This window comes from Lissotriton helveticus, chromosome 10 (assembly GCF_964261635.1).
Source record: "Lissotriton helveticus chromosome 10, aLisHel1.1, whole genome shotgun sequence".
NCBI classification, from domain to species: Eukaryota; Metazoa; Chordata; class Amphibia; order Caudata; family Salamandridae; genus Lissotriton; species Lissotriton helveticus.
In genome coordinates, this window is record NC_136071.1 from 949567600 (window position 1) to 949711778 (window position 144179).

A 144179-nucleotide genomic window follows, 5' to 3' on the forward strand; every position below is an offset into this window, starting at 1 on the left:
CTGTGGATTATTTTATCGCAACCTGAAGAATTTTATCGCGAACCTTAAGAACTCTTTTGAAACCATATTCTTGAACTGTGTATGTTGGATTTTTGTCGTTGTGGTCTTGTGTAGTTTAGATTAAATACCTTTATTTTTCTAAACTGTTACTGTGAGTGTTGGTACAAATACTTTACACATTGCCTCTGGTTAGCCTAGACTGCTCGTGATAAGCTACCTAGAGAGTGAGCAGGGGTTATCTCAGAGGGTTTCCTCCTTACCATGATTAGAAGCAAGGGTCCCTATTTGGACTTTGGTACCTATCCCTGCCAACTAGAGACCCCCAGTTCTAACATGTACCAATGCAGAGGAACAGAAAAATATTATATTCTTGTTCTTTATCCAGTGCATAACACTTTCCATAGTAAATAGGTCATCTAAGAGATGGATTATAATGTAGGGCCAGATCAAAAAAATAATTATTTTACACTGCTGCTATTTCTTGTTTGCCTAACAAGTTATGGAAGTCCTTGATCCAACCACCGTTTGTTATGAAAAGAAGAATCCAGAGGTCGTTATGTGTGCCAAAAAGTAGAGGTGGGCAGATTTGGTGGAATTTCATTCCACTGAATTCTGTTGAATTACATAAAAATTCCACTACATTCCACAGAATTTCTGCTAAAGAGAAGAATAGGCACAGCAATGTGCAGTGCAAACCCCTCGGTGCCCTTACATATATAAGTATGTGAGGGCATTGAGGGGTATCCACTTCAGTGCATACCGCTCAGTGCCTTTACATATATATGTAAGGGCACCAAGGGGCATGACTGCAGTGCAGTGATTACCACTCAGTCCCCTTACGTACTTATGTAAGGACACCGGGGGTATGTATTGCAGTGCATACCACTCTGTTCACTTACATAAGTATGTAAGAGCACCAAGGGGTATACCCTGCTGTAAAGTGGTTTAAACAGGGCTGAAAATGGGAGCAGTGTGTCTATGATTAAAAAAAACACTGCAGATTAAACTTTATCTGTAGTGTTTTTTTATACACAGAGGGACTGCTTCTTCTTCAAGCCCTGTTAAATTAAAAACCATTCCAGAATAATTCCACCGGCGCTGTGACAGGATTTTATCGGTAATTCCACATGGTGAACAGTCACAATATCGAATTTTTAATATTGAAATGCCAAAATATCGAATTTTAAATATCCAGTGGACATAATATCGAGTTACAAAAATATAGTGGTGCAGAATATCGAAATTCAGATAAGAAATATCGATTTTTATAATATCGAAGTTAGTAATATCGACAATCATATCGATTTTTTTTATAGTGTTTAAGTGTTAGTATACGTGTTAAAAGTATGTAACGTTTTTGTAATGTATGTTTGAATTTTGTTACAGTAATGAATTTTATGTTATTTAATTTTTGCTTGATTTAATTCTGTAGCGGGTTGTGGGTTTATAAGGGATTAGGTGGGAAAGTAATTTGATTATAATAAATTAAATATTAATTTTTAGGAATTAATAATATTTTTTTATTTCATTTAGCGTTTAGTTCTGTAGCAGATTGTGGCTTTATAGGGGAATAGGGTGGGAAGTAATTTAATTGGAATTAAGTAAATATTAATTTGTATTCATTGGTACTGATAATTTATTCATAATTAATTATTCATTGGTATTTATTTTTTATTAATTGGTACTTAATTTGTATTAATTGATAATTATATTAATTGTTTTAATTTATTATTCGGAGCTGCTTGTGGGTTTATAGGGGAATAGGGTAAGAAGTAATTTAATTGTAATAAAGTAATACATTGTTTTTATTTATTGGTATTGATAATTAATTTTTTTATAATTAATTATTAATTGGGGTAATTAATGTTTATTAATCGGTAATTATGTTTATTAATTGATTAATTGATAATTATATTAATTATATTAATTTAGTATTCTGAGTATGTTGTGGGTTTATAGGGCCATAGGGTGGGAAGTAATTTAATTGTAATTAAGTAATTATTCATTTTTATTTATTGGTATTGATAATTGTTGTATTGTTAATTAATTATTAATTGGTATTACATTTTGATTTATTGGTGATTAATTTGTATTAATTGATTAATTGATCATTATATTAATTGCATTAATTTATTATGTAGAGCGGGTTGTGGGTTTATAGGTGAATAGGGTGGGGAGTAATGTAATTGTAATTAAGTAATTATTGAAATTACTTTGTGTATTGATAAATAATTCACTGTTAAATATTAATTGGTATTTTGTTTTATTAGTTATTATTTTTTGGTATTGAAAATAATTAGTTGTTAATTAATTATTAATAGGTAATACATTTGTTATCATTAATATTTATTGGTATTTATAATTATTTACTTATTAAATAATTTGTCATTGGTAATTAATTTTTTATTAATTTTGTATTGGTATTGATAATTAATTTATATATATTTAATTATTAAATCTTTCCTTACTGTTGCACTCTCTGGAGTGGGAATAGTAATTTTTACCCCTACGCTAGCCAACACTTTCCCTACTTTTGTACTCTCTGGAGTGGGAATAGTAATTTTTACTCCTACGCTATCCAACACTTACTCTACTCTTGAACTCACTGGAGAGGGAATAGTAATTTTTACCCTCTCACTACCCAAACTTTACTCTACTGTTGCACTCACTGGAGTGGGAATAGTACCTTTTTACCCTCCCGCTATCCAACACTAAAAATATTGAATATTTTTAAATATTATTTAGTTAACATGTATTCATATTAAAAAATTAAAATGCATGATTTTTAAAGTGTGTTTCTCCTATTTATATTCATTATTTCATTATTTTACATTACTTTTAAAACATTTAAAAAATTCAATATTTTAACAAACTATATTATTTACAACAATATTTTGGATTAGATATTTTTGTACTTACCAGTCTGTAGATAGGAAGTTGATATTCTGTCATTCTATATTTTTTCATAGATATTTTGCCAGGTCGATATTTTGCTCCTCAATATTCTGTCAGTCATCCATTTCACATAACGAGGAACGTGGAATTCCAAATTCCTGCAATTCCGAAGGTAGGATTAAAAATCCACCCACCCATGTCATTCATTTGTGGCAGTGACGCGTAATGTTGGCTTTTTTGTGCTGCTCTGTTCTTGTGCTACATCATTACAATATAATGTCATTGTGTTGAACTGTGAATATTGTGTTACGTTTTGCTTTAGTTGTGTTGTTATTTCACTTTGTGTATGTCACTCTGCTATGTTCAATAATTTCTTTATGTATGTCAGCAAATGCTGCTACATTTCTGGCCAAAAGCAGAACACACCTTGGGGCAGATTTACAAGCTCTTTGCTCTACAGATACGCCACTTTTTGTGTCGTACCGGCAGCACATTTCACTGCCCCATACAAGGATAGGAAAAGTCACCCTGCGTGACTTTGTAAATATGACACCTTACATGCAACACTTTGCATGCAAGGGGCGTTCCCTGGGTGTTGCTGTGGCTGTTCCCACATAACAGCCATGGAACCTGACACATTTCCAGATTTACGAGGAATCGTAAACCTGGAAATGTGCTAGAATGCTACACCACCCTTGGGGTGGCGTAGCAAGGCGCAACGAGGAGAAATGTTTTCATTTCTCCTCGTTTTTTTCCTCTTTCAATGAACACTGCATTCTACAGAAAGCATTTAAAGAGAAAAATGCCTATAGTGATTGTTTTTGTACAGGAAAGTGCACAAACGTCACCGGACGTTGCCTTCCTCACAGAAACATGGATGAACGCCTCATCAGCCCCCGACATCGCCATAGACATCCCGGAGACCTACAATATCATCCGAAAGTACCGCATCAACCAAACAGGAGGAGGCATCGCCATCGTCCATAAGAACACCATTCGCATCACGACCAGCCCGGACGATAACCTCGCTACCGCCGAGCACCTTCACTTCCAGATTCACACCGACCCCAAAACCACACTCAGAGGCACCCTCATCTACAGACCCCCAGGACCCGCTCTAAATTCAGTGAAGACATCGCTGACTTCATCAGCCCACATGCCCTCCCCTCCGAGGACTACATTCTACTGGGAGACCTCAACTTTCACCTGGACAAGAAAAACGACAACAACACCACACCCTCCTGGACAACCTGGCCAATCTCAGACTCAAACAACTCGTTGACACCCCCACCCACCTTGCCGGACACACGCTCGACCCTATCTTCACCTCCAGCAAGCACATCTCCTTCGATCACACCACAGCTCTCCATTGGACAGACCACAGCTGCGTCCACTTCAACTACAAAAAGACCAAGACCCACAACCCCCCACAACCAATTCCCCGAAGAAACTGGAACAAAATCACCACCGACCAGCTTTTCTCGTCGCTTCAACAAAACCCCCCTACCAATTCATCGGACCCTAACCAAGCAGCCACCAACCTAACACAATGGATCACCCACAGCGCAGATGAACTAGCACCCTTGAAAAACCATCCTATCAAGCAAGGTAACAAAAAAGCCCCCTGGTTCAACGATGACCTTAAGAAATCCAAGAAGCTCTGTCGTACTCTCGAGAAAACCTGGAGAAAAAACCCTACCTCTGACAACCTGGCCTCCTTCAAGAACGCCACCCGCAAGCACCACCAACTCATCCGATCCACCAAGAAATCAGCATTCAAGGATCGACTTGACAACAATGCCTAAAACAGCAAGGAACTATTCAACATCGTCAAAGAATTCACTAACCCCTCCGCAGGCAATAACGACATCACCCCCTCCCAAGATTGTATTGTATTGTATTTTTTGATTTGTAGAGCGCCTTATCACCCCGGGGTCTCTAAGCGCTTAGCAGACGAGTGGACACTGGTATAGAAGGAAACAGGCTAGATATTACCCCATGCCTCTTGGAAGAGCACGGTTTTTAGCTTTTTCCTAAAAGGCAGGAGCTTTGTTTCTTTGCGCAAATTCTCAGGCAGTTGGTTCCAAGCTTTGGGAATTGTGTAGGAGAACGTCCGTCCTCCAAAGGAGGACAGTTTAATCCTAGGGCAGATCAATAGTGCAGCCTCTGCTGAGCGTAGGTTCCTGCTGGGGGCATATGGGACAAGGCGTTTTTAATATATTTCGGGGCTTGCCCGTATAAGGCTTTCTGCGTAATACATAAGCCTTTGAACTTGGCTCGTTGATTCACTGGCAGCCAGTGCAGATCACGGAGAAGGGGGGTGGCAGGGGTCCTTCTTGGTTTATTATAGATGAGTCTAGCCGCGTCATTCATGACAATCTGAAGTCTTTTAGTGAGTTTTTTCGGAATGCCGAAATACATGACGTTTCCATAGTCCAGTCGTGCCAGAATTAATGCTGACACTGCTCTCCTGAGAGTGTCCGCCTTTAGAATGGGAGAAAGTTTGCGCAGTTGTCTCAGGAGGCCTACACAAGTGCCCACCACCGCCGAGACCTGGGCTGACATAGTGAGATTGGTGTCAATAACTATGCCAAGGCTTTTTACTACTGCTGCTGGTACTGGGGGGTTGCCTAATTATGTGGGCCATAAGAGGTCACTCCAAGGGCTGGATGATGTAGTGATTGCAAGTACCTCCGTCTTATCAGGGTTGATCTTTAAAAAATTTGCTGTCATCCAGTTGATGGTAAATTTGAGAATATTCTTCAATTTTTGATCTGCCGTTGGGGAGTTGCCTATCTGAATGATGATCTGGGTGTCATCAGCGTAATTGTATATACTGCAGTCCATCTGATTCAGGGATGAGATGAGGGGCTGCAGATATGCATTGAACATCAAAGGAGATAGGGCTGAGCCCTGTGGGACGCCGCATGTAATCCTTGCTGCCTCTGATACCAGGTCATCCAGTTGTACTTTCTGAACCCGTCCACCAAGGAACGAGGTCAGCCAGGCGTGGGCCGTGCCCTGGATACCAAACTCCCCCAACCGCGACAGAAGAAGGTCATGGTTGACCGTATCAAATGCCGCGGAGAGGTCGAGTAGCACCAAGGCACAGGGATCTTTTATATCTGTTTTAAGTCGCAGATCGTCTAGCACGGAGAGCATGACTAATTCCGTGCTATTGTGGGCTCTAAAACCGGCCTGGTTGTGTTCCAACAGTGAGTTTCTCTCCAGGTGGTGAGAGAGGCTGGACAACACATGTTGTTCGAGTATTTTTGCTAAAAAAGGAAGTTGAGAGATAGGCCTGTAATTTTTTAGAATCTTGGTGTCAGCTCCAGCCTTTTTTAAAAGAGGAATTAGTCGCGCCTCCTTAAGAATGGAAGATCTCTTCATTTTTCCACAACAAAATCGCCGAAATACACAACAGCTTTCAAAACCAGTCCGAAGACCAGCCCACTCCACCCACCTCCGAACCAAAAACCCCCTCTAACAACCTTTGCGCCTGGAAACCAATCACCACTGAAGACACCATCCGCCTGATGAACTCCATCCACTCAGGATCGCCAACCGACCCTTGTCCCCACCACATATTCAACAAAGCAGATTCCATCATCGCACCCCATCTCCGAGACGTCATCAACTGCTCCCTCAACTCCGCCACCTTCCCGGAAAACTGGAAACACGCCGAACTCAGCGCCCTTCTAAAGAAACCCACGGCTGACCCAAATGAACTTAAGAACTACCGCCCCATCTCGCTCCTCCCATTCCCCGCCAAAGTCATCGAAAAAGCCGTCAACAGTCAGCTCGCCACCTTCCTCGAATCCAACAAATCCCTCGACTCCTCTCAATCAGGATTCCGAGCCAAACACAGCACCGAAACCGCCCTCATCGCAGCAACAGATGACATCCGAACACTATTGGACAACAGAGAAACAGTTGCTCTCATCTTACTTGACCTCTCCGCAACCTTTGACACAGTCTGTCATAGCACCCTCATACAACGCCTCAGCAACATCGGAGTACAAGGAAAGGCATTGGACTGGATCATATCGTTCCTCTCCGGAAGAACACAGAGAGTCCGCCTCCCCCCTTTCAAATCAGAGGCCACCGAAGTCATCTGCGGCGTACCACAAGGATCATCTCTCAGCCCCACCCTCTTCAACGTATACATGAGCCCCCTCGCATCCATCACGCGCCAACACAACCTCAACATCATCTCCTACGCGGACGACACCCAGCTGATCCTCTCCCTCACCAAAGACCCAAACACCGCCAAAACCAACTTACACGAAGGAATGAAAGAAGTAGCCGAGTGGATGAAGAACAGTCGTCTAAAACTAAACTCGGACAAAACAGAAGTCCTCATCTTAGGATCATCCCCCTCTGCCTGGGACGACTCCTGGTAGCCACCGGCCCTCGGAACCGCACCCACACCTACGGACCACGCACGTAACCTTGGCTTCATCCTTGACTCCTCCCTCTCGATGACCAGAAAAGTCAACGCCGTATCATCATCCTGCTTCAACATCCAACGAATGCTCAAAAAAATCTTCCGTTGGATCCCCACCGAAACAAGAAAGACAGTCACCCACGCACTGGTCACAAGCCGACTGGACTACGGCAACACCCTTTACGCCGGAACCACAGCCAAACTACAGAAAAAACTCCAACGCATACAAAACTCCTCAGCCAGACTCATTTTAGACATCCCTCGGCAAGCTTACATTTCCAACCACCTGAAAGACCTCCACTGGCTCCCTGACAACAAGAGAATAACGTTCCGTCTTCTCACCCACGCACACAAGGCCCTCTACGACCTAGGACCCAAATGCCTCAACACGCGTCTATCCTTCTACACCCCCTCCCGCCAACTACGATCATCCAATCAAGCCCTCGCCGCAATTCCACGCATCCACAGATCCACCATGGGTGGAAGATCCTTCTCCTACTTAGCGGCAAAAACCTGGAATTCTCTCCCCACCCACCTCCGCCTCACTCAGAACCACCTTTCTTTCAGAAAACAACTAAAAACCTGGATGTTCGACAAGTAAATCATCCCCCCCTAAAGCGCCTTGAGACCCTCTGGGTGAGTAGTGCGCTATACAAATTATTGAACGTGTACTTGAACTTGAACAAAAACAATCTCCCTATGATGTAGGCACGATGGTACAAGGGTGCCTGCGCCGGCGCGTGGCAGCTGTTTGTGCGCCAATGCAGGGGAGAGCACAGGATTTCGACATATTATTGTAATATGTCACTTTCCTATGCTTAGAAAGTGCCTCAGTGTGGCGCAGCCAAAGGGCTTGCATTTCCGTGCTGTGGCACTTTCTTGTAAATCAGCCCCTTTGATATTTTCTGTGACACGCAGCTATTTACCACTGTCAAAAGTGGCAAACTAGCACTTCTCCAGCACTCTAACTACCTGAGACACCAGGCAGCCCAAAAAGGTGGCCAAAACTGTGCCTTAACTTAAGTCTACCACACTTCCTTAATTCCACCGCTCCACTACCGAATTCTACTTTAGGGATCATAGAAAAATGCTTAAGATGTCGCCGTTGTGCTTTTTTTCAGATATCACACCTAGCAATAAGAAAGTTGTGGATGAGATATGGCCCTTTAATATAACCTTATGGGGCATATTATCAGGAAGGGCGTTAAAATTATCGCCACTTTAGCGGCAGGAAACTGCTGCTAAAGCGGCGATAATGGGCTTGATAATATGCCCTTGAGAATTCCAATAGAAGCCCATTTTCACACGAGAACATGGGCTTCTATTGGAATTCACATGGGCATATTATCAAGCCCATTATCGCCGCTTTAGCGACAGTTTCCTGCCGCTAAAGTTGCAATAATTTTAAAGCCGTTTCTTGATAATATGCCCCTATATCTTTTATCCGTCCTCAGATTAAACATTTCTATGATTTCCAATCTAGCTCTCTTTTTTATTCACAAGAATGCCCATCTAAATTTCCACTTTGTTTGTATTCAATTTTTCTATAACGATTCAGTCGTAGCCCACCGTATGACACAATGAATTCATCCATGATATCTTGTGAAGCATATTATTGGCTTTGCAGTGCAACTTTTGAATTGCAATGGAAGACGGACATTTCTTCAATAAATTATAGTTCATGGCCAACACTTGGGGACTTTTTATGACCTGGAGTAGCAAATTGCGTTATCAGTAGCACATCCCTTGTCTGTTGCAGTAATTGTTTTGCCTAGGAACCAACATATTGCACAAGAGTTCAATTGTTGGTGCCATGAAATCCATCAGTTTTTGCTGACAATTTGTCATTCACAACTCCCTTTGGTAAAATGCCAGGGAACCTTTGATGCTCCACTGTTCGTGAGGACATCATAGGTGAAAGAAATCATTAATGTGTTTTATTTTTAAATTCTTTCTATGATTCCCCTTTAGTTCGAAGCCGGCAGAAAGATTTCAGGGAAAAATCAAATAAATTTCAAATATAGAGTGAACAATTCTTTATCAGTGCATGAATGTAGTAAGATTATTTGATGCTCATTTAAAATTATATTTGCATAAATGGAGTAAAACTATTTTCCATTCACGAGAAGCAGAACAGAGCGTGCAGATTTTAAAGTCACATTAAATGCATATGTTCAATTTATTAAAATAGAGGTGTGTGTGTGTATGTATGTGTGCCTTTCCCTCTGGTTTGCAACTCTATCTGAATTGTGAACATGAAAATGAAAACTGTCTAGCACAAACCTATGAAAATTGTAAGTCCTGATCTACAATAAATACGTCCTGATCCCTGTTTTTCCAATTAAGCGCCTGTTGAATTCTGAATTTGGGCTCTGGCACTTTTATTGTTTCAAGTTCCGTTTCCGTGTGTCTGAAGTGGCCCTGCAGGGTTGGAGGCTCCTGTTACAGAGGAGTTTGTGGAATGTTGATTGAGAAACATGACCCGCCTCTTTCCATGCACATAAAGGATTTTCCAGGCATTTTGAAGTGTGGAAGCTGAGCAAGGGTAGTAAGAGTGGCATTGACTGTCTCTCCCTGATTTTGGATCCTGGCGCTTTAATAAGACCCGTACGCATTGTGCGAATGATGATATGGCAGCCTTAAAAGAATGCGTACTTCACGTTCATGAAGTAAAAAGAAGATTGAGGCTTTGAGCACGTGGCCACTTTATATTAATAGCTATTTGCACCTTGAACATTAAGATTGACAACTGCAGTGATTTGATGGAATTATTCAGTATGAAAATAAGCATTACAGTTTCAACATAACATTTTCGACTTCATAGTGCATTCTGGGCATTGTATGAATTCAAGCCTACAAGGTCACATGACAACTTGTATTTAAAGCACAAGGCCTCTTTCAGGAACAATGCTGCCAACTGTGAGCATGTGACTGCATGTTGTCACTTTCTGATTTTCAAACAAAATGCCTGTTGGAGTCTGAAATTGGGCTTTAGAGCTTTTTTTTTCAAGTATGTAGTCCACACAGGAAGGATAAAATCCAGGAAGCTTTATTGAAGATAGTTCCAAAACAGTAAGTAGTTAAGTTCTCAAGAGCAGGTAGTAAAGCTCTGTGAAGCAGCCCCACCAAGAGCAGCCTTCCTGCTGCTCAGCCCATGCTCAACTGTCACTTCACTGTCTCCCAGCATCTCGAGGCACATCATGACTCTAACATTCTATTGAGCACACAGCAGAAACACTAGCTGAGCAGGAGGTGTAAATCACATAACATTAACAAGAGCAGGATACTACATATCCCTTTTCCTTACACAAGAGAAGCACAAGTCCTGTAATTGAATAATATGTAACAAGAGTGAACCAAGGAAGAACTGCTAGGAGGAACAACGATGGAACAGAATAAATGTCAGAGTAAAGAACTAGAAAGGAAGAGCGAAGAGACAGGTGGAAGCAGATGAGGAGGAAACAATGGGTAATAAACACAAAAGGAAAAAACCCATACTCACCAACAACAAATACAAAAAGAATGCAAAAAAGTAAACAAACAGGAGAGAGCAAAGAGGCAGGTGAAAGAAAACGTAGACAAAGCAAAGAGTAAAAATACACGTATAGCAATGACGCATACTTTTTTTTTTGTTTTTTTTTGTCCTCATTTGCCTTACCCCTTACTTAGGAGATGCCAACCACCTTACGTGTCCCCGACCAAGAGAGGGAACCAAAATATGATGTCCAACTCTGGTACCGGAACCCGAAATGGTTTTTTTTTATGTTTGAAAGCTTTATTAAAGTAAATATTCAGTACAGCAAGGTGACATCAGCATAAATAAATGAGGAAGAGGAAATATGAGGAGATAATCATAATAAAGCCGATGGCACAAATGAGGGACAAAGCATTTTGAATTTTAAGAGAGGGGGGGAAGGGGAGGAGAGGGGGAGGGGGGATGAGAAAAAACCCATTAATAAGTCATAAATGGAAAAATTGCAATAATCATAAACAGCAATCACAATAAAGTACAGTAAATGCACAAATAACAGCAAATGCGTGGCCTAAGGGCATTAGAGAACATATGCATGAAGCTAATAAAACAGCATAAGTGAAAGATTAAGGAATGTACTTATAAGCAGGAGTACAAGTATTCAAGGGGGTTTAAAATTGGCTGGGGAGAACGTGGAGGGTTTCTTTTTGGCGGATTGATCCAAATGGAGAGTAAGGGGTAACCAGTACAAATCAACATTACGAGAGGGTTTGCAAGAGGCTGCAAAGGCAACGTCGAGCCTATGGGAGTGACAAAGTAAATTCCACCAACATATTAGGGAAAGTTTGTTTAGAGACTTCCAATTAGAAGAAATGTGCTGGAGTGCAAGGGCAAGCATGAGGTCTAGGAGACCACGTGAGTGTGGAGGGAGGTCAAGAGATTCTGAAAGACTCCCCAGAAATACCAAAGAGGTTGAGAAAGGGATAGAGAGGTGAAAGATATGAGAAATACGAATCCACACCTGTGTCCAAAAAAGACGAACTGAAGGGCAGAGAAAGAAAAGATGAAAGGAATCCGCATTGGTAGCATTGCAGGTCCAGCAATTAGCACTAGAAGAGGAGAGAAAGCGAGACAGAGAGAGGGGAGAAAGGTAAAGTCTATGATAGAAGAAAAAGAGGGATTGAGTAAGAGAGGCATTGCGGGAAATTTTCAGAGATTTAGCCCATATTTTATCCCAAAGACAAATCGGCCATGTGGAATCTAGATCTTTTTCCCAAGAGAGTTCCAGTTTTGATTTGGGGCGATCAGGGTCAGGAGCAGAGAAATATCTGTAGATAAGAGAAGCCTTAGGAACATTGGATAGAAGTGTAAGTAGAGAAGAGGATGATGAAGGTGAGATGTCCGAATCAAGAGAGTAGTACCGGTCAAGAAAAGTTTCCATAAGAATGAAGTATTTCTTTGCAAAGGAGGAAGGACAGCGGAAGAAGGACTGAAATTGAGGAAAGGAACGAGGAGATAAACCATCGAAAAGATGGTGGACCCAGACAATACCCCTCGACCTCCAGGTAGGCCAGGCAATGGGTCTGTTACGTATGAGATTGAGTGAATTATACCAGATGGGTAATAACAGAAAGGATTCACGAGAAATAGGGGCAGTTGATACCAAGGGTCGTAAAAGAGAGGAAGTGTGCCTAAATAAAGGGGGGAGAAGACAGGGAGCTTTAGCGGTAAAATGGAGAACTTCCTGAAAAGAATAAGGGAGTAACAGGTCACGTTCAACAGAAAGCCAAAGAGGTGAAAAAAGGGAAATGTCCTGTGCCAACCAACGAGATGCTTGACGGAGGGAAAAGGATTTGTGGTAAAGACGGAAATCCGGGAAATTAGTTCCACCATTAATTTTGGGCTTATGAAGGAATGAGAGTGATATTCGTGCTTTTTTCTGTTTCCAGAGGAACTTGGACAAGACAGAGTCAATACGACGAAAGTAAAGAGCCGGGATATGGATAGGGAGCATGGAAAGTAAATAAATTAAAATTGGGGCAATCATCATTTTGATGGAGTCAAGACGACCCCACCAAGAGAGGAAAAGGGGATTCCAGGAGGAAAGTAGAGTGTCTATCCTAGATATAACTGCGTTCATGTTAAGCTGGACAGAAGATGAAATAGAGTTGGAAAAAAGGACACCAAGATATTTTATTTTCTTACTATTCCAAGCGAAACCAGTGGAAGAAAAGAAGTGTGGAAGGCAGAATTTAGTTAAGGGAAGAATCTCCGTCTTATCCGAATTTATTTTATAACCGGAGACCAAAGAAAAGTTCTCAAATTCAGCTAATAAGGAAGGGACCGAGGTAGTAGGGTCAGAAATAAATAGAAGTATGTCATCAGCATATGCAGATAATTTAAGTTGGTGGGGTCCGTACGGAAAGCCAGAGATGGAAGGATTAATGCGAATGGAGGTCAAAAAGGGTTCAAGAGCCAGGATAAACAAAAGAGGGGAAAGAGGACAACCCTGGCGGACACCGCGTTTAAGTGTAAAGGGTGAAGTAAGTTTACCATTGACTAAAACAGATGCTTTGGGCATAGAATAGATTAAGGAAATATAAGAAATGAATTTCGGGCCAAAACCATGCCACTTCAATGAAGCTATCAAAAAGGACCAATCAACTCGGTCAAAAGCCTTTTCAGCATCAACTGAGATGGCTGCAAGAGGGATAGATAGGGAGGAGGCTTTACTAAGGACATTGAGGAGTAGTCTGGAGTTGTCCGAAGTGAGGCGACCTTTAAGAAAGCCACATTGCTCCTTCCCTATGAGGTGTGGCATAAGGGGATCAAGGCGAAGAGCTAGAAGTTTAGCAAACAGTTTATAATCTACGTTGACTAAAGATATTGGCCGATAATTTTTACAAAATTTAGGATCCCGTCCTTCTTTAGGGATGAGGCATATAGTAGCGTCTTGGAAGGAACCTTGAGCCAGGCCGTCGGAACAAAAAGACTGAAAAAGGAGGAGAAGATGAGGTAAGAGAATGTCAGAAAAATGCAGATAAAATTCGACCGGGAAGCCATCGGGCCGGGGGTCTTGCCTTTGGTGAGAGACGTCAACGCAGTGGATAATTCAGAGAGGCTAAGGTCACAGTCTAGAGTAGAAAAGTTGAGCTGGGAGGTATCAGGCATAGGTAGACGATCAAAGTATGATTGAAGAAGATCTGGAGTAGGGGGATTTTCAGGGGAATATAAAAATTCATAGAAAGATTGAAATTGGTCCAAAATGTCTTTGTCTGTATGTAAAAGAGAGTTAGAAGGGGAATAAATAGAATCAATAATAGTTCGTTCTTTTCGTGATTTTAGATAGTTAGCAAGCAGTTTACCTGATTTATTACGACCGCCATAGTAACGAGCACTACTTCGGAGGAGATAGGAAGAGGCTGAATCTGTAGTGAGTTTGTTAAAGGCAATTTTAGATCGAAGAAGTTCAGGAGACATCTGATTTGGAGAGGAGGTATAAAATTGGTGTTCTAGTGACTTAATATGTGTTAGGGCGACCTTGCGTTTTTGAAGGAATGCTTTCTTTTTTTTGGAGACAAAGTCGATAATGAAGCCGCGGGCCGCGGCTTTGAAGGAATCCCAGAGGATATGCAGAGGAGTGTCAGGGGTAGAGTTGAGTTGGAAAAATTCTGAGGTGAAAGAGCGAAAGGAGGAAGAGAAAAGAGGATCAGTGAGAAGAGAAGAGTTGAAACGCCAACGAGAGGATTTAGGAGCAGGAGGAAGAAGATCAAAGACAGTAATAATAGGAGCATGATCAGAAATGACAATAGGTTCAATGGAAGAGGAGAGAAGGTTTTGAGATAAGGAGGAAGAGAGGAAGATGTAATCCAGGCAGGAAAAGGAAGCATGTGGGGGAGAGAAAAAGGAAAAATCTACGGTTTCTGGGTGTGTGATCCTCCATGAGTCTACGAGATGAACTTGAGAGATAGTATCAAGGAACTGCTTGTGGGGCTTGTGAGGGGTGAAACGAACAGAAGACCTACGGTCTAAAAAGGGGTCAACAATCTTGTTACAGTCTCCGCCTAGTAAAAAGGAATCATCATTGTGTTGTATACATTTTGCTGTGATCGAGGGCCAAAAGGAAGAGTCAAAGCATGTAGGACCATAAACATTCAATAAAGTAATCGGGATAGCATTGATAAGTAATTTAACTAAAACCCAACGACCCTCTTCATCCTTCTCCTCAAGGAGTACTTTACATTTGAGACGTTTGTGAACTAGGATAGCAACACCATTCTTTTTATGAGAGGCAGGTGAAAAGAAAACATTGCCCACCCAAAGTCTTTTTAGTTTCAAAGATTCAGCATCAGAAAGATGGGTTTCTTGAATGAGGACAATATCAGGATTGTAAGAAGAGAGGTGGGAAAGTACTCTCTGCCGCTTAATAGGATGATTAAATCCTTTCACATTCCATGAAATAACTTTAAATATGAAAACGCATAAAACTGTTCAAAAACAACAGGTGCAAAAATATACTGTACATGCAATAAGTCAAATCAGAGAGGGTAAGAACTATCACAACTATTGGAGGAGTAGAATGAAAAATAGGTGGGAGCATGAGAAAAAGGGAGAAGGGGGGAATAGAAGAAGGTAGAAAGAAGAGATATAGCAAAGGGATGAAAGGAAAGAAAAGTAAGAAAGTATATAAGACAGTACAAATCCAGAAGGATGACTGTAAAAAACATACCTGGAAGGGGGATACACAAAGGGAAGTGGGGAGGTGGTGATGCGTAACAAGACGGGTAGACCAGGGCCAGAGGCACAACCGCACCGAGACCTCACAAAGGTACAGAGGGTGAAACATGATGATGAGGGAGATGATCAAAAACAAAGCTGCATAAGGGGAGAAAAGTTACGATTAATACATTGTGATTAAAGACATGGTAATATACATGACAAACACTACAAATAACAATGATAATAATATTAAACAATCATATCAGAAGGAGGGAGAAGATAAAAAGCCAAGGAGAATATGTTCCGAGAGAAGAATAAAGAAAGGGAAGAAGAATTTGCAACAGGGAGCCTGAAGTAAGCGAAGAAACATGAAAGGGAGAGAAGAAAAATGAGAAAAATGGAGAAAAACAGTACAGAACAATAATAGGTGCAAGAACATCAGTACAACAAAACAAGAAAGAGACATCTAGAGATCATATGTATGAATAACGCAACATTGGTTAGCCACTGTTAGAAGGGGAGGATTCCATTCCATCATTATTGTGCAGAAGAAGGAAATTACGAAGTTCGCCAGGATCTTGAAAGCACTAGGATTTGTTTTGATAAGTAACTCTGAAGGTGCAAGGGTGGAATAGACCATAACGAGCTCCCAGAGAACGGAGAGATGGTCGGAGAGCTAGAAATTCTTTACGTCTAGAAGCTGTGGCATTGGAAACATCTTGAGATAAGTAGACCCGTTGACCCTGCCAAGATAGTTGTCGCTTGGACCTCGCTGCAGATAGAATGGACAGTAAGTCAGTGAATTTCAAGAAAAGGATGATGACACCTCTAGGTTTCGAAGAGGTGGTTGAGCGTGATCCCAGTCTGTGTGCTCTCTGAATGCTGATAGATGTAGAAGGTGGCATATCCAAGAGTTTCGGCAAGAAGGAGGTGAAGAAGGTAACTGGGTCATCACCCTCAATAGTTTCGGCCAAACCATAAACACGAAGGTTGTTTCTCCTATTTCGATTTTCCAAATCCTCTGTGTGATGTTGTAAAGATAGGACAGTCTTTTCTAAAGCTTCAATGCGTTGTGTGTTGGAATGGACCTCCGGAATTTGCTGTTCTATAGATGAAATACGAGTATCCATGACCTCCCACTTGTCTTTCAAAAGTTGCATATCTCTACTTGTTTCCTCAATGAATGGGCGCAAGGCGCGGATTTCTTCTAAAATTAAGTCCATAGAAGGCGATGGAGGAGGTGAGTCCGATGAGAGAGAGTCATTCTTTGGCCTCTTGTTAGATGACGCTGCAGCAGGAGGTGATTTAGTTGATGGTGGTGATTTATTTAATGGCAAGTGGCTCGATGAAGAGCGTTGAGAGGAGGAGGTCGCCATCTTGGGGGGTTGTGGTGAGGGACCCAAGTTAGAAGAGTTCACAGAAGAAGATGCAGAAGGACGAAACACAAACTTGGGTTTGCGTAGATTCACCATAAAAGAGACCAGGCCAGAGAAGTATAGATGACCAAAGTGCAAATGTAAAAGATATTGACCACTGAAGGCAAGAGAGCAACAGGCCACCTATATTACGTTGAAACACTCCCTCTAGAACGTTCTGCACAAGACCGGTAGTGAGACACTTCCAGACAATAAAATTGTGAAACGCGGGACAATTTACACCAGCTTCGCCACAGCAAGCACCGGCCACTCAACTGTGCTGTGTAGGAGAAACTACTGCGTTGAAGGATACATGCGAGTGACTGTGAATAACTTTAAACAGGAAAATCACCCAGAAGTATCTTGAAAGGAACTGTAGCTCCGTTCTAATGAGTCATTTTGCCGGTAGAAGCAATAAAATGGCACACTGACGAGTTGACCTGAAAGGCTTCATTACCAGCATTGGACTGCATTCAGTTTGGAGGAGAGAGGAGGAGAAATAAAACATCATCTGCACATATTTGAACAAACCAGCCAGATGACTATGCAATTTCTGTCAGATGGTGACTACGACTTAAATCTGCCAGCATAAACGAGTGGAAAGCCTCAGGGGCATACACCGTAGTATTAAGCCTGGGACAGTAAAGCACATTGCAACAGTTCCACTCCGAAAAACAATGAGGCAGAAGGCATTGAAAGTCACAAAGAAAGCATGAGAGACTACTAAATTGCGAAAAACAAAAAGTCGTGATCTCCACAGCAGGCGCGGGAACTTGAAAATGGTGGCTGCATATCTCCAAATAGGCAACGCGTGAGCGCTTCAACAAGAGGCTGCAAGGCACCAATAACCTCAAAAAACGGCCTCAAAGGCTCACCTGCATGATGATGTGGCAGAAAACAGCGTTGGCGCGGTGAGCACCGTGGCAGGAATTGGGAGAGGCAAAGTTCGTCAAAGGAACCGCCAGAGCCGAGGCAACAGACAAAATGGCGGTTCCGTGCGCCTCAGAACTTCAATCCGACAAAGAAGCGTCAGAACATGTCGGGAAAGGCTGCAAAAGGGCTCCGACTGTTCACGGCATGCTCCGGTTGTAGAAACTGCTGAAATTCATCAAAGACGGTCATCTTCACCGTCAGAAAATGACAGGGAGGTGCTGCGGTACGGAGGAGCTCTTCGCCTAGCCGTCCATCTTGCGCGGCACCTAAGCCACGCCCCCAACCCGAAATGTTTTTACTGGTAGCAGAGAAGTCCCAAGAGGAAGAGGGGATTTTAAGATCTTTCACTGACTCCATCTAGGTATAGTTCAACCTGAAGGACCAAAAACCGTATCGAGGCCAGACCCGGTCCAAGGAGTGTTGATGTCATAATCATAGGACCCGGGGGGGTGGTAAAAAAAGGGGGGAAAAAAAATCAACAGGTCCCAAAAGGCCAAGTTACGATTATCGCAAGCTTTAGCCATGTCCAGCTTTGATGTTTCATGTAAAGATGTGAGCCAATCCGAGTATAATGGAGCAGTTTTCTCCACCCACCATATACAAATCTGCCTTCTAGCCAACAGAAATGCTGTCCTCTAAGCCAAAGATGATAAGTGGCAATGAAATTACTAATGATGTATTCAAAATGGAACTCAAGGTAGACAACACTTCCTCCCAGAACCAGCCGATAATGGGGCATTCCATAAACATATGAATGTCAGAAGCTTCTGGTAAGTTGCACTTATTACATTTCTTGTCAGGGAGAAATTTGGAAAGTCGCAACGGTGTTATGTATGCACGATGTACTGTGAAGAGATGATTACGCCTCAACCATGATGGCTTCACCACTTTATAGAGGAGCGCAAAAGATCTTAACCATATCTCCTCACACTGAAAGCCAGTTGTCTCTCCCCACAATTCATCGGTTTCCTCCAGAAGCTGCCAATACCAGAAGGCCACCTCCTTACCACCCCTAGGTCTTTCTAATAGCAGGTGCTCCAGGGAGCTTGATTTCCCGAAGAGTACATCTTTGCATCGCTGGGCTCTCCCCCAGCTTTCCAGCTGGATGAATTTAAATCTGGAAAATGCTGGACCTACTCGCTCATGTAGTTCATCCCAAGGAAGTATCAGTCCGTCCACCATTAGCTCTCCCCATCTAGAAATCCCAGCCTCCTCTAATGGAGAGGATAAGCTGTCCCTTAGGCACTCCGGTAAACCCGGGGAGTCCTATATGGGAGCGAAGTTGGAGTAGTAAGACAGCCCCAATCTTCTTCTAATGGAGAGCCAGACCTTAGCCCAGGACTGTATAATTTTTAGCCTTATTTTCTTGAAAATCTTCTGGCTCCCAAATTTATATAGAAATCCATCAACTGGTAGATTTGCTCCGGTTAGCATGACTTTGTACATTGTCCCCTCTAGAAGACTAGATGGTGTGTTTAGTAACATCCTAGAGTAGGACAGCTGAAAGGCCCATGCGTAATATACTAAATCCGGTAGGGCGAGACACCCCTTCTCCCTTCTCCTCCTCAACTTCTTCCATGCAATTCTAGTAGACTTATAATTCCAAATAAAGGAGTTAAGCTCTTGCTGACATCTGTCCATCATCTTCACATCAAACCCCAAAGGAATGGCACCAAAAATTAATATAAACTAGGGAAGAATAGACATTTTTATTAGGTTCACCCTACCCATTATAGTAAGTGGCAAGTGAGTCCAAGATTTCAATAGACCCTTACATTCCCTGGAGACTCGGTCTAGGTTACTTTGAGCAATGGTTCCGATGTCTTGAGTGATTCCGGATCCCGAGATAGCGCATAGAGGTGGTAGTGTTTATGCCTAACCGTGGATCCGGAATATTCCACACCATGACCTCGGTCTTACTTGAGTTGATACTATAGCCCGAGATCTTACCAAACTCTTCTGCCCTTTGAATCACAGCAGGGAAGGACAATACCGGATCCGAAGTAAAGATTAAGATATCATCAGCATATAATGCTCTCCGCCTCTCCCATTCCTTAAACTTAAATGATGGTATATTTTCGTCTGCTCGCAGAACTTGGGCAAACGGCTCGATATACAAGCATTTGCAATGCAATGGGCCTCGCATTAGGAAAGTTTGAGCTATTGGTATTTGTAAATGGCAAAGTTTTTATTTATGTTTTTTTTTTAAATAGCTAAATTAATAGCTTTGTCATTACAATGCCAATAGTTATAACTTTCGCAAATGTGATACCTATAGCATTGTAATGCAATATGTTTTGTATTTACATGACTTAGATGGCATCCCAGAAGCGCAACGGAAGCATTTAAAAAAGGAAACATTTGAAAAATAAAGGAACAAGCTTCTTGGTAAAGCACAGAGAGTAAGCTTTATAAGTAGCATCAGTGGATGTAGTGGAATAGAAAAAGTGAAGATTGGTGAGAATTCCCCAAGTGAAGGCCCCACATGGAGTTACAGATTACATTGCTCGACTCCACCAAGTCCACGCAACGCCGCCGGCCTGCGACCAGGAAGTCAGGCAGGCCGGGCGGGACAACCGGAAACAGGAAGTAGGAGGGCGGGAGCCTACCCCGCCTCCCACGGAAGAGCCGCGATTGTTTGGAGCACCGGAGCAGGCAGGAGCCTACCCTGCGCCCCGGTGCCGAAGAAGGGAGGAAGAGTCCTGCTGCCGGTGAGTGGGGCTTCGCCTTCTTGCTGGGCTGCGAGGGCGGGGGACATGTGTGTGTGCGCGCGCGTGTGCGGCGGCGGGCTGTGTCTGTGTGTGAGCGTGCGTGCGTGCGTGTGTGTATGTGTCTTGGAGTCTGTGTGTATGCGTGTGTGTGTGTGACTGTGGGGGGGGGGTTGCCTGTCTGGGTGCCTGCGTGTCTGTGTAAGTGCGTGTGCGCCCGTGTGTGTGTCTGTGTGCATGCATGCGCGTTAGGCTGGGAGTATGGGAGGGAAGTGCACGGTGCGCGGCGCAGGACGGAACGTGCGCGTTCGCGCATACGAATCCAGGGAAAAAAGCTCGTACACCCTCTTGTCCTCTTTCCCCCAGACCGATAACTATACATCTCCAGCTTGACACATGCATCCTTTGGATGCATTACCAGCGAGACCCAAAAAGGGCAACAAGCTTCACAGCAGCTAAATCTACACACATATGCCAGCAAAAAGTGAGGAAAGAAGATTACGTCTGAGTAATTGTCATATTCAAGGGTCGCTCTGTGGGCTGCAGTGTCTCTGCCTTCTCGGAAGAAAAAGTCTGGGTGAGTGGGTGCCAAAAATAATACTGTTGGACTACAGCGCTCTATTTTCACCATCTCTGTGCAAACCACAGGGGAATTTTGGGTGCCAAAGAGATGCAACAGCCTGGTCAAAATATCAAGGAGCTTCTTCTATTGAAAAAGTTCACAAAAACGTTGTACAGAATTTAGGTCAATAAAATACTAGTTTAGAAAATTCAAAGGACTTTTTTTTTTTTACTTCTGGGTTCTTTCCTAGATCAGGTGGCCTTTGTGGGTTCAAGAGCTTAAAGGTACAGACTGCCAGCTCATGGTCTTAGAGAACTTAGGATATTCCATGGTCAGAGAAAAACAATTCACAAAATGCTCTGTAGTAGAGTTTGATCATTATTAAGGTAAAATGGTTAGTTTCTCTTTGACTAGAGCATTAGACCATACGGTCAATTAATTACCCAACAAATAACAAAACAATTGCTTTAGGCAACACACTTGACAAAGAATGAAGCAAACCTATTTGCTGGTTCCCTCACAGAGAATTATTGCTGTACTTCTGAACACAACCTCTTTTCCCCACAAAGAGCAAGCTTCACTCTCTATGAGAAAGTTTTAATTTCAGCACTGAAAAAAGATACAGTTGCTTCTGGTTGTAACGCCCCCTGCACCCTTCACATCCAACGGGCATTACAAAGGACAATATGTTTTAAATGTGCCTCGACTCTCCGGGGACTTGCACTTTGGGAATTTCTGATCATAAGCTCTTTGTGGTAGATTCGATCTCGACGTGTTCAGAGTCACAGTGTAGCTAGCAGAAGTGGTGACAGACATCTGCATCCTAGGCTGGGGAGCGCTCACACATCAGGCCTGCCGATGACGTGTCTCCATCAGAGTTTAAGCACTATTCAGTACATATTCAGATCAACTAGCAATTGTGCCTGCCAAAGGTTTTGCTTTCTAACATTGAACCTGGTTACCGAACTCCTTAGATCTTACAGTACTTAATGTAATTAATACTCATATATTACTGCCGACCAAACAGATTATCATCAGTTTGATAAATTTACTAACAAAACGTTTGTCTTTAAAAATTAGATATTCTTTAAATCTTCTAATTTGTGCCACCCTGAAATTCACTTCTCAAAATTAAATACTACACCTGCACTTGAATATGATACTTTGGCAGATTTGGTCCACTGATACCTGTAACACCCAGAAAAATCTGGTTTACGATTTCAGTCACAACAAGTCCACGCAACGCCGCCGGCCTGCGACCAGGAAGTCAGGCAGGCCGGGCGGGACAACCGGAAACAGGAAGTAGGAGGGCGGGAGCCTACCCCGCCTCCCACGGAAGAGCCGCGATTGTTTGGAGCACCAGAGCAGGCAGGAGCCTACCCTGTGCCCCGGTGCCGAAGAAGGGAGGAAGAGTCCTGCTGCCGGTGAGTGGGGCTTCGCTTTCTTGCTGGGCTGCGAGGGCGGGGGACATGTGTGTGTGCGCACGCGCGTGCGGCGGCGGGCTGTGTCTGTGTGTGAGCGTGCGTGCGTGCGTGTGTGTATGTGTCTTGGAGTCTGTGTGTATGCGTGTGTGACTGTGGGGGGGGGTTGCCTGTCTGGGTGCCTGCGTGTCTGTGTAAGTGCGTGTGCGCGCGTGTGTGTGTCTGTGTGCATGAATGCGCGTTAGGCTGGGAGTATGGGAGGGAAGTGCACGGCGCGCGACGCAGGACGGAACGTGCGCGTTAGCGCACACGAATCCAGGAGAAAAAGCTCGTACACCCTCTTGTCCTCCTTCCCCCCAGACCGATAACTATACGTCTCCAGCGAGACCCAATAAGTTAAAAAGGAGGGGAGAGAGCGGACAGCCCTGCCTTGTATGTCTAGTAATCTTAAAGGGTTCTGTCAAGATCCCGTTAATCAGCAGCCTAGCCGAAGGGGCTCCATAAAGCAAAGCAATAGTTTTACGGAAACCCTCCACGAAATTAAACCTTTTTAATACATCATTTAGATAGGGCCAGCTGACCCTATCAAAGGCCTTAGCTGCGTCAAGAGTTAGGGTGGCCAATGGAAGGGAAAAAGCTGAGGCAATATCTATAGCCCCTACCAAGTCATGTGTAAGGTCTGAAAGATGTCGCCCCTTAATAAAACCCTTCTGGTCCTGATGGATAATAGTGCCTATTACATTTCCCAATCTAGCTGACAATATGGCGGCAAAGATCTTGTAATCACTATTCAACAATGATATTGGTCTATAAGACCCACATTCTAATACATCCTTCCCAGGTTTGGGTATGAGAACAATTGTGGCCTCACCCCATGATTTTGGCGGTAGCTTCCCTTCCCTAAGGATACTGTTAAAAAGGGGTGTCAATACTTGGACGATATTCTCCTCCAAAACGTTATAAAGCTCCCCAGGAAGACCGTCTGGGCCAGATGCTTTCCCTTTTTTTACCTGCCATATTGCTTCCTTTACTTCTACCTCCGTTATTGCAGTCTCTAAACTGTTACTCTGTATTGTTGATAGCGTTGGGAGCAATATTCCTTCCAGCCACGTATTTCGTGCTATCTGATCATCTGGTAACTCTTCCCTGTGGATTGCCTCAAAGAAATCATAAAAGGCCTACCCTAACTCCAGACTCGATGTCCTGATTTCTCTGATATGTTTCAGAGCTTGGTCCGATTTTATTTTCCATGCCAATACTCTGCCCGCTGCCTCTCCAAACTCGAAATGGGAAATCTTGCTTGCTTTCCATCTTTTAATAACCCTCTCTTGTAAGATGTTTTCTAATTGGAGTTTTAGCTCAGCCAATTTTGACTGCTCCTCAGGAGGACCTAGAGACTGACCTAGATTGAACTCAATGCCCTTCATTTCCTGTTCCAAACTTGCTATCCTATCTTTATATTTTTTACTCCGATATGAGGACCTACTTGTAATACACCCCCTTATAAAGGACTTAAAGACCTCCCAGACCACTGCCGGAGAGGAGAACTCGAGATTAATTAAAAAAAAAAGCGGTCAAAAGACCAAGATAGGTGTTCTCTCCTACTGTCGGTTCTAAGTGAGAAGACAAGGGCCGAATGGTCTGACAGGTGAGATGGGAGATATTCTATCACTATTAAGGTGCCTTTCAAGTTGTAAGTAAACAAAACATAGTCAATTCTGGATAAATGCTTGAAGCGACTGTTCCGATAGGAAACCCCCATTTTATTGCCTGCTCTTTCCCGCCATAGATCCGCCAAGCCTAGCTGAGTCATGATTCCTATGAGAGTTCGCCTAGACTTTGGTGAGCTAGAGGCCCTCGAATTTGCTGATTTATCTAGCTTAGGATTCAGCACGATATTAAAGTCGCCCATCCAAATCACCGGGTCCTGAAGAAGTAGTAGGTGATTCCTGACGGCGTCCATATGGGATGGATCATCTGAGTTCGGGCCATAGTAGCCCACCAAAGTGTAGCATTGACCCACCAACTGAACTCTCAATATCAGCCATCTCCCTGTGTGGTCCTCTATATGCTCCAAGATTTGGGCTTTAGTAGCTTTTTTAAAGATAAATATAACCCCCCTGATATTGGCCTTATGATCAGTCGAGCAGAATTTATCAACCCATCTCTGTTTTTTGAGAATCTCCACTGCCTCTATTTTAAGAAGATGAGACTCCTGAATGGCAATGATCTGCGCAGGGGAGTCCTTCAAATACTGCATTATAAGCTCCCGCCTTCTTCTCACTCGCAAACCATTTACATTCCAGGACATATAGTGAAGGGCTGTCATGGTATCACCACTACTCCCCTCCCATCAACCTTTCCCAACAGCTCCTGCGGGAATCCTAAGATTTGCCATTTATGCTTTTGATGTTGGACAGATGTCAGAGATACCCATTCTGCAAAATAAGAGCAGACTTATGAGGATTTTTTGCATTTTGACCCCTCCCCCCCTGCTCCCACCCTCCCCAGGAAAACCCTCCACTACTTACTCTGACCTGGTGGATGGCCAGATTTACACCCACACCAGCTCTCCAACCTTACCTCCACCCTGCTAGTATAGTCTGTCAGCAGACTCCAAACCAATATGGATGTTAGGGGGGAACTTAAATTGTGATGGCAAAGTACCCTTATAAGATGCAGGGGATATAGAGAATTGAACATTCTTTAATATTATTGCCTCACCTCTTTACCTGCACCTTTAGTTATACACAGATTCATAAATGTATGTGCATTTGTATATATATATATTCACTGAAAAAACCATAGGTTAGAGACCATATATAGTTAGCTGGACATTTTATTGACATAAAACCAATGAAATTCCATATATAGTTAGTTGCACTAACTATATATCGCGCACCCGCAATCCACTGCTGATGATGTCACATATTACATCATTCATGACATGGTCAGTGATATCACTGATGACATCACTGATGACATCTCAAATGACATCACTGATGACATCACTGATGACATCTCAAATGACATCACTGATGACATCATCTAGTGTCTGTGTGTTTTTGTAAAGTTTAAATATGTTTTACATATTGAAGAATGAGTGGATGTATGGAAGACTGAGTGTGTGTGTGGCTGGCTGGGAGGTGTGTGACTCTGTGCATATCAATGTGTACTTGTATCAGTGATTGTATAAGAGAGTAAGTATGTGTTAGTATATGTGTGAAAAAGTATGGTGTTCTGTGTTTAACTGTATAGATGAGGAAATCGAAGTGTGATTGATTCTTCACAGGACTGACTAGGTGTATGAGTGCATATGATAGTGTTGTAATAATGAGTGACTGTATGTATGAGTGATTGTATGGGTGAATGAGTGAATGTGTGTGTAGACGTAGGAATCAGTGAGTGCGTATGTAGTAACTGGTATTGGTGTGTCATGATGTCATCAGTGATGTCATTTGAGATGTCATCAGTGATGTCATTTGAGATGTCATCAGTGATGTCATCAGTGATGTCACTGAAGTATGGTGTTCTGTGTTTAACTGTATAGATGAGGAAATGGAAGTGTGATTGATTCTTTACAGGACTGACTAGGTGTGTGAGTAACTCCATGGATGAGTGGCAGTGTGTGAGTGTCTGCATAGGTGTATGAGTGCATATGATAGTGTTGTAATAATGAGTGACTGTATGTATGAGTGATTGTATGGGTGAATGAGTGAATGTGTGTGTAGACGTAGGAATCAGTGAGTGCATATGTAGTAACTGGTATTGGTGTGTCATGATGTCATCAGTGATGTCATTTGAGATGTCATCAGTGATGTCATCAGTGATGTCATTTGAGATGTCATCAGTGATGTCATCAGTGATGTCACTGACCATGTCATGAATGATGACATCATCAGCAGTGGATTGCGGGTGCGCGATATATAGTTAGTGCAACTAACTATATATGGAATTTCATTGGTTTTATGTCAATAAAATGTCCAGCTAACTATATATGGTCTCTAACCTATGGTTTTTTCAGTGAATTTTCAAGGTTTTGTAAATGCAAATTCCTAACTATATATGGTCTATAACCTATGGTTTTTTCAGTGAATTTCATTGGTTTTTTAAAAGCTAATATCCATAGCTGTAAAATATATTCTTTATTACGTGACGTATCACGTAGCCACGTGAGACGCCTCATGACGCGTCGCATAACCGTGACGTATCGGCTCTGCAGCGCAAACAAAACCCGTAACGTAAGCCTGCCGGAGCACGCTTACAGATATATATATTTTTTTTAACCTTAATTAGACAAAATCCACACGTGCACATATCTTGAGGCCTTGCAAAGGCACATCAAACAAACAGTCCCTACAATTTTGCCAAGTTTGCTGGAAATCTATTCCCTTCATTTTTTAGGTCGAGCGACCTATCTCAATGCGCATGCGCATTGAGAGCGGGAGCTGGATCTATTGCGGCTTAAACAGAGCTTACCGAGATCAGGCGATTCCCAGGCGATTTCTTCCAGGGCACGTGAAAGCGCGTGCACAATGCCACCAGCCGCTTGCCTCGCATTACCACATCAAAGGCAAGGCGGCCTCGTCTCAGGCCCCTGCTGCTTCACACCCTCATGCCGCTCTCCCCGCTCCGCCCCCTCCCCTGCCCGCCGTGTCTACTTCACTTTGACGGCCGCAGGCCGTCTCTCGTGTTTCTGCTTGTTCAATCTTGCATCGCCCGTTGTATACTTTGCATCCCTCCCCATGTAATGCATTTTGCCCCCTCTAATTAACTTGCTTATTCATGACAGCCCTTTCTCCATGTCTATTTGACTTCAGATGCCTCTATCTACGGCATCCTTCTACTACACAACATGGTGTCTCTTGTGCGCCCTTGCAGCTTGGCCCAGGTGCACACCATGCCCTATACTAAGTTGCACATGTGCATCGGCCTCTGCCCTGACTCACTCATGTGCCTTCCACCCGCACCTCCCTATTTCTCTTCCGCCCTTGTAGAAGAGTTTGTGAGGATTTCTCCCTCGGTGACACCGAACCCCTCCGGTGCACCACGCTCACTAACCCGGCGCCACTATAAGTAATTTCGGCTGAGCCCAGCATCCCCTGCTGCGCTCATCACATCTACCACTAATCGTCTTCCATTCTTTTAGAAATTGTAACACACACACGCCAGTCAAGAGCCTGTCCTCCCCGGTGATTTATGCAACATGGGACCTGAAGCACCTCGTGCATGGCCCCCTGCGGTCTTTTAAGTAAGTCCCCAGCGCTTCTTCACGCAGCCATCCTCGGCGCCTCGCATACCCTCATTAATGCTGTGCCTCCTCCCCAGCTTGCCGCCACCACACTTGGATTCTTTCCCTAAGACGCCTCGGTCTGATTACATTAGACACCGCTACAACCTACTTGAGTCCCTGCGGCTCGTCCAGTAATTTCGTCTCTGGTTCTCTTCAAGCATGCCCCTGCTGTTGGTCAGTCACATATCCTAATCCTACTTATTATCCGCTACAGATCATTTGGCAAGCTAGACCTGCGCTACACTCGCTCCCACCCACTGATTGCTGCCAGCCCCAATCTTTGGAACGACATAGCCTTGACAGTAAGAACAGCACCCACGCATTTTTCTGAACTGCTTGGGCAATTGGGGCTGCATCAAAAGAACACTAGATTGGGGTTTCCTCTCCATGATCCAAATATTTTTGCTTTTTTTTTACGTTGAGCCTGGTAGCAGGCATGCGCTGCTCTCCGAGGTTTGTTGTATTTAGTCACGTTGGTCAGCCATGCCCACCACTTTCCATTTGTTCCTACATGTCCATTTCTAACAATTGCTAAGGCATACAATCAAGAAATCGCTGTAACAAAATGCCCCTACACTTGTGTATCGGATCTTTCCCTGTTTGCTCGCATACTATGATTACTTTAAGGTACACTCAAATAGGAAAACAAACAGACTGCATTTTTACTTATGTTTATTTTGTAGGGGTTTCCTTTTTACTGTATTTACTGAAGATTCATAAAATATTCTGAAGAAAAAAATAGCCAGGTTTTAAGGGATTTTCCAAATTTAATTTGGGATTGTTTCTTGGAAATTACTATCACAAGTTTATTCCATTGGCTATTACTTTTTTTGCATTACTTCTTCCCTATGTCTCTCTCCCCCACTCTCTTTCTCTCTCTCGCTCTCTCTCTCCCCCTCCCTCTCTCTCTCTCTGTCTCTCCCTCTCTCTTTCTCGCCCCGCTCTAATTCTCTATCTCTATTCTTTCTCTCTCTCTCCTTAATTCTCTGTCTCCTCCCTTTCTCTCCTTCTCTTTCTCCCCCCTTCTTTCTCTCTCTCTCTCTCCCCCTTCATTCTCTCTCCTATCGTTCTCTCTTCTCTCACTCACTCCCCCACTTGAGTTCAATCTGCCATTGCTTCTTCCATTCTTTCTCTCTTGTATTCGCTCCTTCACTTTCCTCCTCTTTGGCATGCAGGTTGTAACAAGCATTGGCATAGCCCATAGGTCTCGCCTTTAGGACCTTATAAGTGTTTAGCCATGCAACAGTTAATGTCGTTGCAGTAAGGAGATTGTGCTGCATAACTAAATACTTATAAGGTCCCAAAGGCGAGACCTATTGGCTATGCCAATGCTTGTTTTTTACTGTTTCTCTTGGTTTTCCCCTTGTTACGCTTACCGGGACGCTACCCGGTACGCGAACCGGACGCTCCAAAAACACAAGATGGCGGACTCCCGTTACGCTGCCGGTTAGCTGCCCGGTTCGCATACCGGGAAGCGCCTCTACCGCGAAAAATCGCGGGGGACTTTAATATCCCCCTCATCAATCCTAGGGGGTCAGGAGGGGTTTACCTTGCCCCCTTTCCTTCATTTCCCCCTTCTTTTTTCACCACATCTTGTCTCTCGAACCAACCGAGAGACAAGATGGCGGCCGCTCCGGACTGTTTACAATGTTGACAGCTACGCTGCCGGTTAGCTGCCCGGTTAGCTGCCCGGTGAGCTGCCCGGTTCGCGTACCGGGACGCGCCTCTACGGCGGGGCACTTTAATATCCCCCTCATCAATCCTAGGGGGTCAGGAGGGGTCTACCTTGCACCCTTTCCTTCATTTCCCCCTTTGTTTTTCACCACATCTTGTCTCTCGATCCTACCAAAAGACAAGATGGCGGCCACTCCGGACTGTTTAGAATGTTGACAGACACCGGAGAGCCAATCAGCTTCGCTTCGCGAAGTTCCGTTACGCGTCAGGTACGCGAACCGGGGCGCTAACCGGAGCGCTGTCACAGATATATATATTTTTTTAAACGTTAATTTCTCAAAATCCACTGGAGCACATATATTGAGACATAGCAAAGGCACGTCGGGCAAACCATATCTACAATTTTGCCAAGTTTCATGTAAATCTATTCAGCCGTTCAAGCTAAAAGTGAGTCCAACCGCCCTATTGAAAAACGAATGGGAAAAACGCGTTTTGGGACCCCCCTTTTTTCTCGGCACCCCCTTGACGAAATCCCCCCAAATTTTCAGGGGCTGCTCAGAAACAAAATGTGCCGTTTTCCTAGAAAATTTCAAGCAAATTCCGTCCACAAACGCCAAAGTTATTAGACATAGAATTTTCAGAAATCCCATAGAGAAAAAATCCTAACTATATATACCCACTGGCTATCGCCAGTAGGTAATATACATATATAAACATATATAATCTGCATATCTATATAAATATAAATGCATGCATACATATACATATATGCATACATATGCATGTTATTTACATGAAAGTTTTAAAAACACTAATAAAAGCAAAGCTAAAAAGCCACCTCATTACAAACAGAATGGCTTTAACTTAAACGAGGGCGAGATCTATTGCATTTTCAATGCTTGTTTACTTTGGTTCTATCAAGAAGGCATTCAGATGTGTCACACATTTGCCATAAATTCTGAATGTTAGCACTCTAGTTGCTCATTAGATCACTGTAGTAAAGCTAGTGCTCACCAGGGAAGTCTGCTGCTAATCATGGTTTGCAGCCATTTTCCCGCATTTTTTATCCCGCAGACTTTCAGTCCGCATACCATTATCCCGCAAGGTCATTGACCTCGCATACCATTATCCCGCATTTTTTCAAAACGCATGTGCATTTATCGCGCATGCCTTTACAAAGAATTACGTTTTAAAGGCATGTATGGTAAATGCATTTGTGTTGTGAAAACCACGATGACGAGAGAGGTAAGTGGGTTTGTGTTAATTTTTTCGTGGGTTAGTGATTGTGTAGTGTAGTGTTGTGTAGTGTAGTGTTGTGTTAGTGTAGTGTAGAGTTGTGGTGGTTGTTTAGTGTAGGGTCATGCTGGGGGTAGTGTTTTAGGGTTTAGGGTTGTGTTGTAGTGTTTGCGTAGTGTAGGGTCATGCTGGGGCTAGTGTTTTAGGGTTTAGGGTAGTGTTGTAGTGTTTGTGTAGTATAGGGTCATGCTGGGGGTAGTGTTTTAGGGTGTAGGGTAGTGTTGTAGTGTTTGCGTAGTGTAGGGTCATGCTGGGGGTAGTGTTTTAGGGTTTTGGGTAGTGTTGTAGTGTTTGCGTAGTGTAGGGTCATGCTGGGGGTAGTGTTTTAGGGTTTAGGGTAGTGTTGTAGTGTTTGCGTAGTGTAGGGTCATGCTGGGGGGTAGTGTTTTAGGGTTTAGGGTAGTGTTGTAGTTTTTGCGTAGTGTAGGGTCATGCTGGGTGTAGTGTTTTAGGGTTTAGGGTAGTGTTGTAGTGTTTGCGTAGTGTAGGGTCATGCTGGGGGTAGTGTTTTAGAGTTTAGGGTAGTGTTGTAGTGTTTGCGTAGTGTAGGGTCATGCTGGGGTGTAGTGTTTTAGGGTTTAGGGTAGTGTTGTAGTGTTTGCGTAGTGTAGGGTCATGCTGGGGGTAGTGTTTTAGGGTTTAGGGTAGTGTTGTAGTGTTTGCGTAGTGTAGGGTCATGCTGGGGGTAGTGTTTTAGGGTTTAGGGTAGTGTTGTAGTGTTTGCGTAGTGTAGGGTCATGCTGGGGGTTGTGTTTTAGGGTTTAGGGTAGTGTTGTAGTGTTTGCGTAGTGTAGGGTCATGCTGGGGGTAGTGTTTTAGGGTTTAGGGTAGTGTTGTAGTGTTTGCGTAGTGTAGGGTCATGCTGGGGATAGTGTTTTAGGGTTTAGGGTAGTGTTGTAGTGTTTGCGTAGTGTAGGGTCATGCTGGGGTGTAGTGTTTTAGGGTTTTGGGTAGTGTTGTAGTGTTTGCGTAGTGTAGGGTCATGCTGGGGGTAGTGTTTTAGGGTTTAGGGTAGTGTTGTAATGTTTGCGTAGTGTAGGGTCATGCTGGGGGTAGTGTTTTAGGGTTTAGGGTAGTGTTGTAGTGTTTGCGTAGTGTAGGGTCATGCTGGGGTGTAGTGTTTTAGGGTTTTGGGTAGTGTTGTAGTGTTTGCGTAGTGTAGGGTCATGCTGGGGGTAGTGTTTTAGGGGTTAGGGTAGTGTTGTAGTGTTTGCGTAGTGTAGGGTCATGCTGGGGGTAGTGTTTTAGGGTTTAGGGTAGTGTTGTAGTGTTTGCGTAGTGTAGGGTCATGCTGGGTTGTAGTGTTTTAGGGTTTTGGGTAGTGTTGTAGTGTTTGCGTAGTGTAGGGTCATGCTGGGGGTAGTGTTTTAGGGTTTAGGGTAGTGTTGTAGTGTTTGTGTAGTGTAGGGTCATGCTGGGGGTAGTGTTTTAGGGTTTAGGGTAGTGTTGTACTGTTTGTGTAGTGTAGGGTCATGCTGGGGGTAGTGTTTTAGGGTTTAGGGTAGTTTAGTTGTTTAGTGTATGCTAAAGGCATATTCGTTCTAAAAGTTTTCGTTATTTTAATTTGCGGCCTAATAGTACATGCAGGATTTTTTTTGCGGACTGATGGTATGCGGGATTTCGTCATATATTCGCTAATCATACTTTCTATGGCAAAATGAACCCCCTCATTTTGTTCCTTTTTAAATTAAATGTTTTAAGAGTTACCACTTTATTCCAATCAAGATGGCTTCAGGTGTGCCATACCTTTGTAATAAGTAGGACTGTTAGCACTCTAGTTGTTCTTTAGAACACTCTGGGACATTCTGTCATTGGGCTATAGTTGGGCTACATCTGGCTGATATTTGGGCTACATTTGTTTTTTTTTGTCTCTGGTGGCCATCTTTGGGCTACATTGGGCTACATTGGGCTACATTTGGGCTCCAACATATATATAGCCCAATGTAGCACGATATATATTTTTCAAAGTTAATTTTCGTAAAAACCACTGGAGCCTATATCTTGAGACATAGCAAAGGCACATCGGGCTACCAGTCCCTACAATTTTGCCAAGTTTGGTGTAAATCCATTCAGCCGTTCGGGCTAAAAGTGAGGCCAACCGCCCTATGGAAAATTGCATGGGAAAAACACGTTTTGGGACCCCCCTTTTTTCTCGGCCCCCCCTTGACGAACCCCCCCCAAATTTCCAGTGGCTGCTCAAAAACAAAATGTTCCATTTTCCTGAAAATTTCAGCCAATTCTGTCCTCAAACGCCAAAGTTATTCGACATAGAATTTTCAAAAATCCCATAGGAAAAAAATCCTAACTATATATACCTACTGGCTATCGCCAGTAGGTAATATATATATATATATACACACACACAGGTACATTGTTAGGTTTTAATTTTAAATCGTAATTTAACTAGTGTTTCCCCTCTTTTGCTAAGTTATATTAAATTAAGAAAAGTAGAGAAAGACTTCATTTAATTTTTTTTTTTTTATAGTTGCAAGTGTAGCCCTCATGCACTATGTACTTCTTCCTAGTTTTTTTTCCCCCGCTGTTTTCCATATCTCTCTCCTACTCCCCCCTTTTTTTTTTTCTTTCTCTTCCCTTTTTTTTTTCCCCCTCTACCATGTTTTTAACCCATTCTGGTTCTATGACTGAACTAATCTAGGCCGGCCATGATTTTATAGTGGCAATTACCCTGTTCAGACCCACAAAATCCGCTATCTTTTACTCTGAGCCTGGGCATGGTCTCTAATAGATTCTAGTAACTCGTCTGCTTCCGAAGGTGAACGGATATTATGCATTTTATTATTATACATAATACGCAGAAAGGCTGGGAACCTCATCTGAACAGTGGCACCTACCGCTCTGAATTTTTCCATGCTCTGTCCCAACTCCCATTGCCTATCGAGGGTGGTCTTAGATAGGTCTGACCGCACCTCAAAAGAGAAGTCCGGGCCCTGTAAGGATCTGGCTTTCAGTGCGAGGTTCAAGATCTTATCTTTAAGTGAGAACGTCTGAAAGTTAATCAAAACCTTTCTGGGTTTGTCTCTCCCTGGCTTTAGACGGAATGGGTCACGGTGGATTCGCTGGATGTTATTATCTAGCTCATCGACTGACTCCTCCAAATTAAGAGAGTCTTTTAGGATCTTGATTACAAAACTCTTAAGGTTTGTGCCCTCTCTTCCTTCCGGGATCTTTAAGAGTCGCAGATTATTTCTCCGGGAATAATTTTCCAAGCTTTCAACACGCTCTCGCATACTTTCCCCATCCTTTTGCAGCGCTTGGATTTTAGATCTGGCTGTCTCAAGATTAGATGTCAGTGATGCCACCGAACATTCCAAAACCTCTGTCCTTGTGCATAAGCCATCCACCTTTTGATCCAGCATCTCACAAGATGCTCTAATTTCGTTCTGATTCGACTTAGAGACTGCAAAATCAGCACGGATTTCCTCCCTCATTGCAGATATTGATTTTACCAAAGCCTCCAATGTGTTCTCAACTCCTGGGTCCTCCAAATCACCCACCCCTCCATCTAATGCTGCTACTTTATTAGGTGCAACCCCCCCTTGGGACCCTTGATGGGATTGCTGGATACTAACCGCAGCGACCTCTGTTTCATTGACAGGTGCGGCGGACTCCACTAGCTCAGTTACTGTTTTAGCTAATATGTTGGGTACAGAGATGTCAGTTGGGAGTGATAGTACTAAAGGAGCTGTCAGCTCTTTCGACCCGGTATCAACCTCGAATATAGGTGTAAGTGTTGGTGCAGCTACTGAAGTTGAGGCTGTCTGTGCCTTTGAGCTCACAGCAGTCGCCATCTCCGATGTAATATCCAGGACTTGGGGCAACACTTTGAAAAACGCGCGTAGAGATGGTGTAATGCCACTGGATCTCTTTGGAGGTTGACTTATTGACCCCTTCTGCTTAAAGTCTTTAGTCGCCTCCCTAGATACGCTGCCTTTTGCTAAAGTATGCTCCTTCCCCCCAGTAGCGCTACTACTTGCACTCTGCCCAGATCTTGTGGAGCGCCCCTGAAGCTGTCTTTTTTTTTCTGACCCCCTGTGTCTTTTCTCAGAATTTTTAGTCCCACTCCGAGTATTTCTTTGGGGCACTGACTTACTCTTCCCTTCAGAGTTGGTTCCCTCACTGGAGTCTCTAACCGCCTTACACTCTATAGCTCGGAAGTCTGCCGTGTCCTCTGATCGCGGTGGGGTACCGCCGTTCAGATTCGAGCCTGCTGCTGCATGATAGCCGCTAGTTACCTTACCCGGATTCAACGCCGCAACGTGATCTTCAGTAAAGCCCCCCCTCCTCCGTTCTGTGAACACGGCTCCTCGGAACACCCGGGCAGCTGCCGTGCGGCCACGCCTAAGCTCCACGGCTGCTTGTCTCCACCGAGGCAGGAACGCGGTGGGGAGAGGGCGGGTCACAGCAGGCAGGCACATCGATCAAGACCGGAGGTTAGTTCGCACTGAATTACATAAAAGGCTTATACTCCAAATAATCCTCTGATTCTCGTAGATCGTATTTTCCTTCAGCTCAGTTTTCACGTTGATGTGACCGCCGCTATCGTGCCGATTCCCCTAGACAATATTCCGTCTGAAAACGCCGTCCCGCGGCATAGTCTCGCTGAGCAGAGTGAAGTGAGAGACTGGAGAGTCGAATCTGGGCGTGCGAGCCGCGCTAGCCTGCGGCCGCCATGTTTTCCGTTAGCCGAGCGCAATGACGCATACTTACCAAAAAAAAGAAATACAAGGAAGAAGAGAACAGTGATAAGACGAAAAAGGCAACAAGTAAACAAAAACAAAAAGATTAAGATGCACAAAAGACTATCCCCTAACATACCCACTAGCCAGGCAGGATAGCAAGGAAAGAAAGACAAGGCACAACGCAAACTGGACAAAAGACTGACACCCAGACACCCAAAGAAGAGAGGGAAAGATGTCCTCTTGAACACGGAAGAAAGCGAAAAACACTACAAAAGAGCAAAGACTAGAGACAAAGGTAGAATGACAACAAAGTGTATAGTTCAGGTACCAAGGATGAGAAAAGATAGAACATCACGTGGATCACTGAACAAGTCTGAAAACAGAGGAGAAGAATAAAAAATTACAAATAAGTATAATTCAACTTCCCCCACTTTCATAATGATAATAAAATGATTAAGAAAATAACGTTGTATGTCCACAATGTAGAAAGATGTAAGCGTGGCATTTAAGAAAATGATAGCAAATGGGACTATTACTCATAATGTGAAAGCCCATGAAAGGACAACCCCCGTGTAGAGGTCACATGTAGTGATATGTTGTAATGGGACTATAACCCATGAGACACACCCTGTGTGAGGGTAGAAGTGTAATAGAAGATGGGATAAAACCCATAACCTACACCTGACAAAAGGGCAATAGGCTAATGAGAATGGGACTGGTCCCAAACAGACACACCCTGTGTGAGGGTAACGATGTACAGGAAGATGGGACAGACCCATGACCCCCCCGCAAGACATAAGGGAGGTAAACTGCTGTAAATGGGACAGTACCCATAACCAATCCCCAGACAATAGGGATAGTTAGATACAGTGAAATGGGACACACACCATTCAAAACGAACCCCTGTGTGAGGGTAGAAACTTAAAGTAGCCCATGTAGGCAAACGTACTCTGTTAGATTGTGGTTAACACCCATTTCCATACCTAATGTAAGAGGGAATAATCAAATGTACAAATGGTGAGGTAACTCCTAAGAATACAATAGCGCCCACCAAAAAAACAGCAATAAAATTAGCGTATGCATCCTTGAAAGTATAAGGTGTGTGTGACACCTGAATCATGTATCACACACACACTGAAGTTTGTAAGCAGACAAACTTGCCTCTCATCAATTAAGATGTGCATGTTAAACACATCTCGTTGGCATACACTGACCTCTGTGCATAGTACTATCACTAAACAGCATGCGATAAAGACGTGAGGAAACATATGTTGAGCACAAAAGCTTGTTTAAATAAAAATAATAGATCCTACTGGATGAGCTTGTGACGTGCACACTCTGCAAAACTCAAATGTTTAAGCCGCACAGCTCGTGACTGACAGAACGTGAAAAAACAGGGTCTGCTTGAAGCAAAGATGACTCAACTGATGTACACCAAAAAAAGGTTTCAGAGGTTTACAGCAGAAGTCAGGAAGTAAAAACATGGCTGCACGTACAATGCGCAGAGCAGGGTGGCTCAGAGCGCTCTCAGGTGCCAAAAGGTGTCCCTCAGAAATCAGAGGTGTGACATCACAGAGGGCTCTCATCAACATGAAAATCCATACGCTCCGCTGAGAGAGAAAAGGAGCACGTGCAGCAGGCACTCTTTCAAGCGTGGAAATAATGGTAATAATGGGTGCAGCAACAGCCATACATTGAACTTTGTGAGGAGAAAACACGATGAAAAGGTACTGACGATGAACGATGTGTAGAGGGAAACGATAAATTAGCTTAGGTGACTAACCAGCAAAGTCCCTCACCTGCCAAAGTAACTTCAAAGTAGGTAGAGATTAAGTGCCAGAACATCCTAATAGGGAGGAGGGAAATCAGTCACAGAATTCCCCTCAGAGAAAGAAGAGCTCTGTGGCAACATCTCGAACATGAACACTAATGAGAGAACCTGTACCATGTTGGATACTTGAACAAGGCAACCAGGGACTGATGTGGCTCCCTGGACATCCTAAGCATGAGACAGTGGTTAACAGATCAACTCCGTGCTCCATCACAATGCTGCAACACATGTCCTCATAATGCCTCAGTGGAGCTACATGTCCACTCAAACACAAGCACACCGTAGAGGCAATTTGCAGCCAATAATATAACTCCAGAATGTAGAAACAATATACCAGCAATGTGTCGCTTGGCAAGAGATGGCTGTAGAATTCCTATAGTGATGGAACTTTTCTTTAGAAATTAATCCCATTCTTTTTTACAGCAATGTGTAGCCAAATACCAAAATGTTTTTGAATGTCCTAAAGTTCACTCTGTTTGTGGCTAAAAGAATACATATGTGAACAAATTGCTATTTTCAGGCTGGAAATTGATGTGCTTGAAGGCACAAGCAGTGGATGTTTCACCAAACTCCAAATTACGTAATGTAGATGAGCGCAGCACACCTAAGCTAGGGCTGTCCGTTGGCGAGTACACTGGTGGAGCTGACAGGCGTGGTGCTTCATCATTACCTGTATCTTGTTGTCTTCTTTGATTTTCTTTAGGTACAAATGTTATTTTCATGAAGATGTCTTTGTTGTTCAGAAACTGTAGGCTCTGCAATTGTTTCCATCTTCAGGTCCTCCTATGTTCGCCAGGTCCCAGAGATCTGCTTGTATCACGTAAATTCGTCACCAACTTGTCACCAAATAAATGTAGTGATGAAGGTCCACACAGGAAGGATAACATTCAGGAAGATTTATTGAATATAGATAAAAGTACAAGAAGTAGTCTTGTTCTCAAGAGCAGGTAGTAAAGCTCTGTGAAGCAGCCCCACCAGGAGCAGCCTGCCTGCTGCTCAGCCCATGCTCAACTGTCACTTCACCTCACAGTCTCCCAACATTCTGAGCTGCATCATGACTCCAACATTCTATTGAGCACAGAGCACAAAAACTGGCTGACCAGGAGGTGTAAACAGGCAAAGGATACTACAAAGTACTTATCCTACGGAATGCTCCATTCCTGTATGTCGGAAGCTGCCCTGCAGAGTCGGGGGCTCCTGACACGAAGGAGTTTGTGGAATACATATTACCTACTGGCACTGAGAGATGTCGCCGGATTCTGGGGCGAGGTTAGGAATTTGAGATCAATCGGATCAAACATCACCCCCATAAACTGTAATATATCATGGGATATGTGGGTGGACCATTGCACAAGCATTAATGCTGCACCACACCCATTAACGGAAATATATTGAATATTTCAATAACGGAGGTGGAAGATGCTTTCTCCCAAAGTGCAAGTAATAAAGCACCTGGTCCCGATGGATTATCCATCGGCCAAATTAAATCAGAACCTGACTTTTGGTCACCTTTATTGTGCAATATTTTTAACAATCTATCTAACAGCCAAGTCCCGGCAACCTGGTCAAACAATATTATCGTGCCAATCTTTAAGAAAGGCGATAGACTAGATCCTGGCTGTTACCGCCCCATATCCTTAATAGACAACACCCTGAAGAGTCATTTTCAACAAGATCAGGACCTGGGCAGAGGAAAACATGATTTTACACCCATGTCAGTTAGGCTTTAGAAGCAATGTGGGGACTGTCGAGCAATGCTTAAATTTAAATGTATTATTGGCTAAATACACCATTGCCAAAAAATCCCCATTGTATTTGGGGTTTATGGATTTATGTTCAGCTTTTGATTTTGTCAACCGTTCCCGCTTATGGTCTGTTTTGTTAAATTATGGGTTAGATGAGTCACTCGTTTATTTTTTAGCTCACCTACATAGTGATTTGAAAGCCCGCGTTCGAATAAATAATGACGGTGAAGTCTCAGGGGACATTTTAATTGGCAGGGGGTCAGACAAGGTTGTGTTCTGGCCCCCCTGCTTTTTATTGGGTACATAAATGAATTGAGTAACTCTTTGTGTAAATTGAAACTACGCGGATGATGCAGTCCTTATGGGCCGCACACCCAATGCATTACGCACTTTAATAACAGGCTTCGTTCTATATATGTCCGACCTTGGTCTATGCACTAATTTTAGTAAATCTTTTATAATGTCCTATGGCCCAAAAAAGCATAACATTTGTCACATTGTGTCAGGGAATAATGTTCTAAAAAGCACTAGCACTTTCCCTTACTTAGGTCTGTTGTTCTCCGATTCTGGATCCTGGCAGCCTCATGTTGCCAGAGGGAGGAACAAAATGGACAAAGCCATCAATTCCATTATTAGCCTCCGCCAACCCAAACACGCCGATGTAATAACACCATTGCTACAAATTTATAAAACCCAATGCCTACCAACAGGAAAATATGGTGCAGAGGTGTGGGGTTATTCAAATTGTACCAACATACAGACTGAGGAGAATAGATTCTGTAGGAAGGCTTTGGGGGGGTCATCTCTGCTCCAACTTATGTCTGCCATAGGAAATTGAATCTCCCATATATAGAGGACTTTATAAGATCTAGGCCCGCCTTGTTTTGGCTGAAAATATGGCTGAATCCTGCTGCCTCTTTGACCCGTGAAATTATCACGGATTGTTTAAAATGCGAGCGGGCTAACCACATACCCTGGCTTAGGGCAGTAGAGAAAAGCTTAGTACGTTTGGAGAAGGGGCATCTATTCTCATCACCCCTAACTCTCAGAGTTCGTCGACACGCACCAACTCTTAGACGAAACGCAGTTTGGCTTTAGGAAGGGACACGGGACGGAGACCGCTTTAATAAAAGCTTCTGATGAAATCAGAACCATCATGGATCAGGGAGGAACGGCCATTTTAATTCTTCTGGACCTATCCGCTGCTTTTGACACGGTCGACCATGCTATTTTGGTCGACCGTGTCACAGCTCTGGGGATTGACGGTTCGGCTAGAAACCTCATTTCATCTTTTCTGGCCGACCGCACCCAGACAGTCAAGTTGGGTAATTTCTACTCTCCCGTCTCTGCACTACCATGTGGAGTACCACAAGGCTCCTCGCTAAGTCCCACGTTATTCAACATCTACGTAGCGGACTTAGCGAGGGTAATAAAGGCCTATGGGGTGCGATTAACTTCCTACGCAGACGATACCCAACTGGTGCTGGCGATCCACAAGAACGGCACAGCAGTGGCAGCTAATTTTCAGGAAGCTATGCTTGCTGTCAGTGCATGGATGTCCTCCAACTGCCTAAGGCTCAACTCGGATAAAACCGAGGTTATGACCTTTGGCAACCTCGCCCCAGAATGGTCCTCCATTTGGTGGCCCAAACAACTGGGCTCTCCACCAGTCCCAGTGGTAAAGGCGAGGAACTTGGGAGTCATCTTCGACAGCAAACTAACCTTCAACCTTCATGTTAACAAGGTTGTCTCCTCTGCTTTCTTCACACTAAAGCAAATAAAGAAATTGCTGCCTTACCTCCCTTCCTCTGCTGGGAAGACTTTAGTCACCACTCTGGTATTTTCCAAAATAGATTATGGAAATGCCCTCTTCCTCAACACCCAGAAATCTGTGCTGTCCAAATTACAGTCGGTACAGAATGCGGCTGCCAGAATTCTCTTAAACATCCCTCGCCGCCAGCCCACTACCCTTGCCATCCGCCAGCTTCACTGGCTCAGAGTAGAGAGCCGTATTAAGTTCAAGGCTCTCTGCATTGCCTACAAGGCAGTGCATGGTACAGGACCCAAATTCTTGACTGAGGCACTTCAGCTGTACACCCCCAAAAGACTGTTGAGATCTGCTAACACCCGCCTTCTTCCTGTACCTCGCACTAGAACGGCAACTTGGGGAGATCGTCGCTTTTTAGTAGCTACACCAAAACTCTGGAACCTTCTTCCTTTAAATATCAAAAATGCCCCCAACCTGATGAGCTTCCGGAGGCTCGTAAAGACATGGCTGTTTGACCAGTGAACTCTGCTATTATGGTCCTGCTAGCTCACACATGCGCCGAGACACCCTAGGGTATTTGTTTGCGCAATAAAAATTTCAAAAAAAAAAAAAAAAAAAAAAAAATAACTATCGATTGCTCCCATAAGAACTTAGTAAAAAGGGCTCTGTATGACCAGTACAGAAAGGAGAGGGAAAGGACCGAGCTTGTAAAGCCTACTATTTTAAAGTACATCCCCCTTTTTGAAACATTTGGTAGGTCTAATAATATGCCCCAGGGTTACTTACGGAAAAAATTGGGCAGATGGAATAGGAGTTTGGTGTTTCGCTTCAGGGATGGGAGCATTAAAAATGTACTCTGCTTCCCATTATGCTTTAATAAAAATTTAAGCTGTCCTTGTAATTTTGGTGGTAAACAAAGCCTATTACATTTTATGTTTTTCTGTGGTTTTTATGTAAAATATACTACATTTTACCTAATCCCGTATTTTAGGGAGAATGCCCTGGTGGATTTTAACTTAGCATTTAGAGATGTATTGATGCTAGGCACTGATGATGTAATCTTCAGAGTTAGTTGCTTTTTCCAATCTGCTGTTCGTTCTCGAGCAACAATGAACATGGTCTGATAAAGTTTGCACTACTTTTTGCATAGTTTGCACTCTTGTATATTTGCATTAGTGGTTATATTTTTGCACATATTATAGTTAACTAGTTTGTGTATTGCCTCTATTGTAGTATATGCATGGCTAAACATAATACACGTTGTATTTTAAAATAACGTTATTGGAAGCCTATCTTATGACATTAATTGTGGGCCACTTTTTATCAGCTTTTTAAATGATTGTTTTATTGTTTTTATTAGGATAAATTGTTGTGATGCACCTGTACTTTTATGGATTGTTTTTATATCCGAATAAAGATCTTTTGACTTGACTTGATATTACCTACTGGCACTTGTCTGTAGGTAGCTATAGTTAGGAACTACTTTGCTGATAACTTTGGTGCTGTTTCAGGAATATACACGAAATTTTGAGAACTAGTACTGACCTAACTTAAGCTGCTTTGTGAAAAGTTTCAGGGTGATCTGTATCAGAGGGGCCGAGAAAAAAGGGGGCTCCCAAAATGCATTTTCCTTCTGCAACTTCCTTGAGGAATTTTAAAATGACTACAGCCCAAACCACTGAACAGATTTACAACACATTTGAAAGAAAGCTAGCTCTTGGTCCAGAAAGCAACCTTTTTGTGATTTGGTATAAAGGGAAAATAAATATAGACATCTAGGGTTGCAAATCCTTCACCAATCTGCATATCTCATGCTGAGATCTGATTGGCTGTGAACTCTTCAACCAGGAAGTGTTGGCAGCCATATTTGTACTCAAACCTGTCTGGGTCCCAAGAAAAAAGGCAAAAAAATTAAGGGTCCAGGGTATGAATACCCTGACCCTGTTGGCCTGGCCGGTGGCCAAAAACGTTTTATTTTACAGTTTTGCAATGAAATTGCAGTAGATCTGCGAATTTGTGGTAAACCTGAAATAAATATGCACAGGATAGAGAGGAAAAGCACAAATCAACCGGGTGTTTCATTAACACATCATTGCTGCTGAAAGGAGGCATTCAAAAAGCAGATAGGTTATGGGAAGCAAATACAGATACAGATGGAGGTCCTGCCACATGTACGGGCACTCTCACCGCCAGGGAGAGGAGCAATGCCATTGCTGTTGTCGTCAGGACCTGGGTAGGACTTAGTGTGCGAGCTGTTATTGCAGAATAAGCCCTGGACGCTGGCAGTGATTACATCTGTGCATTTGAAATAATAAGCCAGAATGATGGTCCCGGCCATGATCGCCATCTGGAAATAAAGCATTATTGTGAAAAGGGAATGTGAAACTCATTTAAAAGAAGCATCTGCTACATTCCCAGGGCAGTGTGGGTTGCGGAGAATGGGCCACTCTGCCGGTGTCCATGCACTGGGTGCTGACCCTCCACAGACAACCTGTCACAGAATTAGTGCCCAGGGCTTTCCTCACAACACTTTTGGGGACTCGCCGGTGCTATGACATTAAACTAGTCTCCCCCCAACACTACCAGCCCCACATCTCATTCCTATTCCCACTCCTAAGAAAACTGCCATTGTTGTAAATGTGACAAACGTGCTATGTCATTTTTTTTCTCAAAAATCCCAAGCCACCCACTCTTTTCCCTCTCTCCGTTATCTGTGAGTAGACATTTCCCAGTATCTGCTACCATTACCACCCCTTGAACACTGCTGTACACCCAGTTTAATTTTTGTCATGTCTTCACATTCTCTTGCTATCCCCAGCCTTGTGTACACAATAGGATAAAAGGTAATAAAGCGAACGTTTACTTCTGTGTGAGGCAAGTGTGTAGAGGCAGTGGGACATCCAAGGAAACAGTATTGACAGTCAGAGAGCACAACATTGTTTTCCAGGAAAGCCCTTTATGGTAATAACATAATGAAAATGTTCTGCCTGGACTGCAGGAACTCTAGGAACGTGTAAATGAATTCAGATTAACTAGGCATAATCCCCATGAGCACTGTATCCAGGTCCAGCTGGGGTGCAAAACTGCAAAAAGGCACGAATTAAGGCCAAGCAGTCCCAGATACATGCAAAATGGGGGTGAAAAAGAGACTTGCTGCTGTTTACTCACCCATGTTGCTCTGGCACCAAATCCTTCTACATATGTTCTCCTGACTCTTCCGCTCACTAGAACTGCATGCAGTTACAGACTGCGACCTCTGAGAGGGGTGGAAGAAAAATCTAGAATAGATGCTTTGCATAACAAAGACTTTTGTGAAATAATGTGGCCACTTTGGGAGTTCACTGATAGACACTTTAGTAGCCAATGAATGTCATATAGTGTGCTGGATGTATTTTATGAGTTAATGTGTTCTGCTGTCTGATACATCTTGGGACAAAACAAAGGTTACAGAGATGTTAGAGTTAGGAAATAAAATTTTAAATACAGTAGTAATGCACTGAAAAAACAAAGGTTACAGGGACATTATAGTTAGGAAATAGTACTCAATAAAAACGTGGAAATTCTTTGAAGAAACCAAAGGTTACAGGAGCGTTATAGTTAGGTTCAGATTTGACACACACAAAACCATAGAAATTCAGCAGTTATAGCCTGGGTGGATCAGGCATAGTGCTTCTACGCGGAGTTTCACGGAGATGGAAAACAACTCTGTGGAACTCCGCTCCGCTCCCCCCCCCTCCCAAAGTAATTATAATGTTTAAAAAAAGGCACTTTTCTACCATTGGGGCCTACTCCTTGCCATGGCCACTCTCCTTCCTCATCATCGCCATCCTTCTTCTTAGATAACCCCTACGTTGAATGTCTTGTGCGTGTGCATGTGCAGCCACGGCACATAATTGCCTTTTTTAAAATATAATAATGACTTTGGGAGGGTGGAGGGGCCGGCTAACTCCGCTCCACCATGGAGTTGGAGTTTTGCCAAAGCTCCACGTTCGCAATGGAATGTGAAGGAGGCAAAACTCCGGAAATGCCGCAGGTGGAGCGGAGTTACCCAGCCCAGGGTTACTGACGTTACTTTAATTTGTGCCCTCGTCATGCACAGCTAATCACTCCAAATGTTACGTCACTCATAACATCTTCTATGACAGCATTTATACCATCACTGCAACATTTGCAGTTAAATTATTGATGAAAAAACTGTGCATGGCAGGGGTGTGAGTTATAGTTACTTCAGGTTACTATATCTATAACTGGTGTTGTGTGTGTAAAATCAAGGTTTTAAACTTATAAAGTACCACCATGCAAAAGCTGTATGAATTCATGAAGCAAGCAGGAAGAAGGCTTATTGACGAAAAGCATCCTTGCCAATAAATCTCATTGTCTAATGGACCCCCGGAGTGCCACGTGTTTCTTTAAAACTTTGAGTGTTGATAATTACATGGACCCACCTCCATGTTTGTGTGCACCCGTCACGAAACAGTGCAGCAGCGCCTGAAGGTGGACCTTGGAGCAGAATTAGTACATGGTGCTGTGCACCACCTTGAAAGGATTGTTGACACCAGCGTCAACGCTGTCGACAGCCATACAGGCTGTAGGAGACACGGCTATCTATCGACTCCTGCGCTACGTGCCATGAAGCCTTCAGGGTTGACGAGGGTTCCCAACACAGGAACCACCGTAAGAGCAATAAGCGGACTTTGGAATTCCCATGTGTGGGTACAATATGGAAAAACATTGACATTTAGTTATTTAAACAAATATTACAATTCCGAAGAATGCTTTGGATGCTGAGAACGTACTCAAGGAGAGGGAGGGGCAATTCTATTGGCCCGTGAGTGAGCAATCCCTTTTCTCCTCCCATATGTGGCAACCAATGAAAATCGAGGTTTTAAACTTCTAAAGTACCACCATGCAAAAGCTGTATGAATTTATGAAGCAAGCAGGAAGAAGGCTTATTGCCGAAATACGTCCTTGCCAATAACTCTCATTGTGTAAACCTGATCTCTCTTCCAATATCCAAAGCAGAATTGCTTTTCCACACAGGGAGCTGCATGTCAGCAGCTCTCCATGTGGAAAAGGAATGCTGGCTCTTGCAGGATGCGGGGAGCTGGCAGGACCATGGGGGCATTGGGTCTCCCCCCATGGTCTCCATCGAAGAGGATAGTCCCCGGGCAATGGGGTCCCCGGGGCAAATATATATGACTAATAGGAACCGGGTTTTTTTGTGAATAATTTGGACACGCGACCCTAGCGCGGCTCTCAGCACGGCTCTCTGGTGTGAATATGAGGGGTGCGCAACAACCAGTGCGGCCCCCTGGTGTGAGCGCGAGGGGTGGGCAACTCCTACTAACACTGGGTGCACGACTCCCAGCAAAGAAATGTAAGATTTTTTTATTATAAACCTCCATACTATTGGTATACTCTTCTAAGTACCCCATTAGTACCCATGCAGTGTAGGAATCCTCCTTTCTGTCCCATGCACTTCTCCTATCACCCATCAACCTCTAACTACTTATCTTATCACTCCGCCAATACCCAAGCACTTACAAATTAGCATTGAAAAAACCTTTGAAATTCACTGAAAAAAACCATAGGTTTCAGGCACGTTATAGTTAGAAATTAGCATTTAAAAAACCTTAGGAATTCACTGACAAAACCATAGGTTTCAGGCACGTTATAGTTAGAAATGAGTATTTAAAAAATCTTAGAAATTCACTGATAAAATCGTGGGTTACAGGGACGTTATAGTTACTTGCACTTTTCACTCAAATAAAGTCATAGAAATTCGGCCGTTATAGTTAGTAGAGCTAAGTATAACTTGCGCCCCCACAATGCACTGCTGATGATGTCACATATTATATCACTCATGACATGCTCAGTGACATCCAAACCAGGCAGGTGTTGGCAGCCATCTTGTGGCATGGTAGAAGCGAGTCACCAGAAAACTGAGAAACACAGGTATAAAACAAGAGAAGGGGGCAGGGTAGAAACACCCTGACCCCCTAAGGCTGCTCAGGGGGTCTCAGAAGGACCACCATGACCCCAAAAAAAATTAAAACATTTTAAAAAATCGGCGCTATTGGCGGAGGGGTCGCGGGTTCCTGTGTTTTATTTTAATGAGGCCCCTGGGTGGGCTGGTCTCGGAGGTATTGGTTAAAAAAATAATAGTGGGGGCTCGCTGGGGCCCCCGTAGTCCCTGGGCTTCACTTATGTTGGGAGGGGGTTCAGTAGGCTGTGAAAATAGGTCTGGGGTTATTTGTTAAAAAAATAATAGCGGGGCTTGCTGGGACCCCCGCATTCCCAGGGCTTCACTCATATTGGGAGGGGGGTTCAGTAGGCTACTGAAATAGGTCCTGGATCTATTTGTTAAAAAAATAATAGCGGGGGCTCGCTGGGGCCCCCGCAATCCCGGGGCTTCACTCATGTTGGGAGGGGGGGTGCAGTAGGGTGTTGAAAATATATCGGGAAAACAACAATGCGCTGTATCGTGACCTTTCTTTAATATAATGTGGAATAATGTTTATTTATTATGAAGTGTTCACTTTTGTTACGGATAGAGTCACTTTGCTACAGGAAATCTATTAATATGTGGGAGGGCGTGTTCTGTTTGTCGGCACTGAATAAAATTAACTTTTAATTGGCTGAGGTGTAAGAACAACAAGCTTAATGTGTTCATTGGGTGCCATTCTCTTCTCCTCTGCAGAGTAGCAAGGACATCTAATTGGCTCACATGTTGTAAGGAGGACATTCATGAGCTTAATGTTTATTGGTTGTGAACTATTGATAGTATAAGTGTTGCCAGCCATTCATTTGCTCTCCGCTGAGTGGGAGGGACATCTGATTGGCTTACGTGTTCTAAGGAGGAGCTTCCAGAGCCTAATGTTGATTGGTTGCGAACTATTGAAAGTAGAAGTGTTGGCCGCATTCACTTGCGCTCCGCGAAGTAGGAGGGACATCTGATTGGCTGACGTGTTCCAAGGAGGGCTTTCCCAAGCTTAATGTTGATTGGCTGTAAACCATTGAAAGCTGAAGTGTTGTCAGAGATTCCTTCCCTCTTCGAGGAGTATTAGGGCTATTTCATTGGGCAACGTGTTCCAAGTGGGACCTTATGAAGCCTAATGTTCATTGGCAGTGAAGCATTAAAAGTAGAAGTGTTGGCAGCCATTCCCTCCTCCTCTGTGGAACAACATGGACATTTTATTGGCTAAAGTGTTCCGAGCACAAGTTTGATCCTTGTTGGGTGGGAACGGGTCACTGTTGTCAGTCATTTTGTGACGCACTTCAAAGGAGTACGGGAAAAAGTAGTAGCGGGGAGGGTAGGAACACTATTAAGTCTGTACAGTGGTCACAAGTTGGTGGACAGGGATTGTGAGGGTAAAAATTGTTTTTTATATATTTTAAAGGCCATTTATATAATTTCCGTGGGGTGTGCAAATCACAGCAGAAAAATCACAGTGTCTTGCAGTCTTCTTTTTATCAAGTTTGCAGGTGCGATACTTCCCAGGAGCACTATTTACTTATATTGTGGTGTACTTTTCTGACGGGGAGGTGTGGTTGTGCAGCAAACATTTTAGTCTAGGTTTGAAACTGTTTTTATTTAGCAATTACAAATAAAATTTCTTTGGAAACTGACGCTGTATATATCAAAGGGGTGACAAATAAAAATGGAATTTCTTAAAATATCAGTTAAAGCGTGGTGACTCCCTCCTTTTTTCTGCTATAGTTTGTAAAAGTGTTGCCCCATATTCTTGATAATATAAGAGTTCAACAGTTACTTTTAGATAAAGTATAAAAGAAGCATTACAATAAACACTCCCACACTACATTATCTGAGGTTAGAAGAACAAGTAAAAAACAGTTAAACAAAAATGACTTCATATTAGATAGAAATATATGCATTATCATTTTTCAAATTTGTATTTTGTAGAATTCGGGAATGTTCTGTGGTAGTGCTCAGAGATCGCACCCTGTTTCGCTAACAAATCTCATACTCATTTAAGAATATATAAGATAGTACTATTATAATATACAGAACTGGTCCTATATATTCTAAAGGGAGAACGTGAATAGGAACCGCAACTGAGAAGAATAGAAATTAGAAAATAACATCCAGAAATGTAGGTTACATCAAATATTTAAAGTAACAAAGTATGTATGAAAGCAATATTTTTTTATACTGCAATTTCATACAATATGATCACTGAAAAAATATCTGATCAAGTACGTTATAATGTTTCGTAAGCTGCATTACAGGTTGCACCGACAAATCTCCAATAGCTCTTCTGTAACAATAGGACAGTCTATTATAATATAAGGAATGACAACATTGTTGCAAAAAAAAGAAAAGGAAAATAAAGTTATGAATAGAACAGAAGATCCATAACAAAATACTTTCGAGCAGTAATTATTTTCTGAGCTTCTTTTCTCCGGTATATCGAAAAGTTTGCTTTTCGTGGCGACAGGTCATGAACTCCTCTGAGATCATTATACTGTGCAAATTATAATATACATATTTACAGTATATGTTCAAAAGGGGGGAACAGACTTAAAGCCAGAAGCTTGTGATGTTTCTTATTTAACTTTACTCTTTCTCCTGACGGGTCATAAACTCCTCTGAGATCACCATGACTGTTTATATTATAATAAACATATTACCAGTATATGATCCCTAGTGAAAAACAGACTAACAACTGGAAGGTGGTAACGTTAATTGTAAATGTCTGGGGTTTGCGCTGACGGATCACCAACACCTCTGAGGTCAAGTACAGTGTCAATATTATAATATACAAAGTCACAGTATATGAGCTCAAAGGAGTCAGAAAAGAAGCAATGTTTGCTGTAATCTGTCTGTTTCTGAAAACAAGCTGCTGATGTTACAGGAAAAAAGGCAAAAACATGCAATAACACTTTTTTCAACACATAAATGTTTAAATACTGACAAATAGCAACATATTATAAATATCTACTATGTCATAATCAAACAACTTACAACTCCAGAATATGTTTTGTTGAAGCAAAGCAAGAATGCGATGCTAGAAGATGGACAGAATGGACACAGAGAAATAACTTGAGAAAACTAAACTAATCGCACAACAGGTGTGGTTTATATAGTTTTTTGTTATTGAGTAGTCTACGGAAGGAAGACATATCAGCATTCGAGCATAGAACGATAGCCCCAGGGCCCACAGTTGTCAATTTGTCATGCTTAGTTGCAATATAGTTGTTTTTTAATTTAGAATTTAAAAATAGAAAATATTTAGGTTTTGTTTTATATCTACCCCTAAATTCACACATCCATAGACCCAAATTCTGATTTTCGAATCTTTCAAGAAAATCAGGGTTTTTCCTACCCCAGTAGGACACTTAGACATTCTCCTGGGGCTCTGGGGGTGTTCCACCAGTATACTTATACCCTTTCCTATATTTTTATGTTAAAACTGTATTAAATCAGTAGAGAATTCAGAGGACTAGAGGCTATGGATCTGCACATAGCTAAGGTTAAATTTACAAAGTATACAAATGTACTTGTCTGATAGACCCTTCAAAACCTGCTCCTCATTAATTCTAAACTCACATACCTCAAAAACTACTTGATGAATTTAATTTAAACAAAACCAATCTAAAGCATTATTTTTCAATACATTCATGCAAATCCTTTTCATATTTCGTTCAGCAGTTTTTGCTGTGGTTGCAAGGAAATTTTCCAACAGCATTTTAAAAAAATGCAGCATGTGTCTACCCGTAACATCACCCATGAACAGTCTCGCACAAAAGTCTGCGTAGCAACATTTTGCCAAATGTACCAAACAAATGCCAAATTGTTTGCAAATTCATCAAATTTCACCAAGGTAATAAACGAATCAAAAGAGTAATTATTTAGATAAACTTAACATGTCATTTAGTACTCCATTATCCCATATGATCCAGGTGATATTGACAAAACTAAATTTGCCCAGATATATCTGGGTCTGCTATTGTGGTGCTATAATGGATATTTCACAGGGATCCATGAGCTATTTTTCATATTTAGAGGGCCCCTAACAAATATTGGATTTACACCACTGTACATTTGTCAATGAATGCACCAAACATGTGTGTGTGTGATTTTGTCTCACTGAGTCCCACACACTATAAGATTTGGTAAAATGATTGTACGTGGCGTCAATGTCTGCAATAATACCTGATGCTGCACAGCTGGGGCAAGTGACTCTTGGCTGGGGACATGTGATCACATGGGCACACACTTGTGCACCTATGTGGGCTGAGAGGGTGGAACTCGGACCAATATATGTGCACAGGTGCATGAGAGAGATGGGGCATTTAAAAAATTGTTTATGGCATGTGAAAGCCCTATAATTTAGTTATAGATTTAAAAGGAATTTTCCCCAATGCTTTCATGACTATACTGTGAGCCTGTGGTGCTCAAAGAAAGTTAGTAGCGCTTCACTGTACTTACACTTTGGAACATACTTTCCTGAAAGAAACAACTTAGCATTGGCTAGAACCAGGGAAGAGTTTATTATCCCTTACTATAGGTTACATCCCTTCCTATGGTGTTTGAAACCAGAAATAACATTGGTTTGGAGATATTTGCACTCCTTTGTGTATTTAGAGCTTGGCCATATTCTTCCGAATTAGCCCTTAATTAAATTCAGGCATTGAACTACCCTGCTGTACAATATTAGGAACTCTGTTAGGTCGCAGGTAGATCAATTGTTTTGTCACACAATACGCCCATCTGATGGGAGTTAAGCCTCCTATAAGAGGAGGTAGATGGCAGCAGAATCTGGATAGGTTCATTACGTTCACAAGACGACAATCTTGGACATACATGCCTTCAGAAATACAAGGGGAGCCAGTCAGACCTCTGCCACATCTCATAGGAGGGACTCTCTTTTGAAGATTTATAGGGAATGGAGAAAGGCTGTTGTGTAAGTTAGGAGCAGAACTTAAGGCTCTCATAGACCTGTGACCACTGGACATTGTAGTTGTTATCTTGAAAAGTCTCAAGATGTTGTGAAGGGGGATAGGGCAGCGGTGTGGTGATGATATTTCCTGTTTTGATTGGGCAGAGGTGCCTTCTTTCTGAAACTTTCCGCCCCACTTTAAAACTTCTACTTATGGGAGAAACATTGAGAAGTAAAGGAATCTGCTGGAAGCAAGGACAGATGGATTTCTCATAGAGGAACACTTATTTGGAGTAGTGGGAAACACTGGACTTGCACTGACTTGGACTTTTAGTGGAAGTGGCCTGCTTCTCCATCTAGTTGACAGAAGAGGGACAGACTTTCTGGTCACTCTAGAGGAGAAGGTAAACCTGGAACTTGTGTGGACTGATCCTGTGGGACGACATTCCCTTAAGTGAGACCCCTTGATTCCTGCTGGACACACAGGTGGCCATCAAGAGGCCAGGAGTGCTCACAGGAAGGTTAATCCATCTTTGCAGGCCGCGGGGTGCTGCTGAAGAGGATACCTGGCCAAGGAGAAGTACCAGGAATTAAGACAGAGGTGCAGGTCCTTGGTGCTAAGCAGCCACTGCTTCTGGAGAGAGGCGGCTGTTTGCTGAAACAGCAGAAGAGACTTTAAGCAGGCAATGAGAAGCAAAATGCAGCAGAGTACGCTCTGAACTTTCCCTAATCAGAGGGAGGCCAAATAAAGGCAGGAGGTTTTAAATGAACACACCTAGGGCCCTATTACATATGACTGCGCTGGAGCTAGTTGTCGCTGTGCACCAGAGTATGCGCCCGATGGCCTTACAGAGGATTGGTTTGTAATGTGATGTTGTCAAAGACGTTGAGCTCTGTGTTTATGTGGGTTTGCATCTGTGCGCATATTGTATTATTGCACAGAAGCACATGCACATAAACACTAACATACTCTGGTGCACAGCGACAAGTAGCGCCGGCGCAGGCATGTGTAACACTGCCCCTTGTGTCTGTAGCAGGAACTAGGAGCAAAATAAGACCAGTCCCATTGGAACATTCTATGGTTATCCTCAAAGCTAAATAGCCACTGAAATAATAAGTTTTTCTCTATTCTGCAAAAACACATGTTAATTCAGCACAAGCATTTCAGACTGACTAGGCCTCATTTCATGCCTTATATGCCATGTGTTTTCACTTGCACCAACATTTTAAATGCAGCCTGTATGAAGCACACAAATAAAGCAATGCCTGACTTCAGATGAAATCTGCTTCATCACTATCTGGGCCAGAAGAAGAAGTATATGACCACCTCCTTTGTTTGAAAATGACGGGGCCAGCCTCCAGTGTCACCACACTCTCTATGCCATAACAGTGCTCAACTGTTTTTAATTGGACCCCTGGGGAGAGCTGCAACCCCAGGGTACTGGCACAAGCCCCATCGCATGTGGCACTGTAAGAATTGGGGGTCTCTAGTTGGCACTGGTAGGTACTTGTGACTAACCCTGGGTGGGCAACTTCGCTACGCCCACGAAGTGGGCGTAGTGTTGCCTACTTCGCCCTTTGCAAAGTAGGCGAAGCAGGCAACACTACGCCCACTCCTTGGGCGTAGCGAAGTTGCCCGCCACCTGCCTCCCTCCCGCCCTCCCCAACATACCTAATTTAATTAAATTGGCACAAAAAAATAAATAAAATACATTCACCTTGTCCGCGGCGTCCCGGGGCTCCCTCTGCTCGTTCACGGCGCCTTCTGCTAACCAATGAGCATGCGCGGACGGCCACGCATGCGCATTTCTTGCAAGAAATTCAGTCCGTCCGTAAATTGCGTGAACAATGGTATATATCATACCTTAACACTGTTAGGAGAGGTTTGAATTCGAAAGAAGAATTGGAACGTATTATAGGAACCAATTAATCATTCTATGTAGTATTCGGCCTCTACGTAGTTTTACGCTCTCCTGAACCTTTGAGCAATTCTGATACCAATGTGTGTTGGTGAGTGTTGTGTATGCTCTTCTATGGAAGTGCATAGATAGCACTATATATGATAGGAAATGTTAGCCACCGCTATTTCTGTGGGGTATTTTTGGAACGCACTTATTTTTTGGTGTGTGCCATTCTGTCCCTACGTAGCATTTCTTTTTTTTGGAATATGGATATGGGTTACTCTGCATGTAGCACTGTTTTTGCGCTTCTATTTGAATGTGCACGGGCACGTATCATGTATGATGGGAAATGTCTGTCACCATACTATTATGGGACATTCTAGGCACATGTATACTACCATTAGTATGGGTATGTGTCCATTGTGAATATAAGAATCTTTGGGATATTTTAAAAAGAGGAATCGTTTGCTAACTATCATCGTATTTGTCAGGAATCGCGAGTATGCTCTATGAGTGAGTACTCACGTGCAAAGTGCATTCAATGATCGAGCTATCAGCTCCACTATGTACTATCCAGGAAGTTGGTAGTTTCCTACCATTAGCATTTTTAAATTTTTTTGAAAAATCTTTGATTTTTATGTTTAATATGAATCTGTATGCTAATTTACTTCATATGGATCGTGCCCGCGATTACGTGTAATGGTTATGTCGGCAGGCACTGAGCGGTCTAGTTGTTATATCTGCATTAGACCCAACCGGAAGTAGGCATTGTTGGTATTACGGAAGTGCTCCTGTGATCATTTGGTTGACCCGGAAGCATAGAGGTAATGAATGCTGTGATTGTTCCCGCGCTCAATATCCGTATATATAGTGCGCTATAAGCAGGGCAGACTATTCAAGCTGCTCGCTCGACTTGGAGGCGTTAGCCCGTCCTTTCTGCCGCATTTTTTTAGGTGAGTTGAGTTTGAGTGGGGCTATATATTTTTGATATTGTCGGATTGGTCTCTGGTACTCTATGCCTAGTATACTTAGCCTTGTTTTTATGTTCTTACTTATAGAACACCACCCGATTTAGGGGTCCATTGATGAGGACATCTTCACTCCTCGATCTTCCAGATTAACTAGCGTGGCATTACTGTGCCGTGTTATTTCGCTTCAAGTTACCTACCGGCATCAATTTTTTAAGGTATGACCAAGGGGGAGATTACTGTGATATTATGATTATTCTTTCTCCCGAAGTAATGACTTTATGCGTATTCATGCCCCGCTCCATATTTAATTCATTTGATGTAGAACGTCAGCATCCGTTGGAAGTTTTCGGTACCGGGATTTACTATGAGGTCCCCTCGTCCTAAGTGAAGGCATTTCTGCCGTGCTGCAATACATCTTTGGCGACTTTTTTGGCGACAATATTATTAAGGTTAGCACCTCTATTGTCCTCTTCCGATTTAGTAGGCACCATTTTTTGGATCAGTGGGTAATAGGCTTAACTGTGTGTATACCTTTTTTGATTATTTCAGATCGCTCTAGATTCAGGAAAGATTGTCATGAGTATACCTCTGACACAGTGTTGATGTCCTGAGCAAGGATATTGCCCACCAGATAAGGTTTTTTTTATCTGTATGATTGCGAACAGAAAGCTTAAGGTATGTCGTATGTCGTCTTATTGACAGGATTAAATGCATTTACAACTATGTGGTGTCTATGTTTTCAGGGTATTGTATTGAAATCTATTAAATGTGTACCATATGTTAATATGCTTGTGCTGCATTGGTTTATTTGTGTATCTTTAACAGTTGTGTACCATTTTTTTGGGGTACCATACGAGTGTAATGATGAGGGTTGTTCTCATGTCTATTTGGGGCCTGTGTATCCGTGTCCGAGGGCTTGGATGTTCAGACTCCAACTAGTGTTATACTTGAACTTTTCTTGATGCATGCATACTGGCTGTTTGGGAAATATTGGTGCTTTCTTTAGAATATGTTCCTATTGAAAACATATGTACACTAAAAATTGTTGTTATGTAATATGTGTAGTATTTTTAACAAAGAGGTTATGCAGAATGTAATATAATGATCATGTTTGTAAAGTGTTATAAAATCCGGCCCTTATTATATTTTTTTATCTTTTAAATTACAGGCTTTGGTTTTTAATGGGATGGGTTATTCTGGACTCCTGAAGAAGGTGTTGGCTACTAATTGATTGCCCACTGAAACGCGTTGATACACAAGAAAGGGAGAACTACTCTGAGTTTTAGGAGACAACAATTCTGATGGAATAACAATAACAATGATCAGTATTGATCTCTGATTTACCACTGTAATTTTCCCGGTGTTGTATATGTAATTTTAATTTAGAATGTGTTTTTATCAGGTATGTTTGACACAAACCTGAGCTGGTTTTAACTTGTCTAAATAAATTGTACTTTTCATTTTTTACATTCACTATTTCTGCATATCCTCATTTGTTTTTTACATGTGTTGCACTAACTCTTTATGTTGATATTGGTGAGCTGAATGAGTGCCTAGGTTTAATATTGCCCAAAGGGGAACTTATTTTCTGGCACTTTGTTGACAGTCTTCCTTCTCTTCTTTCAGTGTGCAGGCCAGAGACATCCCATCTAGATGCAGATCTCCCTATTCACCACCGGCTGCCCCAGCCTGTCTCTTGGAATCCCCAGCCCTGTCACTCACAAAACCAGACAAAGGAATACACAACCTTGCAGAGGCAGGCTCAAATGGTTAGGCAAGCAAATACCTACTTTCTAAAAGTGGTATTTTCAAACACAGAATTAAAATAAACTTCACTAAAAGATATATTTTATTATTCTGAGTCCAGGCATACTAAACTCAAATTTCAACCATGTTCTCTGAGTCCGCTATTATTATAAACATGTAATAATCTAGCAGCCCATTCTGGCCTATGGAGAACGGGTATCCTTGCAATAGTGAAAAACAAAAATGGCTGTCATTCACTATTAGGACATGCCACACACATCAGGGCTTGTCCTACCTTATACTTACAATGTACCCTGCTCGTGGGGCCTACAATAGGGGAGACTAAAATGAAGTCAAGAGAAGGTTTAGGGACTCGCAAGTGGGTGCACTTGCCCAGTCAGCATGCCAGTACTAGATTGCACACAGGCTCTGCAATGGCAGACCTTAGACACGTTTTACAAGGCCGCCTCTGTGGGTGGCACAACCAGTGCTGCAAGCCCTCTAGCAGCATTTGGATTTACATGCCCTGGGCACACTCAGTGCACTGTACTAGGGTCTGACAAGTAAACCAATAATCCAATCATGGAACCACTAATCAATACATCAATTTACAGGAAGCACTCGCACTGTGGCACTGGACAGCAGTGGCACAGTGCCCAAAGCATCTAACACCGGCAAGAACACATGAGGCAACAGCAAAAATGGAAGGGAGACCCACGCCAATGGTGCCAGGTCTAACACGTGTTCCATCCAGCTGAAATGTTGGGGGAACTAGCCTACTTCCTGGGAGTTCTCATCACTAAGGAAGAAAAATCTGGACAGACCATCAGTGTTGGCGTGTTCTGTACCAGGGCGGTGTTCCACCTTAAAGTCCATACCCTGTAGGGAAATGGACCACCACAACAGCTTTGGATTCTCACCCCTCATTTGCATTAACCGTCTGAGGGGCCTGTGGTCTGTCTAAACCCAGAAGTGAGTCCCAAACAGGTATGGTCTCAGCTTCTTCAGTGCCCAGACCACAGCAAATGCCTCACGCTCAATAGCACTCCACCTCTGTTCCCGTAGAAGTAACCTCCTACTGATGAAGGTTACAGGTTGATCTAGGCCTTCTTCATTCATCTGTGACAAAACAGCCCCCACTCCATGCTCTGAGGTATCTGAACGATGAACTCTTTGGAGACGTTGGGTGCCAGGAGCATGGGCGCCGTGCACATGGCAGCTTTCAAGGCCTCAAAAGCTTTCTGACAGGCGTCAGTCCAGATCACTTTCTTGGGCTGATTCCTGGAAGTCAGCTCTGTCAAGGGTGCAACAATGTTGCCATACCCTTGACAAACCTCCTGTAGTACCCAGTGAGTCCTAAAAGGGCCCTTCCCTCTGTCTGAGTTTTGGGGGGTTAGCAAGCCAGGATGGTTTCAATCTTCGGTTGTAGGGACGCCCCCTGGCCGCTCCCAACTTTGTATCTCAAGTACACCACAGAACCCTGCCCGATCTGGCACTTACTCGCCTTGATTGTGAGGCCTGCCTTCCGCAGTGCCAACAACACTTCCCAGAGGTGGCGCAGATGTTCCTCCCAAGTGACACTGAACTCTGCGATGTCATCCAGGCAGGCGGCACTGAACTCATCCAGTCCAACCAACACCTGGTTGACCAACCTCTGTAAGGTGGCAGGGGCATTCTTCATCCCAAAGGGCATAACCCGGAACTGGAAATGCCCATCTGGTGTGGAGAATGCTCACCTCTCCTTTTCCCGGTCAGTCACGGCGATCTGCCAATACCCAGAAGTCAAGTCAAACATGCTGACATTGCTGAGGTACCGGGCAGCCCCTAACCGATCAATGAGCTCATCAGCTCTGGGATGGGGTGCGCCTGGGTCTTTGTGCCCAAATTTAGCCCTCGGTAGTCCACACAGAACCGGAGTTCGGGTGTGGCACCCGGCGTCGCAGCCTTCGGGACCAAGACCACTGGGCTGGCCCAAGGACTGCTGCAGGACTCAATCACCCATAGTGCAAGCATCTTTGAGACCTCCTCTTTGATGCAAGCCCTTACCCTGTCAGTTACCCTGTAAGACTTGTGCTTCACAGGTAAGCTGTCTCCTGTATCCACCTCATGGGCGCACCAATCTGTGATACTAGGAACCAGGGAGAACAGATCAGAAAACTGCCCCAGCAACTGGCAGCAGGCATTCTGTTGCTCAGGGGTCAGGGTGGAAGAGAGGTTAACACCATCCCCTGACCCATCCTGCTCTGTGGCCGCCGGGAGGTCAGGAAGAGGCTCAGTTTCCTCTTCCATTCCAGCATCTGTCGCCAAGAGCATACCCACTTCAAATCTCTTTAAGTGGGGCTTAAGGCGGTTGACATGCAGGACCCTCAAGGGGTTCCTGGGAGACCGCAAGTCCAAAAAGTAGGTAACTGGACTCTTGCACTCCACAACTTCAAATGGTCCGGTCCACTTATCTTGGAGTGCACAGGGCTCCACTGGGGCCATGACCCACACTTTCTGACCAGGTTGAAGCTCTACCAGAGTGGCATTCTGGTCGTACCACCGCTTCATCTCCTCCTGGCTGGCTTCCAGATTCACCTCAGCGAGTTGCCTGAAACGCCTAGTATGGTTCCTGAGAGCCAGCATGTAGATTTATACATCCTGGGAAGGTTTCATGGGAGATTGCTTCCAGCCTTCTTTGACCAGACTCAGAGGTCCTCTAACCGGGTGTCCATAGAGAAGCTCACATGGACTGAACCCTAGAGATTTCTGTGGTACTTCCCGGTATGTAAACAACAGGCATGGTAAGAGGACGTCCCACTTACACCTCATGGGTTCCTCAAGACCCATAATCATGCCCTTGAGGGTTCGGTTTGAACCTTTCAACCAACCCATTTCCTTGGGGGTGGTAAGGAGTGGTGAACTTCTACGTTATCCCACACTCCTGCCACAGGGACTTCATATACTTGGAAATGAAGTTGGTGCCCCAGTCAGACACAAGCTCTCGAGGGAATCCTACTCATGAGAAAATCCCCATCAGTGCTCGTCCCACCATGGGGGCCATCCCTGTACTCAGAGGTATGGCTTCCGGGTGCCGGGTGGCATGGTCCACCAAGACCAGGATGAACCTGTTGCCCATGGCTGTCTTGGGGTCCAGTGGCCCCACAATGTCTATCCCCACCCTCTCAAAGGGGCTACTGACCACAGGGAATGACTGGAGAGGAGCCTTCTGCTTCCTCCCACTCTTTCCACTTGCTTGGCAAGTCTGACAGGTTCTTGCAATGGGTGTCTGAACTCTTGCGCATTTGGGGCCAATGAAAGTGGGTGACAAGCCTCTCAAAGGTCTTGTCCTGTCCCAAATGTCCTGCCAATGGCACATCATGAGCCAGTCCCATGAGGAAGGCTCTGAAGCTCTGGGGTACCACCAGCCAGCACAAGGGCTGACCCAGACTCTGCAACCTTAGGCTCACTCTACCGGAGACCATTCTCCCAGTAGATCCAATGTGACCCAGACTGATCACCTGCTGCCTGCCTTGCAGCCTGCTGCTGCAAGCCCTCAAGAGAAGGGCATTCTCTCTGCTCCCTGCAGAATTCTTCCCTTGAGGGGCCTCCTTTTTGCTTCCAATGGGTCAGCTCAGGCAGGTCCCCCAGTTCAGCTACTTGTTCCCCGGTAGGCTCCAGGGCATCCCCCTCAGGGTCTACCTCCTCCTGGGCCGTGGGAACTTTGGGGGCCGGTTTACGGCACTCCCTGTCGCTTCTCTCTAAGGCAGGTTCCTGGGCCTCCCTCTCAGGCTCCAGGTTCTCTTGAGCACCCCCACTGGCTGCCATTGACCGGGTGGTCACGCACGCCCAGTCAGGCAGACCCACCATCCTCAGGTGAGTACTCTTCTCCACCTTCTCCCAAGGTGAGCTCTCCAAATCGTTCCCCAACAAACAGTCATCAGGCATGATAGGCCTCACAGCTACCTGAAGAGTACCAGAGACCCCCTCCACTCAAATGGAACCTGAGCCATTGGACAATGACTCTCTGTGTTGTCGGCATTAACAACCCGGCAGAATGCATGTGGGACAACCTGCTCTTGAGACACCAGGTGACAACTGACAGCTGTCACACTGGCTCCTGTGTCTATAATAGCCTCCACCTTTTGGCCATTGATGGTCACCCACTGCCCATATTTATTAGTGTTCTTGGGAAGTTGGTTCTCTGGGACCACCTCAAAGTCTCCTAAAGAGACAAGGGACATCTCTGCGGGACCCCACCCACCTTGGACTTCCTCCTCCTCCCCAAAGGCTACACTAGCCATCTGCTGGGGCAGAGCCCCAGTGGGTCCTGGATTACCAAACAGGTAGCACCTGGTATCATTCGCCTTATGACCCAGGTCCCCACATCTGTAACATCCCAGCTTAGGGAGGATAAACATTTTTACTAAATTTACCTTCACGTAGATAGTTAAGGGAAGGTTCCTCCACCTTACCAAGAAACGGTCTATATCCTTAACAACTTTTTTCAAGTTAAAAAGGGGGATTTTCTCAAGGTCTTTAACTATGTCGATACCCAGATATTTGAACTCACTACTGGTCAATCCCCCCCACTGATCAATATTCCAGCACATCACCTCCGTTTTGGAGGAGAGGGCTAGATATCCAGAAATCAAGCCACACTCGTCCAAGAGGGTCCCAACCCGTGACAATGTTACTTCGGGATTGCTGGTATGTAGGACTATATCATCAGCATATAGGGCTATTTTAGATTGGTACTGCTGATATTTAAAGGGAGGGATTAACTCATCTAACCTTATAGCCTGGGCCAACGTCTCTATGTACAGGCCAAGTAACAAGGGTGAACTTGGGTAACCTTGCCTAGTTCCCCTGTGAATTTCAAAACTGGAAGTAAGCAGTCCATTAATCAAAATGTTTGCTGATGCCCCCTGGTAGCATTCTCTCAAAGTTTGTATAAATATGGGGCGAAAACCCATTACTTCCAATACCTCCCAGAGGTAGGCCAAATACTCCCTGTCAAACACCTTGGCAGCATCTCATGCGATTACTGCCAAGGGTTCTGATATTACTATGGCCAGGTCTATATTGCCTATGAGCAACTGCGTCTGTTCCTGGATATAACGCCCATTTATAAAGCCTTTTTAGTCAGTATTACCCAATCCGGGGACCAGTTTAGACAATCTCCCTGATAAAATGCCCATAAAGATCTTATAGTTGGCATTCAGCAGGGAGATCGGACGATAAGAATCTACCTTTAAGGAGTCTTTTCCAGGTTTAGGTATTAATACAATAGTTGCTTCCCTTCAAGAGCTAGGAATTTTACTCATTAAGCTGTAGATAGAATGAAATAAAGTTCCCAAGGCTGGAGTTAATTCCTCTGACAAAAGTTTGTACACTTCATTTGGCAGGGCATCCATTCCGGATGCTTTGTTGTTTTTAGATATCTTAATTCTGGGGAGTCCAGAAGATCTTTGCTGGCCTGGGTCAAGGAAGAAAATGCTTTAGTGCTCAGCCATGCCTGTATTTGTTGTTTTGAAGGGGTCAAGTTCTCTTTATAAAGATCTGAAAATAAAGTGAGGAGGCACTTCTGTATATCCTCTATGCAGGTAGATTTATCTCCATTGTTATTTATCACTAACTCACTTATGTTATTTTTAGAGCGGTCAGTTCTAGCCTTCCATGCCAGCAGGGCACCTGCCTTCTCCCCATATTCATAATTCTCCATATTCTTATTCAACCATTGAGCTTTACACTTCTCATCTAGCTTCCCTCTAAAGTATTGCCTAGCATGCTCTAGATCCTCCTGCACTTTTCCCAGCCTTTCAGGGGTCCAACCTGTTAGCAGGAGACAATCTGCTTCTAGCTGTTTGATTTTTTCCTCTATTCATTTTAATTCCCGAGCTTCAGGTTTGTTTTTGGAGCATATAAGGCCATTGAGTCGACCCCTCAAGTGGGCCTTAAAGACTTCCCAAACAACTCCAATGGCCCTTGAGCCGATGTTTAAATCAAAAAACTCTAATGAAGATATTTTAATGGCCTGAATAATATCTGGGTCCGCGAACGTTCCCCTATTAAGTGTCCATCTAGTTTGGGTCATATTTGTAGTTGTTTTCTTATGTGAAAACATAATTGGGGCATGATCCGAAAGATGACTTGGAAGAATGGAGACCGCAGATATTGTATCCAGGAGATTCCTACTCACTAAAACATAATCAATCCTGGATTGATGATGATATCATTTTTTGCTATGAAACGTGAACCCAGCTAAGTCTCCCATCTTACCCCTCCAAGCATCCACCAACTCCAGGTCTTGCATCATATTCTTTATTGCACACTGGATACGAGGTGCCCTTATAGAGTGCCCCCAATTTGACCCGTCCTTAAGGGGATCCAGAAGGACATTGAAATCCCCTCCCACAATCATAGGTGGAGTTTCCAAAATTAGCTTAGACTGCAATTCAGAAATTTAGGATGGGTCGTCCACGTTTGGACCATAAAAAGAAGCACATATTAAATCTGTGCCTCCAAGGTCCAAATGCGCAACGATCCACCTCCAGGTTTGATCTGTTTGTGTTGATTTTATTGAGCAAGTTAACACGTTTTATCAAAATTGCAACTCTGTGGCTATTTATTGTTTGATCGGAGAAGCAGTAACTTTTCACCCAGGGCATACCAAAGAACATTTTTTCGATTCCTCAGCGGTTAAGTGCATCTCTTGTAGGAGGCAAACCTGTGCGCTAGAGAGCTCCAGGAATTTCATTATCTGTCTTTGCCTCCTTGGACATTTCAGCCCGTTCATGTTCCAGGAGATAACACTCGTCCTTATTTGTTTTATCACTGCACCTGCCATCCGACTACAGACCCCTGACCCAGATTAATTAACCAAGTTATTAAATACTTCAAGTGAGCCAAGTTTTTTTTATTTTTATCCCAATGCTCCCCACCCGATGCTCCCCTTCCAACTCCTCCACCCTCCTGTGCCCCCCTTCTCCCATGAGGAACCCTCCCTTCCAATTGGCTAAGCATATCACGTCGCGCCCACCTCGGGCAATATACTAAAACATTTAAGAAAATGAAAAAGAATAGACAATCTAAGGCCAGAGGACTAATTATGCTGTTATTATTACTTCCCCATACTAGCTTCTTCTCGTAATTCAATTCCCTCTTTTAATGTCTGCCATAAAAGCGTCTACCTCTTCAATTGTGCAGTACTGATGCATCTTGGTATTAAACATAGCTCTTAGCTGCGCTGGAAGCTTCAACTGTGCCTTAACTCCTAGACTTTTTAACTCCTCTAATCTACTACCCAACTCCCATTGCCTAGTTGCTGTTGTATGGGATATATCGGTTCTTATCTGGAAGGAGATTGGTTCTTGCCCTGTAGGTAAAAAAGTCGGATCACTGAAATAATATCGACTACCAAAATATCGACTACCCAAAATATCGACGAGAAAATATCTACAACCAAAATATCGAGTTTGTATGTACAAACAGGTAAGTACAAAAATATCGAGTACAAAATATCGTTAACAAAAATATAGTTGTAAAAAATATCGACTTTAATAAAAACAATGTTTAATTACATTAATATAAAAAATTAATTACTAAAATATAATTAACAATACTTAAAATAACTATTAATAATTAAATATTTAATGAAAGTAAAAAAATTATATTTTTTTAATCATATTTCTTAAAACATATATATATATAGTAATAAAATTTAATTAAATAATAGCCAATATTATTAACGTACAAATACAAAAGAGTAAAAATTACTATTCCCACTACAAAGAGTGCAACAGTGGATATATGACGTTACAACGCAACTTTTACAACGCACTACCATTACAACGTAAGTATTGGTAAGTATATAATAATTTTTTTTATTTAAATTATTTAAAATTATTTAAATATAATTTAATTTAATTTAATTTCATTAAATTAAATTAATGTAAATTTAATTTTACTTTATTTTTACACTGTACCCCTGTACCCCAAAACTGACCCTGAACCCTAAAAAAACCCTTTACCCAAAAACCCAAAACTGACCCTGAACCCTAAAAATACCCCTTTACCCAAAAACTAAAAACTGTCCCTGAACCCTAAAAATACCCCTTTACCCAAAAACTAAAAACTGACCCTGAACCCTAAAAATACCCCTTTACCCAAAAACTAAAAACTGACCCTGAACCCTAAAAATACCCCTTTACCCAAAAACTAAAAACTGAACCTGAACCCTAAAAATACCCCTTTACCCAAAATCTAAAAACTGACCCTGAACCCTAAAAATACCCCTTTACCCAAAAACTAAAAACTGACCCTGAACCCTTAAAATACCCCTTTACCCAAACACTAAAAACTGACCCTGAACCCTAAAAATACCCCTTTACCCAAAAACTAAAAACTGACCCTGAACCCTAAAAATACCCCTTTACCCAAAAACTAAAAACTGACCCTGAACCCTAAAAATACCCCTTTACCCAAAAACTAAAAACTGACCCTGAACCCTAAAAATACCCCTTTACCCAAAAACTAAAAACTGACCCTGAACCCTAAAAATACCCCTTTAATTTAACATAATTAGCAATTAATAAATTAAATTAAATTAATTACCAATTACATTTTAATTAATTAACAAATATTATTTAATTACCAATTAATTAAATATTACTACCAATTAATACATTTACATATTTAATAAATAATAATTAAATTACTTCCCACCCTATTCCCCTATAAACCCACAACCCGCTACAGGAAATACATTATTTTAATTTACATAATTAGCAATTAATAAATTAAATTAAATTAATTACCAATTACATTTTAAATAATTAACATATAATATTTAATTACCAATTAATTAATTATTACTACCAATTAATAAATTTACATATTTAATTAATTATAATTAAATTACTTCCCACCCTATTCCCCTATAAACCCACAACCCGCTACAGAATAAAATTACACAATAATTAAAAAAAAATCATTAGTTAAAAATAATTATAACATAAAATGACACTTTTCACACATATTATAACATAAAAACACTATAAATAATTACATATTATATAAAAAACGATATTTTTTACTTTCGATATTATTTACAGTCGATATTACTTCACTTACCCTAAAAACGATATTTTTGCTGTCGATATTCTGTCCTGTCGATATTTTCTCCAAGCGATATTTAAAACTCGATATTCTGTCCAAACGATATTTTGGAGTCGATATTATGTCTGTGCACCAAAAAAGTCACAGTACCCTCCTTAAGGCCTGCAGACAATATTTGCTCCTTGACAGAGTAGGAGAGGAAATTAATCAGAATCTTCCTGGGTTTCTGTTGGCTTGGATTCCTCCTAAAAGGATCTCGATGGACCCTTTGGATCTCTTGTGCCAGATTTATATCTGGTGAATTTCTTAGGACCGTCCTTTGCAGCAGGGAGATAATGAATCCTTTAAGATCCATCCCCCCAAGATTCTCAGGAATATTTAAAAGTCTCAGATTGTTCTTCCGGGAGTGATTCTCCAGCCTTTCTAGATCTTCTCCTAGCTCCTTATTTTGTGCTGACAATTTTGCCACGATTATGGCTTTCTTAATTACCAGGATTTCTGCCTCTATTGAGTCGGTTCTCGCCACTACCTCCTCCAGTCTCTGAGCCAACACTTCACATGATGATTTAATTGCTACTTGATTTGCCTCAGAGACCGAGAATCTTCTGGCCAACTCTGCCTGATTCATCTCCAATAGCTTGAATCCACTTAACATTTCCTTTTTCATAGCGCATAAGATGTCGGCCAGAGAGTGAGATGCTAACCCTGATTCCCCAACATTCTCGGTCTTGCCTTTCCGAATTTCAAAGGATATGGCAATTTCCCCAGAACTGACTACTTTATGTACACTTTCTTGGGAGTCGTGAAAAACTTGAAGGTCCTGAACGTCAAGGAAATTAAATCAATTGGAGAGCGCCATAACTGAATGCGGATCAGGTGAAGCCAGAGACAAAGCTTCAGTAAGTTGCTTAGGCCCCCTCTGTTTACTTTGATGAAATGGGGTCAAGGGAGGTGGGAGCCCCGCATCACTTTCTGATATCTTAGACTTAATTTTAGTCTTAGATTTTGGGGACCCCCCTCCGGCTCCTCCTGCCTTCTTGTCTTAGCTGTCTCGCTTATACCGGCCGTGGAGCACATGACTCTGAGGTAGGTTTTTAAAGGGGGGTTATTTTCACTTTTGCAGCAGTTATTTTCTTCCCCCCACCTCTCCCTTTGCTTTTGGGGACTTCTCTCAACTTTGGCTCTACTTCTCCAGTCGTGGCCCCACGCCTCTTTTGTTTGGCTTTAATATTAGTCTCAGAGATAGGAGGGGGACTTTTTTGGGGGTCAATATGAGCTAGGTGATGTCTGAATTCTTTAATGAATGGGCAACCATAGCCCTAAGCGTGTAATGACCGACTTTGGGAGAAGAAAAACACCCCTTTGCCCCTCTTATCTCTTCAACTCCTCTTTCCCCCACCTCCATGCAATGGGAAAAATCAGCTGCTCCCCTCCACCCAAACGCAGAGAAGTCTGCTCCGCATAAGTCTTCATCCAGAGAGAAAGCGCCAGCTGGTAACTTACCGGTGAGTGTATTAGCTCCGATGCAAACTCACCAACCTCCGGTGATACCTGCCTCCTCCCACTACCTCCCTGCAGCTCCCCACTCTCGCCCAGCAACCTCGACCCTGGTATCGAGTCTCCCTGAAAACCACAGTTAGTGCGTCCGCCTCCGCTTCCAGCCACATGAAACCAGAAGCAGGCGGCGTCCCGGTGTCTCCGGGACCGCGCTGCCTCCTCCCACCTCCAATCACCAAACACCGAGAGTGAGGCCAACGACTCGCCGGGACCCAGTCCACCGAGAACCTCCCTAATCTCCTACTCCACACTGGGGGACAGAGAGCTGCGAGAGAAGAGAAGACAAGAAAACCAAAGAATCAGCCGCTCCGGTGGAAGCAGATTCACGACCTCAGATCGCCATTCAAAAAATACCCGAGGAGAGGCGCAGCCGCGGCCGTTTAGCTGGCGGCCGTGTACCACAAGCTTCTCAAGCCCTTGGAGATCTTTGCACAAGTTGAAAGAAAAGTCCACAAAGTTCCTTCTCCTCTCTTTGGCAGTCAGGCAATCACTGCAGGCCAATCCCCCAAGCAGTACTTCAGCTTGGGAATAGTCTATCCTCAGTTTCTTCAGGTTCCTTCTCCTCAACAGAGGTTTTATCTTGTAAGTCCAGAAGTGATCTAATTTCATGGGGTCAGGGTCCCAATACGTATACCCCTAAATCCTTTGTTCTCTGAGGGGAGAGGGGCCTGTGCCCAGTTCAAGCCAGTTCTGAAGCACTCTGTTTACCAGACTTCTCCTATCTTTTCAGAGCGCAAGGCAGGCACATCAGACGCCCCACAGGAGGTGGAGCCAGCATTGTGGAAGGCAAGTACAGTCCTGGAGCACTTTGTTGACAGTCTTCCTTCTCTTCTTTCAGTGTGCAGGGCAGAGACATCAGACGCACTACAGGAGGTGGAGCCAGCATTGTAGAGGGAAGGCCCTGGTGCAACTCGTCCCTCCCATCTAGATGCAGATCTCCCTATTCACCACTGGGCTACCCCAGCCTGTCTCTTAGAATCCCCCAGCCCTGTCACTCACAAAACCAGCCAAAGGAATACACAACCTCGCAGAGGCAGGCTAAAATGGTTGGGCAAGCAAATACCTGCTTTCTAAAAGTGGTATTTGCAAACACAGAATAATAAAATAAACTTCACTAAAAGATGTATTTTATTATTCTGAGTCCAGGCATACTAAACTCGAATTTCTACCATGTTCTCTGAGTCTGCTAGGATTATAAACATGTAATAATCTAGCAGCCCTTTCTGGCCTATGGAGAACAGTTAGCCTTGCAATAGTGAAAAATTTAAATGGCTGTCAATCACTATTACGACATGCCACACACATCAGGGCTTGTCTGACCTTATACTTACAATGCATCCTGCCTGTGGGACTACCATAGGGGTGACTAATATGTAGTCAAGGGAATGTTTAGCGACTGGTAAGTGGGTGCATTTGCCCAGTCAGCATGACATTACTAGACTGCACGCAGGCTCTGCAATGTCAGACCTTAGACACGTTTTACAAGGCTGCTTCTGTGGGTGGCAAAACCAGTGCTGCAGGCCCACTAGCAGCATTTGGATTTACACGCCCTGGGCACACAAAGTGCACTCTACTAGGGTCTGACAAGTAAACCAAATATCCAATCATGGAACCACTAATCAATACATCAATTTACAGTAGGGAACACTCACACTGTGGCACTGGACAGCAGTGGCAGAGTGCCCAAAGCATCTAACACCAGCAAAAACACATGAGGCAACAGCAAAAATGGAAGGGAGACCCACGCCAATGGTGCCAGGTCTAACAGGCACCAACACTGGCTTTTCAATAACACCCGGGAGTGCTAGGGCCCTGGTTAATGGCTTAAGGACAAACGCCTCATGTCCCCAATCTGCATTCTCTGATAGCTCAGCTTCCAGGGGGGCGCTGTGGGCCACTGCACACTCCCAGGGAGGAGAGAGAGGCCTGGGAGCATGGTGGTGTGCCTCCAGCACTCCCTGCGCTTGTGTCCTGGGAAGAGCACACCGTGAGAAGGGAGGTAGTTCGGTATCTCCCCAGCACAGAGAGCTATATTGGCCTGGCAGTGACCCAACTAGGTGACACTGGCTTGGCCTCATGCACAGCCAGTTTAATTCACCAGGCTTCGGCGCTCCTCAGGAGGAACAGAGCCTCAGGATTAAGAGAAAAACAGGAACCCTCTGATAGTACATTGAACAAGAAAAAGCATAGACTTGGCCATGTCTGTTTAAAAAGGAGCGCTGCTGGCCGACGCATCAGTTGGGTAAAGGATCGCCCCATACGCGCCTGATTGGCAGAACAAAATTGCATAATTGCCAAAATGGGGCCCCAGGAGGAGCAGGGGCAACCCGATCAATTTAACATGGTTTCTAGAACTGCCAGGAGAGTCGCAGCGCCCACTGGAGTTTTATCAGCATTTTTGAGTTGTGAACCGAATTCTCTCAGGTCACAGGAAAAGTGACTTGGAGGGGAATTTTGCTTCTGTTTACAGTACCGCCAGATCTGCGGCTTTTCATATTATGGCTCAAGGTGCAATGACCTTTGATGTTACGTCTCGATTGCTTTATAGCAGGTCTAAAGGTAGAAAAAAAACTCTGCTCAGAATAATATCGAACGATGAAATGTTCATTGCCAACAGCATTATTGATAGATATGAAATTTTTTTCCATTCTGAAATAATTAAATATTGTTGAAATTGTGTTCTGATTCTGCCTTAGCTGTTTTGGTGGTAGTACCAGGACAAATTTAATTTTGAATCAACCAACGATATTATGTTAAGCAGGTGGGGCGTTGTGCTTTTAAAAATCAGGGCTGGCTGGTGCACAGATTGTTAGGGACACCTCTAGGGCAGAGCGTACAGGGTACATTTAAGGTGCTACCAGATCTTTGGGAACTGTCTTTAGTTTGCAGACGTTTGTTGTGAGGCTCTTTAAGAAGTGGCAGCGTAGGCATTTCTGCCTGTTTCTGTGAAATATTTAGCAGTGCGTGTAACAGAGTGAGTTTCTTTTTCATAAGGAAAAGCACTGTGATCTATTAAGTGTTGTTTGTTGAATTTTTTGACAGCTGAGTCTCTAGCCTAGAGCACCTCTCCTGAGCAAGGCTTGGACATCACTGCCTCTCTACCCTGAAAGTCAAGTGTTAACAATGACTACTTGGCTCCCAGTAAAGAGCTCCAGAGACCCCCATGACACTTTTGCCCAAAAATAGCAGTTGTTAAAATTGGGACTCAGTACCCCATGTCTTGCGTGGGGCCTTCCGACCCAGATTCCTTACAGTATGGCATTGCATTGTTTTTAGTATTTATGCAGCTTATCAAACATTATACCCCGAGTAGAATAATAAAGAGCTCAATATATTTATTTGCACAACTATAGCTTACCACCTGATTGGTCAATTGGAAAATTATAGGATAGAATTTCCTTCAACTTTTCATTTTCCTACATTCTTATGCGAGAAAACCTATAACAGAGAATGCACACTAGTTTTTAAAGTAATTTACAATGAGGCAATACATCAAATAACTCTCATGCTATTCCCCATACGGAAAAAAAGCCAAATTAAAAGGTTATTGATAAGCAGCAAATTGCTAGTGACCTATTTAATGAGACAGAAACTGAAACGTTTGACTTATTCCAACGATGGCAGGATTCACAAAATACAAAGCGATTGCACTGCTCTGAATCGGTAAAAAAGCATCTTTAACTTGCTGGCTGATGTGAAAAAATAATGCTTTTTACCGCTTTCATGCAGACTAATAGCATTGCCACTTTTGAGGAAGTGGATTCAGTGTAATCAGCCATTATAACATATGGGATGGGAGCAGCAATGTACAGAGCAGAACCACCGATGATTTGCAATTACACGCTATAATAGTTACCAGGTAATAATTACAGTACGTGGCTCGAAGATTATAGACTGGTTCTGGATTTACAATTCAAACTCTCGATGTAATTTAGTCTGATGTATGGCTTTTAGATCCCGGGGCAATGCTCCATTTCACAATACACAGCCTCCCTTGTTATCATTGGTGGGAATGGGAAACAATTACTGGGGAGCTCCGCCTCCCCATCACTCACGCCACAGAATGCCGTGCTCTGTACTTTCTCAATTTGCTACCCACGTTACGGCGAGCACTGAATGATGTTGGTTGTGCTTGACGATCATGCATGAAATGAAAGCTATCACTCTAATGGCGACCTGTTAGGAAAAGAGAGAAGGGATTAACCGTTTCGGCTCCCTAACAAAGCTGTTATTTTTTTTCTTTACAGCGTGCTATTTTTTTTTTTTACTTTTTATACCCAAGAAGCTTTCTTTTTGCAAATCTAAGGTAATATTGGTCCGAAGAAAAAACGAGTAGAGCAGCTACACGCGGGTTTTACTTGTTCTATTTGCAGTACATAGACTTTTGGACACTTTACTGTATACACACACACAGATTAAAACATAAGTAGCGTTTACATGTTTTAAACGACAAAAACAGAAAAAATGTAATACAAACCTTTTTTGAATGCCTATCTATGCTGACAGTCATGACTACCAGGCCTATAGCTGTATACATAGACGGCATTGATAGTTTAATATTATTATTATAGTTTAAAAATTGGTGATTTTCTACAACAGCTTAAACAACTGTATATGACCACTGGTTATTTATTGATGACATAATTTATTTAGTGCAGTCAAGACCCCAGGGAGCTTCTGAGCTCTACAGAAGAGGAAGCCGGAGGAACTGGGCTGCGCAGGAAAATCGAAAAAGAGAAGAAGAGATAAAACGGCAAATATTTAAGTTTTTTTTTCTAAATACAAGTGTGGAAATTAAATCCGATTTTGATGAATAACTTTAACCTTTGGGAATACAAAGCCAGTTCTGTACACGAAGCAGTTCTGCTGGCTGCAAACACTCTGTCCCAAAAGTCAATTAATAGGACGAGACGCTATAGCTGGTACTCTGGGGGCCCTTAGAACGGAAAGAACATGAAATAAATATAAATCTCAGACCTATAGCAAAAAAAACTTTCATGGAAATGGACAATAAGACTGCCGCACTGGAGAAAGGGAACAAAAGGTTGACGAGAGAGCACAAGAGAATCATCAATGAGAAGCAATGGGCCAACATTGTTGATATCTGTAGTTAAGAGTATTTCCAGAAAATGTGGGTCATTTTAAAAAGTCTGAATGAGGACAGGAACATATCTGATAAATGCTCAATGGGTAAATGATATGGCAAGATTATATGTAGGCAGAGTTTTGCCCACTCCATGTAGAGCTCTGAGTTCCCAAAAACTCTGCATAGTGGAGAAAAGCAGAGTTTTTCCCTTTGCACAGCTCACCAACATTAAATTCGCAAGTGTGAGTGAGGAAAATCGTACGCTAGACCACCCCCTGGTGAGATTTCTCAACAAGGGCGGTTGAGGCGGTCATGGCAGATCACTAATGAAATGTTGATAAACCTGCCACTCGCGTTGAGGAACTTGCCGCTCGAGTAGAACATCTATTTGAATGGCAGAAAGAAGTAGCACCTTCTTGCCCTGCGCGTAGTGCTGTTCACACTGATTTTACAGCATTGGACAAATTCCAGGCACAAAAAGCAGTGTGAGCAGTGCGACTAACCTTACTCTGCTGCTTGCGGAACACCACGGTGCACAGCGGAGTTTTTCCGATGCTTGGTGGCGTTCCAAGTAGCAGAACTCTTTGACTGAACACCACCCAGGCCTAATTATATGGTAGTTACTATAGTGATGGTGCCACCACATTGGAGTTACTTCCAGTGAAGTATCAATCTTGAAATAAGATGCTGTACAGTTGCTCAAGTCGAGCAGGTCAGTGTGGAGAAACCTGTTAAAAAAGCAATGCCTCTGGCTGGTTTCAAGTGGCTGAAAGGCTCCACTGCACAGATATTATTTTTGATTCCAGTGTTGGTTTTATGGGTTGACAGTAGTGTCCTTGGTAGAAATTTTGCTGCCTGGGGTATTGTATCTATCTTGCTGAGAGTCATAAAAAGTCTATAAAAAAGAACCTGATTCCAGGTAAATTTAGCAATAACTCAGCAATGTCTAAAAAATGTTGACCAATCAGGGCCTGAATCTAGTACCCCTGCTTTTGAATCTTAATATAGTGATTTAAGCAAGCTTCAACTAAGATAAAGATGTTTCCACCTAAATTAGGTGTATATCTCATTGGTGATTACTATGACGTAGATGATAACGTCTTTCTAGTTTTTCTATACATTTGTAAAGCTCAGTAATATTACATCACTATTTCAATTTTTAAAACAAGCTAATGCTTGACCCATCAAACAAATCATGTTTGTTTAGAGAAAAAAAACTTATGGGGGCATCATTTTTAAAGAGGTCCAGAAACTTATGAATAAGTAGGACTATAAATGGAGGAACGAGTGGGCCATAAATGTACCCACGATTGGTTAGAGGAAAACAGCCACACTGACATTTGGCTTTTGTATATTGTATGATAAAGTAGAAGCCCCCACATTATAGCCCATTTTTCAGGCCATAGATAACACCAGCTTTCTCTCACGACTTAGGGCCCGATTACGAGTTTGGCAGTGTGGCGCTGGGTCCTCCCTACTATCGCACTGCCAAACCTGAGGCCGACCCCCAGATTAGGAGTTTCCTCCTTGCAAGCTGGCTTTTTGTTGGTGTTCCCATGGTAGTGTCTCTAAATATGGACACAACAATGGGAACACCCCAAAAAGTTTTTGCACGGCATGGACTGAAAAGTCCATGCCGTGCAGAAAATGGTGTGCATACACATAGGAGGGCACATGTTGTGCTCCCCTGTGTGCATCCAAAGGGCACAGAGGCACCAGGGACAGCCCCCCCTTTGTTTCCACTCCACCAGAGTTGTCATGGAGGAGGAACCACCATGAAAACCCTGCCAGGAAGAAAACTCCTAAACTGCTTGGCGGGCCCGCTGTAGTCCTGCCAAGGATATGGTTGCCTCTGCACTGCTGGAACATCGCCAGAGAAAGGTGGTTTTCTGACCGCTGTGGCAGTGCTTCAGTGGTCCCACCGCCCATCTCGTAATAAAGTGGTGGGGAGACCCCTACCGGTGTGCCCCAGTGAGTCTGGCAGTTATGGATCACCAGACTCTTAATCAGCCCATGGAGATATTTACGGAAAGGCTCTCACAATGACTGTACCTTGCACAAAGCAACTCAAAAGATCTCTCCTTTAGTTTTTTCTCCTCCTAACATGACTTTATGATAGTAAATATAATTGAGATTTGAACTATTTAAACAACCTATGGAAGCAATGGATTTCTATTTAAGATTTAGTCACGGACCAGACACAGCTCACTCTGGTTCCCTGGAGGCCTTACAAATGGGAAGTAGCAGTGGAAGTCTTGGAAAGGAGTTTAAATTCCTGGCCTACATTGGGTATTAATCCTTACAACCTCTTAGGTCCAAGAAATAGTGAGACTAGTCACTTATACATTTGAGGGATTGTGAGTAATATCACAAAGAGGGCTTAATAGTGTTTGATCAGAAAAAGATCTCTAAATACCTGATTACCAGTTATATAACTGGTTGACCATGAGCATACAGTCAGTCAGGATTCTTTATTCGATGATTAAAAATCACCATAAAAAGTACAAACATACAATATACACTCATATCTTTAAAAAACAATTAAATTAACATGAATCCTGTTATTGATACATCTATATCACAATATGTTAAGAAAAAGACATTATGACCATGAGCATACATTTTCAAGTCAATACGGAACAAAATCATCTGAGATTCTTGTTTTACCCAGTCACGTAATTTAAAAGAGCAGAGTTCACCAATCAGCTCAGTAATGTCGATGTTGGAGGCTATATTATGATAATCTAGTCCATACTGCCAATCTCTATCATGATTTTCCAAATGAGCCAAGGCCTTTCTATAATTCACCTGTCTTGCTCAAGGTATCAACACTTGCCAGTGGTTGTTACTCTGGTTTGGGGAAAACAGGATATATTGCAGAGTGTAATGGACAGGACTATGCAAGGAGCTCGAAATCAGTTAACCCAGACTTCACTTTCTTCCAGGAAGTATGAGGTTTACAAACTTAGCATAATAGTCGCTGCAATGGAAGTTAATCACATATGGAAACTGCCCTTGTATATATATATATATATATATATTCACTGAAAAAACATAGGTTTCAGGCCTGATATAGTTAGGAATTAGCATTTAAAAAACCTTTGAAATTCACAGAAAAAAACATAGGTTTCAGGCCTGATATAGTTAGGAATTATCATTTAAAAAAGGTTTGAAATTCACTGAAAATACCATAGGTTTCAGGCCTGATATAGTTAGGAATTAGCATTTAAAAAACCTTAGAAATTCACTGAAAAAACTATAGGTTTTAGGGGTGTTATAGTTAGCTGGATATTTCACTCATACAAAACCATTGAAATTCCTCTGATATAGTTAGTTGTACTAACTATTTCTCGCACAACCGCAATCCACTGCTGAAGATATGACATATTACATCATTCATGACATGGTCAGTGACATCTAATTTGGGAAAATAGGTCATTTTTAATACATTGCATCTACCTACAATAGTTAGATGCAAATGATAAATTTTCCTAAGTGACTTTTTCATATTAGTGGCCAGTGGAGTCAGATTGTCTGCAATCAATTTATGTAAGTCTGAGACAATATTAACACCTGAATATTTAGCTTTCTTGGTAATTCTGCTATCTACCAAGTCTATTTTCCCATAGCCCACAACCTGAGTTGTTGTTTTGTTCAGGGAGTAGCCATAAATCAGTCCAAATTCTTGAGCCTCATGCTCCAGGGTGATGATAGCTAGCTTGGGTTCCGGGGTAATAATAGCTACATCATCGGCATAAGCCATGATCTTTATATCTATGCCGATCCTGCTCACTGGCGTTATTGAGCGGTTTAATTCTATTCTTCTTATCAGGGGGTCGATATAAAGGGCAAGGAGTAAAGGCGAGCAGGGACACCCCTGCCTCGTTCCTCGTAATATCTTTATTTGTTCTGACTGGTGGCCATTAATTAAAATTCTAGCTGTGGGATTATGATACTGTGCTTGTATCGCCTGGATCATCCTTGGCCCAAAACCAGCCCGCCGCATGATAGCCCAGAGAAATTGCCAGGAGACCCGATCAAACGCTTTTTCGGCATCCAAAAGAATTAATGCGATCGGGTCTCCTGCCACCTCTACAGCATCAAATACTGTGATGGTCCGGTGGACATGTTCAGTTTTCCTTTTTTAGGAATAAAACCGTGTTGCCACCTAGAAACTAGTGGCTCGATGTGTAGAGATAATCTTGTGGCAATAACTTTAGAGAAGATCTTAGAATCAGTATTGATTATTGTGATAGGTCTATACAATGTCATCTCCAGAGGTGATTTATCCTTCTTGGGAAATATCACAATTTTAGCTAAAGACCAAAACTTCGGTGGTGGGGTTCCCTCAAAAATAGATATTACTACATTGGAAAAAAGATTTTTTTTTTGCTGCGAGAAGATTTTATAAAATTTGACTGGTATGCTGTCCATCCCAGAAGCTTTACCAAGCCTAGCCAGTGCAGCTGCAATCTCCTCCCATTCTGGAGAAGTTTCCATTTCATCACTTAAATCAATATTAAGTTTAGTGAAAGGAATTGTCCCTAAATTTTCCCTAGTTTTTTTTATATACCTTCAGCAAATCCTGCTATCGACTCGAAGTATAAATTCTCATACAAATTCCGGAAAGCTTCCTCTATTTTTGGGGAATCTGTGATTAACTCTTCAGTTTCAGTATTTATTGAGATAATAGTGTTTGAGGTTGCCTGCTGTCTAGTAGAGATGGCGAGTTGGTGACCAATGAGTTTGCTCCACTCGTAGCATTTTTCTCTTGATGCCGCCCATTAAGTTGCTATTCTCTGCTAAAACAGTCCCCATTTCTGATTTAGTGACCAAACCACTTTCTGTGCTTCCTCTACACCTGGTCCTACCTGAACTGCCTGAATTAATTTTTTTTCTGCTTCTATCATCTGACCTTGTAATACATCAATCTGCGTTTTCTCTTTTTTATTCTTTTGGATTGAAAAATTTAATGTCTTCCCCCTTATGCCGGCCTTAAGGGTATCCCATACAACCATTGTTGGTGCAGTCCCGATATTTATATAAAAAAATTCCCGAATCCAGCCAGCCATATATTCTCAATAGTAGTTATCATATGAAAGTGCCTTTTCGAATGTCCAATTTGAGCTTGGTCCTTGCGTTACCCAACCCTCCAGATTTAAAATGAGGGGATTATGGTCCGACAAAAACCGGGGGGCGACATTAATAGAACAAACATGAATGAGAATTGATGAAACAAAAAAGTAGTCCAGTCTAGCTAATGACAAATGAGGGGCAGAGAAAAAAATAAAACCATTCTGCTTGGGTTTGGAATGAGCCCAGACATCTTTTAAGCCGTGAGTGTTAATTAAGCTGAGGAGCACCCAACAAACTTTGGGCTTTCTCCCTTCATAGTGCCAGGAGTCAGCTATGTCCCAAGTACTAGGCAGGTTTAGATTCAGGTCACCACATAAAATTACCGGAAGAGGCCAATGTGCTAACTCTTCATTTATATTGTTTATCACCCCTGGATCGTCTAGGCTACTTGCGTAAACAGAACAAATCGTTAATATAAGGTTGGAAGATAAAGTACACTTCGCTATGACCCATCTCCCTAATGAGTCAGATTTTACCCGATTCACTACTAAAGGTAATGTTTTTCACACCAGGATTCCAACACCCTTCACCCGAGCACCCTGAGAGGTTGCCGCAATGATTTTAAATCCTAAAGAGTTCAACAAAGATTTCTTGGTCCCTTCAATATGGGTCTCCTGAAGACATACTATGTCTGCCCCATCAGTCGTAATGCCTATGCAGTTTTCTGTCTCTTTGTTGATTCATTCAAGCCACAAATATTTAGCGATAATATCCTAAGTTTATTTTCAGACTTCCAGATCCCCCTAACCCCACCCACCCCACCCACCCTCTCTTCCATCCCTAGCCCCATATCCCTTCCCAATCCCCCCCGCTAAGTGTCCCTGTATCCACAGATCCTGTTTTCCAACATTGGCAATATAGATATTTCCTAAAAGATACAGTTGGAGTCTTTTAAACACAAGCCCGTTACACCTTAGCCCCAATGTGTTCAAGACATACCCAGACCCCCTCCCCCACTCCCCCAAATATAGGCAGTCAGGGAAACCCTGAATGATGGTGAGCAAGTGTGAGGCCCCCTGCCACCACCCCATACATTATATTTACCCATTAGTCATTAGCATTAGGTTGGCCTGGCTATCCAAAATAAGAGAGAGAGAAAGAGAAAGAAAAAAACTGAAACTAATCCTATAGGTGTAAAAAGGGAAGGGAAATGACAGCAGAACAACAAAAAAAGTCCACTTCTCATTTTCTTCAGCTTTTAAATTTAAGACAGCTGATCAGACCTTCCCACCGCGTTAGAGCTAAGCTTAGGATAGTTCTACACAAAGTCGTAGGTTTCATGCCTTAGTTCTTCTTCTTCCTAATAGCGATATCTTTTAAATATTCTTCAGCTTTGACCTCCGACACAAAAACCAGAGTTAATCCTTCATGAATCACTTTCAGTCTCGCTGGGTTCATCAAATAGACTTGTGCACCCTGTTGTTGCAAAGGATTTATCAGTTGAGGCAGATGCCATCTTCGCTCAACTGTTGCATGGCCAAGGTCTGGTTTAGAAAAAAACTTTATTCCATCCACCTCTTTCTGGTAGTTTGGCCTGGCCTTATCGTATACTGTCTGCCTTAGAAGAAAGTTTCCAAAAAAGACCAGGAATACTCTAGGTTTCTCACTTCCAGAGTGATTACCATCTCGCCTTTGCTTCAAATTAAAGGGAATCTCCTTTTCCCAGTTCCAACTGGCCTGCAGTGGGAAGGCTTTCTGGAGTAATTTCACACTATGCCCTCTGGGGTCCTCGCCCTCCACACCTTCTGGTATCCCTAACAGTCTCAAGTTGCTCCTCCGTAGCCTGTTTTCCTGTTCTTCCAGCTTGGTCATCATGTCAGTAAGGCAGGCCTCATGAGATGCACCTTGTTCTTTTACTTGGGATATTTCAGGCTCAGGGGTCTCTGTTCACCCTTCGACCATTGAGACCGAGTCTCCAATGTCAGTACATATTTTATTTAACTTTCTAACAGCGCCTTGGAGTATTTTAGATGCCCCCTTTGCAGCAAGACTATCTGTTCTAGCTTCTTGCTGAAACTGCCTGATGGATTCGAGAATTGGTGACAAGGAGGGTTCAGGTGGTTTTTCGGCAGTAAACTGTGGGCTTGCTCCTTGTTGTAAATTATTAGTCCCAGCGGGCAAAGGCCTGTGTAAGTCTCAATGATCCGAATGATCCGCCTTCAGCTGGCTATGCTTTTTACTTCGAGCCTTCTTTCTTTCAATAGTTCTAGAAGCAGAGTCACTTTTTTCCCCTTCCGACTTACTGCTTTCTATTAAGCTCGATAGTTTTTTGTCTGTGCCGGTTGAAGACCCCTCTGAAACAGAATTTCTTTTTCATTTACTAGGTCTGGGGTCTGAAGATCTATTGACTGGGGGTTAATGTTTTCGGAACCATTTCTGTGAGGCTCTACATCTCCAGAAGGGGACATGCTTACAGTCGAGGGCAGTAGCACTAGTAGTGGCGGCACTTGAGATAATGTTGCCAGAAGTGGTGGGAGGAATAGCGGTAACAGCATTTATAACAGACATATCTTGATTTTGTATACTGGGCTCTAATGCCCGTGCTGTCTCGTTTGTAAAAGCCTCTCCAACAGATTTGATCATATCTAGTTGCCCTGTTTGCTCAATTTTAATTTCAGGGGAAAGCTGTGTAGCCGTTTGTTCTGAAAGCCCAAAAGCTGAATTGACTGCCTCATTTAAAGCAGAGGTTGGTGTTGACGGGTTCTTTAAGCTTGTAAAATGCCTAGTGATAGAACCTGAGTTCTCTTTCAAAGAGTTTGTGCCTCCAAGCCTCCCCATATTTTTCTTATTTGCTCCAACATCCCTTTTCCTTTTACCTTTGGGAAGAGAATCTGTCTCCATCTTGTCTTTCCCCCCGGCTCCGCATGTGTAGCAATAGTCTTGGATTTGAGGCTCTTCTGCCCATGGGCGGTCATTTCGCCGGGGCTCCTGTATTTCCAAATTCCAGCCGCTTTTCTGGGTCTCAGCAGCTCCAAACAATGAAAAGCCCCCTTCAAGAAAGCAGCATAAGCAGCGAAGGCAGCAGGAGTTCGGCACTCGCTCCCAGCGTTCTCAGCAGGGGCCGCGGTGCAGCTGAAGTATAGCGTCGCGGAGACCCAGGTGAGCGGCTTCACGCCTCTATGCCTGCTCCAGCCACAAACCGGCGCTCGGGGGTGATAAATGCAGAGATTATCCCGGACATTTGCCGGGTAGAAGTCGGTGGAAGCCAGAAGAATACGCTTTGTTTTCAGTTCAGATTGAGCCGCGTCGGATAGCCGGTTAAAATCCCGGCAAACGAAAGCACCTTTGTGTAGCAAGTGGCGTGGGGCCAGGAAAGGAAGTGCCCACACTGGCGCCATCTGCTGTCATCAGTGATGTCATTTGAGATGTCATTAGTGATGTTATCAGTGATGTCAATGACCATGCCATGAATGATGTAATATGTGACTTCATGACCAGTTCATTGCGGGGGCACGAGTTATAGTTAGCTGAACTAACTATAACAGAGGAATTTATATGGTTTTGTATGAGTGAAATGTCCAGCTAACTATAACGCCCCTGAAACCTATGTTTTTTTAGTGAATTTCAAAGGTTTTTAAAATGCTAATTTCTAACTACAATGTCCCTAAAACCTATAATGTTTTTTAAGTAAATTTTAAAAATATGTGTATACTTTTTGTAGTGAAAAACTAATTCTAACAGTAGTCTTTTACAACTTCTAATTATGGCTCCCGGTTTTATGGTATCTATTTTTGGGCAATTCCGTCTGTATTTAGCCATATTTGTTTTTAATAATTGTATCTGTATTTACCCATATATATTTTGGGTTTTGTAAAAAAAAATGAATCTGAAATAAGTATATTTCCACATCTATTTTTCTGATAAAAATGTACTCATGCCTGAAGGACTGACTGTTTCTGGTCATATAAACATACTCAGATGATAAAATATGCACAACCTTGATAATAAAATGTGCATGTTTTCTTATACAAGCATATTTATTGCTGGTTAAGGCTCTTTACTAACATTCTTTTATTGTTTTAACTCTCTTACTTTTAGAACGACAGTGGTATTGGCCTGGTAGTCATGATTGACAGCATTTAGAATCGCTCTAAAAATAACCCAATTTCCGTTTTTATTCACATTTTTAAATAAATACAGACACAAAAATAAATAGTTTTCTGTCTGTATTTATCTGTAAAAATCAGTAAAAACGAAAAACAGGGAGCCCTACTCATAATTTAACAATGTTTATAACTTAATTAGCAATAATTAACATATCAGTGTAGAGAAAGTGTGACGCAGTTCCTATGACACCTGACTTTGAACAACAGCGTTCACAGTTCGATTCTTGGCTCCAGCGGCATGTTAGCCCACCACTATGTCACTGGGGTGAACACCTTGCTAAATCTTCCCGACGCCCCCGAGCGCCGGCACACCTTTCCAGGGGTAGCTGTTCGCTTTACAAATGCTGGCATTTTTTAAATTTAACAGCATAGTGATGACAAATATTAGCACGTATTTTCTTTTTTCTTCTATTGTGAACGATATTTTTTTATGTCTTCTATTTAGATGTTTTTAGTCATGAGAATGGAAATGACACGGTTTGCCAGGTAACAGTTTTTAAGCTGGCCAACGTATGTACATATTAAGGATCTTATACGTGTTACAATCAAAATCGAAACCTTTACAGCTTCACATTTTGTAACTTTTCCCAACACGTGCACAAGTTAAACAGTTAAAACGTGGGCATGTGTAAACTGTAAAATGTGACAGCTAAATGGGCGGAGCTGCATCTTCCTTCCATAGACTACTCAATAACCAAAAAGTATGTAAACCACACCCGTTGTTCGATTAGTTCGTTTTCACAAGTTATTTACCCGTGTCCATTCTGTGATGCACTTTCCCTTTTCTAGCTTAGGATTCTTGTTTTGCAGCAACAAAACATATTCTAGAGCTGTACGTTGTTTGATTATGGCATAGTAAACATTTATAATACGTACCTATTTTTTAATATTTAAACATTTGTATTTAAAAAAAGTGTTATTGCTTGTTTTTGCCTTTTTTCTGTAACATGACCAGCTTGTTTTCAGAAACAGACAGAATACAGCAAACATTGATCCTTTTCTGGCTCCTTTGAGCTCATATATTGTGACTTTGTATATTATAATATTGACACTGTACTTCACTTCAGAGGTGTTGGTGGCCCATCGACGCAAACCCTAAAGATTTATAAGTAACGTCACCAGCTTCTGGTTGTTAGTCTGTTTCCCTCTTGGGATCATATATTGTGAATATGTATATTATAATTTTCACAGTCATTATGCTCTCAGAGGAGTTTATGACCCGTAGCCACAAAAATTATTCATTTTTAAAGTCCCAGAGAAAACAAGCTCTAAAATATTCATCAATGGAAAGATTTTCGTTATGGATCTTCTGTTGTATTCATAACTTTATTTTCCTTTTGTTTTTACTGTAACAAAGGTGTCACTTTTCATCTTGTGATAAAGTGTCATATTGTTACAGAAGAGGAAGTGGAGATTTGTCTGCGCCATATGAAATACAGCTTACTAACCTTTATACCTTACTTGATCAGATATTTTTTCAGTGAGCATACTTTACGGAATTGCAGTCTAAAAAAATATAGCTGTCATGCATACTTTCTTACTTTACACATTTGATAAACCCTACATTTCTAAATGGTATTTTCTAATTTCTTTTTTTCTCAGTTGTGGTTCCTATACACCTTCTCCCTATTAAATATATAGTACCAGTACTGTATATTATAATAGTAATGTTCTATATAGTCTTTAAAGAGTATGTGATTTGTTAGGGGGACAGTGTGTGACCTCTGAGCTCTACGACAGAACATTTCCGAATTCTACAGAATACAAATTTAAAAAAATGATAATGCATACAATTCTATGTAATATAAATTAATTTGTGATTAACTGTTTTTTACTTGCTCTTCTGACCTCAGATGGTGTAGTGCGGGAGTGTTTCTTGTAGCACTTTTTTTTTTACATTATCTAAAAGTAACACATGCCCTCTGATATTATCAAGAATGTGGGCCAGCACTTTTACAAACTATACCAGAAAAAGGAGGGTGTGCCACGCCTAAGTGATATTTTATGATTTTTCATTTTTATTTGTCACCCCTTTGATATATACAGCATCAGTTTCCTAAGAAAGTTTCTTTGTAATTGCTCAATAAAAGCAGTTTGAAACCTAGACTGAAATTTTTGATGCGCAACCACACCTCCCCGTCAGAAAAGTAAACACCACATTATAAGTAAATAGTGCTCCTGGGAAGTATCCCACCCAGAAGCTTGATAAAAAGAAAACCGCAAGACACTCTTTTATTTTTCCGCTATGATTTGTACACCTCACTGCAATTATATAAATGGTCCTTAAAATATATAAAAAACTATTTTTACCTTCACAATCACTGTCCACCACCTTGTCACCACTGTACAGAGTTACTAGTGTTCCTACCCTCCCCTCTACTACTTTGTTTCCCCGTACTCCTTTGAAGTGCGTCACAAAATGGCTGACAACAGTAAACCGTTCCCACTCAATAAGGAGCAAACTTGTACTCGGAACACTTTAGCCAATAAAATGTCCACGTTGTTACACAGAGGGGGGAATGGCTGCCAACACTTCTACTTTTAATGGTTCACAGCCAATAAACATTAAGCTTGGAAAGGTCCCGCTTGGAACATGTTATCCAATGAGATATCCCTAATACTCTGCAGAGGGGGAAGGAATCGCTGACAACACTTTTACTTTCAATGGTTTACAGCCAATCAACATTAAGCTTGGGAAAGTCCTCCTTGGAACATGTCAGCCAAACAGAAGTCCCTCCTACTCCTTGGAGGGGAAGAGATTGGCAGGAAACAATTCTACTTTCACAATAGTTCACAACCAATCAACATTAAGCGCTGGAAGCTCCTCCTTAGAACACGTCAGCCAATCAGATGTCTCTCTTACTCCAGGAGGAGAAAGGAATAGCTAGCAACACTTCTTCTTTCAATGGTTCGCAACCAATGAACATTAAGCTCTGGAAGGTCCTCCTTAGAACATGTGAGCCAATCAGATGTCCTTGCTACTCTGCGGAGGGGAAGTGAATGGCTGGAAACACTTCTACTTTCAATGGTTCGCAGCCAATGATTATTAAGCTTGTTGTTGGAACACCTCAGCCAATTAAATGTTAATTTTGTTCCACGAGAGATAGAAAACACGCCCTCCCACATATTATTACATTTCCTGAAACAATGTGACACTATCCGTGATAAAAGTGAACACTGCACTATATGTGTAAACATTATTCTACATTATATTAAAGGAAGGCCGCAATACAGCGTATTGTTGCTTCCCTGATATAATTTCCACAGCCAACTAAATCCCCCTCCCAACATGAGTGAAGCCCCGGGACAGCGGGGGGGCCCCCGCTATTATTTTTTAAGAAATGCCCCTGGGACCTAGCCCACCCAGGGGCCTCATTAAAATAAAACACGGGAACCCGCGACCCAGGCATGAATGGTGCCGAAATTATTTTAAAAAAAATACTTTTTTGGCCCTGGGGGTCCTTTTGGGGTTCCATGAGTAGGCCTAGGGGGACAGGGTGTTTCTACTCTGCCCCCTTCTCTTGTTTTATATCTTTGTTTCTTTGTCTTCTGGTGAATCGCTTCTACCGAGTCACAAGATGGCTGCCAGCACTTCCTGGTTTGGAGTGTTGGCAGGCAATCACAGTGAAGCTTGTGCTTGGGACTTAGGCTCCGCCCAGATATCAAAACTTTTATTTTTCTAATTTCTTAGCAACTACTGAACCAATTTACACCATTTAAAAAAAGGTCGCTTTCTGATCCAAGCACTACCTTTTTGCCAAATTTGGGGTAATTCTGTTCAGTAGTTTCGGCTGTAGCATTTCCCAAAGTTTTCTGAGGGGGAAATTGATTTTTTGTCTCTTATTTTTTGATTTTCTCAAACACTACCAAACTGATTCACACCATTTAAAAAAAAGGTTGCTTTCTGAACCAAGTTCTACCTTTTGCCCAAATTTGGGGTAATTCCGTTCAGCAGTTCGTACTGTAGCCCGCCGCAAAATTGCCTATGGAAATGCATTTTGGGACCCCCATTTTTTCTTAGTCCTCGCTTAACGAATCACCCCCAAACTTTCAGGATAGGAGCTGACCTGTATAAACTTTTTTTGGGGAGAATTCCGCAAAGATTCGTCAAACGACACCAACGTTATAAGCAAATCAAAAAATGCTTTTTCTATGGAAACTAGGTTCTAACTATAACTACCTATTGGCGACCGCCATGAGAGCAAGGCACTGGGGAACCGAAACATCATGGATCTGACAAGCGAATAAAATATCCATCACCGTGTAATTTGGTCCGTGCTTTGTGTTCCTGCGCATGCTGTGGGAAAGTTGCAACGCGCAGGAGACTTTGGTCGTTAATATATATATATATATATATATAATATATATTTGTATATATATATATTCACTGAAAAAAACATAGGTTTCACACCAGTTATAGTTAGGTGGAAATTTTACTCGCATAAAACCATTGAAATTCCCACGTTATAGTTAGTTGGACTCACTATAACTTGCGCGTGCAATGCACTGCTGATGACGTCACATATTACATCACTCATGACATGGTCAGTGACATCACTCATGACATCACTGATGACATCTCAAATGACATCACTCATGACAACATCCTTGTGACAAAGTGGCAGACCTCCTATCAGCATAAAATAACCTTTGAGACCCACATTCAAAAATAGAAACTAACATTTTCTTAAAAAAGGAGAAACCAATACCAATTACAACAACTTATTAGGTAATTCCAACATCTACATACACATCCACTCATTCACCAACAGTTCTATATAGTCACTCATGCATGTACTTACTCATCATATGTACTCAGACACCTATACATCCTGTTACACACTAATAGTCATCCATATAGTTACTCACACACAAATTCACACATGCAAATAAACTATCAAAAAAACATTTACTTGATTATACTGCTATATACACACCACTACACATACTTCTACAGAAACGGAAACATATTTACTCTCTTAAACAATCAATTATAAAAACACATACTCACTAACCACCCATACACACAATCATCCACCCATACAGTCTTGCACACATGCTGTCTTCAAAATACATACAAATAGTGAGTCACTCATTCATGCATCTGTGCTCTAAGTAATATCCCCCACCGAACCATACAGACACTGATACTGATACTCAAAAAAACAACTAATAACTAAGCATGGGCGTAAAATCCGTTCCGCTTGCGGATTTTGCGGATTTTCGGCAAATTCGCAATCCGCGAACTCTCGCGAACTTGCCGGAAATTCGTAAAATCCGTGCGAAGCAGATTTTTTGCTTGGTCGCACTTGCCAACTAGAATACTATACAATTTCGCGGGAGTAAACACTTGCGAACACGTAGATGCGGCGGGCAGTGACAATCTCGCAATTGCGAGATTGCAAAATTTGCAATTTCGCACTAGAAATCCACCAGCAGGCAGCATAAACCTTGAAAATTATGATTTTTATCAGAATAACTCCTCAGGTTGACATTTGCCTGCACTTTTTCTGTGCAAGGAGTCCATTTTGGGGGTGGGTGGGAGGAAGGAAGTGCCCCACAGTCTCCAACTTCCTGTTCTTGTCCAGCAGGCTCCTCCCAGTGCTTTCTTCATGTGCTGGTCACCTTGATTTGGATCTTGACCTGGAAGGGTTACTTTTTGTGGATGCTGCTGGATATTTGGATTTTTGCAAAACTGAAAGCACTCAGCAGGAGCAAAAGTTCAATCTTATCATTAGTAACCTTTCCCTGTAGTGCTTCCTGAGGGGCCCCTTCAGAGTTCATTTGCCTACTTGCAACTATTCTATGACCCTGCTCTGACCCTCACAGCAGGCTCAGAGAATAGCTACAAGTATACACCAAAGGTCCTGTTAAAAAAATTACACTGCAACAGAAAGCAATTACAGACAAAACTGAAAGCACTCAGCAGGTGCAAAAGTTCAATCTTATCATTAGTAACCATTCCCTGTAGTGCTTCCTGAGGGTCCCCTTCAGAGTTCAGTTGCCTGCTTGCAACTATTCTATGACCCTGCTCTGACCCTCACAGCAGGCTCAGAGAATAGCTACAAGTAGGCCACAAAGGTCCTGTGAAAAAAAATTGCCCTGCAACAGAAAGCAAATTACAGATAAGGAAGCAGGTGCCAGCCGGACTGGAAGTTTAAATTCAGTGACACATTAATCAACCCCAAATTAATTCATGTCAGTTGAAGCAGGGCAGGTGTGCTTGCTTTTTTTCACCCCCATAATCTACAGTGATAAACCAACCAGAGGGTGGCAGTGATGTACCAGAGGGTGGCATGGGTGTACCAGAGGGTGGCAGTGGTGAAACGCCAGTAGGTAATAATATATATATATATATATATATATATATATATATATATATATATATATATATATATATATATATATATATATATATATATATATATATACATATATATATATATATATATTCACTGAAAAAAACATAGGTTATAAACCATATATAGTTAGGAATTAGCATTTAAAAAACCTTACTTTACTCACACAAAACCATTGAAATTCCATATATAGTTAGTTGTACTAACTATATATCGCGCATCCGCAATCCACTGCTGATCATGTCACATATTACATCATTCATGACATGGTCAATGACATCACTGATGACATCTCAAATGACATCACTGATGACATCTCAAATGACATCACTGATGACATCACTGATGACATCTCATTTGACATTACTGATCACATCACTGATGACATCATTCATGTGATAATACGATGAACCTCTTCAGACTCTAATATAACCTTAGATACACTCAGTGTAAACACAGACTCACAGATTGTCACTCATCCATGAAGTTACACACACACCCAGTCAGTCATGCAAACAATCAATCACACCTCCATTTCCTTAACTATACAGTTAAACACACCTTACTTATTCAAACATATACTAAAACATATTTACTCACTTATACAATCCTGGATACAAGTTCACAATGATCCATACAGCCACTCACACATTCACTGGCTCTTATGCACAGTTATTTATATATGTCAACTCTCACATGTACTGTATTTTACATATGTACTTACTTTGACATGTAGCACTGAGATATCTATTCACTCACCAATACAGTCATGCACACAGTCAACCGCCCATACAGCTGTTTCCACATGCACTTTTGAACCCATACATCTATGCAGAGAGTCATACACCTCCCAGCCACCCATACACACTCTCAGTCTCCCATACAAATACTTGGGCAACCAATCAATAACCCATATAGTTAATCATATAGCTACTGATCAACACATGCAGCAGTTTACAGAACAACAGACATAATGATGCACAAATTAAGACAGTTTAGTCACTAACCCATGCACTCAGTGAGACACATTTAATCACTCACTCATACAGTCAGTCATGCACCTACTAAATCCTTTGTTCAGACACTTCTACATCCACTCATTCTTCAATATGTAAGACATATTTTAACTTTACAGAAACATACAGTCACTGGATGTTGTCATCAGTGATGTCATCAGTGATGTCATTTGAGATGTCATCAGTGATGTCATCAGTGATGTCATTTGAGATGTCATCAGTGATGTCATCAGTGATGTCACTGACCATGTCATGAATGATGTAATATGTGACATTATCAGCAGTGGATTGCGGGTGCGCGATATATAGTTAGTACAACTAACTATATATGGAATTTCAATGGTTTTGTGTGAGTAAAGTAAGGTTTTTTAAATGCTAATTCCTAACTATATATGGTTTATAACCTATGGTTTTTTCAGTGAATTTTCAAGGTTTTGTAAATGCTAATTCCTAACTATATATGGTCTATAACCTATGGTTTTTTCAGTGAATATATATATATATATATATATATATATATATATATAACATTTCTATGGCAAAATGAAACCCCTTATTTTGTTCCTTTTCAAATTAAATGTATTAAGTGTTACCACTTTATTCCAATCAAGATGACTTCAGGTGTGCCATACTTTTGTCATAAGTAAGACTGTTAGCTTCTAGTTGTTCTTTAAAACACTCTGGGCCATTCTGTCACTGGGCTATAGTTGGGCTACATCTGGCTGATATTTGGGCTACATTTGTTTTTTTTTGTCTCTGGCGGCCATCTTTGGGCTACATTGGGCTTCATTGGGCTTCATTGGGCTACATTGGGCTACATTTGGGCTCCAACATATATATAGCCCAATGTAGTCCAATATATATTTTTCAAAGTTAATTTTCGTAAAAACCACTGGAGCATATATCTTGAGACATAACAAAGGCACATCGGGCTACCAGTCCCTACAATTTTGCCTAGTTTCGTGGAAATCCATTCAGCCGGTCGAGCTAAAAGTGAGTCCAACCGCCCTATGGAAAACTCAATGTTAAAAACACGTTTTGAGACCCCCCTTTTTTCTCGGCCCCCGCTTGACGAAACCCCCCCAAATTTTCAGGGGCTGCTCAGAAACAAAATGTTCCATTTTCCAGAAAATTTCAGCCAATTCCGTCCTCAAACGCCAAAGTTATTCAACATAGAATTTTCAAAAATCCCATAGGAAAAAAATCCTAACTATATATACCTACTGGCGACCGCCAGTAGGTAATATATATATATATATATATATATATATATATATATATATATATATATATATATATATATATATATATATATATATATAACATTTCTATGGCAAAATGAAACCCCTTACTTTGTTCCTTTTCAAATTAAATGTATTAAGTGTTACCACTTTATTCCAATCAAGATGACTTCAGGTGTGCCATACTTTTGCCATAAGTAAGACTGTTAGCGTTCTAGTTGTTCTTTAAAACACTCTGGGCCATTCTGTCACTGGGCTATAGTTGGGCTACATCTGGCTGATATTTGGGCTACATTTGTTTTTTTTGTCTCTGGCGGCCATCTTTGGGCTACATTGGGCTTCATTGGGCTTCATTGGGCTACATTGGGCTACATTTGGGCTCCAACATATATATAGCCCAATGTAGCCCAATATATATTTTTCAAAGTTAATTTTCGTAAAAACCACTGGAGCATATATCTTGAGACATAGCAAAGGCACATCGGGCTACCAGTCCCTACAATTTTGCCAAGTTTCGTGGAAATCCATTCAGCCGATCGAGCAACAAGTGAGTCCAACCGCCCTATGGAAAACTCAATGTTAAAAACACGTTTTGGGACCCCCCTTTTTTCTCGGCCCCCGCTTGACGAAACCCCCCCAAATTTTCAGGGGCTGCTCAGAAACAAAATGTTCCATTTTCCAGAAGATTTCAGCCAATTCCGTCCCCAAACGCCAAAGTTATTCAACATAGAATTTTCAAAAATCCCATAGGAAAAAAATCCTAACTATATATACCTACTGGCGACCGCCAGTAGGTAATATATATATATATATATATATATATATATATATATATATATATATATATATATATATTCACTGAAAAAACCATAGGTTATAGACCATATATAGTTAGGAATTAGCATTTACAAAACCTTGAAAATTCACTGAAAAAACCATAGGTTATAGACCATATATAGTTAGGGATTAGCATTTAAAAAACCTTATTTTACTCACACAAAACCATTGAAATTCCATATATAGTTAGTTGCACTAACTATATATCGCGCACCCGCAATCCACTGCTGATGATGTCACATATTACATCATTCATGACATGGTCAGTGACATCACTGATGACATCACTGATGACATCTCAAATGACATCACTGATGACATCACTGATGACATCTCAAATGACATCACTGATAACATCTCAAATGACATCACTGATGACATCTCAAATGACATCACTGATGACATCACTGATGACATCTCATTTGACATCAATGACCACATCACTGATGATATCATTCATGTGACAATACAATGCATCTCCTCACACTTTAATATAACCTCTGTTACACCCAGTGTTAAATACAGAGTATAATTTTTGAAACCATTGACACACCAATACTAGTTACTACATACGCACTCAGTGATTCCTATGTTTACACACACATTCACTCATTTACCCATACAATCATTCATACATACAATCACTCATCTTTACAACACTATCATATGCACTCATACACCTATACAGACTCTCACACTCTGTCACTCTTCCATGGAGTTACTCACACACCTAGTCAGTCCTGTAAATAATCAATCACACTTCCATTTTCTAATCTATACAGTTAAACATAGAGCACCTTACATTTTGAAACATATACTAACACATACTTACTCTCTTATACATTCATTGATATAAGTACACATTGATCTGCACAGAGTCACACACCTCCCAGCCAGCCACACACACACTCAGTCTCCCATACAAATACTTGGGCAATCAATCAATAACCCATATAGTTACTCATATAGCTACTGACCAACACATGCAGCAGTTTACAGAACAACAGACATAATGATGCACAAATTAAGACAGTTTAGTCACTAACCCATGCACTCAGTGAGACACATTTAATCACTCACTCATACAGTCAGTCACGCACCTACTAAATCCTTCATCCAGACACTTCTACATCTACTCATTCTTCAATATGTAAAACATATTTAAACTTTACAGAAACACACAGTCACTGGATGATGTCATCAGTGATGTCATTTGAGATGTCATCAGTGATGTCATCAGTGATGTCACTGACCATGTCATGAATGATGTAATATGTGACATCATCAGCAGTGGATTGCGGGTGCGCGATATATAGTTAGTGCAACTAACTATATATGGAATTTCAATGGTTTTGTGTGAGTAAAATAAGGTTTTTTAAATGCTAATCCCTAACTATATATGGTCTATAACCTATGGTTTTTTCAGTGAATTTTCAAGGTTTTGTAAATGCTAATTCCTAACTATATATGGTCTATAACCTATGGTTTTTTCAGTGAATTTCATTGGTTTTTTAATAGCTAATATCAAAACCTTTACAATGTATTATTCTTTAAATAGAAAAATATTTTTTACATCTTTTTAATGCAATTTTTTTTTTATTATTTTTTTTGTTTCGCTCCCGGTACGCGAACCGGTTAGCTTCCCGTTAGCTCAATCCGGAGGCGCGACCCGGTCCGCGAACCGGTAAACGTTCCTTTTGCGCACCTCTCGCGTTACAAAACAACATCGTGACGCGTCGCGTCAGCATGACGTTTCGCGTTCTCGCGTAATACGTCATATTACATGCTACGTTCGCGTACCCGGAAGCGCAGCGGTACGCGAACCGGAAGCGATCCGCGGCGCGGCGCCGACCGCGTAATGTAAACACAGCAGGTCATGTGACTCGGTAATAACACTTTTCATTGGTTCATTTCACTTTTGGTTTCCTAATGATGTAATACTAGGTCATGTGATCTAAAATGAACACTTTTCATCGGTTTAGAACTTTTGCTTTTCCCAAATGATGAAAACCCCTCCTTCTTTCCTCACTCTGACTTTCATCTTGGTGAGAGAAAGACCCTTTATTTAGAGTTTGACATGGCTTCATTAGTAGCTTCAGCTGGTGCTAACCCACCACCTCCACCAAATCCAAGAAAGAGAGGACCACCTGCAGAAGTAATTTTGCAAGAAGAGGAAGAACAGGAAGAGGAGGAAGAGGAGGAAGAGCCAAGGTTTTTGCCAGAGGAGCCCAGGAGGTACAATCGAAAGGAGAATTACATCTGGCAATTCTATAGAATTCCTGAGGGGCAAAAAAAAGTGAATGCACGCTACGTGTTTTGCCGTATATGCGGTGATAGATTGTCAAGGGGAACTGATAAAAAATACAGTTACGGCAATCACACTATGCATCGGCATATGAGTAGGTGGCACCCAAATAATTATAGTGCTGCCCAGCTACGTGACGAGCAACAAAATCCCCTCCCAATGGCAAGAAGATCGGTTGTTCCAGAGGTGTCGGGACCAGAGGCGAGGGAGATGATCGCAAACATCCAAATGTTGTTTGGGCACGTAAAGCAAGTGTGCGTGGAATGTGGCGATTTCATCTGCTACAGGGAAAGTAGCATCACTTTGATTTTGCGAGCTATTCAAAATCATGTTAATGTTTGTCGGAGACGCCCCAAAAAATACATTCTTTTTTTTTTGTTGCTCCTGTTGAGCCCTTTATAATGGATCGTTTTTGTTTCCCCCCCCCCAAAAAAAACCAAAAAAATTTTAAAAACGTTCAGAAAATACAAAAAAAGTAAAAAAATGTTAAAAAAATACTAAAAAAAATATAAAACAACAAAAACATTAAAAAAAAAGTTCTTTTCAGAACTACCTCCCCATTATAAAAAAATTGGTAGAATATTTAGAACTCTGCCAACCTCTATTTCTCTTAGTTCGCTCCCCGGAGCGCTACCCGGTACGCGTACAGGAAGCTAACCAAAAAAAATATTTTTAAAAAAAAAGAACAGTAAGTATAAGGTAAGCAAACAGACAGTTATGTGAAAAGAAAGACAGCGTTAGGGAGTAAACAAGAGATACTGTTACCTACAATCCACTGCTGATGATGTCACATATTACATCATTCATGACATGGTCAGTAACATCAACAGCAGTGGATTGTAGGTAACAGTATCCTTAGTTTACTCCCTATAGCTGTCTTTCTTTTAACATAACTGTCTGTTTCCTTCCCTTATAGTTACTGTTCTTTTTTAAAAAAAAATTTTTTGATCAGTCATAAACAGTGACATTAATAGAAACAGAGAGAGTGAACAAGAGTGAAGAACTATGGTCCTCCTCAGCCACCCTCAGAAAACCAAGGGGGTCAAGATACATCTACCGTGCCCCCTTCTACCCATTCTGAACATTATTTGCCCTCCATCTTGTATCTTGATTCGACCGAAACACAAAATGGTGGACTCTCATAACGCTGCTGGTTTGCGAACCGGGCCACTTCCCGGGAAGCGGTCCAAAAAAAAAGGTGGGAAAGTAATTCACAGACACTAAGAGTAATAGAGATGGAGTGAGTGAACAAGACTGAGGAACTATGAGAACAGAGGGACTGAGAAAAAGAGTGGAAGGAGTTGAGTAAGTAGGTAATAGAGAAAGGAATGAGGAAAGTAGCAAAGGCAGGAAACTGAGGATTAAAGAAGTGAAGCAGTGGATCTAATAGTAGGTGAATGTGATAGAAATGTAACGAAAAGAGTACAAAATATTTACCTTATAATTGTCGTTAAATTCCTCATTTTTTATTTTTATACTTTCAATCTGTGAAAGAGAGAACCAACATTTGAAAAATATTAAAACATGTATTTAAAAATTACAAAAGACAAGGGAAAATATTGAAGGACAAATAGTTTTTCAACAACTTTGACACTGACAGGAGCTTCTGCTTCTCCAGGTCCCCTACACAATCCTAAAGATATACATTTTAAACTAACAGTATCTTGATGCAGATGAAGTGAGGCCTATCTTAAAACATGGTGCATCTTTTGCATTGCTCTTGTTTCAGAAAAGTGTCGCTTCAGGATGCCAATAACATGTCTCCTATCCAGAGATTTGTTTGAGGTGAGGCCTACTCAGAGTTCAAGATGAGATTTACACTTGTTGAAGTGTACAGAGGAGATAATATCTGTGAAAGTCTACCAGTGAAGTGAGTCATGTCCACTGCACTCTTCAACAAAGTAGAAACCTCCTATGTTTCCCTGGACAGACCTAAACTTGATCTGCACAATGTGATTCTTAATGATAGGAAACACAGGTGATGTAATTGAAATATGTGCAATTTATTTTGCTCATTTCACAATCACATCACTTGTGTTTCCTTTGCTTAGGTATCTCATTGTGCAGATGTAGTCCAGCATATGAAAGAATACGTAGAAGTGCAGCACTGCATGCAATAAATTTAACACTTACAGAAAACTCACCTTCTCCATGCCTCCTACACAGTTCTACATATACATCATAAATGCAAACAGTACAGAATTAATTATACATGTTAAATGGTTTAATTTTGCTGTTCTCAGAATGTATCAAAATTCACTAAAAACAGTGACTTGAAGGTATTCATCATGTAACAGCGGGGAAAAAAAAACACAATCAAAATGATTGTGTTTAAAAAACCCATACAACATCAGAAATCAAAATTCAGAACTCCTTAAAGTTAACTTATTTTCCATGACGTCCAAGGATGTCCTATGAACAGCTTACACTCTTTTGTGCTGTTATTACTTTCAGCCCGCCACTTTCTGAAAGAAAACCTCCATCGTTTTTAAAAACACGTTACATGCAATAAATGACTTCTTGCTCTCTACCACTATTTTCCACAAGGCCAAATCTAGTCAGAGCTATTTATAACTCTTGGATTTCTTGTAAGCCAATCCCATCATTTGGCATTTCCGCAACTTTCACAATTAAAATGTTGAAGATCATTTTCACAATCCTGGAATAGTAATATCTTCTCCTTCTTGCTCAGTCATGTTCTACATTTCCTATGACACTGATACTGCTTAATATGAAGCAGACTTACACTACCTCTATGAGTACTACAATTATTTAATTCTCTACATCACTTTTAATCACAAAGCAATGTAAAACAGTAGACAGCATTGCAGACTTACATTCCCTCTACTCCATGTTTTGATTGGCTGCTTCAATTAGCTTATAAAAAGAAACAGTTTTTCTGAACTCATTCAAAGTGCACATATATCTCCATGATGTCCAGTCCTATGATTAGAAGTTATGTCTCTGAACTACACTTATCCTCAAGGCCAAATTGTGTAGGAGCCATTAGAACTTCTTGAAATTCCACAGAGCACATCCCGAGATTATTTCCCTAAAATTTTGGTTTTGAAAACACCAGGTAAGAGTTTTTAAGGTCATACGGCAATTTTTTTTTGAAAACTAAAACAGAATCATTGCAGAATGACCAGCCATTTCTAGACTTTAAATAAGCTGTGTAATGTCCTGATGTTATTGAAGGGCCGTCATGATATATAATTGCTGTAGTTACAAAAGTCCTTCCTGATATTGACAACTGCGAAGCTACAAATTTTTTTATTAAAGTTGTCAATTTTGTTCCATCAGTCCTACATCGTTGGAACATTAAAATGACGTACTGGCCATATGTTCGTATAAATAATGTGGACATCATTTCAGATTTACATTGGCTACACTCCATGTTGTGATTAGCAGCTTTTACTAGCTTATTAAAGGAGACTGATTTACTGTCTGGCAAAGTTAAATATATAAATCTTTCTGAGTCTACACTAGTAGTACTTGATACCATACAGTTCTCGCAGTCATGCTGCCATTGATAAGAAAGCCCAAACAGCTGATCTACATCTACACCTTCAGCATGTAATACATCAAGCATATACATTAAAAACTCCTGACAATCTTGCTGAATATTTTGAGAGAATTGTGTTTGGCCTGAACATCTATCTAACAGATTTCGAATTTCAGACACACTTTCTATGTTTCTTCTATCAGTGGTACATTTCTCTAACACAGAATTTAACAAACTGCAAAATCTTTGATCAGAATTGACCACAATCTCTTCTTTTACATTTTTTAGAGAAAACAAAACATTAATTACTACATTAGCATAGCAGTTGACACCAGAACTGTTTTCAAACTGAAAACCAACAACATCTTCAACAGAATCCTCTTTGTTTCTGCTTGTAATTTTAGGTTCATTCACTTTTTGTCTTTTTGCTACAACCTCCCCAGTATTGTTCTCATTTCTTCGTTTCCGGCCTACCAGACGTTTCTGAAACAAAGGAAACTGAGGCAAATGTGGCGCATACTCTCTTCTTAACCTATTGTATTCCTTAACACAATCTAGATCTGCACAAATGTTTGTGACATCACACTCAATCAAGTACAATCCCGATAAAGTTCTAACTCGTGACAATGCCACATATGCCATACCCTCCTTGAACACAGAACTGCCAATATTCACCAATGCACTGTCTACACTTAAACCTTGCGATTTATGGATTGTCACCGCATATGCCAAGCAAACAGGGAACTGCTTACGGCGAACATATAAGTCTTTTACAAGCAAAAATCTAGCAGAACAACGAGCAATTAGCTGTACTTCCTCAATGCCATCAAATTTAATTTTTAAAAATTCAATTCCATCTCTATTTCTGTATTTCACAAAATCAACAACATTACCCATTGATCCATTTACCAGACCTCTTTCAACATGTAAATTCCTTCTTAAAATTATACGGCAGTTCAAGCACACATTCAGAGTCTTTTCAAAACCTGCAGTTTTAGATATACTCTTCTCTAATGAATCCAATTTAGTTTTCAGATTCTCAGACAAAATAATTGTTGATCCCATATGCTCTACTCTATCAATAGCTTCCAGTTTCACAATCTCTTGCTTTTCTAAATGCAACATTTTGTTGTTAAATTTGGCACATTCTGCAAGAGTTGGCATCAAACATATTCCAGATTTCTTTTCAGTAATTTTCTGAAAAATATTCTCAGGCACAACATCTTGTTCTGGATATAAATTTGACAGTAATCGTGCATTTAAAACTTCTTTCCCATGCTCAGTCACTTTTCCAATTCTAACATCTTGTAGAATAGTCTTGTAAACTTCATCCTTCGCCTGACGCATATTTTCATGCAGTTCAGCATAATTGAAGTTTAACCATATATTGACGTTGCCAATGCTGCCTAGGCACTTCCTGGTATCTTCATGCGTGAGCATTTTGAACACAGGTTGCCCTTTCACTGGTGTCAGCTGCAGAAGATCTCCGAAAACAATGATGTGTTTGCCACCAAATAACACATCATACTCTGTTTTGAGAACTTCTTGCATCCTCAAATGCACAAAGGCAAGCATGACATTGGAAACCATGCTTACTTCGTCAATGATAAGAAGTTTCATTTTCCACAAGATTCTTGAAACTTCAAAACAAGCATCTCCAGATAGCTTGTGATATTCTAATTTGTTGTCATGCTCCACTGGCAGCATCAGTAAACGATGTAAAGTAATCCCTTTAATATTATGTGCTGCCAGTCCAGTTGGAGCAGTGACAACACAAGACAGCGATGACTCTGTCCTTTCCTGCAAATAGCATGAAATTGCTTTAATGAGGAAACTTTTTCCAGTTCCCGCTTCTCCACTCACGTACAGTCGGACAGGCTTCAACGACGTACATGAGCACTCTTTCTTATCATGACTTAATCCATGATCAATTTGCATGGTAACTTCGTCATATATTTTCCTCTGCTCAACGTTGAGTTGCCTTTCCAACTCTTCTAAGTTAACCGCATCCTCTTGAGCATGTGCCATGGCTCTTTCCACTTCATTCATAGCAGTGGCAGCTTCATTTTCAATAAGAGGTCCTCCTAGTGGATCCTGACTCAATGAAGCAGAACTCTGACTGTCCTGAGAACTGTCTCTGGCAATCTCGGCTGCAATCGTTGCTTCCTGCTCAATTTCCGCATTCAACATTTCTACATATTTGGGAAAAGCAGGACATTCTATGGTCTCCTTGGCGGCATTGAAAGAGTCTTCGTAACAGAGGAAATCTCCAAGCAGTTCCTCATCTGCACGCCAAGGCTTGAAAAGTTGCAAAAGTGCTAAATAGAAAAACTCCTTTTTTTCAGGAGATTCGCCACTCAATTTTCGATGGTTTATCAAGTGGCATTTTCTTTGCTTGACCAGACATCCCTCACTTCCTATTACAGCATACACTCCTTTCTCAGTATCTTCTTTGATGTTCCTCTTGAATATGTAATTTTGCAGAACCTCATACAGACAAACATTCTCTAGGTGACTGCTTCGATTTGGATAATATGTATCCAACATGTTTGTCTTCAAAATGTCGGTACTGTTTGGCTCCTTTTCCGCCAAATACTCAATTTCCCGCACAGGTTTGAGAACTCGATTACGCGTTGCAGCAAGACCAAGACTCGCCCAAACGATACTCCTGGACTTGGCATAGAGACTTGCTGAAGACAACCGGTCAGAACATTCGTACGCTCCGATTTCTCGATGCGACAACATCTTCAGACTGAAACTGTACAACTTCTTGCTGAGGCTCTTTTCATGGGAAATGTCCTCCCACATATCCTTCAATTCTGTCTTCTCTTTTTTGGTGATGTAAGACATCACATACCGAGCCACAGCCATACAGTTATCAGCCACAAACTGTATATCCATGTTAGCATTCCACATGGACAAAATCACCGGGTTGTAGTCGTTGATGTACTTGGACTCTTCGTTCCTCTTCAAATTGTATGTGTTTTTAGGTGATTTCTTCATCACATTATGTCGCAGCGAAGACATCAAACTGTTTACTCTTCCTTTAGAAATCACCGGTCGTGGAAAGCCGAAACGACATTTGGTGTAGAACTTGTCTTTGTTTCGGAATTTACGACGGCAGTACTTTCCACATCGATGGCTTTGGAAACGCAGAACTTTTTCTCTTAGGCTTTTCTTCTCCTTTGCGTTTGGAACAGCACACGTAGAATACTGTTGGATGAAACTCATCACTGAGTCTTCTGGATCCGTTCCAAATTTAGGTGCATCCTTGATCCACAGCAACATATGTATATGAGGAGCACCTCTTGCTTGGTACTCCTTTCTCCAGAAGAAATCCAACACCTCTCCAAGAGGTGGATTCTTCTTATTCATGATGAAAGACATCATAGCTTCAAATCTATGATTGAAGTACCTACATACATTGACTGGATCCAAAGAGCACAGTTCTCCGGGTGTCTTGAATTCGATGTTATGTACGTTAGCATTTGCCTCTCGTAGAAATTGAAGTAAGTCTTCCCAGCCATACTCGGCACAACTCAGAGTGAGGAACCATGTGGGAGTACCTAAGTTCCTCAGCATACATTTTAAATCACCATGACGACGGTACCAGTACTCATTAGTACCACGCTGACACGCCATGAGATTAATCAGGTGAGAATCCAAAATACTATCTTGGACATTCACTTTATCCATAAAATCACTTGCCGAGATGTTTTGCATGTGTATACCACTTTTCAAGATGTGGTTCACTGCATATGACAGTCCAGACAGATCGCTTTCAAACAGGAGATGAAACAAATAAGGAATGCATTGTCGAAACCTAGCATCTCCTGCATACAATCGCAAAAGTCCGGTATTCAGAAGCAGGAATTTGATGAGGTCGCTCATCATATCTTCCTCCCTGACCTGTTGGAAAAAGCTGTGGGAAACACCGAGCTTCCAAACTTTCCTCCCAAACACTAATGGGACTCCCTTTGGCTTGTTTCATTTGAAACAACTCAATAGCATTCCCCACGACTTCCTTGGAATGCAAAGGATGAACACTATAATGTTCATATATTTCCTCACTAGTAGAGGGTTCTACTTTCTCAATTTGACCAGCACACAAATCGCTATCCTCTTCCTCACTTACTTCCTCTTCTGCAACATATACATTCTTATAGTATTTATTATTTTTTTTCAAATACAATGTTGCTTTTTTAACTTTCCTAACATCTACTAAATCTTGCCATATTTTCTTATTCTTTGTCGGAACCCCATTAACTAAGATAACCAGAGGTTCCTCTTCCACTTTTTCTACTCCAATTGTGTTAATGTTTTTCTTCAAATCTAGAGGCAAATAAACAACTCTTCCCTTTAATCCTCTCTGTAAATCTGATGGAGGCAATTTCCCTGTCTTTGGCTCCATTCTTACAATAGCCTGAAAGGGATGGATACTTTGAATCAAAATAGATTCATAAGTATTTAAGTCCTTCAATTCAGAAGGAATCTCAACCAATTCCAGATTATTATGAACTGCTCTAGCAGGCATCTGGTTTTGTTTTAATTTGTTACAACAATAAGTACACACATGTTGATACAATCCCAAATCAAAACAATTTTCTACCATCAAGTATGTTGCAAAATCCTTCCATTCACTATTATTTTCCCTTTCACTTTTTGCATATAAATCCACTAACTTAGTCTGATTCTTATAATAAGTGCGTCTACAACACACACAAGTGAAATTAGGCCTCTCACTTGATTTCACGTCAAACGTCGCAATTTCGTCAAGCGTAGAAGCCAGAAATTACTGTCCTACCGATACTGAAATTGAAACGCTGAAACGCTGCTCTCAGTAGCGCTGCTGACCACGCTAGCACGCATCTGTTTGCACTTCGAAATTGCACTATTTTAAAATCGCCGCTTTGCTGCATACCTGTTAACAGCATTATTTTTTAATCTCCGCTTTTGTGCTAATTTGTTTATTACCTGCATGGTACATGTTTTGCTGATGTGGGCGCATTACGAAGTTACCTGCTAGATATTACCGCTTTCCTCCCCGTTCCACCGCAGCTTGTGCTGTTTGTTGTGGAGGGAGTGTCCAACGCGGTACAGAGCCCTCCACCCTCACTTCCGGGGGCCATCTTGGAGAGCTGACGGTCTAGTGGTTGTACTAGGACCGTCAGCAGCCTCCTATTTAGGGCGAGCATTTCCTGCCGCGGTTAGAAGCCAGAAATTACTGTCCTACCGATACTGAAATTGAAACGCTGAAACGCTGCTCTCAGTAGCGCTGCTGACCACGCTAGCACGCATCTGTTTGCACTTCGAAATTGCACTATTTTAAAATCGCCGCTTTGCTGCATACCTGTTAACAGCATTATTTTTTAATCTCCGCTTTTGTGCTAATTTGTTTATTACTTGCATGGTACATGTTTTGCTGATGTGGGCGCATTACGAAGTTACCTGCTAGATATTACCGCTTTCCTCCCCGTTCCACCGCAGCTTGTGCTGTTTGTTGTGGAGGGAGTGTCCAACGCGGTACAGAGCCCTCCACCCTCACTTCCGGGGGCCATCTTGGAGAGCTGACGGTCTAGTGGTTGTACTAGGACCGTCAGCAGCCTCCTATTTAAAGCTCACATGGAGCAAACGCGCAGCGGTGACGCGCAGCGAGCGCGCCATTGGTGCGCCGGAGGTGAGCCCATCTTTGCCCATCCGTGACCATCCGGGGCCTGGGGCCAGAACCCCTGCCCAAAACGTGTTATATTCTAGGGATGACTTACTGCAGCTCAACTTGGGCAAGTCTCATCTTGAGCCAGATACTATACATCGGCTGGCTTGTGAGGGCTTATTAACCTCGCCAAGGAGCACTAGAGGGCGGCAGCGCTCGTCTAACATCCATACCCTGTGCTACGGCTTATTGAACACACGTTCTCTGCAGAGTCATAGGCTGGAGGTCTTCACACTCCTGGAAGACGGGGAGTTAGATGTCCTTGCGCTCACAGAGACATGGCTGGAGGATTGTTCAGCGCCAGATTTAGTGGCGGCCCTTCCAGATAACTATCTAGCCATTCATCTTAATAGGGCGGGGGCCAAGAGAGGAGGAGGAGTAGCCCTCTTGTACCAGTCATGCCTCCATGCGGAAAGGTTCCTCTCCGAAACCCTTGGAGGAGCCGAGGTCATGGGGGTTAAGCTTAGGAGGGGAGCGGTCTGTGTGGTGTTCTTGGTGGTTTACCGGCCACCTTGGGCGTCGCCAGATTTCCCCACGCTCTTTGTAAAATTGGTCCAGGACCTATGCACAAGATACGATAAACTGGTGATTGTTGGGGACTTCAACTATCATTGGGAAAAATCCCCCAAGGAAGGACAAGCGCTTCAGATAGAGGAGGCGGCCTCTTCACTAGGTCTCAATCAACAGGTCAAGGAACCAACACATGACAAAGGTCATGTACTTGATTTAGTCTGGACCAATATGCCAGTCCAGGGCAGCACGGAAATTCTACCATGCGCTTGGTCCGATCATTCTTTAATAAAGGGCAGACTTGTGCTGAAGGGCCCTCCGCTTAAATCCGGGGAGGGCTGGAAAACGGCCCGCAAATGGAGAAATCTAGATGGAGAGAAATTGGTCCACCTTTTAGAACACTGCCCTTCATTAAAAGAGCAGGATGCCAACGTGAACGCTCTATGTGGTCACCTCCAGCACAAACTGAGGAGTGCCATTGATGTGGTAGCGCCTCTTCGCAGGACAAAGAAGGTGGCAAGAGGAGCGGGGGCACCTTGGTACAATGATTCCCTAAGGGAGATGAAACGTGGGGTGAGGAAGAAAGAACGGGCATGGCGTAAAAAATACGACGCCATCTCCAAACAAGAATATGTTTCATCCCTGGCCCAGTATAAGCTAGCTATACATTCTAGGAAGGCTATTTTTTTCGAGGAGAGAATAGTGGCTGCAAAAAACCCACAAAAAGAAATTTTTCGGGTTCTGGCAGAGCTCAGGGTCAACAAAGAGCAAAGCCCTGAGTTTACTCAGGTGGACTGTCAGAGGTTTCAGGACTTCTTTGTAAAGAAGATATCTGACATTCTACACGAAATTGAGGAAACTGTACCCTTCGATTGTCCCTCCGGCCTACCTGACCTTATCAACCCATTAAACACTCCATCATTAGTTGAGTTCGCCCCTATGTCCAAACTAGAATTACTCAACATCCTAGGCCGAGTTAAATCAGGTTCCCGGGCTGACCCCTGCCCTCCTGACATATTTAAGGTGGCAATGCCAGGATTAGAGGAAGAGGTCCTGCACTTATTGAACACCTCTCTTTGTACAGGACAGATCCCTCTAGCCTTCAAAGAGGCTCGCCTGATCCCCTTATTGAAGAAACCCGGCGCAGACACAAAATGCCTGAAAAACTTTCGGCCCATCTCTCAGCTGCCTTTCTTGGCCAAAGTGATTGAGCAGCATGTGCTAGCCCTTCTCTCGGCCCATCTAGAAAGTAATAACCTGCTGGAGACCAATCAGGCAGGGTTCCGCGCTAATCATAGCACGGAACTAGTTATGATATCTATTCTGGATGAGTTAAGAATTCGGGCCGATGCAAAAACATCAAGTGCCCTGATACTATTGGATCTCTCCGCGGCGTTTGACACCGTGTGTCACAAACAGCTCTTGTCGCGGTTGAGATCCTTTGGTGTCACGGGCACAGCGCATGCATGGCTTGCATCATTTCTGCAGGGTAGGACACAACAAGTGCAGTTGGGTGATCTACTCTCTACCCCCGCGCCGATCACCTGCGGGGTCCCTCAGGGCTCTGCTTTGTCACCCCTACTTTTTAACATCTACCTGCAGCCATTAATTGCTCTCCTGAATGGGATGGACTGCCTAGTGTATAACTATGCCGATGACACCCAGATCATCATCCGGCTGGATGATGGCCCGGGAGCATCCGCTAGGTTACAGGACATACTGATAACCACAGTGAACTGGATGTCGGAGAACTCTCTGAAGGTCAATCCAGACAAGACAGAAGTGTTGCCCATTTCCATCTCGGGCAACCCCTGGAGTGACAATTTCTGGCCTAAAGAGTTGGGCACACCACCCAAACCGGCAGCTGCAGTCAAGAGCTTAGGCCTATATGTGGATAATAAATTATCCATGGAAAAACAGGTTTCCACTGTAGTGGGTACCTGTATAGGCCTCCTAAAACAGCTAAGGAAGATCTCGGCATTGCTATCATTCTCTACCTTGAGACACGTGGTTTCAGCCACAATTCTGGCTAGGCTGGACTACGGGAACTCCCTATACATAGGCCTGCCTCAGCGGCTGCTGGACAAGCTTCAGGGAGTTATGAATGATGCAGCTAGGCTCATATTCAAAAAACCCAGGACTGCCCATGCCTCTCCCCTGATGCGGGAGCTGCATTGGCTCCCAATACGTCAGCGAATTGTATTCAAGGGATTGTGTATTGCTCACAAGGCTCTGCACGGCAAAGCACCTAAATATTTGAAATCCCGCATATCCCCCTACACTCCGGGCAGGACTCTGCGCTCGTCAGATGCCACTTTCCTGTCCCAATCCCGCTTTAAGCTGACGACGGTGGGGGGCCGTGCGTTTTCCAACGTGCTTCCAGCACTGTGGAATAAATTGGATTCAGATCTCAGGAAGGAAAGTAGTCTACTTCCCTTTAGAAAAAAACTAAAAACTGTGTTGTACAAACAAGCATGGAGTAGCTTTTAGGTGCACAGCCTTTCGTTTGTAACATCTCACTATGTAACATCCTGCATGTAAATCTGGACAGACAGCGCTTAGAGACCCCTGTGGTTATAACGCGCCATATAAATTAAATAAATAAATAAATAAATAAATAAATTTCCCTCTGGAAATTATCTGTACTGGAAACATGTACACTATCTTCCAAATGACCCTCTACTTCTTGCTCAATTTCAACATTCTCCTCTTTACTTCCAAAGTAACAAAACTCAATTTCTTCACATATATTCTTCACATCTATTTCAGAACCATGCAAAAGAGCAGCGCATAATTGTTTCAGCATAATTGCTGGACTCTTAGCATAATACAACATTCTAACTAATTTCCTCACTTTGTTATGATGCACTGCTAGCATCCTGAAATGATGAAAAACACTCTGGCATACTCTCCTGGAAAGACAAGCCAGTGAATGACCATGCAAACCTGTCACTTCTCTTACTCTGCAAGGATCTAATTCTTGCAACAACATCATTTTCTGCTTCAAACTTTTTTTATTAAATGACCGTACAAAATCACAAAGCAAATTGATGGAATCCTGTCGCACACTGCAAATACTACTACACTTCCAGGTGTACACAGGACCCTTAGCACGTCTTCCTAAAACCTCATTACCTAACAACTCTTCTGCCTCTGTTGTCACAAGTTTTTCTTTTTCAACTGGACAACCATCTTTCACTTCATAAGCACGACCACTGGTGTCAACTGCATGCACCAAATCATTATCCTGGAAATAACTCTCTTCATTAAAAAATGCCTCACAGCTTGAACTATGCATCCATTCTCCAGAAAAAACTTCACAAAAATTACTACGATTAACTATTCTCTTCCATCTACTATTTCTTTTTAAATCAAAAATTGCCTTGTTTAGCTTCCTAATTCTATTGATTATCAAAATAAATAACTTACGTTTAATTTCAAATGCCTGATCAATAACTTTCTCAACTTTTTTTTTTCTCTTATAAAAAACTAGTTTCTGTTGACCTTTCTTAATATTTTTTAACAAATTGCCAATTATCCTGTTGCGGAACATTCGTTTACGAATCTCCCTAAACTGTTGTTTCCTTCTACTATCATGCACAGATTTATCTCTTGCTCTAGCAGTAACATTTTTCATTGTCCTTTTCTTTCCATTTGATTTACTTCTCGTGTTATGGACTGAAACATTTTCTGTAGTAATATTTTTTTTATTACAAATATTTCTTATGAAATATTTAGAGCTCTTACCCGGTGCTTTCTTCGTGGCTTGAGAAATCTTTTTGTTAGAGGACTGCTGCGTTTTTTTTTTCTCCTGCTGTCTTTGACGTTTTGCAGCCTTTATCTGTCTTTGTATTGTAGGCATATTGAAATCTTGAAATGATCTGCAGTTGAATCTGAGGAAAAATATAATAAAAAATGTTAATAAACATTATTATCAAACAGTAAATCAGTAATAGTGATCAAAAACATAACACACTACTTGACATTTTAATTTGAAGATTTTTTAGTCATTGGCAATTTTACAATACAGAAATACCAGAAAAGAAATGACATTTATATTTATGTTACCTATGCTATTTTATATGTGAATCTGATCTAATTTTATGAGCATATTTTAATATTTTATTGAAGACACTACACATAACCTGTTTTTGAAGGTGTCTTTATTTTTAAATTAAACGGTTTACCTTTTTACTTTTTATTGATTATAAATTTTAAAAATAAATGTTTATAATTCCAAAGGCTCAAGCAGGTCAGCTTCCCATCCTATATCATATAATTCGGACAAATCTGCATCCTCATCACGCTCTTCTTCATCCTCAGGATTTAAATCATCCAAAGGATCAACATCCACTGATGTTTCAATTACAAGTTCAATGATGAGGTCAAAATCAACTGATTGCAGATTGTCGCTCATGTTGAGGTTGTCTTTATCTTTAAAGAAAGATAACAACAATGAGATGTTGCAGAGTAAGAAACAAATCTCAGAGATTATAATAGTAAAATTGTTTAACAAGATTAACATTTTGCAGCTATTATTTAGCCATGTCCAGCAATGCTGAGCAGGTGAAGCCTATGTCTAATTTTTCACTGAACAGGACTCATCTCTTCTTAACCTTGGATAAGCCTCAACGACTCTGTGTCCCCTGCACATACTTAAATGTTAAAGGGCAGATTTATATTAAATGGCACATCCCCAGGCATGCACCAGTTAATGTGCACCACTGCTTTACCACCCATGGTGTGCCGCATTTACAATCAGATAGGAGAAAGCTGCGTCAAAACCCTGCGCCTGATTGAAGCTGGCATAGGTCTTGACGCAGCATTGTGGAGATGGGGCACCCCTGAGCCTTGCTGGAGCTGCATCGCACTTGCGATACAACTCCAGCAATGCGCCACCTTTACGGCACAGATGCGTCACGCATCTGTGCCGTTTTTGTCCCATGCTGCGCCGCATTGTAAATGCAGCACAACATGGGTGGCGGAACAGCGGCGCAGGATGACTGTCACATCCCTGGTGATGCGCCAGTCATCATAAATCTATCCCTAAGCTTCTTATCTTGTTACAGATGAACTGCCATATGTATCATCAAAATATTTTACATTTTCTAAATAGCGAATTTTAAGGAATAAATAGCGATTCTTTACCATTCCTAATTTGCGATGAGCAAATTGCTAATTGCAAGTTACCCATTCATTTCCATGGCCTAGGAGGCTCATATGAATGAAGGTTTAATTTGCGATTAGCAATTTGCTCATCACAAATTAGGAATTTTTCCAAGGGTGCAGGGGTGTCTCAAGAACACCCTGCTGCACCCCTGAAAAACAAATTTTGGGGCATATGGCACACATACATGCCCTAAGGGCATGTGTTGGCGTCATATGGCACCTTTTGTTTTTTTGAAAAAAAGCTTTTTGAAAAGAATTCACAAATTACCACCAATTTACCACAATAGTTTCCAAATCCTTAATGTCATTTTTTACATAGTTTTTGTTTGATACATTGCATTTAAGTAGTCACAAAATTTGCAAATCCTTCAGTGCAATTGCAAAAATAAGGAATAGCAAATTTTGCTACTCCTTATTTTGCATCAAACTTGTTTGATACATACCATTTGTCTAATTAACATTCGCAAAGGCCGAAATTCATAGAATTTTGATCTTTGCAAATGCTAATTAGCTTGATACATATGGCCCCAAGTGAGGCCTGTCTTGCGACATGGTGCATCTTTTGCATCACTGCTGCATCGGTTTCATGTGGTACGTTTTTTTTACACCATGACATATCTGCCTAAATGCATCAATTTGTAATGTTGTCGCCTCATAGCAAATCTTTTGCACCGCCGCTGCATCATAAAAGTGACGCACAGTGGCACAAAAGAGGCATACACCTATCATAAATCTGTCCCTAGCATTTTAAAAGATTAATCCAGGATGACGATAAGGTGTGGCCTATCCAGAGGTTTGTTTAAGGTGAGGCCTACTCAGGATTGCAGATTAAAGTTACGCTTGATGAAGAATACAGAGGAGATAATACATGTAAAGGCCTACCAATGAAGTAAGTAATGTGCACTTTATTGCGCCAGTCATCATAAATGTATCCCTAAGCTTCTTATCTTGTTACAGATGAACCACCATATGTACCATCAAACTATTTTGCATTTTCTAAATAGCAAATTTTAAGGAATAAATAGCAATTCTTTACCATTCCTAATTTGCAATGAGCAAATTGCTAATTGCAAATTAGCACCGCCGCTGCATCATAAAAGTGACGCACAGTGGCACAAAAGAGGCATACACCTATCATAAATCTGTCCCTAGCATTTTAAATGATTAATCCAGGATGACAATAAGGTGTGGCCTATCCAAAGGTTTGTTTAAGGTGAGGCCTACTCAGGATTGCAGATTAAAGTTACGCTTGATGAAGAATACAGAGGAGATAATACATGTAAAGGCCTACCAATGAAGTAAGTAATGTCCACTTTATTGCGCCAGTCATCATAAATGTATCCCTAAGCTTCTTATCTTGTTACAGATGAACCACCATATGTACCATCAAACTATTTTGCATTTCCTAAATAGCAAATTTTAAGGAATAAATAGCAATTCTTTACCATTCCTAATTTGCAATGAGCAAATTGCTAATTGCAAGTTACCCATTCACTTCCATGGGCTAGGAGGCTCATAGGAATGAAGGTTGCAATTTGCGATTAGCAATTAGCTCATCACAAAATAGGAATTTTTTCAAGCGTGCAGGGGTATCTCAAGAACACCCTGCTACACCCCTGAAAAAGAAATTTGGGGGCATATGGCACACATACATGCCCTAAGGGCATGTATGGGCGTCATATGGGACCTTTTTTTTTGTTGAAAAAAATGCTTTTTGAAAAGAATTCGCAAATTACCACAAACTAGAAGTTGGTGGTAGTTTTCAAATCCTTAATATCATTTTTTACATATTTTTTGATACATTGCATTTAAGGAATCGCAAATTTTGAATTATTGACATTTTAAGTCATTTCCACATGTGCAGTGTTTTCAAAATATAATTTGAAAATCGTTTTTGGGGAAAAGTAATGGTTTGCAAATTTATGACAAGGACATAATGGTGTATGCTTCTCTATAAGGCATTTCAGTGTCTCTAATGTCATTTTTCCCATATTACATTATAAGACCTTTCCCCATGAAGCACATTCCTTGTAAATATGCTCCCACCTGTGCATTGCAAATTTAGATTTTGACTGTTTCAGTCACATAGCCATGTTGAAAGTGACCCAAAAAAATTGCAAACGTTTTAAAATAACACATTCATGTGTCTTAAGGACATTTTAAGTCATTTCCCCATGGACAATGTTTTCTAAGTGGCACAAAAGAGGTATACACCTATCATAAATCTGTCCCTAGCATTTTAAATGATTAATACAGGATAACAATAAGATGTAGCCTATCCAGAGGTTTGTTTAAAGTGAGGCCTACTCAGGATTCCAGATTAAATGTACGCTTGATGAAGAATACAGAGGAGATAATATATGTAAAGCTCTACCAATGAAGTAAGTGATGTCTACTTCATTGCGCCAGTCACCATAAATGAATCCATAAGCTTCTTATCTTGTTAGAGATCAACCGCCATATGTATCATCAAACTATTTTGCATTTCCTAAATAGTGAATTTTAAGGAATAAATAGCAATTCTTTACCATTCCTAATTTGCAATGAGCAAATTGCTAATTGCTATTTTACCCATTCATTTCCATGGGCTAGGAGGCTCATATAAATGAAGGTGCAATTTGCGATTAACAATTTGCTCATCACAAATTAGGAATTTATTCCAAAGGTGCAGGGGTGTCTCAAGAACACCCTGCTGCAACCCTAAAAAAGAAATTTGGGGGCATATGGCGCACATAAATTTTAACAACATTCCTTTACCTCAACAACGATTTTCAAATCATAACTTCAAAACACTACACATGGGAAAATTACTTAAATTGTCCTTAAGACACATAAAAGCGTTTTTTGATTGGCTTTCCTGCATGGTAGGGTCACTTTTAACATGGCTATGTAACACAAACATTCAAAATCAAAATTTTCCATGCACAGGTGGGAGCATATTTACAAGCAATTTGCGCCACAGAGAAAGGTCTTACATTAAAATGGGAAAAATAACATCAGGGACAGTCAATTGCCTTATAAAGAACCATACACCATTATGTCCTTGTCATGAATTTAAAAACAATTCCTTTTTCCCAAAAACGATTTTCAAATCATAATTTCAAAACACTGCACATGAGAAAATGACTTAAAATGTCATTGAAACACATGAAAGCGTTTTTTGATTGGCTTTCCTGCATGGTTGGGTCACTTTTAACATGGCTATGTAACACAAACATTCAAAATCAAAATTTTCCATGCACATGTGAGAGCATATTTACAAGCAATTTGCGCCACAGAGAAAGGTCTTACACTAAAATGAGAAAAATAACATCAGGGACAGTCAATTGCCTTATAAAGAACCATACACCATTATGTCCTTGTCATGATTTTATAAACAATTCCTTTTCCCCAAAAACGATTTTCAAATCATAATTTCTAAACACTGCACATGGGAAAATGACTTAAAATGTCATTAAAACACATGAAAGCGTTTTTTGATTGCCTTCCCAGCATGGTTGGGTCACTTTTAACATGGCTATTTAACACAAACATTCAAAATCTAAATTTTCCATGCACATGTGAGAGCATATTTACAAGCAATTTGCGCCACAGAGAAAGGTCTTACACTAAAATGAGAAAAATAACATCAGGGACAGTCACTTGCCTTATAAAGAACCATACACCATTATGTCCTTGTCATGAATTTAAAAACAATTCCTTTTCCACAAAAACGATTTTCAAATCATAATTTCTAAACACTGCACATGGGAAAATGACTTAAAATGTCATTAAAACACATGAAATCATTTTTTGATTGGCTTTCCAGCATGGTTGGGTCACTTTTAACATGGCTATGTAACACAAACATTCAAAATAAAAAATTTCCATGCACATGTGAGAGCATATATACAAGCAATTTGCGCCACATAAATCATAATTTTCTCCTTAAAGCATATTATTCTCTATCTAAAGTAAAGAAATATTTTCTCACCTTAGCAAATACTTTGAGTTTGAAAACAGTCTAAGAAACACACCAATTTGTCTTCAGCAGAGCAAAAGGTATGCACTCCAGAGTCTGCAGCTATCAAAAGCACAGAAATGCTGTAATTCTTCACACATATTTCTCATGTCACCCAATCAAAACTCTTCCCTCACTTTTTTTCAAATGAAAACCCTTCCCCCTCTGCCCTTTCTGCCTATTTTCCATAGCAACCACCTCTTGGAGAAACTCTGGTGTTTGCAAGTTCACACAACAATGTTGCAATTGAACTCTGAACTCTCAGTGCACCTGCATATCCAGTGCTTTCTTTCATTTAATGATTTTTTATTGACCACTCAAAATACATCTTTCAAACAACACATCTGTACACCCTAACTTTCTGTTTTCATCAATCAAAATCCACCAATCACTGTTACTGCTTCATGAACACAGAAACTCCACAGTTTTTTTTTCATTTTACACTCTCATTTTTTCAACTGCCATTTCATTGCCACACTTCATCTGACTGCAGGAGAACCTTCTCTCACCATGTTTTCTGTCTGGATTGTTGGTCATAGTTATATTCACTGGGCTCAAAGGTACGTTGAAAGCAGGAATTTACCTAACCTCAATTTACAAGATGTGGAAATTAAGTGGTTTGGCCACAGAGGATTAAAATGTCACCAATTGATACCATTGGTGAAAACCTTTATGCATTTGCCAAAACCTGACCTGTTAATTGTGCACTGTGGAGGTAATGACTTGGGCACTTTGACTGGTGTAGGTCTGGAAATGCTTTTAAAGGACACCTTTGAGCAATTAATGGCACTTTTTCCTCAGACTGCCTTGGTATATTCAAATATATGCCAAAGACAGAAATGGAGGTGGTCAAACCAATTTTGTCCACAAATTGAGAAGTCGAGGAAGCATGTAAACAAATCTGTTTCAGCTTACATGAGAGACCATGGAATGGGCTCCCTGTACAACAATAACTTGCGTTACTACATGCAAGATATCTACAGAGGAGATGGAGTTCACTTCTCAGATGAGGGCAACAGAGTTTTCACTCTGAATTTAAGAATGTGCATTGGTACCTACTTATAAGTACCTAAATGTACCATAAACCCAAAAGCTCTTCTCAGAGCTACCCTACATCTGATCACTCACAATTATTATTTTACTCTAACTTTTTTCACTAATTTTCAACAAAGTACACTCCCTGGGGCGCTACCCGGTACGCGTACCGGGAGCTAACCTCGCGAAATTTTTAAAAAAAATGTTTTTTTTTCGCACATATAAACCTCCTCAGCCACCCTCAGAAAACCTAGGGGGTCAAGATAACTCTACAGTGCCCCCTTCTACCCATTCCGAACATTAATTGCCCTCCATCTTGTATCTTAATTCGACCGAAACACAAAATGGTGGACTCCCGGAACGCTTAAGGTCCGCGAACCGAGGCGCTCAACGGTTCGCGTACCTGGTCACTCCCTGGGAAGATAAAGGAAAAAAAATAATAAAAAAATCCAACAATTAATTAACATACAGCATTTGAAAAGACTATCATTCATTTTTCATTGTAGTACGCTCCCCAGAACGCTTTCCGGTTCGCGTACCGGGCGCTAACCACGAAAAAAAAAAAAAAAAAAAAATCTTTTTTTTTTTGCCCCGCGGGGCCCCTTTAAAACCTCCACATTAAACCTAGGGGGTCAGCGAGGATCTACTATGCCCCCTTATAGTTATTTCCCCCTTTGTTTTGGCCTCCTCTTGTCTCTCGATCCTACCGAGAGACAAGATGGCGGCCGCTCCGGACTGTTTAGAATGTTGACAGACACCGGAGAGCCAATCAGCTTCGCTACGCGAAGTTCCGTTACGCGTCAAGTACGCGAACCGGGGCGCTGCCTGGTCCGCGCTTACAGATATATATCTTTTTTTGAACGTTAATTTCTCAAAATCCACTGCAGCACATATATTGAGACCTACAAAAGGCACATCGGGCTACCAGTCCCTACAATTTTGCCAAGTTTCGTGCAAATCCATTCAGCCGTTCGGGCTAAAAGTAAGGCTAACCGCCCTATGGAAAACTCAATGTTAAAAACACGTTTTGGGACCCCCCTTTTTTCTCGGCCCCCCCTTGACAAACCCCCCCCAAATATTCAGGGGCTCCTCAGAAACAAAATGTTCCATTTTCCAGAAAATTTCAGCCAATTCCGTCCACAAACGCCAAAGTTATTAGACATAGAATTTTCAAAAATCCCATAGGGAAAAAATCCTAACTATATATACCTACTGGCGACCGCCAGTAGGTAATATATATATATATATATAATATATATATATATATATATATATAATATATATATATATATATATATATATATATAACATTTCTATGGCAAAATGAAACCCCTTATTTTGTTCCTTTTCAAATTAAATGTATTAAGTGTTACCACTTTATTCCAATCAAGATGACTTCAGGTGTGCCATACTTTTGTCATAAGTAAGACTGTTAGCGTTGTAGTTGTTCTTTAAAACACTCTGGGACATTCTGTCACTGGGCTATAGTTGGGCTACATCTGGCTGATATTTGGGCTACATTTGTTTTTTTTTGTCTCTGGCGGCCATCTTTGGGCTACATTGGGCTTCATTGGGCTTCATTGGGCTACATTGGGCTACATTTGGGCTCCAACATATATATAGCCCAATGTAGCCCAATATATATTTTTCAAAGTTAATTTTCGTAAAAACCACTGGAGCATATATCTTGAGACATATCAAAGGCACATCGGGCTACCAGTCCCTACAATTTTGCCAAGTTTCGTGGAAATCCATTCAGCCGTTCGAGCTAAAAGTGAGTCCAACCGCCCTATGGAAAACTCAATGTTAAAAACACGTTTTGGGACCCCCCTTTTTTCTCGGCCCCCGCTTGACGAAACCCCCCCAAATTTTCAGGGGCTGCTCAGAAACAAAATGTTCCATTTTCCAGAAATTTTCAGCCAATTCCGTCCGCAAACGCCAAAGTTATTCAACATAGAATTTTCAAAAATCCCATAGGAAAAAAATCCTAACTATATATACCTACTGGCGACCGCCAGTAGGTAATATATATATATATATTATATATATATTACCTACTGGCGGTCGCCAGTAGGTATATATAGTTAGGATTTTTTTCCTATGGGATTTTTGAAAATTCTATGTCGAATAACTTTGGCGTTTGAGGACGGAATTGGCTGAAATTTTCTGGAAAATGGAACATTTTGTTTCTGAGGAGCCCCTGAAAATTTGGGGGGGTTTCGTCAAGCGGGGGCCGAGAAAAAAGGGGGGTCCCAAAACGTGTTTTTAACATTGAGTTTTCCATAGGGCGGTTGGACTCACTTTTAGCTCGAACGGCTGAATGGATTTCCACAAAACTTGGCAAAATTGTAGGGACTGGTAGCCCGATGTGCCTTTGCTATGTCTCAAGATATATGCTCCAGTGGTTTTTACGAAAATTAACTTTGAAAAATATATATTGGGCTACATTGGGCTATATATATGTTGGAGCCCAAATGTAGCCCAATGTAGCCCAATGAAGCCCAATGAAGCCCAATGTAGCCCAAAGATGGCCGCCAGAGACAAAAAAAACAAATGTAGCCCAAATATCAGCCAGATGTAGCCCAACTATAGCCCAGTGACAGAATGTCCCAGAGGGTTTTAAAGAACAACTAGAACGCTAACAGTCTTACTTATAACAAAAGTATGGCACACCTGAAGTCATCTTGATTGGAATAAAGTGGTAACACTTAATACATTTCATTTGAAAAGGAACAAAGTAAGGGGTTTCATTTTGCCATAGAAATGCTATATATATATATATATATATATATATATATATATATATAATATATATATATATATATATATTACCTACTGGCGGTCGCCAGTAGGTATATATAGTTAGGATTTTTTTCCTATGGGATTTTTGAAAATTCTATGTTGAATAACTTTGGCGTTTGAGGACGGAATTGGCTGAAATTTTCTGGAAAATGGAACATTTTGTTTCTAAGCATCCCCTGAAAATTTGGGGGGGTTTTGTCAAGCGGGGGCCGAGAAAAAAGGGGGGTCCCAAAACGTGTTTTTAACATTGAGTTTTCCATAGGGCGGTTGGACTCACTTTTAGCTCGAACGGCTGAATGGATTTCCACGAAACTTGGCAAAATTGTAGGGACTGGTAGCCCGATGTGCCTTTGCTATGTCTCAAGATATATGCTCCAGTGGTTTTTACGAAAATTAACTTTGAAAAATATATATTGGGCTACATTGGGCTATATATATGTTGGAGCCCAAATGTAGCCCAATGTAGCCCAATGAAGCCCAATGAAGCCCAATGTAGCCCAAAGATGGCCGCCAGAGACAAAAAAAAACAAATGTAGCCCAAATATCAGCCAGATGTAGCCCAACTATAGCCCAGTGGCAGAATGTCCCAGAGTGTTTTAAAGAACAACTAGAACGCTAACAGTCTTACTTATGACAAAAGTATGGCACACCTGAAGTCATCTTGATTGGAATAAAGTGGTAACACTTAATACATTTAATTTGAAAAGGAACAAAATAAGGGGTTTCATTTTGCCATAGAAATGTTATATATATATATATATATATATATATATATAATATATATATATATATATATATATTCACTGAAAAAACCATAGGTTATAGACCATATATAGTTAGGAATTAGCATTTACAAAACCTTGAAAATTCACTGAAAAAACCATAGGTTATAAACCATATATAGTTAGGAATTAGCATTTAAAAAACCTTACTTTACTCACACAAAACCATTGAAATTCCATATATAGTTAGTTGTACTAACTATATATCGCGCACCCGCAATCCACTGCTGATCATGTCACATATTACATCATTCATGACATGGTCAGTGACATCACTGATGACATCACTGATGACATCTCAAATGACATCACTGATGACATCTCAAATGACATCACTGATGACATCACTGATGACAACATCCAGTGACTGTATGTTTCTGTAAAGTTAAAATATGTCTTACATATTGAAGAATGAGTGGATGTAGAAGTGTCTGAACAAAGGATTTAGTAGGTGCATGACTGACTGTATGAGTGAGTGATTAAATGTGTCTCACTGAGTGCATGGGTTAGTGACTAAACTGTCTTAATTTGTGCATCATTATGTCTGTTGTTCTGTAAACTGCTGCATGTGTTGATCAGTAGCTATATGATTAACTATATGGGTTATTGATTGGTTGCCCAAGTATTTGTATGGGAGACTGAGAGTGTGTATGGGTGGCTGGGAGGTGTATGACTCTCTGCATAGATGTATGGGTTCAAAAGTGCATGTGGAAACAGCTGTATGGGCGGTTGACTGTGTGCATGACTGTATTGGTGAGTGAATAGATATCTCAGTGCTACATGTCAAAGTAAGTACATATGTAAAATACAGTACATGTGAGAGTTGACATATATAAATAACTGTGCATAAGAGCCAGTGAATGAGTGAGTGGCTGTATGGATCATTGTGAACTTGTATCCAGGATTGTATAAGTGAGTAAATATGTTTTAGTATATGTTTGAATAAGTAAGGTGTGTTTAACTGTATAGTTAAGGAAATGGAGGTGTGATTGATTGTTTGCATGACTGACTAGGTGTGTGTGTAACTTCATGGATGAGTGACAATCTGTGAGTCTGTGTTTACACTGAGTGTATCTAAGGTTATATTAGAGTCTGAAGAGGTTCATCGTATTATCACATGAATGATGTCATCAGTGATGTGATCAGTAATGTCAAATGAGATGTCATCAGTGATGTCATCAGTGATGTCATTTGAGATGTCATCAGTGATGTCATTTGAGATGTCATCAGTGATGTCATCAGTGATGTCACTGACCATGTCATGAATGATGTAATATGTGACATGATCAGCAGTGGATTGCGGGTGCGCGATATATAGTTAGTACAACTAACTATATATGGAATTTCAATGGTTTTGTGTGAGTAAAGTAAGGTTTTTTAAATGCTAATTCCTAACTATATATGGTTTATAACCTATGGTTTTTTCAGTGAATATATATATATATATAACATTTCTATGGCAAAATGAAACCCCTTACTTTGTTCCTTTTCAAATTAAATGTATTAAGTGTTACCACTTTATTCCAATCAAGATGACTTCAGGTGTGCCATACTTTTGTCATAAGTAAGACTGTTAGCGTTCTAGTTGTTCTTTAAAACACTCTGGGCCATTCTGTCTGGGCTATAGTTGGGCTACATCTGGCTGATATTTGGGCTACATTTGTTTTTTTTTGTCTCTGGCGGCCATCTTTGGGCTACATTGGGCTTCATTGGGCTTCATTGGGCTACCTTGGGCTACATTTGGGCTCCAACATATATATAGCCCAATGTAGCCCAATATATATTTTTCAAAGTTAATTTTCGTAAAAACCACTGGAGCATATATCTTGAGACATAGCAAAGGCACATCGGGCTACCAGTCCCTACAATTTTGCCAAGTTTCGTGGAGATCCATTCAGCCGATCGAGCTAAAAGTGAGTCCAACAGCCCTATGGAAAACTCAATGTTAAAAACACGTTTTGGGACCCCCCTTTTTTCTCGGCCCCCGCTTGACGAAACCCCCCCAAATTTTCAGGGGCTGCTCAGAAACAAAATGTTCCATTTTCCAGAAAATTTCAGCCAATTCCGTCCTCAAACGCCAAAGTTATTCAAAATAGAATTTTCAAAAATCCCATAGGAAAAAAATCCTAACTATATATACCTACTGGCGACCGCCAGTAGGTAATATATATATATATATATATATATATATATATATATATATATATATATATATATATATATATATATATATATATATATATATATATATATATATATATATATATATATATATATATATATATATATATATATATATATATATATATATATATATATATATATATATATATATATATATATATATATATATATATAGTTCAAACAAGTGCCCAAGATCACAGGGACGCACACACACAACCAATGGGTAAGTATTTCCAAGACCTGATGCGTTTCAAGGTTCTCACCTCTTTTTCAAAGGTCACTTAATGGAGTCTCACTCGCAGGGAGTTCTGGATCAACTGTTTTTCAAGCATGCTATCTTTATATACTGCCCAAGATTAGCTCTGCTAAGTGCATCTTCCATTTCCTGCATGCTGGGAATTTTAGTCCCATTACAGAACAATTATTTTCCTAAGTAGGTCCTGTGTTTGCAAACATATTTAAGAGCATTGCTATACCCTGAGTGGGCCCCTGAACAAGAGAGGAAGTTCATATCTCCTCATTTGTTGTGCTGCTTGTCGAGTCCAGACACTGTTCCAAACATGCAGCCTCCTCTTCTGACTCGTAGGATGGTGCTGCCCCTCACGGGCAAGCAACAGTGCTAAATATTGTTCAAACAAACGCATGCTTGAAAACCGTGTAAATCCGTTCAGTAGTTTTTGAAATATTAAAGGAAAAAGAAATATAGATATCTGGGCGGAGTCTAACCACACATCTCCTCCCGGGCACAAACTTCATTCTAATTGGGGCTGTCAACACTCCAAACCAGGAAGTGTTGGCAGTCATTTTGTAATTCAGTAACCAAGTCACAAGAAAGGAGTGGGAAAGAAAATGGTAGCACTTTTCTTCTTGACTGCTGAAAAAAAGCAGTGTCTAAAAGTTGTGTCTGGCTCTACCTTTCAACGCCAGCTGAGCAGATTTATTTATTTATTTATTTATTTGATTTCTTGTTAAGCATGGGCGGATTTTGCGGATTTGCAATCCGCGAATTTGCGGATTTGCGTATTCGCGGATTGCGAAAATACGCGAAATCCGCGAATTCTCGCGGATTAGCGGATTTTTTGGGGGTGTGTATGTTCGCACGGGTTTCTGCAAGTTCGCGAGGGTTTTGTACTATTTCGCAAATTGCGAACTTACTTGTCGGGTCGCCAGTTTAGCGAACTTGTTGTTTCTACGTGCCCAGCCTGTTTGCTAAGCTTTCTTCATCACTGCCACCCTCTGTCACCACTGGCACTCTCTATGGTCACCCATGCCACCCTCTGGCTCACCCATGTCACCCTCTGTAACATCACATCACCCTCTAGTTCACCAGTGTACATTATTGGGGCAAAGCACTGCCATCCTCTGTCAACACTGGCACTCTGGTTCACCCATGCCACCCTCTGGCTGGCACACCCATGCCACCCTCAGTGTCATCACAACACCCTCTGATTGACCACTGAGTGAACAAACACCTGCTAAGTGCCTTAAGTTTTGCAAACAACAACACCTGCCCTGCCCCAACTGACATTAATGAAGGCTGGCACCTGCTTGTCTGCTCCCTTTCCTTTTTGTTGCAAATGCAAAGTAAATAATTTTTTTTAACAGGATGCAATGGCATACTTGTAACTATTCTGTGACTGTCAGAGCAGGGTCACACAATAGTTGCAAGTAGGCAACCGGATTCTGGAGGGCCCCTTCAGGAAGCACTACAGGTAAATGGTTACAAATGATGAGCTCGAACTTTTGCACCTGCTCGTTCGTTTTGCTTTTGCAAAACTCGTTTTTCGGTAATTTCGCCCTATTCGCGGGGCGCGTCGTAGTGCGAACTGGCCCGTGGAGGCCGCGAACTCGTGCGAGTTACCTCAAGGTTGAGTATGGGCGCCGCCATTTTGTTTGCGTGACGTATTTCCGTTTCCGCCCGCTAAGTGTAATCTCGCCCGACTCGCGCCTTGCGAATACAATTTCGCACGAGTTCGCGAGAGAAATCGCGTGCGAACTTACTTACGCGCACGTGATCGGGCCGCCATCTTGTTTTTCATTCATTCCTATGTGTCTGGGTATGGTGTTTCTATCCTCTCTATATCTCTGCCATCCTTTGCTTGTTTTACTATTTTTTTGATCTATTTAACTTATTTTCTATCCCTGTATTTTTCTAGATCTATATTTTTGTGTTTTAGGCTATTTTTGTTTACTTTTGAACTACTTTTTTAAACTTTTACTTTCCTTCTTCTCTACTCTTATTCTTTTTCATTTTATCTCCTTACCTGCCCAGAACATGGTGAAGACAGCAGTCAAGCTGCCCAAGACGGGCACCGCAGCCCGTGCCCGGCTCCCGTGTGGTCGATTGAGGGCGGAAATGGTGGTGCCCCGGGAGATTTTCAGCCCTGAGGAAGTGGGCGCACTTGTTTTTTACGTGCAGCGCCGTCTCCCCAGGACCATCGCGGCAGGCGGCAGGATTGCTGCTGGTTACACCAACAGCCAGGAGCGAAGGAAGCGGTGGGGGCAGGTGTGCCGGGCCCTTTTTAAGATCACGGGGGTCCAGCGCACCTACAATCAGGTCACCCACCGCTGGACCGACATCCTTGACCGAGAGCGTGACCTGCTAGACGTGCTGGGAGTGGAGGTCCCCGGTCTTGGTGAGTAGTAGTAGCAATTTTTTCATTAATATTTCAAAATCTTCTGTGCATTTCAGGTGCACTGTTCTCCTTCTCTGTGCCGGTGCCACTGCTTATTTGTTATCTATTTTGTGTTCATTTAATTGGGCTGAGTATGAGTGTATTTTACAGAACTGCGTAATGCTAGACACAAAGGGGCAGATTTACAAGCCCCTTGTTCCACGTTTACACTGCCTTACCTGACGCACAGCGACGTAAACGTGGCGCATCCCTGCAAGTCATGTACAACGTGATGCATCTAAGGAGATGCGCCACGTGAATGCCTGGGCCTGCGCCTCAATGGGTGCGTTCCCACGCAGGGGGGGAGTGGGGGGTGGGTGGTGCCGGTCAGGCAGATGTGTGCCTCGCAAAAGTGCCTGCGTAAAATCTACAAGATTTAGCGCAGGCACTTCCGCGACGCTGCTATGTCAATTCTTTATGCCTGCTTGCTTGAAGCAGGCGTAAGGACTGATGCGGTATGTAGAGTATTGGGCAGCCCTGAGCACTGCTACAGTTGCATTGCGCCCACGAAGCGACTCTAGAGATGCGCCCCTATTTCGTCACGAGATGCGTTACGCATCTGCCTACCCTTGCGCCAGGGTTTGCCGCATTGTAATAGCGGCGCATCTGCCGTGACGCAAGGTTAGTTTTGCGTTACGTATTTGTTCTGGTGCACATCTGGAGGTGTCCAGCTCAGAACTCGTAAGTATGCCCGTAAGTGTCAGATTAGCAATTACCTGCGCATCCCTGCAAAGTGTGTGGCACGGCAGCACCACCCATGGTGCGCCGTATTTACAATGCGGCACACCATGGTCCCAAAACGTCACCGAAGCGTTACGCATCGGTGCCGTAAAGGCGGCTCTTTGATGGAGTTGCGTTGCAACGATGGCGCAGCTCCAGCAATGCTGCGTCAAGCCGTAAGTCTGCTTCATGCAGGCGCAGGGTTTCAGTGACGCATCATTGTCCTAAATGACTGATTGAAATTTTATATATTCCCCATAGCCACTTTTAGCATGCGTTCCTGCGCAGGAACGCCATCCCTTGCGATGGAATGCTCCCTAATGGCGCAGGGTTTTAGAATGGGATGCATCTCCCATATGCGTCACGTTGTTAATATACGCCAGACCATGGCGCCTCTCTTGTGGCGCTGCGTCACAAAATTGACGCAAGAATGGAGCAGAAGAGCTGCAAGGGGCTTGTAAATCTGCCCCTAGAGTAGAGGCTCAGGTGCAGTCCTTCCATTGTAGCCCTCTTTTTGGCTGAAATAGTAGGTTCTTGTTCTTTCTAAATGTTTGATTTGGTTGACAAGGACATCGGCAAGCAGCAATCATCAATGTTTTCTGTTATTTCTTTCATGTTGTACGTCAGGTCCGCCCAGGGGCAAGCGGGCGGAAAAGGAGGATGCAGCAGTGGCTCCAAAGGAGGAGGATGCAGGCCAGGGCGGCGAGTGCTCCTTTGCTGGCCCCAGTAAGTTTTCATTTAAATATAGAGGACCTATTGTTGTCCAAGCATTCCTAATTTAATTGTTTCGAAATAGTGTTTAGATAGGAGCAAAATCCATAATACTACTGTTGCAGGGACACTTCTCCACAAACCGAACTATGGACACCAAAGACCAGAGTAATAATATTTCAGAGTGGCGTGTTTGGCACACTGTATAAATAAACCTGGTAGTGTCAGCAGCACAGATTCCTCCTTCCAAAAATTGCAAAACTTTTCGCTCAGTCACTCTAGTCTGGACTCTCTGGAGGAAAAACTACAGAGTCAATTCAAGTTTAAAAGCTTTATTAAAAGTTTAAGTAAACACATATATTAAAATAAAGTTAGTTGGAAATGGAAAAGTGCTTGGTGCAGAGTTGATGAGTACTGGATTGGTAGAAATTTCTTGTGGTCGAGCCGAGCTTTCACCTGGTTTCAAGTTGATGTTCCTCTTGTCCTTAGAAGTCCAGTTTCTGTCTGTTCAGAGAAAAATAATGTGTGTTAAAATTAAGCAAGCATTCAACAATTGTGACAAAAAAATTAAGCAAGACAACAGCTTTCCCTGGAAGGAGGGACATTTACTTTAGACTAGAGTAGACAGTCAATTACTTTTTCAGTTGTTTTCACATTTTTTCATTCATAGACCAAATACTAGTGGAGTGGTGTAATCTAACATTCTTAAATCTACTTTGTAGGTGGAACATCTGGTGGCGGGGCCAGCTCGGATGTGGTCATCATTGACTCGGAGTCCGAGGGTCAATCTGGGGAGGAGGCGGCGCTAGAGGAGTCGGACCAAGAAGAAGTACAGACTGTGAGGAAGGAGACAGTGGCGGTGGCGAGTACAGGTAAGCTGGATCATGGTACTATCTGACTCTTAGATAGGATATGATATGTATCCAGTGGTGGCCCAGTGACAAATTACAATATGGTAATTACAGCAGGCTGGGACCGAAAGACAGATAGAGGCAGAGACAGAGAGAGAGGAAGACAGAAGGAGAGAGAGAGAGAGAGGGAGGGAGCCAGAGGGAGGGTGAGGGAGGGAGACAGAGAGAGAGAGACAGCGAGGTAGAGGGAGACAAAGGGAGACAGAAAGAGGGAGACAGAGAGAGAGAGAGAGAGAGAGAGAGAGAGAGAGGGAGGGAAACAGACATATCGCCTGGGCCTGGTGCAGATGATACGGTTGCTGGTGTGGTTAACGGCTCAGAGGAAAAATCACTCACTTCTGCCACATCTCTTTCATATGAAAGAGCACCAAACCAAGGATACAAGAGAGTTGTGGGAAGGGAAATGGTGATTCAAGCGCCCCTCCCTGCGGACGCCCATGATACTGGCCTGAATAGTTTTGTACTGCCCTGGCTAGTTGCTAGTTGTACTGTGACACAACTTCCTGCTGAATCATTTTGTGTTAATCATATTCCTAAAGAGCATTGCTTACAGATTATGTCTTTCTTTCTTCATATAGTTGGCAATACTAAAACCTCCAAACCAACGAGGAGTATGCTGGCTGTACTGGCCCGGCAACGGAGGCTGGAAGCAACTGTTGCGGAATATCGGCGACTGGTGGAACTCGAGGGGGATGACACGCACTCCAGTGCATCCAACTTAACATCGTCTACATCCTCCTCTGTTACCCCACGTTCTGCCGGTAAGCACAGTGCTCCAGCGAACCGGAGCCGTGCCGGAAGACGCCACCGCCGAGCAGCAAAAGCTGCACCTCGCAGCACTGTTAAAGGTCGCTTGCGCCGTGCACTCCGCAGAGTGTCAGACCTAGAGGCGGAGGTCCAGAAATGGCACAAATTTCAAAATGTGGTGGAGGGCCTCCGCCTAGAGCAAGCCATCCTCCAAGAAAAATATGATGCCCTGGCCCTAAAGCATGATGCCCTGGAGGCCAAACTTACCAGCTTGCATCCCTAGAGTGTCCCTTGCCCCTTTTTTTGAGACTTTTGGGGGGTGGGAATTGGGAGTTGGGTTTTTTGGGGACTTTTGAGGACTATTTGTTGGGGTTAGGGAGGGTCTTGCGGGAGATTATTTTGTTAGGGATATAAATATACTTTTTCAAACTTTATCTGAGCATACCTGTTTTTTTACTACTTTTGAGCTGGGTGGGTGGTGGTTTTGCAGTAATTTCATTTAACTGAACACTGTCATCGTGTTGGTTCACGTGCAATAGGCCAAATGTTTTCCTAAGTAAATGCCTGTCACAGAGTTTGTTAATTCAAGAGCCCTAGGACTTTGCTGCTAGTACCACTGTCACTCTCTCGCCTCTCCGAATACTCCATTATACTACCTCCCATCCAAAAGCTTATCTTACCTGTAATTTGTGTTTGAGGGCTGGCTCCACCTGGAATTCACAGAGTCCTAACGCGTTCTGCAGCAGGGCCACAACTGGAGTTTCCCGGCGTGGATTTTCTGCAAAACAAAAACAATCAACATTAGAAATGTGGTAGCGGTGCTGACACAACCCTAAAACCTAGAAGCCCCAGAGACAGCACCCCTGAGACAGGCAAGCGAGCAATATAACGCCTACACGTTCACGTGCAATAGGCCAAATGTTTTCCTAAGTAAATGCCTGTCACAGACTTTGTTAATTCAAGAGCCCTAGGACTTTGCTGCTAGTACCACTGTCACTCTCTCGCCTCTCCGAATACTCCATTATACTACCTCCCATCCAAAAGCTTATCTTACCTGTAATTTGTGTTTGAGGGCTGGCTCCACCTGGAATTCACAGAGTCCTAACGCGTTCTGCAGCAGGGCCACAACTGGAGTTTCCCGGCGTGGATTTTCTGCAAAACAAAAGCAATCAACATTAGAAATGTGGTAGCGGTGCTGACACAACCCTAAAACCTAGAAGCCCCAGAGACAGCACCCCTGAGACAGGCAAGCGAGCAATATAACGCCTACACGTTCACGTGCAATAGGCCAAATGTTTTCCTAAGTAAATGCCTGTCACAGACTTTGTTAATTCAAGAGCCCTAGGACTTTGCTGCTAGTACCACTGTCACTCTCTCGCCTCTCCGAATACTCCATTATACTACCTCCCATCCAAAAGCTTATCTTACCTGTAATTTGTGTTTGAGGGCTGGCTCCACCTGGAATTCACAGAGTCCTAACGCGTTCTGCAGCAGGGCCACAACTGGAGTTTCCCGGCGTGGATTTTCTGCAAAACAAAAGCAATCAACATTAGAAATGTGGTAGCGGTGCTGACACAACCCTAAAACCTAGAAGCCCCAGAGACAGCACCCCTGAGACTGGCAAGCGAGCAATATAACGCCTACACGTTCACGTGCAATAGGCCAAATGTTTTCCTAAGTAAATGCCTGTCACAGACTTTGTTAATTCAAGAGCCCTAGGACTTTGCTGCTAGTACCACTGTCACTCTCTCGCCTCTCCGAATACTCCATTATACTACCTCCCATCCAAAAGCTTATCTTACCTGTAATTTGTGTTTGAGGGCTGGCTCCTTCATTTCTTCATTGTGCAGAATCCAGGCATCAGCATTATGGGTAATGGATAGGGTGAGTCTGGAGGAGGAGGACTCAGGATAGACGACCAGGACTGAGTTCTTGTCAACTAACTGTTGTGAACCTGAGGAATGCTGCGGCATCAAAATCAAGATAGTTCTGTTGATGGGCTTGTTGTTTTATTGGTTGATTACAGTTTTGTTGGGAATGTGATGAAGCACTTGCTAAAGAAAGGCAGACACACAGGAATAAAAGTGAATAAGGAGGACTATTTACAATTAATGAATGATTGAGTCATTTTCAGAACTCGCTGTCAGGGAAGCAGAACTCGTCCTCATACTCTGCTAACTCATCAGTCGGGGTTACTTCTGGTAACTGAGGAGAACTTTCCTCGGGTAGGGCGGTGTCCTCTTCTTCCTGCGTGCATTCTCGTACTCTGTAATCTGGTGGTATGAAGTGCTGGTTCATCTTTATCAAGGTGAGCCGCTCCACATTTGCGGGCAAGAGGCGGGACCTTTTGGAAGTCACAATGCCACCAGCAGAACTAAAAACCCGTTCTGAAGACACGCTTGCGAGTGGGCAAGACAAGTAATTGATAGCCAGGTTGGTGAGCTCTCGCCATATTTTTCTTTTCCCATGCCAATACGCCAATGGGTCCTCAGTAATATTGACCTCTGTTGAGTCATCCAGATAGGCCTGCACCATTGAAAGAATGTCCTCCCGGATTCCTGTACTTTGCACTTCTGTGTCCTTTCTAGGACCAGGAAACCCTAGCTGAGTTAGCCAACTCGCTTCAGACATATCGCATGCGCCTGGTGGAGATGATACGGTTGCTGGTGTGGTTAACGGCTCAGAGGAAAAATCACTCACTTCTGCCACAGGCACAGATGGTGAAGTGCTTTTTTGGGACGCCTGATCGCCTGCTGATTCACTAGTAGTACTGTCTTCTCCTACAGTTTCCTTCCGTTCTATTTCAAAACGAATGGCTGACTGAGCTAGCCAACCTTTGTACTCCGTAACATCCGATGTTTCAAAAGGAATTATTACTTTGCCAAACAATGGCTTTTTGTAACGTGGATCCAGAATAGTAGCACAAATGTAGTGCTGTTGTTTCTTGATATTTACAAGCCGTTCATTGCTAACTAGGCGTTGTAATAATCTCTGCGCCAACTCATGTGCTTCGTTCTTTCCAACGTCCTTTAATTGTGAAGACACCACCTTGACTTGGTGCTCGAGCTTCAGCAACAATGGGATAGCTTTGCTCAAAGAACAGTCCTCCCTGCTCACGTCACGCGTGAAGACCTCAAAAGGCCGAAGCATGTCTGTCAGGCTTTTAACTAGCTGCCATTGCTCCACCGCTAGTATCATTCCTGTCGTATCACCACCCAGGTTGTAGAAATACTCATTGACTACTGGAAACAGCTCATGCAGACGCTCAAGCATGTAGAAGGTTGAGTTCCAACGTGTTGCCACCTCCTGGATAAGTGCTTTCACTGGCATTCTACGTTCATTTTGCTTGCGCCTCAGCTCCTTCCGGGCCTTAAAAGAATGGTTGAAATGTGTGCATATTCTTCTGCAGATGGTCAGTGTTTTGTCGACTGCAAGTTCTTTTTTCAAAAAATTTTGCACAACAAGGTTGATACAGTGCGCCAAACACGGCACTCTGAAATAGAAACCGTCCTCCATGGCCTTAACTACATTCCTGCCATTATCTGTAGAAACATAACCAACCTTGCAATTTCTTGGGCGCAGCCATTGCAAGACCTTTTTGTTAAAGTCAGCCAAAATGTTGACTGCAGTATGACTTTTCTCCATGCCAAACATGGCTAATGTTGCATGTTTACGAGCACCCTTAAAAATCTCGACCAAGTCACCACCTGCATTTATCTGTTTAATAACCCCTGAAAAAGAGACCCAGTGTGCAGTGATGCACATGTAATCAGTGGCTGCGCAACTGGTCCACATGTCTGTTGTCAGGTGTATAGTGTGAACAGCACTCTTCTGCAAAGCTGCCCCCACCAACTCAAGCACCTCTTTGTGTAGTGCTGGAACAGCAACCCTGGCAAAATAGTACCGGCTAGGAACCTTCCATTTAGGGGCCAATGTTGCCACGAGTTCAAGGAAACCCACACCTTCGACAAACGAAAAAGGGAGAAGGTCCACCGCTAGCATTTTTGCCAGCTTAGTGTTATAGAGGCGTACAGTTGGGTGGTTGCGTTGAAATTGCGCATCTGAGGAGAACATGGCTGAAATGGTGCGCTGGACAAATTTACGGGATGATGCTGATGCCTTCTTCGACCCACTTCTGATCAGTGTTGACATTTTCCGCATTGGTGTGTCTCCCAGACTCTCAGTGTGCCTGCTATGTGTTACGGAGGGTGTGGTGCTGCAAGGGGTACTGGGTGCAACCGGACACATGTCTGACGCTTCTTCTACCTCCCCATCATCTTCAGATGAAACACCTACTATGGGTATATTTTGGCCACTTGCCCTTTGGGATCGCTTTCCCTTGACGTTTGCTAGGTGCGGAAACCATTCGACAGCGTGCTTTCTTTCAAGATGACCTATCTGGCCTCCGGTTCCATAGTTGGTACCAGTCTTACCACGGCTAACGCTAGTCTTACAAATGCAACAAACGGCTATGTTATCATATTTTTCATGGACACTAAAAAAGTTCCAAACTGGGGACTGGAAACTTCTGGTTTTGCCGCACGAGGTGATACTGCTGCCAATGCCAGATGAAGCAGTGGTGGATGAGCCTTGCAGACATCTACTGGGTTGTGCAATTATTGCAGCAACCTTACTTGAGGGAGTCGAGCTGGATGGAGTCCCCCTCCGGGGAGAAAATATGGGAGCTGTAGGTTTTGTTGAACTTGTGGTACTACTTGACTGCGTTGGTGGTGCTACCAGTGGCACGTCGCCAGGGTCACGCTCAGCATGACGTCGGGATAGGGTGTAAATGTCTGTCTGCTGCATGGCCGGTGTGGCTGGACTGACATGTGTGATGACTAGGTCATTGCTGTCATCCTCTTCAACAACATCAGAATGCACCACTTCATCAAGTCCGACGTTCGGATCCATAAGTATGAGCTTTCCGGGGCCCTTCCTTTTAAGATTTGATAGCATTCGCAGCTCATGGTGTGCCTCCCTCTCAGACGTCGGAGATGGTTGCCAATCCAGATCCAGATCATCATCTGATGGAGCGGGGCTTGAAGAGGAACTTCTACACACCCTCCTTGATCTTTTCCTTGCTGGGGAGCTTGGAGAAAATGAATCATCAGGAGGAGTGGCTTCGTCTTCCTGACATGATACCCCGGCTCCAAAGTCAATTTCCTCCTGTGCCCCTACTTCTGGAAGAACAACCATTGTGGGCACTTGCACCGCTCCATGGCCATCTTCACTGACCTCTACTTGCAAGTCTCCATGGACCTCTCCTTCTCGGCCTTCTCCTTCTCGGCCTTCTCCTTCTCGGACAGCTCCTTCTCGGCCTTCTCCTTCTCGGACAGCTCCTTCTCGGCCTTCTCCTTCTCGGCCTTCTCTTTCTCGGCCTTCTCCTTCTCGGCCTTCTCCTTCTCGGCCTTCTCCTTCTCGGACAGCTCCTTCTCGGCCTTCTCCTTCTCGGCCTTCTCCTTCTCGGCCTTCTCCTTCTCGGCCTTCTCCTTCTCGGACAGCTCCTTCTCGGACAGCTCCTTCTCGGACAGCTCCTTCTCGGCCTTCTCCTTCTCGGACAGCTCCTTCTCGGACAGCTCCTTCTCGGACAGCTCCTTCTCGGACAGCTCCTTCTCGGACAGCTCCTTCTCGGACAGCTCCTTCTCGGACAGCTCCTTGCGCATGTACTTCTGCTTGTACTAGTAGCCCATGCAGTTGTTGTTGCGGCTTTGGTTGTTGAATAGTACTTGTGAGATGAGTTAAAACCTGTGTTGATGGCGTGCTGCTACTTTCTTGCGATGATCCAACATCACTGGTCGTTGGTGATTCAACAACTAAACAGGCTACCTGTGCAGCACTCATGGTGGGCCTTTGTTTTTTTGGTTGTTGTTGCCCAAAAAATGTCTTGGTTGAGCAACCAGTCGCCTTGGTAAGTGGTGCCACTTGCTTCTTCTTCTCCTTAGTAGAGACATCTTTCTTGGAAGAGGACCTACGGGCACCTCTTTTTGGAGCCATCTTCTTCAGATGTCGGAACAACAGGCCGCAGCAGCACTTCTTCCTGGCACTGATGCTCAACGATGATGATGCGTAGTTTTGTGCACCTAAATGCAAACGAAGACAGAGGAACATCAGTAAATATAAATGTTGCATATGTAGCGCTTGAATAAACAGTTAGCAAGTAGGCATTTATGAATACACACGTGCACACCACACAATATGGAATTTTCAAAATTAGGATTTGCTAAATTTTTGGGAAACAGGAATTTAACATTGATCCAAGAGAGCACACACACAGAGGGTTGTGCTTTCATGTACCCCTGACTCCGCCTGGGCACAATGGGTGAAAGCAAGGCACACCTATGTCTCAAAGCTCACTGCCTGCCTTCAAAATGGCCGCTTGACCCCCCCATCCACATGGCCAGGACCATGCCTCAAAATGGCCACCACCAACATAGCCAGCACCCAACCCCTACTCCAAAAAGTGAAAACACACAACACAAATCAAATCACCACAATCCAATGCCATCCATCCATTTTCAGAAGGCTTATGCTGCCTGCTGGTGGTTTTCCGGTGCAAAATTGCATTTTTTACAATTTCGCGAGTGCGAGATTGTTGCTTCACGGCGCGAACGTGGCAAAAACCCACAAAATCCACGAACAGACCAATTCTGGGCCCCCCTGGGCATAATGGATGACATCAGAGCACAGTGGGTGCAGGCCTATGGCACAAAGCACACAACTTACAAATGGCCCCTAGACCCCCACCCACACGGGACCAGACAATAAAATGGCCCCCACCCCCATAGCAAGCCCCCAACACCACCCCAAAAAGTCCTAAAACACACAAAAATCAGCACAATCCAATGTCATCCATGCCCTGGCCAGAATCATGTTAACAAAAATAATTTCAACAAAACAGTTGTATCATCCATGCACCCATAAATAAGCCTGGTGGTTTTCAATTCATGTGCAGCAGAATTGTAATTTTTACAATTTCGCGAGTGCGAGATTGTTGCTGCGCGGGACACGAGCAGTGCGAACACAAGCAAAAACACATCCTCAGCTCGCGAACTTGCAGATTTTCCCCCCAAAAAAGTCGAAAAAAAACAACACACACAAAAATCACCACAAACAAACAACATCAACTTACTTCTTTGTGAAATCAAAATTCGAATCCAAAAGTAATCCAAAAAGCCTCAAATCCAAATATCCAGCAGCAACCACAAAAAGTAATCCTTCCCAGTCAAAAATGATCGAAAAGTGGCCAGGAAATGGAGGAGCTTGCTGGACAGGAACAGGAAGTTGGAGACTGGGGCACTTCCTTCACCCCACCCCTATGGGAGGAGCTTGCTGGACAGGAACAGGAAGTTGGAGACTGGGCCACTTCCTTTACTAAGTAATTTTTGTACTTTCGCTAGTGCGAGATTGTTCCTGCCCGCGCCGCGGACCGCGAGCAGCGCGAGCAGTGCGAACACAAACAAAAAATCCGCTTCGCGCGGATTTTGCGTATTCTCGCCGCATCCGCGAGAGTTCGCGGATTGCGGATTCTCCCAAAATACGAAAAATCCGCGAGCGTAACGGATTTTACGCCCATGCTTATTTCTTGTATAGCGCAAGAATCGACCCCATACGGGGTATCTCCGCGCTTTGCTCACTAAGTTGGTGCAAAAACAGGGGCATTGCAGAAGAGCTAGAGGTTACAGTGATGGCATTACAGTAGATTAATCTTCTGCAAACAAGTTGGTTTTTAGCCTTTTTCTAAATGATAGATGATTGGTGGTCTGTCTGAAGCTAAGGGGCAAGTTGTTCCATAAGGTCGGTCCCATTAAGGAGAAAGCTCGGCCACCTTGTCTGGTCTTTTTGACAAAAGGGGGTTTTAGCAGAAGTTGATTGCTTGACCGCAGATCTCGGTCCGGTTTATAAAGCTGTAGTTTTTGAGTTAAGTAATTGGGACCGTTTCCAAACAGGCACTTATGGACAGTGCAGCAGATCTTAAATTTAACACGTTGGCGTATAGGGAGCCAGTGTAGTTCTCTCAACAGGGGTCTGGAAGATGTTCTTGAGGGAGCATTCAGGATCAATCTGGCCGCCGTGTTCTGGACCACCTGTAATCGATTGATGGCATCCTCATTGGCTTGTATCAGGAGCCCGTTACAATAGTCTAATCGACTTATGACCAGGGTCTGCACAAGGGTCTTTCTGTAGGTGTCTGGTAAGAGAGGGAAAACTCGTCTAAGCAGGCCAATAGTGCGTTAATAGGCTCCAGCGATCACGTTTACGTGTTCTTTTAGGGTTAGGTTTTGATCCAATTTCACACCCAGATTTTTGACTGTAAGTTTTGGAGAGGGTACAGGTCCTAAGTCCATAGGCCACCAGTCGGGAGACCAGAGTATGTTAGCTTTCCCAAAGAGCATCACCTCTGTCTTCCCGACATTGCATTGGAGGTAGTTGGAGGCCATCCAATTTGAAACAGCCCTCATACCTTCCGCAAAATTTTCCCTAACATTAGAATTAAGGGCATGGAAAGGGTAGAGGAGTTGAGTGTCGTCGGCGTAAGACACTGGTGTGAATCCATACTTCCTCACAATCTCAGCAAGGGGGGCCACATACACATTAAATAATGTGGGGCTTAGACATGAGCCCTGTGGCACCCCCTTCGTGAGCGCCCTAGAGATGGAATGGTAGGGGCCCAGGCTGACAGATTGTGAGCGTCCGGAGAGGAAACTCTCCAACCATGCCAGGGCCAGACCTCCAATGCCCACTCCTTGCAGTCGGCTCAACAAGATTTTATGAGAAACAGTATCAAAAGCGGCTGACAGGTCTAACAGCACCAGAATCATTGAGTCTCCTCTATCCTGTGACATTTTGATGTTATCAGTCACAGAGAGGAGAGCTGATTCGGTGCTGTAGTTGGGCCTGAACCCAGATTGAGATTGGTCCAGGCCCCCTGTCGCCTCTATGAAACCGGAAATCTGGATGTTAACAAATTTCTCTGCCAACTTGCTCAGGAGGGTCAGAAGAGAGATGGGGCGGAGGTTGGAGAGTTCCGTCCAGGGAGAGATGGTATTTTTACGTATCGGATTCACAACTGCCTCTTTCCATTGCTGCGGAAGTTTACCTTCTTTAAAGGAAAGGTTGAGGATTTTTTGGATGATCGGGCATAATACTCTGCTCAGATTATTTGTGAGTCTGGCAGGGAGAAGATCATGAGGGGAGCCAGATTTCATGTCGCTCAGTAGTGATAAAATATCACTCTCCGTGGCTTCTGGGATGTCATTGAAGGTTTCTGTGGGGGTTTTTTGGCATAAAATACTATGGTTTTCCGAAATATTGGAATGTTTGGCCAGGATTTTATCATAGATAGTTTCGCTCTTTTTCTCGAAAAATTGAGAAATTTTATTGCACAACTCTTGGGAGAAGGTGTCGGGGCTTTCGCAAGCCGAAGGATTGGTAAAGGTATTAAGGATTTTATATAGTTCTCTAGTTGAGTTGCCGGCTTCCTCAAGCTGAGATAGTATGCAGGTTTTTCTTGCCTTTTTTATATTTTTATAGTAAGTGGATATTGCCTGCAAGTAGAGTTCCTTACTAGCGGGAGAATGGGTCTTTCTCCATTGTTTTTCCAGCTTTCGGCATTTTTGTTTCTCTATTTTTAGGGTTTCGGTGTACCATATTTCTTTTTTTGGCAGATGAGGATTGTTTGACTATCTTTTGTGGGGCTAATAAGTTTATGGTATCCAGAAGAGTATTATTTAGTTTGGATAGAGCCGATTCTGTATTATCAGAATCAGAAATAGTAGGTTCTCTCCAGACTTGCTCAAAAGAGTCCGGGGTGATTTTATGCCATGGTCTCCGTTTAATGCTCAAAGTGATAGGGGGATCAGAGGGTTTAGTTAGTTGTAAAAAGGAGAATTCCAGCATACTATGGTCAGACCAGTTAATAGACTTAGGGGGGTGGCATTGTATCGAGGGATGATTGGTGAATATTAAATCCAAAGTGTGGCCTTTCCTGTGGGTGGGGCCGCTGTTTCTTAAGTGGAGACCCAGAAGAGCAAGGTCAGCTAAAAGAAGTTTGGTATCAGAGTCTTCAGCTACGTCTGCGTGAAAATTAAAATCTCCAAGCAGGATGAAATGTTCTTTAGCTCTCATATATGGGGCTAGTATTTTCGTTAAAGCTAGTGAAAAGCCAGCATTAGGGCCCGGGGGTCGGTATACTAGGGCGCCTCTCCAGTGATCCTTAGATCTAGTATTAATTTTAAAAATCATAATTTCCATAGTCGGCAGAATTGTTTGTTCTAACACTGTGATATGGAGCTTTTCTTTATAGATAATGGCGGTTCCGCCACCAGTTTTTACTGGGCGATCCAGTCTTAAAATTTTATATCCCTGAGGGATACCCAGAGTTATGGAAGGAACAGTGTGGGGTTTCAGCCAGGTTTCCGTAAGGAAACATATTTCTGGTTTGAGGCTCTGGATAGTGTCCCAGATCTCGACATGATGGCGAGGAAGTGACCGAACATTTAGAAGAAAGCTTTTCCAGCCTTTCGTTTCAGTGTTAGTATTAGTGGTCCTTATGAGACCAGTGATAATGGAATCAGAAGTGGCTTGTAGTCTACATTGGAGACAGGAAAACGGGCCTTCAGGGGATGGCCAATTGTCACGTGCACACCTTGGTTGTCCCTGAGGTCGGAGAGCTAGTAGGGATTGTGAGGTGTACATAAGGCGTGTATCCATTGAAAAGGCCATAGTGAATAATAAAATAATAAAAGATAGAAAATAGAGCAGAGTGAGTGGCCCCTGGCCCCGTCCTGCCGCGGACGGGCGCAGACGGGCCACTCTTTGGCTACTCTTCGGCGTAGCTTCGGCTCCACTGCGCGCGATCGCTGCGCGCTCACAAAGAGGCGAGGGCTAAGTAGCCCCGAGAGACCCAGCTGCTAGAGCGCTAACCGCCAAGCAGTTCGAAGCAGGAAGTGGTGTCCTCCCCCTTGCGATCAGAGGGAAGACGAATCAGTGGTCGGAAATGCTTCTCCTATGGCTGCGTTACACCAAACAAGATAAGTGTGGTGATAGTGAGTGTGAGCAATGCGAAATAGCAAATTTTAAAAAGTCTAAAATTCCGTTTTCAATCACAGATTTTAAAATGCATTCAGGCAATCACAGTCACAAAATAGTTGGAGCGCAGGCTCAGTGCTAAAGCCTCTGGCGAGCTAGCGGGTCAGAAGGTACTGCCACTACCCCTTACCGCAGCGCGAGGAAGTCAGGCTCAGCCTAAGTAGCCCCGAGAGACCCAGCTGCTAGAGCGCTATCCGCCAAGCAGTTCGAAGCAGGAAGTGGTGTCCTCCCCCTTGCGATCAGAGGGAAGACGAATCAGTGGTCGGAAATGCGTCTCCTATGGCAGCGTTACACCAAACAAGATAAGTGTGGTGATAGTGAGTGTGAGCAATGCGAAATAGCAAATTTTAAAAAGTCTAAAATTCCGTTTTCAATCACAGATTTTAAAATGCATTCAGGCAATCACAGTCACAAAATAGTTGGCGCGCAGGCTCAGTGCTAAAGCCTCTGGCGAGCTAGCGGGTCAGAAGGTACTGCCACTACCCCTTACCGCTTACCGCTTACAGATGTAATTCATTGGGAGCTGTTGGCTTGGGCCCTGAAGAAAGGCCTGTGAGGTGGACCTGAAGCCTGCAGAGAGCAGGTCTAACACTGGGAAGGGCGGAATTATCTGAATGGCCCTGCTGAACGTTTATTCTTTAAGGACAAAGGGGCATTTCTCAGCACATGTGGGCTGAACGGGTCTTTCGGCTGACACTGACAAGGCTGTGGGCAGTGCCACCTGTGCCAGGTTTTTCTGTTATTGGAAACTGAAAGCAAATGGCCGCAAGACCACTTCACCTGCCCTTACGAGGTTGCAGAAAAAAAAGACACACACATTTTTCATTTTTGTCTGCTGCCACGCTCATTGTCAGCAGTCTGCCTGAATTAGACAGTGGAATTGGATGGGTCTGGAGAACTACAAGCCACGAAATACAGGCTCCTGGATATAAACTCATGGGAAATGGAAATTATTCGAGAATTACAAGAATAAAGTAATTTAACAATATTTAACAACGAAACCTAAAATATGAAAAAGAAAGGGGGCTGTTGCTATGAAGCAATTGTTTACAATGGAATCATGCGCGCGTAAAATTTATGCTGCGAGGAACAAAAGATAAAGCAAATAAGTTTCCAGTTGCAAAGGAGGGATACTAGGTAATAGGGGAGGGAAAGGCGAGAATTGAGTAACACATCGTGGAAGCAATAATTATTGAAAAAAATAATATATGCGCTTCGGGCTCATGGGCAAGCTGGCTCCCGGAATGTGGGACCAGAATAATTAGCTGTCACTGTCTGCTCGTGAACTAGGCTGTCTGTCTAGGGGTGATGGATGGTTGCCCCTTTGGCTCCTACCATGGGTTGTTGGACTAGGGGCATGACCTTAGACTCGGCAGGCCCTCTCACAGTGGCAGTACAGACTTTTTTCTGAATGCAGATGATTTTTTTTTGTCTTCATCCCATCAAAGAAAGTTTGCAGTTGCCCTGCAGGGCCCCGCAGCTGGGCTGTGTGGAGGCTACGTCTGCAGCCCCCCAAATAATGGGCGATCAGAGTGCCTGCCTGCCTGGAGGTTACAGAGGCTTTGTTCCCTGTTAATATGAGTTCATTTTCCACGTTTGGGCAGAGGCTTGTAAGGTGGCCGGGATCAGGGGTTTAAACTGGATTGGAGGAGAGAGATGCACCCTACACAAGAGGGTCTCTGTGGTGTATTAAATGCATAGTGTGGGACTTTGTTCTATCCGGGGAAGAGGGGATTCACTGCATTATGTGGGGCAGTTCAATCAGAAGCAGCAGGCAGTGTCCTAGTCAGAAGGGTGGAGGGCGTACCGACAGGCTGTCTATAAGAGAGAGCAGAACATAGGTAGAGAAGAGTCTAAGAAGGAAAGGTGCGGAGCAGGGACGGGAAGAAGGGGCCAGCCTGAGACACGGAAATCAGGTGGAAGAGGAAAGGAGACGACAGACAGATATACGAGAAAGAGCCTTTGAGAATGCTCAGGGTGGTGCGGCAGGGGGAAGAGACAGAGAAGCGAGCAAGAGACAGGGTTTGCATGAGAGAAGAGACAGGGGAGGCAAGTTGGGGGAGAGCGCAGAACAGAGTGAGGGGGAGCGTCCTCACTACAGATCTGGCTGTGTTGTTTGTGGATTCAGGCAGAAAGAGGGCAGACACAGCTCTGTGAGGTCAATTTCAACACTACTGGCCAGGCTGTGTCATTTTGGAGGGGACAGAGAGTGGGCAGAGGCAGGTTCCTGTGCTGCATGCAAACTGCAGGCCTAACTGAGTAATTTTTGGAGGGGCAGAGAGAGGGGCAGAGGCAGGCCTCTGAGGCTTGCATACACTGTCGGCCTGGCTGTGTAGTTTCTAGAGGTGTCAGAGAGGGGCAGAGGCAGGCGTCTGAGGCTTGCATCCACACTGCCAGCCTGGCTGTGCATTTTCTGGAGGGTGAAGTGAGAGGGGCAGTGGCAGGTATCTTAGGCTTCCATCCACACTACAGACCTGGCTGAGTAGTTTCTGAAGGTGGCAGAGAGTGGCAGAGGCAGGCTTCTGAGGCTTGCATCCACAGCATAGGCCTGGCTGAGTAGTTTATGGAGATGGCAGAGAGGGGTAGAGGCAGGCCTCTGAGGCTTGCATCAATACTACAGGCCTGGCTGTGTAGATTCTGGAGGGGGCAGAGGGAGGGGCAGAAGCAGGCCTCTGAGGCTTGCATCCACACTGCCAGCCTGGCTGTGCATTTTCTGAAGGGGGAAGTGAGAGGGGCAGTGGCAGGCATCTGAGACTTCCATCCATAACACAGACCTGGCTGGGTAGTTTCTGTAGGAGGCAGAGAGGGGCAGAGGCAGGCCTCTGAGGTTTGCATCCACAGTACAGGCCTGGCTGAGTAGTTTCTGGAGGTGGCAGAGAAGGGCTGAGGCAGGCCTCTGAGACGTGCATCATTACAATAATCCTCGATGTGTAGTTTCCGGAGGTGGCAGAGAGGGGCTGAGGCAGGCTTCCGAGGCTTGCATCAAAACTACAGGCCTGGCTGTGTAGTTTCTGGTGGTGGCAGAGAGGGGCTGAGGCAGGTTTCTGAGGCTTGCATCAGTACTACAGGCCTGGCTGAGTAGCTTCTGGAGGTGGCAGCGAGGGGCAGAGGCAGGCCTCTGAGGCTTGCATCAATACTACAGGCCTGGCTGTGTAGTTTCTGGAGGGGGCAGAGAGAGGGGCAGAGGCAGGCCACTGAGGCTAGCATCCACACTGCCAGCCTGGTAGTGTAGTTTCTGGAGGTGGCAGAGAGGGGCTGAGGCTGGCCTCTGAGGCGTGATCCACTCTGTCAGCCTGGGTGTGTTGTTTCTGGAGGTGGCAGAGGGGGCTGAGGCAGGCCTCTGAGGCTTGCATCCACACTACAGGCCTGGCTGTGTAGTTTGTGGAGGTGGCAGAGGGGCTCTGAGGCTTGCATCAATACTACAAGTCTTTCAGTGCATATTCTGGACGGGCAGTGAGAGGGGCAGAGACAGACCTCTGAGGCTTGCATCCACACTGCCAGCTGGTTGTGTAGTTTCCGGAGGTGGCAGATATGGGCTGAGGCAGGCCTCTGAGGCGTGCATCAATACTACAGGCCTAGCTGTGTAGTTTCTGGAGGAGGCAGGGAGGGGCCGAGGCAGGCCTCTGAGGCTTTCATCAATACTAGAAGCTTGGCTGTGTAGTTTATGGAGGTGGCTGAGAGGGGCAGAGACAGGCCTCTGAGGCTTGCATTAATACTACAGGCCTGGCTGTGTCGTTTCTGTGGGTGGCAGAGAGGGGCTGAGGTAGGCCTCTGAGGCTTGCATCCACTCCACAGGCCTGGCTGATTAGTTTATGGAGGTGGCAGAGAGGAGCTGAGGCAGGCCTCTGAGGATTGCATTCACACTGTCAGGCTGGCTATGTAGATTCTGGAGGTGGCAGAGAGGTCTGAGGCCGGCCCCTGAGGCTTGTATCAATACTACAGGCCTGGCTTTCTTAGTTTCTGGAGGTGGCAGAGAGAGGCTAATGCAGGCCTCTGAGGCTTGCTTCCACACTACAGGCCTGGCAGTGTAGTTTCTGGAGGTGGCAGAGAGGGGCTGAGGCAGGCCTCCGAGGCTTGCATCAACGCTACAAGCCTGGCTTTCTTAGTTTTTGGAGGTGGCAGAGAGGGGCAGTGCCAGGCATCTGAGGCTTCCATCCACACTACAGGCCTGGCTGAGTAGTTTCTGGAGGTGGCAGAGAGGGGCTGAGGCAGGCCTCTGTTGATTGCATCCACACCACACTGCCAGCCAGGCTGTGTAGTTTCCAGATGTGGCAGAGAGGGGCTGAAGCAGGCCTCTGAGGCTTGCATCAATACTACAGGCCTGGATGTGTAGTTTCCAAAGGTGGCAGAGAGAGTCAGAGGCAGGCCTCTAAGGCTTGCATCAATACTACAAGCCTTGCCTCTTAATGTACCTCACTTGCTTCTTTCTGCACCCCGATTGCCTCTTTCTGCATCCCTCTTTTCTCTTTCTGCACCTTTCTTGCCTCTTTCTGCACCCCTGTTCGCTCTTTCTGTACATTTCCTGCCTCCTTCTGCACCTCTCATCCCTCTTTCTGTACCTCTGTTGCCTCTTTCTACACTTCTCTTGCTCTTCCTGCACCCTTTGTGCCTCTTACAGCACCTCTGTTACTTCTTTCTGCACTTCTCTTCCTCCTTTCTGCACCCTTCCTTCCTCTTTATCTACTTCTCTTGCCTCTTTGTGCACACCCTCCCACCTTTTTCTGTACCCCACTTGCCTCTTTTCACACTTCTCTTGCTTCTTTCTACACCTCTGTTGCTTCTTTCAGCAATTCTCTTGCCTCTTTCTGCACTTCTATTGCTGTTTCTGCACCTCTCTTGCATCTTTCTGCACCTCTCTTGCTTCTTTCTGCACTTCACTTGGTTCTTTTTTGAACCTCTCTTGCCTCTTTCTGCACCTCTGTTGCTTCTTTCTGTACGCCTCTTGCCTCTTTCTGCACCCCTCTTCCTTCTTTGTGCAACTCTTTTGCCTCTTTCTACACCTCTCTTCCCTCTTTCTGCACCACTATTTCTGTACCCCTGTAGCTTCTTTCTGCACTTCTCTTGCCTGTTTCGGCACCATTTGTCCCTCTTTCAGCACCTCTGTTGCTTCTTTCCACACTTCTCTTGGTTCTTTCTGCACTGCTGTTGCCTCTTTCTGTATCCCTCTTGCCTCTTTGAGTACCTCTTTTGCTTTGTTCTGCACTTCTCTCTCCTCTTTAGGCACACCTCTTGCCTCTTTCCGCACTTCTGATGCTTATATCTGAACTTCAATTGCCTCTTTCAGCACCTCTCTTGCTTCTTTCTGCAGCTGACTTACCTCTTTCAGCACCTCTCTCTCTCTTTTCTGCAGATCTCTTGCCTCTTTCTGCACCCTTGTTCCCTCTTTATGCACATCTCTTGCCTCTTTCTGTACCTCTGTTGCCTCTTTATGTACTTTTCTGGCTCTTTCGTCACTCTTAGCACCTCTAGCAGCACCTCTGTTACTTCTTCCTGCACTTCTTTTCTTTCTTTCTGCACATCTCTTGCTTCTTTCTGCACCTCACTTGCCTCTTTCAGCACCTGTATTGCTTTTGTCTGCAGATCTCTTGACTCTGCACCTCACTTGCCTCTTTCAGCACATCTGTTACTTTTTTTCTGCAGATGTCTTGCCCCTTTCTGCACCGCACTTGTCTCTTTTAGCAACTCTGTTGCTTTTTTCTGTAGTTCTCTTGCCCCTTTCTGTACCTCACTTGCCTCTTTCAGCACCTCTGTTGCTTTTTTTCTGCACATTTCATGCCTCTTTCTGCACCCTGTTCCCTCTTTCTGTACCTTTTCTGCTTGGTTCTACACCTCTCTGCCCTCTTTCTGTACCCCTGTTGCCTCTTTCATATTTCTTGCCTCTTTCTGCACCCCTTTTGCGTCTTTTTGTACCTCTGTTGCTCCTTTCTGTACTTCTATTGCCTATTTCTGCACCTCTCATGCTTTTTTCAGCATCTCACTTGCCTCTTTCAGCACCTCTGTTGCTTTTGTCTGCAGATCTCTTGCTTCTTTCTACACTTCTCTTCCCTCTTTCTGTACGACTGTTGCCTCTTTCAGTACCTCTGTTGCTTCTTTCTGCAATTCTCTTGCCTATGTCTGCAGTCCTTGTGCCTCCTTCTGCACCTCTGTTGCTTCGTTCTACACCACTGTTGCTTCTTTCAACAATTCTCTTGCCTCTTTCTGCACTTCTCTTGCCTGTTTCTGTACCTCTGTTACTTCTTTCTGCACTTCACTTGCTTCTTTTCTGAACCTCTCTTGCCTCTTTCTGCACCCCTGTTGCTTCTTTCTGTACCCCTCTTGCCTCTTTCTGCACCCCTCTTCCCTCTTTGTGCAACTCTTTTGCCTCTTTCTACACCTCTCTTCCCTGTTTCTGCACCACTCTTTCTGTACCTCTGTAGCTTCTTTCTGCACTTCTCTTGCCTGTTTCGGCACCCTTTGTCCCTCTTTCAGCACCTCTGATGCTTCTTTCCACACTTCTCTTGGTTCTTTCTGCACTGCTGTTGCCTCTTTCTGTATCCCTCTTGCCTCTTTGAGTACCTCTTTTGCTTTGTTCTGCACTTCTCTCTACTCTTTAGGCACACCTCTTACCTCTTTCCGCACTTCTGATGCTTATATCTGAACTTCAATTGCCTCTTTCAGCACCTCTCTTGCTTTTTTCTGCAGCTGACTTACCTCTTTCAGCACCTCTCTCTCTTTTTTCTGCAGATCTCTTGCCTCTTTCTGCACCCCTGTTCCCTCTTTCTGCACATCTCTTGCCTCTTTCTGTACCTCTGTTGCCTCTTTATGTACTTTTCTGACTCTTTCTTCACTCTTAGCGCCTCTAGCAGCACCTCTGTTACTTCTTCCTGTACTTCTTTTCTTTCTTTCTGCACATCTCTTGCTTCTTTCTGTACCTCACTTGCCTCTTTCAGCACATCTGTTACTTTTTTCTGCAGATGTCTTGCCCCTTTCTGCACCGCACTTGTCTCTTTTAGCACCTCTGTTGCTTTTTTCTGTAGTTCTCTTGCCCCTTTCTGCACCTCACTTGCCTCTTTCAGCACCTCTGTTGCTTTTTTCTGCACATTTCATGCCTCTTTCTGCACCCCTGTTCCCTCTTTCTGTACCTTTTCTGCTTGGTTCTGCACCTCTCTGCCCTCTTTTTGTACCCCTGTTGCCTCTTTCATATTTCTTGCCTCTTTCTGCACTCCTTTTGCGTCTTTTTGTACCTCTGTTGCTCTTTTCTGTCCTTCTATTGCCTATATCTGCACCTCTCATGCTTTTTTCAGCATCTCATTTGCCTCTTTCAGCACCTCTGTTGCTTTTGTCTGCATATCTCTTGCTTCTTTCTACACTTCTCTTCCCTCTTTCTGTACGACTGTTGCCTCTTTCAGTACCTCTGTTGCTTCTTTCTGCAATTCTCTAGCCTATTTCTGTACTCGTTGTGCCTCCTTCTGCACCTCTGTTGCTTCGTTCTACACCACTGTTGCTTCTTTCAGCAATTCTCTTGCCTCTTTCTGCACTTCTCTTGCCTGTTTCTGTACCTCTGTTGCTTCTTTCTGCACTTCTCTTGCCTCTTTCTGCACCCTTCGTACCTCTTTCAGCACCTCTTTTGGATCTGGATGCACTGCTCCTGCTTCTACCTACAGCTCTGTTGCTTCTTTTAGCTAATCTCTTGACTCTTTGTGCACCTCTCCTTCCTCTTTTTACACCACTCCTGCCTCTTTCTGCACCTCTGATGCTTCTTTCTGCACTTCTATTGCCTCTACCTGCACCTCTCTTTCTTCTTTCTGCAGCTGACTTGCCTCTTTCAGCACCTTTGTTGCTTTTTCTGCACCCCTCTCTTCTCTTTTTGCACCTATCTTGCCTCGTTCTGTATAGGCATGGGTGGTAAATTCCGTTTCGCTTACGGAATTTGCGTTATTTGGGTAATTTCACGTTCCGCGGAGAGCGCGAAATTGCCCAAAATGCTGCGTTCTGTGCAATATTTTGCTTGTTCGCGTTCTCAATGCGTGTTCACAGGATATTTCCCCCTGAGCATGCAAACAGTGATTGCAAACAGTAAAAAAGCACCGCGAACAAGAAAATCCGCGTGTTCGCGGAATTTCTGCTTGTTCGCGGAGATTTGTGTAACGCGATTACGCAAATTCCGCCCAACCCTAGTTCTGTACCCTTGTTCCCTCTTTATGTACCTCTTTTGGATGTCGTAGCGGTTCCTGTTGCTGGCTCACCTGCTTTTATCACCACAACTCGCGGAACCCGCTCCGTGGGTCCCGCAGCGCCGTGCTTGGACACCTGGAATTCAGGACTGTTTCTGTGGGGGTGTGTGTGCACGCAGGGCTGTAAGCGTCGGGTCCCGGACTTCACATCCCAGAAGTCCCGGTAACCCGAGCCGCCTGACACCTGGCCGCTCTCCCTGTTCGCCCCACCCCTCCTTCAGCCTGAAAAGGACTCTCCCCGCTTACAGCTTTGGGACATCATTTGGATTTC